This window comes from Schistocerca piceifrons, chromosome 5 (genome assembly GCF_021461385.2).
Source record: "Schistocerca piceifrons isolate TAMUIC-IGC-003096 chromosome 5, iqSchPice1.1, whole genome shotgun sequence".
Lineage (NCBI taxonomy): Eukaryota > Metazoa > Arthropoda > Insecta > Orthoptera > Acrididae > Schistocerca > Schistocerca piceifrons.
The window spans coordinates 458,256,951-458,401,129 of NC_060142.1; the positions used below are offsets into that span (position 1 = coordinate 458,256,951).

At 42.9% G+C, this 144,179-nt stretch overlaps 1 protein-coding gene and 1 non-coding gene across 2 annotated transcripts; one reads left to right on the forward strand and one right to left on the reverse strand.

Moving 5' to 3' along the window:
* The first annotated feature begins 8,857 nt into the window (after positions 1 to 8,857).
* On the forward strand, positions 8,858 to 118,334 carry LOC124799068. Its single transcript, XM_047262607.1, has 4 exons — positions 8,858 to 9,097; positions 107,726 to 107,906; positions 117,941 to 118,075; positions 118,147 to 118,334. The coding sequence occupies exons 1-4, from the start codon at positions 8,858 to 8,860 to the stop codon at positions 118,332 to 118,334; spliced, it is 744 nt and encodes a 247-aa protein (XP_047118563.1).
* Positions 72,030 to 72,104, reverse strand: Trnas-cga. Its single transcript has one exon. It is a non-coding gene; the product is annotated as a tRNA-Ser (tRNA).
* Positions 118,335 to 144,179: the final 25,845 nt, after the last annotated feature.

A 144,179-nucleotide genomic window follows, 5' to 3' on the forward strand; every position in this document is an offset into this window, starting at 1 on the left:
TTTATACTTTTTACATTTAAGTATTTATGAAGTTCTTCTCAGACTTACAGATGACGCACGTATCTTGCGTTGAGTGGGTATTACGAGACACATTTTGGTTATGAAAATGGCATTCATTTGTGTTTGTTCTCAGATTTAGTATGACAAAGCATGCTGTGAACGCTTTGCTCGTCAAATACCACATGGGTCATCGGTACTTCAGCTTTTAAATTGCATCAGTTTGCCAGTATTAATGCCAAATAACTTACAGACTTTAAAGTAGATTTATCTGGTTTTCTTACTGTGCAGTCATAGGATGGCCAATGAAGACAGAAACAGGCTGTGGTAGTTTTAATCATACGCTGTGTTCGTATCTAAAAGAATGGAAGTTTATCAGTCTCTGTCCATCTTGTAGTCAGAAACTCCTATACGAGAAAATTAAAGCAAATAAAATCTCCTGTTTTATTTTTCGATCAACAGTTTTCTGAATGATATGTTGCAGCCCATTATGATTTCGATTATTGTGCCTGTCTATTCAGCGGCGAGTACGACTTACACCAAACGTCCTAATGTATTTGTTGTGTCTGCTCCAGCCTCTGTCTTCCCCTATACTTTTGCCCTCTACAGCTCTCCCTAGCACAATGGAAGTTATTTCCCAATATATCAACGAATTTCCCTTTTTATAGTTAGTGATTTCCATGTATTCGATTCCCCGCCAATTCTGTGGAAAACCTATTCATCAGTGCATTTACTTTCCAGCGACAAATCTCAACCACTTCGATTATCTCCCTTTCCGGTTTTCCCGATGATCATGATTCACGATGCCGAGTCCCAAACGACCGTACTCATAAACGTTTTTCTCGGATTGACGCTTACGTTCCACAAGATTCAGAAACATACCTCTAGTACCATAAGCTGATTTTACACTCATTCATACTCGGAGGAAGATGTCAATCAGTACAGCAAGTAAAAATTCTATCTGAGTCATTCTGCCTTTACATAGTATGAAACTTTTCTGTAGGCAGAAAAGTCGGTAGCGAACAATTTGTTTGCTACGCTGTTAAACCGTATATATACAGTGGTCTCGTTACACTTCACTAGGGCAGACGCAATGTTTCTTCGCTGTACAGTGTTACAACGTAGTGGCTTCTGTAAGATGCCTTTAAAGCCATAATTCATAGTCTTATTGAAATCCTCATTTCAGTAGCAGCTCTTTACTACTTTAGACTTCCCTAGCGTCGATTCTGTACAACCTTCTCAGAGAATGTACTTCGAAATTTTGATACAGATTAAAACTGTCTGCCGGAGCAGAACTTGAAAGGAGAACCTTGCTTTGCACTGGCAATACCCTTATTGAGTTATACAGGTACGACTAACGACCCGCCTTCACAGCTTCGCTTCCGTCAGTAACTCGCTTCTGCTTCCCAGCCAGCATGGAAGAGCGGATATGCAGAATGAAAGATTCCTTCTGAAAGCAACGGCTTTGACTGTGGCTAGGTCACTTATCCGTAATATCCTCTCTCCCAAAAGTGGTTGTCCAGCGAGGTATCTGGGAGAGCTTCTGTCTAGATGGGAAAGTACGAGAAGGGAAGAGGTGCTGCCAAAAGGGAAACTATGAGGATAACTGGATAGCTTATAATGCAAATGCCGTCATGTATAACCTTAAGTATAACATTTCATTGCAACTAGCGTTACCCTCTGGGAGGAATTTTGCATAGTTTGACCGTGTTGACCTAGTGGAGAGACGGTATCGAACTATGATTTCGTACAGATTTCAGTTAGTAGAAAAACTGAAAAACTTTATTTTTGGAAGTTAAGAAATTAATTAAATTCACATAAAACAATGAATAAAAGGTTGCCAGCCTAAATAGGGGTAATAATTGAGAACATTAAGTTCAAGGAATTTTACTATAATTTAACGAAAGGAAACTTTCGTTACTTCTTTCTTTGTAAAGTGCAATGAACACACACAACTACTAGACGAAATGAACGTTAGATAGCAGTAGTTATCATTGGCCTAATTGTCAATCACAGAAAGACAAAGGGCCTATACATCTATTAATAATATTTATCATCTTAGCTATTAACCGATTTAGTACCAAATGTAATCAAAGGCATCACAAGACCAAATTTGAGCATGAACAGAGTCCTGATTTAACTAACACCCACGCATCACAAATGCAATTAAATGACTCTGCACATACGCTTTTTACATTCACTCTACTGTGGAAATGTTTCATATTTCATTAGCAAAATTACTATTTAGCTTAACTTTCTCATGCTAGAAAAGATTAAACTGGGGACCTATAAACAGTCACTTCCTTTATAAGCAAGCTATGCATACATTTCATAAACAATTTGCATCACAGTATTACTGATTTCCAACCCCATTTGAGATTATTTATCTTTCAATGCGTCATAGCAATTTACAGTAACAACATTCTTAATTAATTTCAGAAATCAGTTCAAGGTATAGTTAAGTTTCAAGTTGGTCCAAAATTGTGTGCCTCTTTCATTACTTGTGAAGTAAGTGATTTTAACTAACAGCATTTATGACCTTTAACAGTAAAACTTCGGCACATTCAAAATAGAAGCAATTCAAAGCAAAATAAAGTTTTTTTTTCTTGTTGCAAGTTCCAAATTTTGGCCTCCCTCTTTACCTATGAAATAAGTAATTTAACTAACAACATTCACGTGCTTTAACACTGAAACTTAGGTACACTCAAATACAGACAAGTTAGCAGTTCTTCATAAACGGGATACTCGGTCTTTAGAACGTTTAGGATAGGACCCTGCTTGGTTTCATGAACAGGACAGTTTCGAAGTTCAAACACGAATTTTTATGATTAAAATTATTACTGAAAACCACTCACACACAAGCATACTGGTTCATACTGGTATACATATCTGATTTCCAAAGTTGGTGAAGCAGTGGTGCAATGGTGGTGGCAAGCATGTAGCTGCTATCTGCTCTCACCTGTGGTAGTTTAAAGCTCTATTCAAATCTTCTTGGCTACGTATTAATATTTTGGAGCCATTCCAAAATGCGAGAGCACCATTTTACAGTCAAAACCACATCCGAGGCCATTCCATCATAAATCGGTTCCTGAATGCATCTTTTGGCACCCGCAGTGTTGACTGTACAATGCTGGTCACTGATTGCCTAATGTGCTCTCTCTCTTGCCTCCCAGACTGACCGCCAATTCCACCTTTTTCCTCGCGCCACACCACTTCCGTAGCGGAGGAGTTTCCCTACGTCTTTTAAGTTACATCATTCAATTTCCTTAAGTATGAACCAGGACTCAAATTACAAATTATCTTTTCTAAACAGGCATAATTTACAAAATTTCATTATTTTTTTAAAAACTTTTTAGTTTCTATATTACATATAATAAACATATCAGCTTTCCTTAATCAGTAAACAACAACTACTTCATAATTAAATACACATAATTACATTGTATAAACTACTTACAATCGATATTGGTGTTACAAGCTCAGTGGGCAAGATCACTGCCCACGAGAGACAAACTTCCGAGTCTGTGTTTTGGTCAAGCACACATTTTTAACATGCCAGTAGCAGTAATATAAGTGTGTTATGTCTATTCATTCGAACAAGTCCGCAAGAACAGACACGGTTTTTGATTCATCAGCCATTCTGAATTAAGGCACAAAATAATGAGAGACACTGGCTGGGAGTGGGCATTGATTTAAGTCAGTTGGGGTCTCCAGCTACCTCGACAGATGCTCTGACCACTAAGGTATCTGGACACACTGGTCATTGCAGCTGCACGGACTACCCTATCACGTCTTCCCTCACACTCTACTAATGTACTACCCCTTGTCGATTATCCTCATTACTCTCGACATTTCGTCGATTCTCGCAAGAGTTTAAGCTTGGTGTGCATCTGCACTGAAGAAGTCACTCCGCGAGTAATGAGGATAATGGGCAAGGGTCACTATATTAGTAGTGTGTTGATAAGTTGAGAATTTGGGTCTGACGGGAGACCCTCTGTAATAAAAAAAATAAATTAAAAAAAGAAAACGGAGTGAATGGATCAACGATGAACTTGTGTAACGAACAAAATGAAATTTAAAAAAATGTAGCTCGGTGGTCAGAGCATCTGCCTAGTAAGCAAAAGACCTGGGTTCAAATATCGGTCCAGCACAAATTTTCAACCTTCTCCATTGATTTAAATCAATGCTGTCATGCAGCCAATGTTTGTAATTCCTTTGAGTAGTAGTAGTAGTAGTAGTAGTAGTAGTATTCATCCGTAAATCACTTTTACAAGGATACTGGGCATGGCTGGATTTTACAATTTAAGAACAACAAAAATAACGTAATTCATATACACAGCATTTACATATTTACAGATCAAGTCTGACAAGGATGGAACACGTAGTTGGCTGTGGCCTTATAGTGGGGATCACACTGGCATTTGCCTGAAGCAATTTAGGGAAACCACGGAAAACATATATCAAACAAATGAAGACCAGAACTTGCACCCTCCCGAATACAATTCCAGCCTGCTTGAAACCGTATTATGTCATTCGCTTTATTGCTAGTGTACAAAACTTTTTATAAAGAAATTATTTAATAATATAAAAGGCTAGTGCCGCACTGATCACTCATTTCTCACTCTCAGTCACTGCACAAACTACACATAGTACACGTATATTGTTTCATAAAGTATCAATACACACACTTTCAGGTAATATCACGAGTATATCAAAGATGTCTGGTTTCCATTTTGTGTACTGCAACTTCCGATATTCTAGCCTGAAAAACAGTGCTGACGCCTCTCTGGATTGAAAGATTAACGCCCGAAACGCAACTTTCACCTCGCAGCTCTGCTGAAGGTTCCTGAAATTAAAAAAAAGTGCCAGGATGAAGCCTCGGTGGTACGTCTCAGTAGCTGCAGGATCAGCACAGCAGACTGCTAACCGAAGGGATGTTGTGTTGTTTCCACATCCATATCGTCATTATTTACACGAAAGTCGCTTCAGACACACCGTCGTATCATCTTTCCACTACTGATTTGGCTGCACGGCCAATAAACTGAAATTTATATATAAAAAAAGAAGCCTCTGTAGTCAAGGGCTGCGTCTGCGATGTAAAAAGTTCTGGGTTCGGGTTATAATGGTATTTGGGGTGTATCGCTTCGTTCAGTACAGAGTTTCGTTTCGTTCTGCTATGGTCGTTTCGCGATGCGTTATCGATCAGTGCGTATATGATAATACACAGAGTGATTGACTTCTTTATTTGATTATGAAATAACGCGCCAACATAAAATATTTCAATTCAGCACAAAAATTAGTTAGTTAATATCCCATAGGTTAACCGAGCGACTTTTTAGTGAAATGATGTGGAACGAGTCACTTTACATAATATGTGCAGATCGGCTAAAATGGCTGTATGGCCTCATTGCCCAGGAGACCCCATCATCCGTAGTTTGAGCGCACAGTGTAAGTCTTTCTACTTGACGCCGTTAATGAACACAATACTTTTCAGTCAAATACCTAGGGACTTGGGAAGCTGGACGACAGATACCTATGACAATGTACGAGGGCAGTTCAATAAGTAATGCAACACATTTTTTTCTGAAACAAGGGTTGTTTTATTCAGCATTGAAATACACCAGGTTATTCCCCAATCTTTTAGCTACACAACACTATTTTTCAACGTAATCTCCATTCAATGCTACGGCCTTACGCCACCTTGAAATGAGGGCCTGTATGCCTGCACGGTACCATTCCACTGGTCGATGTCGGAGCCAACGTCGTACTGCATAATAACTTCATCATCCGCGTAGTGTCTCCCACGGATTGCGTCCTTCATTGGGCCAAACATATGGAAATCCGACGGTGCGAGATCGGGGCTGTAGGGTGCATGAGGAAGAACAGTCCACTGAAGTTTTGTGAGCTCCTCTCGGGTGCGAAGACTTGTGTGAGGTCTTGCGTTGTCATGAAGAAGGAGAAGTTCGTTCAGATTTTTGTGCCTACGAACACGCTGAAGTCGTTTCTTCAATTTCTGAAGAGTAGCACAATACACTTCAGAGTTGATCGTTTGATCACGGGGAAGGACATCGAACAGAATAACCCCTTCAGCGTCCCAGAAGACTGTAACCATGACTTTACCGGCTGAGGGTATGGCTTTAAACTTTTTCTTGGTAGGGGAGTGGGTGTGGCGCCACTCCATTGATTGCCGTTTTGTTTCAGGTTCGAAGTGATGAACCCATGTTTCATCGCCTGTAACAATCTTTGACAAGAAATTGTCACCCTCAGCCACATGACGAGCAAGCAATTCCGCACAGATGGTTCTCCTTTGCTCTTTATGGTGTTCGGTTTGATAACGAGGGACCCAGCGGGAACAAACCTTTGAATATCCCAACTGGTGAACAATTGTGACAGCACTACCAACAGAGATGTCAAGTTGAGCACTGAGTTGTTTGATGGTGATCCGTCGATCATCTCGAACGAGTGTGTTCGCACGCTCCGCCATTGCAGGAGTCACAGCTGTGCACGGCCGGCCCGCACGCGGGAGATCAGACAGTCTTGCTTGACCTTGCGGCGATGATGACACACGCTTTGCCCAACGACTCACCGTGCTTTTGTCCACTGCCAGATCACCGTAGACATTCTGCAAGCGCCTATGAATATCTGAGATGCCCTGGTTTTCCGCCAAAAGAAACTCGATCACTGCCCGTTGTTTGCAACGCACATCCGTTACAGACGCCATTTTAACAACTCCATACAGCGCTGCCACCTGTCGGAAGTCAATGAAACTATACGAGACGAAGCGGGAACGTTTGAAAATATTCCACAAGAAATTTCCGGTTTTTTCAACCAAAATTGGCCGAGAAAGAAAATGTGTTGCATTACTTATTGAACTGCCCTCGTACAAACCACTATAATGAGTAAAACACATACGCTGTGGTGACGTATGCCATGGGATAGCATTATGAACATATACTGGTGGCAATAGTAACGTGTCCACAAGTTGTAAAAGGGCAGTGCTCGGAATGTTAGTTGGAGCTAGACACGTGGGACAGTCTGTTTCGGAAACCGTTAGTAAACTCGTTATTCCAAGATCGACGGCGTCTACAGTATGCCGAGAAATCCAAATTCCATGCATTACCTCACACCGCGAACAGCGCAGTGGCCGACGGCGTTTACTTAACGACCGACAGTAGCAGCGTTACAGTTGTCAGCGCTAATAGACAAGCAACACAGCGAGGAAAAACCGTAGAACTCAATTTGGGGCGTACAACGAATATATCCGTTCGGACGGCGTGGCGAAATTTGGCGTTAATGGACTATGGCAGCAGACGACCGACGCGAGTGCCTTTGCTAACAGCACGACATCGCCTGCAGCGCCTCATCTGGGCTCGTGAGCATGCCTGTTGGACCTTAGAAAATCGTGGCCTAGTCAGATGAGTCCCGATTTCCGTTGGTAAGAGACCCCACGAAGCTACAGAGCCATGTTGACACTGTGCAAGCTGGCAGTGCGACTCCACAGTGGTGTAGGAAGTGTTTACATTGAATGTACTGGGTCATCTGGTCCAAACGAAACGATCATTGAATGGTTCAAATGGCTCTGAGCACTATGGGACTCAACATCTGTGGTCATCAGTCCCCTATAACTTAGAACTACTTAAACCTAACTAACCTAAGGACATCACACACATCCATGCCCGAGGCAGGATTCGAACCTGCGACCGTAACAGCCGCCCGGTTCCGGACTGCGCGCCTAGAACCGCTAGACCACCGCGGCCGGCGAAACGATCATTGACTGGAAACTATTTTGTACAGCTACTCGGAGACCATTTGCAGGTATTCACCGAGTTCATGTTCGCAAACAATGACATTGTATCACCAGGCCACAAATGTTGACAATTGGTTTTGAAGAACATACTGGACAATGCGGGCGAATGATTTGGCCACCCAGGTCACCCGACATGAATTTATCTGACATAATCGAGAGGTCAGTTCATGCACGAAATCCTGTACTGTAACACTTTCAGAATTATGAATAGGTTTCGCCAACAGCTTGGCTCAATATTTTTGGAGGGTACTTCGTACGACTTGTTGAGTCTATGCTACGCCGAGTTGTTGGAGCACGGCATGCAAAAGGAAGTCTCACACGATATTAAGAGGTACGTCGTCACTTTTGTCATCTCAGTTATGGAGAACACGCAAATTTCATTCAGTAAGATTTGAATTGTATGCCCATAGAAAATTAATTAATAATAACAAGATTTTAAACATGGCTGAAACAGAAACTGTTGAAATTATTCACGATAAAGGATGACAGCCAAAACAGTTGCAGGATAAAGATTTACTGAAATTCTTCACCAAAGTTTCGGTATATATAAATATACCTTCATCAGAAGTAAAAATCTAAAATTAAGTCATGCAATGGAGATTAATAAAACAATTGTGCCAAAGGCGTCGTCAATAATGAAGACATCTTCCCCATTTGCACACCATGACTATGGGCACAGGGTCAATGCATTGCTGTGCCCATAGTCAAATGGCTCTGAGCACTATGGGACTTAGATGTGCCCATAGTCATGTTGTATAAATGGAGAAGATGTCTTAATTACTGACGACGCCTTTGGCACAATTGTTTTATTAATCTCCATTGCATGATGTAATTTTAGATTTTTTACTTCTGATGAAGGTATATTTACATATACCGAAACCTTGGTCAAGACTTTTAATAAATCTTTATCCTGCAACTGTTTTGGCTGTCATCCTGTATCGTGAATAATTATTAATAGGTGAGAACGACTAGGTCAGAGGGTGCTGGTTGCTACGGTCAAGAGTTCTAAGCTGTCAGCGAGGCTGGCTCCGGCGACTAACTTGTTTGGGCCGCATGCATCCGGCGCCAGGTTCAGCGGCCGGCACACGTGTCCGGCCAGAGCAGAGCGGCAGAGCCGGGCCGGCGCCGCCCACATACGGCACGCCACGCCACGCCACTGCACGGCACACCGGCGCTGCGGCGCTACCGCGGGCAGGTTTCTGGTGCGGACGCCGCTCTCCACCAAGGTCAGGCCGCCTCGCCGCATTCCTCGCCACCGCACGGCGCCGTCCACACGCCTACTCGTCGTGTTCCGTTTGTAATGATCGTTGAGTCGTCGGAGTGTCTCATTTACTGGGACGCGTTCGGCCGAGTTGTCGTTTCCCTTTTGTGCACAATATACCCGAAGGCCTTGCCAGTCATCCGCGAGTTCTACATTTACAGTAGAACCTCGCTGATCCGTCCCGTATGGGGCCGGGAGCATGGTCAGAACACAAAAAAAAGGATTATCAGAGTAACACTTGCTCTGACTCGTGCAATCACAACACACCACAGTAAAGCTTTAATTTTCAACTTGAAATACTGCCTGAAATATTGTTCTATGTTAAAACAGTAACATAAAGACAGGAAACACTGACACACTAAAAAATCTTACACGAAACTCTGATGAACGGTAGTGCCAGCATCGTACGGTGAGTTATTGTTACTATAAGTGCAAATTCAACGACTGTATATACCTTATTACAGAACTGCACTGACACGTAACTGATTTTCACTATTGTTGTTGTCTTCAGTCCAGAGACTGGTTTGATGCAGCTCTCCATGCTACTCTATCCTGTGCAAGCTTCTTCATCTCCAAGTAACTACTGCACCCTACATCCTTCTGAATCTGCTCAGTGTATTCATCTCTTGATCTCCCTCTACGATTTTTACCCTCCACGCTGCCCTCCAATATTAAATTGGTGATCCCTTGATGCCTCGGAATATGCCCTACCAACAGATCCCTTCTTCTCGTCAACTTGTGCCACAAATTTCTCTCCAGTTCTATTCAATACCTCCTCTTTAGTTATGTGATCTACCCATCTAATCTTCAGCATTCTTCTGTAGCACCACATTTCGAAAGCTTCCATTCTGTTCTTGTCCAAACTATTTATCGTCCACGTTTCATTTCCATACATGGCTACACTCCATACAAATACTTTCAGAAACGACTTCCTGACACGTAAATCTATACTCGATGTTAACAAATTTCTCTTCTTCAGAAAAGCTTTCCTTGCGATGCCAGTCTAAATTTTATATCCTCTCTTGACTGTTTGAAACACGAGAAATCACACGGTAAAATTGTTCTCTTCTTCGGCAGGACAAAAAAAGTCTGTAATATTCTTTTGCTCAGAAGACGACAACACCGATACTGCCGCGATGTTCCACCACTTCCTATTCCGCAAAATGGCCATCATAGTAGACATAGAGCTTTGTTCGATGTGACTGGCTGTATCAAATGCATTTTTAGTATCTGTATGTGACACTGTAGCCATAGGTTCCTTGTTTTGGTTGTCGTCATCATACACTCCTGGAAATTGAAATAAGAACACCGTGAATTCATTGTCCCAGGAAGGGGAAGCTTTATTGACACATTCCTGGGGTCAGATACATCACATGATCACACTGACAGAACCACAGGCACATACACACAGGCAACAGAGCATGCACAATGTCGGCACTAGTACAGTGTATATCCACCTTTCGCAGCAATGCAGGCTGCTATTCTCCCATGGAGACGATCGTAGAGATGCTGGATGTAGTCCTGTGGAACGGCTTGCCATGCCATTTCCACCTGGCGCCTCAGTTGAACCAGCGTTCGTGCTGGACGTGCAGACCGCGTGAGACGACGCTTCATCCAGTCCCAAACATGCTCAATGGGGGACAGATCCGGAGATCTTGCTGGCCAGGGTAGTTGACTTACACCTTCTAGAGCACGTTGGGTGGCACGGGATACATGCGGACGTGCATTGTCCTGTTGGAACAGCAAGTTCCCTTGCCGGTCTAGGAATGGTAGAACGATGGGCTCGATGACGGTTTGGATGTACCGTGCACTATTCAGTGTCCCCTCGACGATCACCAGTGGTGTACGGCCAGTGTAGGAGATCGCTCCCCACACCATGATGCCGGGTGTTGGCCCTGTGTGCCTCGGTCGTATGCAGTCTGATTGTGGCGCTCACCTGCACGGCGCAAAACACGCATACGACCATCATTGGCACCAAGGCAGAAGCGACTCTCATCGCTGATGACGACACGTCTCCATTCGTCCCTCCATTCACGCCTGTCGCGACACCACTGGAGGCAGGCTGCACGATGTTGTGGCGTGAGCGGAATACGGCCTAACGGTGTGCGGGACCGTAGCCCAGCTTCATGGAGACGGTTGCGAATGGTCCTCGCCGATACCCCAGGAGCAACAGTGTCCCTAATTTGCTGGGAAGTGGCGGTGCGGTCCCCTACGGCACTGCGTAGGATCCTACGGTCTTGGCGTGCATCCGTGCGTCGCTGCGGTCCGGTCCCAGGTCGACGGGCACGTGCACCTTCCGCCGACCACTGGCGACAACATCGATGTACTGTGGAGACCTCACGCCCCACGTGTTGAGCAATTCGGCGGTACGTCCACCCGGCCTCACGCATGCCCACTATACGACCTCGCTCAAAGTCCGTCAACTGCACATACGGTTCACGTCCACGCTGTCGCGGCATGCTACCAGTGTTAAAGACTGCGATGGAGCTCCGTATGCCACGGCAAACTGGCTGAAACTTACGGCGGCGGTGCACAAATGCTGCGCAGCTAGCGCCATTCGACGGCCAACACCGCGGTTCCTGGTGTGTCCGCTGTGCCGTGCGTGTGATCATTGCTTGTACAGCCCTCTCGCAGTGTCCGGAGCAAGTATGGTGGGTCTGACACACCGGTGTCAATGTGTTCTTTTTTCCATTTCCAGGAGTGTATTTATCCCACTCATCGGTTGTTCGAGCCACACAGAGAGATTTGGTCGTCAGTTAATTCTGCTTCCGTTGTGCAGTCATCATCACTTGTATTGATCCACTCACTTACATCCCTGGCCTCTATGTGCGGTTGTTAAGACAATATCATATGTTTACGTTTAGTTGTTGCTATAATTTAGTTTCACACATTTTAATAAGTAAGAAGACACTCACTAATTTACAGAACGAATGGGTGGAGAATTAGGAACAAGCTACTTCATACTGAAAATTATCACACCTACCTACTGTCAACAGCCTACTAACCGGGATTGGCCGGCTGCTGTGGCCGAGTGTTTCTAGGCGCATCAGTCCGGAACCTCGCTGTTGCTACGTCGCAGGTTCGAATCCTGCCTCGGGCATGGATGTGTTGATGTCCTTAGGTTAGTTAGGTTTAAGTAGTTCTAGGTCTAGAGGACTTAAGTCCCATAGTGCTTAGAGCCATTTTAACCGTTACTGTAGACGATGAGTCATCGACAAGTCCGCAACTGCGGCTCGTTCGCGTAAACAGCTCCGGAAATAGCAGAGCCGGACTAAACCGGGACTCGGACCATCCGAGGTCGGAGTAGCGAGGTTCTACTGCACACCGACGGGAGTGATAACATTTCGGGAATACATTTGTCTAGCTGACGTATGTAAGTGATTAACACTACAAGTCACAGGTCACTGTAAGCGCTAGATTAGCCATTGCAAATCTGAAATGTTGATACGTTACTGACCGGTCTAGTGCTGAATGTTGACTGCGAGAATGCAAAGGTGCATGTAATGTTCGGTCAATACAGGAATGGTTAATGCTGTTTGTGGATGACGTTGGAACTGTTGTCTGATGATGTCCCATTTGTGATCGATTGGAGACAGATCTGGTGATCGAGCAGGCCAAATCATCGTGTCGACATTCTGTAGAGCATGTCGAGTTACAAAAACAGTGTGTGGGGAGCTTAAACCTTCTGAAAAATAGCCCCTGGAATGCTGTTCATCAATGGCAGCACAACAGGTCATATCAACCAGACTAACGCACGAAGTTGCTGTCAGGGTGCGTGGGATAACCACGAGAGTGCTCCTGCTGCTACACAAAATGTTAAAATGTGTGCGAAATCCTATGGGACTTAACTGCTAAGGTCATCAGTCCCTAGGCTTACACACTACTTAACCTAAATTATCCTAAGGACAAACACACACACCCGTGCCCGAGAGAGGACTCGAACCTCCGCCGCAACGAAATCACATTGCAGAGCATTATTGCAAGAGTAGGTCCAGTACGCACAGCACACAGACGGGTTGGTTGCAGGCGCTCAACTACTCTCCGTCTACCTAACACACGGCCATCAATGGCACCGAGGCAGAACCGGCTTTCATCAGAACACACAACACAGCTCCACCTGCCCCATAATGAGTAAGTAGAATGGGGTAAGTAGAATGCACGCTACATGGTGTCCAGATCGAAGCTGTCCTTGAAAAAACCGATTTGTAGCAGTTCGCTGTATCATTGTTGTATCGTTTGGTGCGCAAATTGCTGTTGCAGTACGGTGCGCCAGAGCCATACGCCGAATACGGCAGCCTTTCCTCGCAGTAGCGCCACGTGCCGTCCGGAGCCCGGTATTCTTGCGACCATTCATTCTCGTGACGACACTGCTAGCAATCCTATACAATGGCTACATTCCTGCCAAGTCTTTCTGCACTATCGCAGAAGGAACACCCAGCTTCGCATAGCTCTATTACACTACCCCGCTCAAACTCCCTGAGGTGCTGATAATGGCACCTTTACGCCTAAAAGGTGTTCTTGACTAACACCAGCTCACCATTTCCAGTCTCGAAGGTAACTAACGCTCACGACCATTACAGCGCGTGTTTACAGCAAACCTGATTTGTGCCCTCATACAGCCGGCCGGAGTGGTCGTGCGGTTCTAGGCGCTACAGTCTGGAACCGAGCGACAGCTGCGGTGGCAGGTTCGAATCCTGCCTCGGGCATGGATGTGTGTGATGTCCTTAGGTTAGTTAGGTTTAATTAGTTCTAAGTTCTAGGCGACTGATGACCTCAGAAGTTAAGTCGCATAGTGCTCAGAGCCATTTTTTGTGTCCTCATATTGGCGCTACCAGCGTCACTCTTGTGCAACTGGCGCGAAGTTTGAACACAAATCGTCTTTCAGATGTAGATACACGCCTACCAACTTCTTGGTGTTGCGATTTTTTGCCCGTCATTGTGTGTCTATGTTCTGCACACTACTATCAAGTGCGTGACAGAGGGAAAGTCTCATTCTATCGATTACTAGCGCTTTCTCCCGCTCCATTCACGTAAGGAGCTGGGGAAGATTGATTGCTGCAACGCCTCTGTGCGCATTGTCATTAGCCCAATATTGTCTTCGCCGTCCCTGTGGGACCGATGGATAGAGAGTTGTAAAATATTCCTAGATTCAACAGTTAATGTTGGTCCTAAAATTTTCTAAGTGGGCTTACAAGGGGTATTTTGCGTCTATCTTCAGAAATCTGACAGTTCAATTCTATCTGCATTTTCGTAACATTCTCTCATAGGTCATGCAAATTTGTGAACATCCGTGGTGCCCTTATTTGCATCCGTTCAATATCCTATGTCTTGTACGCTTGAGCGATATTCTAGGATGTTTCACACCAGTGTTTTGTATGAAGTCCCCTTTGCAGACCGATTGTATTTCCCTAGAATTCTACCAATGAACCGCAGTCTGCCACACGTCTTACATAGACCTAAGCTTCTGTCATCGCTCCGCTGCATATCCCGGAAAATTCTTCCATCCAGGTATTCGTATGAACTGATCGATTGTAAATGTAACTCATTGATACTACAGTTAAGGGGTAGTAAGTATTTTAATTTTTTGAAGTGCACAATTTTTATTGCCGAGGATTTAAAGCAAGTTGACAATACAGCAACACTTTGAAATCTTACAAAAATCTGACTGATATTTCTGTAGCTTCTCTCAGACAGTACTTCGTTATGGATAACGACATTGTCCGCGTAAAGCCAAAGTTTATTATTAATTTGCGGGTTATGATGGCTAGAGAGATCTTAATAAATTAAACACCAAACCCCGAACCATTACGCCGTCTCTCCCCTTAAATATTATTTTTCTTATAAAATGAGTTTTGAAAACTGTTAATTATTGTTGCATATTGTCTTTAAAAAACAAATGAAATAATCTCTGTCTATTTTTGGTCGGTTAATCTCAATTATATTGAATTTACAACATTACATATTACAATATACACTGAACGGCCAAAGAAACTGGTACATCTGCCTAACATTTGTAGGGCCCCCGCGAGCATGTAGAAGTGCCGCAATACGACGTGGCATGGACTCGACTAATGTCTCAAGAAGTGCTGTAGGGAACTAACACCATGAATCCTGCAGGGCTGTCCATAAATCCGTAAGAGTACGGGGACGTTTAGATCTCTTCCGAACAGCACGTTGCAAGGCATCCGAGATATGCTCAATAATGTTCACGTCTGTGGAGGGGGGGGGGGGGGTCTCGTGGCCAGCGGCAGTGCTTAAGTTCAGAAGAGCGTTTCTGGAGCCACTCTGTAGCAATTCGAACCTGTGGGGCGTGGCATTGTTCTGGTGGAATTATCCAAGTCCGTCGGAATGAGCAATTGACATGAATGAATGCAGGCAATCAGACAAGATGCTTACGTACCCTGTCACCTATCAGAGTCGTATCTAGAGGTAAGAGAGGTCCCATATCACTCCAACAGCGCACGCCCCACACAATTACAGAGCCTCCACCAGCTTAAACAGTCCCTTGCTTACATGCAGGGTCCATGGATTCATGAGGCGGTCTCCATACCCGTACACGTTCATCCGCTCGACACAAGCTGAAACGAGACTCGTCCGACCAGACATCATGTTTCCAGTCACCAACAGTCCAACGTCGATGTTGACATGCTCATGCGACACGTAAAGCTATGTATAGTGCACAAGGGTACAGAAGTGGGCCTTCGGCTCCGGAAGCCCGTATCTATGATGTTTCGCACCCTGACACTGGTTGATGGCCCAGCATTGAAATCTGCAGCAATTTGCGGAAGCGTTCCACTTCCGTCACGTTGAGCGATTCTCTTCAGTCGTCGTTGGTTTCTTGCTTGTAGATCTTTTTGTGGCCGCAAATTTGATGTTTTACCGGATTCCTGATATTCACAGTACACTCGTGAAATGGTCGTACGGGAAAATACCCACTTCATCACTACCTCGGAGATGTTGTGTCCCATCGCTCGTGCGCCGACAATAACACCACTTCCAGACTCACTTAAATTTTGATAACCTGTGACAGTAGCAGCAGTAACCGATCTAACTGCGCCAGATACTTGTTGTCTTATATAGAAAATGCCGACTGCTGCGCCGTATTCTGCCTCTTCACATATGAATGCATTTGAAATCGCATGGTATACCAGTTTGACGCTTTATTGTACAAGGAAGTTGGTCCAATGCGTAGTTTCGCCTGCGTAGAACTTATTCATCATCTCTGAGTAGTACTGACTGCGGGAGAAATACTTTACTGTTATACTAGTTAATGCTTTCATTGACGTTACGTAGTAGAACTCTTTAAAACTGTTCACAAAAATATTAAAAGTGCCTACAGTACACCACGCCAAGTCTCAAGTTGGGCTTTAAGTCAAAATTCACTAAGAAAATGTTTAGAAACTGTACTGCCCAGCTTATCTGCTGTTCTGAAAATGAAACAATTTAAATTGTTGCAGGTCGTGCGCATTTTGCACGGTTAGTTTAAATTATTATTTGCCGCGTAATGGGGCGGCTGCAGGTCGTTCAGCGATGATGCTCGAACAACTAAAAATACCAAATGCCGAAAACTCTTAATGAATTTGACATGAATGGGTATTAACAGCACTTAAATAATTCCAACCAATACTCTGTAATCATGTATTGAAATATTTAAGAGTTTTAAACATACCTGATTACTCATACAGATGCAGTAAGACCACTAACATCAAAAGTAAATAGAAGACAAAGCAAAATCCGTAAAGGCTTTCTTTTCCTAATCACGATAAATTAACGCGACTTCAGATATTATTACAATGTAATTCTAAGATACATCTTTTTTAACGTATAGTTTTTCTTTGACGCTTACATTAATTACAAGAAATAGTTTTTGATAAATAAAATACAATTATATTTTTAACACACAGTGATTCTTAGGGTTTTGTGAATGTTTATTAAAAAAGGTTTACGTTATTGTTTTTTATTCATCGTTCGTTAAGACATGCTATACCTTGCTTAAATTGAAATCTCCGTCCAGTTCACTTGGTTTTTCAATATCTTTAATTCGATATACTGCACAGTCACGTCGCCCCACAGGTTGGCGTTTGCACCACGATACTGGTCTCATTGTATCACATTACGTGATTACGCCTGAAGCAGTTGTAAGTAGGCTGTTTAGGTTTTTATGTCGGTGACGCTACTTAGCACTCTGTATTAAAATCGCTCACTGCGCTGTGTGCAGTATGTGGCTGGTTGGACTCATTGTTGGATTATTCGGTAGTGTAGTGTTGGGCTGTTGGATGTGAACAGACACTAGTGTTGGGCTGTTGGAGGTGAGCCGCCAGCAGTGCTGGATGTGGAGAGAGAGATGCCAGAGTTTTGAGATGTTAATATGAGCGGACGATCTGGACGTGTGTGCGTCAGAAAAAGGAAATTTGCCAAAATAGATGTCAACAATTTATATGTGTATTATGACTTCTGAACACTATTAAGGTAAATACATTGTTTGCTATCTATCAATTTTTTTCATTTACTAGCTATGCCTATCAGTAGTTAGTGCCTTCAGCAGTTAGCCGGCACGGTAGCTCAGCGTGTTCGGTCAGAGAGCCGGTTGGTCTCTGTAATAAAAAAACTGAGTGGAAGGATCAACCACCGAACTTGAACGGGATGTCTTGCGATGTCCGCAACGACCAAACACAACGATCTATAACGAACAAAATGGCAAAAAAAAGTAGTTGGAATCTTTTATTTAGCTGACAGTATTGGTGCTCGTTGTATTGTAGTAGTTCAAGTACCGAAGATTTCTGTGAAGTAAGTGATTTATGAAGGGTGTAGGTTATTGTTAGTCAGGGCTATTCGTTTGTAGGGATTATTAAAAGTCAGATTGCGTTGCGCTAAAATATTGTGTGTCAGTTTAGAAATGATCATAATAAGTAAAGAGAAAACGGTCTGAGTACGTGCAGTTTTACTCAGCTGTTTCTGTATCAATAATGTAGAAGTTTACCAGCACAGTCTTTCTTTACATTCAAAGGGGAAGTGTCACACTGCTGGGCGATAACTGACTGCTTGGTGGTTTTAGTCAGGGGTATCACTGATGTTCCTTGCATCTCTCCTCGACTGTTCTAACAGCCTTCCCCAGGAAGGGCATGCCACATTCACATGCACTGCGTTTCAAACTCGGCTTTCCGAGACCAAAATCGTCTTCAGTATTACAAAGAAAACCTTTAACCTTTGTTGATGGGGTCGAAGTACATTGAATTCCATTTTTCCGTCGAAGTCTACCCATGATTCCAAAAACCGGGCCAGCATAAAGCAGATAACCAGTTATTTATTGTCTTCCTTCCGTCTGCGCCGATTACTGTCTCGAAAATAATCATGAAATCAGTTACGGCGAGATCTGTATAGTGGAGAAAACACCACGTGTCTGGGACAGGGTAGTTGAGTAATTCTTCTTCTTCTACTTTTACGGTCCAATTGGATCTTGTCGGTGAGTTATATAAACATTTTGTCATTCCTCATCTGCAAATATCCTTTTTTTGCATGTCTTTTTTAGTTTTTGGTTTAAACCTTATTTTCATGATTTATAGTTTCTTTAAATGTCCTTTCTTGTTTTGCAAATGGCCCAAGATTAATTCTAGCTCTTTTATATACTCTCTGATTTTCTTTATCCATCCTACTTGTTGCTTCATGTTCCATAGTTTCTCCATAGCTTTCTTGATTATCTGGTTTCTGGTGTCCTCGTAATGTGACCAAACAAGGGACCCTTTTCTCCCGCATATTGTTTGTAAAGGGCTCCAGTTCACTGCAGACCATTTCATTTGACACTATTAGGGCTCATATGGAGGCATATAGACGGTAGTTATTCTCCCGCTCTATCTGCGAGTGGAACAGGAAAGAGATTGGGTTGATTTGGTGGAAGAGAGCAACAAGCGAGGTTATCGGTCTCATCTGATTAGGGATGGATGGGAAAGTAAGTCGGCCGTGCACTTCCAAAGGATTTGCCTGAAGCAATTTAGAGAAATCACGGAAGACCTAAATCAGGATGGCCGAACGCGGGATTGAACCGTCGTCCTCCCGAATGCGAGACCAGTATGCTAACCACTGCGCCACCTCCCCCGGTCAACAGGAAAGGAAATGACTAGTAGTGGTACAGCGTACCTCTGCCACCCACCGTGAGGTGGCCTGCAGGGTATGTATGTAGATGTGGATGTAGACCAGTTATTTTGCTGCCCAAATAGTACAATATTTTGATGACACCTTTGTAGTTTGGCCCTATGGTGAAGACAACTTGCAAGACTTCTTAAGACATCTGAACTCCCTCCACGATCAAATAAAGTTCACAATGGAAATTGAAAAGGAGGGATGCCTTCCATTCTTGGATGTTTTGGTTCGGCGCAGAGAGGATGGCACTTTGGGACATGAAGTGTATAAGAAGCCGACACACACCGATCTGTATTTACGTGCAAATAGCTGCCACCATCCTGCCCAGACAATGAGTGTTCTCCGAACTTTGACTCACAGAGCGCATATTATTTCTGACGAAAGCAGTCTGCAAGATGAACTTTCCCACTTACAAAGAGTTTTTGAAGACAATGGGTACTCTCCACAACAAATACAGAGGGCACTGAAAATGAAACCGAAAGAGGCCACAAAGAAAGCAGAAGATGATGAAGAAACCTTTAAATCGATGGCCTTCCTGCCATATGTGGGTAGCCTCTCATCAAAAATAGGACGCATTCTCAGCAGACACAAAATAATAGTGATTTTTCGTCCTCCACCTAAGAAAGCTGCACTCGTGGGCTCCGTCAAAGATGATTTGCTGCTCCGAAAATCTGCAGTTTACAAAATTCCATGTGAATGTGGCTTCTCTTACATCGGACAAACAACTCGTACTGTCCAAGAAAGATGTACAGTACACCAGAGGTACACACGACTTTTACAACCTAACAAGTCGGCCGTGGCAGAGCACTGTATTGATAATGGTCACAGTATGTTGTATGACAACGTCGAAATTTTGGCAACTACATCGTCCTTTTGGGACTCGATAGTAAAGGAGGCAATTGAAATTCGCTTGACGACGAACTTAATTAAAAGAGACAGTGGTTTCAATCTTGATAAATCCTGAAATCCGGCACTTGCTGTAATAAACTCGCAAAGACGTCGTCACAGTGCAGTTCACAATGATATATCGATATGCCAACAAAGATCAACTGCGGAGTCATAGATACAAGTCGCGCATTATGCACGTCTTTGCCGCCGACCAACGTCTCTGGCGCATTTGCATCTGTGGCCGCATGCGCAGTCGCGCGGTGCAACACTATAAAGGGACGAAGCAAGCTCTGGAGCGGCAGTCTTGCGGCTCACTCTGAAGATGGCTGAACGTTTTACAGCCCAAATATTAGAAGAAGAAGGAGATTTCTTTCGGCTGCACACCTGAAACTTAATGGAACATTGAGAGTAATATTCGTGTCTTTCTTGTGGCCAGGACGTGTTTATTGAGTGTAGACATTGCGGAACAATTAAAAATCTGTGTAAAGTTTGTCAGTGCTTAAATAATATATTGCAAATATAGTAGGTTATAGTCTTTATTGCTTTTTTTAATTTTTTTTACACCGCTTAAGGGTAGTTGACCAAACCACTCCTCAACATTCAATTTCTATATATAAAAATATGGCAGTAGTTGTTGCAGTTATTATGTCCATGCATTGCACTCTGCATGGATAGCAGTATTGCTTTTGAAATATTTTAGCATTTTGCTGATCACGTAGCTGTAGCCGCAAGACAAGTTGTCTGTTGCGTATAGGAGGATTGCAGAACAGTTGTCAGGAAACATATTTAAACTCGCAGTCAGATACTTAAAAATTGATTTGTTTATGACTTGTAGGAAGAGTAATTTAGTTCTGTTTTTATTTGTTTTCAATCAGAATGTTATTATTGTCGGAGATGGAACGTCACACATTTCAGTACGTCTTTTAAAACAATTAAGAATCCGTTTCAACATGATGCATTGTCTTCGCTCTCCCTCCCCCCTCTCCCCACCCCGTGAAACAGTGCTTGTTAAGATGAAATATTACAGCTGACGAAAGTTCGTTTTATGAACCGCCAATAACATTTCATCGATTAAAATGACAGCATCCCTTACTTGTTTTAGACTTGGATATATCGTTGCAATACTTTACAAGAGCAATTTAGATGTGGGAAATAATTAGTTTAAGGATGCATTGTGCCTTACACCATACAACATAAAATAATGAGACTGTTTATGCTGCCATCTTGGGCGTTGGCAAACAACAGGAACGTAAAACAACAGTTGATTTTATTTCATATTTGAAAGTTTGACACAATAGTAGGACAAGTGAAAGTCATCTTTGGCAGCTACGTATTTCCATTTTGTTTACTGTATCGCATTAGCGACCAATGTTCTTTAGGTGTATGGAGAGTATGTTTCATACTCGTTCTCACATACCACAGTGAATGCTGTACAGGGTGATTCCGTGATGCTGTTACGAACTTTCATGGATGATGGAGAAGGGTAAATGTATCAGTTTGAGGTAAGGATCCTTGGTTCACAGACGACTGAGGAGGAAGTCATAGAAAAAAAATCGCTCAAAATACCTCTGACAGTGGAACACATGCACTGGAACCTTCGTTGCTCAGATTATATGGTAGTTAATCTCGACGAGGACTTATATGTAGAGGTTAGTGATCCAGTACAGATGGCGTACTGATAACAGGAGTCCTAGTGTACAATGTCTGTACTGTAACAGACTGCAATCTGTGTTTACAACTTGAGGTACTAACATCGAGCAGCCCTAGCCAAATGGAGTTTCACCCATTGACGGAACTTATAGACATTATTTTCGTATATGAGTAAGCGAATGAAAGCTCGCGCGGTTAGCCGTGCGCTCTAACACATGGCTTTCCGAAATGGGAAGGAGCGCTTGGTCCCCAGCACGAATCCGTCCGGTGGACTTGGGTCGAGGTCCGGTGAGCCTGCCAGTCTGTGGATGATTTTTAGGCGGTTTTCCATCTGCCTCGGCGAGTGCAGGCTGGTTCCCTTTATTCCGCCTCACCTACACTATGTCGGCGATTGCTGCGCAAATAAGTTCTCCACGTATGCGTACACCGCCATTACCTTACCATGCAAACACAGGGGTTACACTCGTCTGGTGTGAGACGTTCCCTCGAGGGGTCCACCAGGGGCCGATCCGCACAATAACCCTGAACGAGTGGTTCGGTGTGGGGCTGCGCAGGGGTGAAGTGGACTGGGGTAGTCGTCGTGGCGTTGTGGACCACTGCGGCTGCGGCGTGGACGGAGCCTCTTGGTCGTTTCTAGGCCCCCGGTTAACATACAATACAATACAATACAAGCAAATGAAAGCAACATGGAAACTCAAAAGATGCAGTGCTTGCTCGACTGGATGAGGTACCTGCAGTCAGCATTCGATCAGTTGCAAGTGGCATGAATGTTTCGCAGAGTATTGTTTGGGGAAATGCAGCTGCACCTCTACCATCCACAGAAAGTGCGTGCTTTGACTCTTGCTGACTTTGAATCTCGTGCTCCCGTTCGGCCAAAGGTTCATGCAGCTCCTTATAGTCGATCCTCACTTTCCTGTGTTTCACCAGAGACGGAATGCTAAATAGGTGGGCAAGCATAATCAAAGAATACGTAGTAGGTTCATTTCTTCTTCCTCCCCGCTTAAAGGCACCAGTGTAAACAGCGTCTATCACAACCATATTACCCAGGTTACTGAAAGGTATCTCACTTGTTATTCGTCAACGGATGTGGTTCCAGTATGAGGGGGCCTCACCCCACTTTGAACTGATGGTTCGTAAACACCTGGCTCAGACATCCCCTGAAAATTGAATACATAGAGGAGGTCCTCTTTCATGGCCGGCATGTTCGCCTGATCTGACCGCACTTGAATTCTCCTTGTGGGATCACGTGAAAAGCATTGTGTATGAGAAGCCTTTCGAGGCTGAAGAGGATCTCCCGGAAAGAATTTTCGTTGGCGTCCTCAGAGCGTGTTGGGAATGGGGGGGGGGGGGGGGCTGCCCCACTGGAATCTGGGGTACAGAGTTCTTATTCACTACAAAAACAGAAATCTCATACACTTGTACAAGTCATTTCCTGTGATATCGCAAAACCCCTCACTTAATCAATTTGTAGCATTGCGTGGCTGATCACAGTGAGGTAATACTATGGCAGTTACCACTTCCTCTTTAGAAAGTCCAAAACATGCCACTCTGTTATGGAGCGTCGGCTTCATTCTTTTTTCACGTCGTTCTGCCTTCCATAAAAGTGAGCTCGCTGTTGTACGGCGCATCAAACGATGGCTGAAAAAAGCAGTTCTAGTGCGCCATACCCATTTCCTTAATTGACTTCTTCGAAGTATTTTTGTCAAGTTAGCTACGAAGCCTTTTCCCAATTATCGTGGAATCAAATACCCGTCTCAATCCTCTTAACGTTAGCGATAATAGCTAAAACGCTGCGCTTGCTGGAGTATTTTAGGATTCACAAGAAGGCAACATGCGGTACCGTATGCACTCCCTTATGCCTTAAAGACTGATTTCAAAGCAGCTTAGTTGTTTTCGTGACGAGCTCGTTCTCATTGTGTTGAAGGGTCCTTTAGGTGATGCCTTTTCATAGTGCTGGAAAGAACTGTGACCTGCGTGAGGAAGCTTCATCTCATCTGTACTTTGCAAATCAACTGACGGTGTGTGGTGGAGGGTGGACCTACTTCTGGTCCCACTAACTGATCCCTCCTCCCCTGTTCATTTCACGAATGGCGCGAGGAGAAATGATTGTCGGTAAGCCTCTGTTTAGCTCTAATTCCTCGATTTTTCTCGTTCTGATCATTTCGCGACAGGTAAATTGGGGAGAGTTGTATATTATACGACTTTTTCTGGAACGTACTCTTTCAGAAATTAAATAAACCTTTCCATGATGCGCGGAACCTCTAGTAGCCTCTGCCACTAGAGTTTGTTGAGCATCTCCGTAACGATCTCGTGGCGACTAACGATCCTGTATCGAAACGCTACACTCTTTGTTGGTTCTTCTCTACCTCTTTTGTTACTTCAACCTCATAAGGGTTTATTCTGTTTATTTAATAACACTAGAGCACTTCTTCCAAGATCAAATACTCATTCGGAATGAGCCAAAGACAGTGGACTTCAGTAGACTAAAGCCGGGAACAACAATCACTCATATTTTTTCAGTGTGAATGTTATTTGTCTTCAAAGAGGATAGTCGCTAATGTTGCATTTCGTGTAGTTACGTATCACATTTGCTCCTTTGTAGATATTTCTTCCTTCATCAGCTCTTGTTAAGAAAACATTAATTATATTATTACTTCGAAGTGTAATTTCTAAGCTTTCATTTGATATGAAAGAAACTACATATTTTTTGAATGTGAACAGATGTTTTTCTTGTAGGCTATGATTATAGTGTATACGCAATTTTAAAATTTGTATACTGCATTTTCGCTTTCGAGGGAGATGTTTACGAACTTCCAGCATGCTTGATTAATTGCGGGTCAGAAAGTTCTGTTAATCATTACAACGGAAAACCAGCCAAAGTTGCAAATTTCACTAATTTATATTTACTTTCAGAGTTATCTGTACACGTTGTAACTGTTGTTTTGCGCTTAATATATTTTTGACATGGTTCTTGTATTTTCATATGTACAAATTTGACTGTCTGAATGATTTGTCAATAGGTCCCTTCCCGAAATTAGTCATCAAGGAAATTTAAATTAAGTGAAATTTGCAACTATGGCAGCCTTTCCATTGTACTGACTGCTATTTTTGTTTAAAACCAACAGTTTTCTCATTTCAGACATTTCAGCTTCAGACCTTTCACATTAGGTATTAATTTAACGTTAGTGGTGTATCAATAAATATATCTTCTCAAATATTGTCTGTCATGATTAGGGTTCGGAAGGTGGGGCCCTTAGTTTCAACGCTGCGTGAGACTAAGGCGGAAGTTGATTTTCGCTTATGATTTTCGACTAGGTTGTTTACGGACTAGGGCCCTTTAAACCCAAATGCAGACATCTACCCTTCCTTCGTCATCCCCGAAAGTCTGCGACCTCATGGAATCGCCCTGTCTAACACATTGCCATTCGCGATTCCAGGTGCATCAGCAATTTTCCAATGATTTCTGAAGCAGCTGGTTAAAAAGATTCCGATTAGAGTGTAGCTGTGTTGGGAAAGAACCAGAGCTCCAATCCCTACTAAAGAGACTGCTTACACCACGCTTGTCCGCCATATTCTGAAGTATTACTGTGCGGTGTGGGATCCGCATCAGGTAGGACTGACGGATGACATCGAAAAAGTACAATGAAAGACCGCTCGGTTTGTATTGTCGCAAAATAGGGAATATAGTGCCACAGACAAGACACATGAACTGGAGTGGCAATTATTAAAACAAAGGCGTTTTTCGGTGCGACGGGATCTCCTCATGAAACTTCAATCACCAGTTTTCTCCTCCAATTGCGATAACATTCCGTTGACACCCACCTACATAGGGAGAAATGATCATCACGATAAAATAAGAGAAGTCAAGGCTAACACAGAAAAATTTAAGTGTTCGTTTTCCCCGAGTGCCGTTCGAGAATGGAACGGTAGAGAGACATCTTGAAGGTGGCTCACTGAACCCTCTGCCATCACTCTATTGTCAATAGCAGAGTAATCACGTGGATGTAGATGTAGAGTAATCTATTTGAGCAATGAGGGCAAGATCTTGCAAACTTATGTCTTCTGTCGAAACAGTACAACAGAGTGGACTAAAGTGCAGTCTACAAAAGTATAAATTCCTTCTAGAGGAGTTGGAGTACTTAAGCCAATATTCAGCTTAAAGAACAGCAAGCAACTGAGCAACATCAGAAAGCTAGAGAAAAAATTAAAGTGCCTTCAACTTACCATGCCAAATTCATGTCAAATGTCGCCCAGATCGCCAGAACACTTAATAATTTACGTTGGAAAGGTGAAAAGTGTGAACGGTCATACCAGAGTAAGGAGGCTTTTCAAATGATTAAAGCAGTAACTAAAGGCAACCCCTTGTGTGGCGACGACCCATCAAAAAGTCTTTCCCTAACCTTTAAGGCCTATCTGCATGAACTCAGGGCCTTCCTTCTTCACAAAAGCTCTGAGGAATATAAATAACCCATTGCTTACTTGTATGAAATGCTAACTTCATCACAAAAATGTATTTTTAAATCGAAAAAGAAGCCCTTCGTATCATATGTGGCAATTAGAAACTCCATTCATTTCTTTACGTAGAGAATTTCACCTCATTATCATCCATAAACCATAGATTTCCTTGTTCAGACCTAAGAGCCGACATACTGAAAAAATGGCCCAACGTCTCCAATGCTGGGCCGTCTTCCTAATTAATTATACACTCCTGGAAATGGAAAAAAGAACACATTGACACCGGTGTGTCAGACCCACCATACTTGCTCCGGACACTGCGAGAGGGTTGTACAAGCAATGATCACACGCACGGCACAGCGGACACACCAGGAACCGCGGTGTTGGCCGTCGAATGGCGCTAGTTGCGCAGCATTTGTGCATCGCCGCCGTCAATGTCAGCCAGTTTGCCGTGGCATACGGAGCTCCATCGCAGTCTTTAACACTGGTAGCATGCCGCGACAGCGTGGACGTGAACCGTATGTGCAGTTGACGGACTTTGAGCGAGGGCGTATAGTGGGCATGCGGGAGGGCGGGTAGACGTACCGCCGAATTGCTCAACACGTGGGGCGTGAGGTTGTAAGTAGGCTGTTTATGTTTTCTCTATGTAAGTAGGCTGTTTATGTTTTCTTATTGGCAACGTTACGTAGCGCTCAATATGAAAATCACTGGCTGTGCTGTGTGCAGTCTGTGGCTGCTTTGCATTGTTGTAATACTCGCCATTGTAGTGTTGGGCAGCGGCAGCTGGATGTGAACAGCGCGTAGCGTTGCGCAGTTGGAGGTGAGCCGCCAGCAGTGGTGGATGTGGGGAGAGAGATGGCGGAGTTTTGTAATTTTTCATGAACTGATATATTTATATATGATGATATCAAGGTAAATACATTGTTTGTTCTCTATTAATATCTTTCATTTGCTAACTATCCCTATCAGTAGTTAGTGCCTTCCATAGTTTGAATCTTTTATTTAGCTGGCAGCAGTGGCGCTCGCTGTATTGCAGTAGCTTGAGCAGCGAAGATTTTTGTGAGGTAAGTGATTTGTGAAAGGTATAGTTTAATGTTAGTCAGGGCCATTCTTTTGTAGGAAATTTTGAAAGTCAGATTGCGTTGCGCTAACAAAATATTGTGTGTCAGGTTAAGCACAGTCGTGTAGAATTGTTGAAAGGGGACGTTTCAAGGTCTCCACAGTACATCGATGTTGTCGCCAGTGGTCGGCGGAAGGTGCAAGTGCCCGTCGACCTGGGACCGGACCGCAGCGACGCACGGATGCACGCCAAGACCGTAGGATCCTACGCAGTGCCGTAGGGGACCGCACCGCCACTTCCCAGCAAATTAGGGACACTGTTGCTCCTGGGGTATCGGCGAGGACCATTCGCAACCGTCTCCATGAAGCTGGGCTACGGTCCCGCGCACCGTTAGGCCGTCTTCCGCTCACGCCCCAACATCGTGCAGCCCGCCTCCAGTGGTGTCGCGACAGGCGTGAATGGAGGGACGAATGGAAACGTGTCGTCTTCAGCGATGAGAGTCGCTTCTGCCTTGGTGCCAATGATGGTCGTATGCGTGTTTGGCGCCGTGCAGGTGAGCGCCACAATCAGGACTGCATACGACCGAGGCACACAGGGCCAACACACGGCATCATGGTGTGGGGAGCGATCTCCTACACTGGCCGTACACCACTGGTGATCGTCGAGGGGACACTGAATAGTGCACGGTACATCCAAACCGTCATCGAACCCATCGTTCTACCATTCCTAGACCGGCTAGGGAACTTGCTGTTCCAACAGGACAATGCACGTCCGCATGTATCCCGTGCCACCCAACGTGCTCTAGAAGTTGTAAGTCAACTACCCTGGCCAGCAAGATCTCCGGATCTGTCCCCCATTGAGCATGTTTGGGACTGGATGAAGCGTCGTCTCACGCGGTCTGCACGTCCAGCACGAACGCTGGTCCAACTGAGGCGCCAGGTGGAAATGGCATGGCAAGCCGTTCCACAGGACTACATCCAGCATCTCTACGATCGTCTCCATGGGAGAATAGCAGCCTGCATTGCTGCGAAAGGTGGATATACACTGTACTAGTGCCGACATTGTGCATGCTCTGTTGCCTGTGTCTATGTGCCTGTGGTTCTGTCAGTGTGATCATGTGATGTGTCTGACCCCAGGAATGTGTCAATAAAGTTTCCCCTTCCTGGGACAATGAATTCACGGTGTTCTTATTTCAATTTCCAGGAGTGTACTTGTACAGCTCATTACTGGCTGACAGCACAACATGCTCATGTCTGTCCAGACAACTTATGAGGCCAGAACCCATATTTGACGGGCAGGAAACACTGTACTCCCAAATCTATGATGCACTACAAAACCACAGACAAGACTTTCCCCTCACAGGAGCTGTAATTGCAAAGGACACAGTTGAAGGCACTCTTGTAAAGGGAATTATGAGAAATATTCGTCAAGTTTGGCTAGAATCCCTCGCAGCTCATTCCTTTCCAGAACCCTTCCCATACTTTGTTCTAAATAATACAATCCACATGGTGCAGGGGGCACTGATGCTGACAGCAGATAATGACAATTGTCAGGTCTACGTGTCATACGCCCACGCTGATTACTGAGGGACAACATATATAAAGCCAGGTGCCACACTTACTGGACAGTATTCATGCAGGCTATAGAGAGGACAGAGCGTGAACCTAGTCGGCAATCCCCCAAGTTTTATTTAAATGTCGGATACTACAGCAAAGGGAATAACAAGTGCCTTACATATAGTATTTGTTGTGTTGTCTGAAGAGCCAACACCGTGTTACTACAGGAGGCCGAAATGCACGCGTTCCAGCTCACGCAGGCTGGCGTGAGGAGGGAAGAACTATACTGACGAGAGGTCTGGAACATGACAAGGAATTAGAATTCAGAAAGCGGACATATTTAGTTTGATACTTAACTTTAATCCGTTAATGATGAACGTCGCTCTTGACGGTACATGATTCACAATATTATCAGTTCAGAATAGTAACTGAATATGGCGCCTTGCTTGGTCGCAGCAAATGACGTAGCTGAAGGCTATGCTAAACTGTCATCTTGGCAAATGAGAGCGTATGTAGACTGTGAACCATCGCTAGTCGGCTGTACAACTGGGGCGAGTGCTAGGGAGTCTCTCTAGACCTGCCGTGTGGCGGTCCTCGGTCTGCAATCACTGATAGTGGCGACACGCGGGTCCGACGTATACCAACGGACCGCGGCCGATTTAAAGGCTACCACCTAGCAAATGTGGTGTCTGGCGGTGACACCACAGTATTCGCCATTGTAGGGGTCCCAGAAACTATCGTTTCGCACAATGGTCCTCTATTCTCATCTAGAATGCGTTATGTTTTCTGCTCTTGGCATGGCATCATGTACCGTTATGTTTTCTGCTCTTGGCATGGCATCATGTACCTGACAACAGCGTCGTTCCACTCGTTTTCTAATGGTGAAGCCGAGCAGTTCGGCCACCTCTTTAAGGAGCAGAAGCGGAAAATGATGTCAGAAACACCTCATCCATTTTCTGGACTCCTACAGAACCACCCCAACTCACGTACATGTTCCAGCAGAACTACTGAACACTCATCGACTTTGAAAGCTCTGTTGCCGGCCAGGGTGGTCGAGCGGTTCTAGGCGCTACAGTCTGGAACCGCGTGACCGCTACGGTCGCAGTTTCGAATCCTGCCTCGGGAATGGATGTGTGTGATGTCCTTATGTTAGTTAGGTTTAAGTAGTTCTAAGTTCTAGGGGACTGATGACCTCAGATGTTAAGTCCCATAGTGCTCAGAGCCATTTGAACCATTTTGAAAGCTCTGTTATCCACTGCAGAACACTCCAAGGATAGCGCAGTCATCGCCCCTGATACTCTCTGAGCCCAGAAGTATGGGTTTGCATATTTAGATGAGTTCCAAGATGGCTACCAGGCGTCATCAAAGCCGCTCAGGGAAAACAGTTGTTCTAAAACAGATGTTCACTGTGGAAGCCAATAACGCCATGCTGGGAAGGCATACCCAATGACCCATACCCAATGACCACTGCCCTCAGAGGCAGCTCAATATAACTTCGGACGTCAGACTGAAAGAGGCCAAGAAACACAGGTCCAGCCACAATTAAGTAGGTTGCCTATTTTGTGGGACCCCTTCCTACTCCAACATTTATGGCTCCCAGCAGGGAGCCTGAGACTAGAACAGTTCCAGCAGGTTTCAGAAACATGATGATATCCCCACCACAAGTAAAGGATATAGTGCATCCATGGGCAACATGTACAACCAAACCTCTCTGGCCTGCCAACCTACACATCTCACCTACCGGTTCAGGTATCCCGCTACCGTCTGGGGCACTCTCGACCCTACAGGCCACTTGAAGAGTTCTCAGATAGTAAAGTCCATAATCTCAGATATTCGCTGCCAAAGACTTCACCTGCCGCCGATACGAGACGCTCACAAGCTTTGACAAGAGCCTGGCCTCAGACGTCATGCAGGAAATAAAATCGGCTGCCTCGCCAGCATGAACTCATTTCGTATCATGCCGTACTCTAGTATTCTGCATCGCTGACCCTGCACTTACGTGAACCGGCTAATTACTGGAAGTCACTTGAACAGCTCTTTGGATTGTGAATACACAGATGCTGATGGGCTTGAATGACCGCGGTTTACTCCTCTTCTCTTGCTGTGCGTCTATGGCCTTGTGACCGTCTGGCGCGATCTGGTTTTGCGAAATGGTTGAAGAGTTTTTAATGCGATATTACAGTGCCTGTGACGTGGAGCCCGATGCAATGTTCCTTCGAACAAACATGGCAGACACTGCAGCGACTGCGGCCGTTATGGAATATATGAAATGTATTCGAAGTTGCGAATACGAACAAACATGAGCTGCATAAAGCAATGGCCCGGATTTCCCGCTTTACGCCTTAACCACTTTCACTATCTGTGCTCGACTCATGGCCAGACGTCACCTTCCATATGTCGTCAATCATGCGTCACATCCTATACTAGTACACACATTACATAATTCATGCCTGCATGCTCGAACAAACATTGCATCATCCTCCGATACCAGACAGCAACTTCCGATTAAAGTGTCCTCCCCTGTATAGGAATTACATTATGTTGTGTCATAGCAACGACGACATGGGGCGTTGGACCAATGCTTGAATACTGCTCGTCAGCCGGGATCCACACGAGATAGAACACAAATGGGAAATAGAACAGAGCCAAAGAAGAACCGTGCGTTTCGTTAGAGTTTCATTTAGTAAGCACGAAAGCGACACGACGTTGCTCTTCCAACCCCAGCGGCAGGCGGTCCAAGAGAGGCGTCCTGCATCACGTCATAATTTAATGTTACAGTTACGACAGAGTATGTTCGTGGAGGAGTCAACCAACATACTGCGTTTTCCTGCGTCTATCACGCCATGAAGATAAAATTAGAGAGATTCGAGTCCACACGCAGGCTTACCAGCAATAGTGCTTCCCGTCAACCATTCGCGACTGAAGAAGAAAAGGAAGGATTAGGGACTGATACACGAAGAGCCATTTGCCACACACCATAAGGTGGCTTGCAGAATATGGATGTAGATAAAAACTGTGTACCCATCCTTACTGTCCTAAACAGGGTGTTTGCTGCACTGTGACAGGTGTAACATACTGCGACCAAGTCTGTGGTGGTAGGTAAGCTGTCTTAAACGATGACTGAGTGTGCCCCAGGAGCCAGTCTGAAGGAGGACTCGACTAGATTGCAAATGAGGGCAAGCACCCGCTTGCCGCAGGGAAGCTGCAATGCTTTACCAAGACGTTGTGTCCAGAAAGGTTTTAATGATGAGTCGAAAGCTATATTTGCGCATGCTCGCCCACGCGGCTGACGGGGAAGCGTCTCATTAAGCAGAGCGCCTTTGGTCACGCACTTGCCGCTTGTCGGCCGCTTCTGAGAGGTCTGCTGGCCGGCTGGCAGCGTGAGCGCCGCCGCTCCCACCGCTCGGCTCTGTGGCCAGACCGCGGCTGCTTCTCGGAAAGCAGTGCAGGCAGGCGGCGCCTGAATAGAGATTCGCAGAGGCGCAGATTTCCCTGAACGGCTGGATAACTATGACCGAAGTGGAGTGAATGCACAGAGAGAGAGAGAGTGGCAGGAAGCACTTTTCTCGAAAAGCGACGCTGTGTTTTGTGTACACACACATTTCATGTGTGTCTGTTAAATGCCGCTCGTTCCTCTGCGCTCACTAGGAAAGAAAAGCTGACTACATGAACGGATGTAACGCATTCACATAATTGATTCACTTGATGGTCAATAAATCTAAGACCTCCAATGTCGGTGCTTATTTACGTTCGACCAGCTGTGGGAATCTAAAACTAGCGAGCATGGAGGACGTGGACAGTGGGCTGCAGGTGGTTTTCACTGGGTGGGAAAGTGAGTGGGCTGGGGACCGAGGCGCATTTGAGATAAACATTGTGTCCGGATGACGCAGAGCTTAGTGCAACTGACCAGTAAGGAGGAGATGCTGGTTTCGAGCTCCATTTGCGTGGGAGCTGTTGCCGTTTCATTGTTTGGAGTGTTGTTGTTCTTGTTGTTGTCTTCAGTCCTGAGACTGGTTTGATGCAGCTCTCCATGCTACTCTATCCTGTGCAAGCTCCTTCATCTCCCAGTACCTACTGCAACCTACATCCTTCTGTATCTGTTTAGTGTATTCATCTCTTGATCTCTCTCTACGATTTTTACTCTCCACGCTGCCCTCCAATACTAAATTGATGATCCCTTGATGCCTCATAATATGTCCTACCAACCGATCCCTTCTTCTAGTCAAGTTGTGCCACAAACCTCTCTTCTCCCCAATCCTATTCAATACCTCCTCATCAGTTATATGATCTACCCACCTAATCTTCAGCATTATTCTGTAGCACCACATTTCGAAAGCTTATATTCTCTTCCTGTCCAAACTAGTTATCGTCCATGTTTCACTTCCATACGTGGCTACACTCCATACAAATACTTTCAGAAACGACTTCCTGACACTTACGTCTATACTCGATGTTAACAAATTTCTCTTCTTCAGAAATGCTTTCCTTGCCATTGCCAGTCTACATTTTATATCCTCTCTACTTCGACCATCATCAATTATTTTGCTCCCCAAATAGCAAAACTTCTTTACTACTTTAGGTGTCTCACTTCCTAGTCTAATTCCCTCAGCATCACCCGACTTAATTCGACTACATTCCTTTATCCTCGTTTTGCTTTTGTTGATGTTCATCTTATATCCTCCTTTCACGACACTATCCATTCCGTTCAACTGTTCTTCTAAGTCCTTTGGGGTACCTGCCTTATTATGAAGCGTATTGCAATGTCGTGACTTTGTTGTACAATGTAAGTCAGAGGAGAAAGGCGGCCGGGCACAGATTTTAAATAGTTCCCTCTGATTTCGCACAAACACACAATGTAGCCAATTTCGTTAGATCCTTCCATTTCCTTTCCTCTCTCTCTCCCCGACCCACCAGTTTACATAAACTGGATTGTAACTAATACTCACTCTTTCGTAGCATTTATCCATTGTGCGGTGCCCACCGTTTCCATGCTGCAAACTTAGTTTTTTATTAATTTTGAGCCCCGATACTGGTGCTGTCGTCACAGTCGTCAGTTGCCGTAAAGGTGCATTTGCACCTACTCAACTTTCTGTGCAGAGTAGGTGCATGCGGCCGTTGCGTCAAGAGGTATGGGGAACATGCCAACGGTACGAACTGTTGCATGCCTTTGATTTGTGCGCAAGGGCCGCCAGATTCAGGCGCCGTCTCGCCATCGCGGTAGAGGACACACGTACAACAGTCTCGTGCCTGTGTACGGTTGCGTTTAGTGCTGTCTTACAGTAGGTCTCATTGTTCAAAGATTTGGTTTTTCGCACAAATTCATATTTTCCTGTGCGTTAACACTATAGGCGAGTGTCTAACGAGAAACACGTGTAATTTCCAGAGCATAATCATGTATTTCCTTGTTTGTTGATTAATTTTGCGAATTACAAATAAGTACAATCTGGAAGCAACAAAAGCAAACATGAACAGAATAAAAATATTCCGTTCATACTTCCGACGAATACTTATTGAAGAACAGGAATTGTTATGGGAGTCTGGAAGTGCAGAAATCCATCCGGTTCCTTTATGAGCCGCTCTCATTCAAAATTAGTTTGCATCGACGGGAGAAAATGAAGGAACACTCAAATCGTGCTTTTAATTCACTCGGCCCGACACATAGTTTTAATCTACTAGGAAGTTTCATATCAGCACACAGTCCGCTGCAGAGTGAAAATTATCGGATAATCTGCCTTCAGCAGTGCTACAGTGTGGACACGTGACCGTGTTTCACAGAGAGGCTGGGCTAGCGGATGTTCGTGCTTACCACAGGTGTAAGTGTGTGCCATAGTCCCTAGTGATACATCATGACGTACATCATAAATCGGCTTTGCGATTCACTTTTTGCTCGATTTCACCCCCCCCCCCCCCCCCCCAAGCGCTCTTCATCGAACGATTCTTGCTTGACGAAATGAAGATAACGCCGACCGAGGTCATAGGGATCCTTCTTTCCATGAGCAGTAGTACCGTCTGTATGAAAATGGATGACAGCGCGGCATGTGAGTAAATTACTACGTCCTGTTATGGCAAAGTGGGACTCTTCACCGTTGATCGTACTGGTCTTGGTGTCAGAACGAGCAGAGTTTTCGAACTACCGTTTCAGCTCTCTGCGGGCGTTGTGATCGAGGCTCTCCAATCTTATCGTACGGCTGTCAAACACGTTGCCGAAAAGTGGGCACAGTTCATGACATATCCTCCACTGAACGCTGTTCGGCAAGTTCGCATCAAACTTAGGAGAGCGTTGTATCTTTCTACCTCCGGATCAAAGGTTGCAGTGCCACAAAAATTGTGCGATAGTTTTTAACGCACATGCTCTTCTTGCTAGAAAGAGGGTCATCTGCGGTCAGAATGTGTTCGACAAAGTGCTCTGCAACTTGCTCTTACGGATGTGCTACCCCCACCAGCATGACTGTCCTGTCGGCACTCACACAACTTCCAGTCCATTGCTTGGCCGCTTCAACTAACACCACGAGTCTCCCCACCATCACTTGCACATCACTAACAATGAGGAGGCCGCCTTACAGACATTCCCCCCCTAGCCCTCAACAGAAGGAATGCCTCCACAGCACGGCTGCTCGGTGTAGTTGTCGCGCCTGCGGCGGCCTTCAACCCAGGACATGACACCTCGTTGCCATCATCTGATACGAAAGAACACATTCATAAACAATCACCAAGCCAGTCCAAAAGTCGTTGTCGGTCACTTACGGGGCCTAATGAACTTCCCCCCACCCTCCCCCACCACCAAGAGGACCTGGAACCTGCCAACTAGAAGATGTCACTCACATCACACTGTCAGACGATGGCGACAGCAATGAACAGCTTTGCTCAACTGTTGCCTGGATTCTGCACTACTATGGATGTTTCGCCGTCGGTAAACCACAGTCCCCTTCGTCATCACACAGCCCACCCCACCCCCCGCCAATTAATAAATGGTGATATGGGTACAGTACATTCCCCATCCCCACTTGTTGGCAAGGGGCGGCGACGTTCAGGACAAGCCAGCACCCAGACTTTCCGCCGCGGTTCCACACCGATATCCAATAAAGCTCCCAGCTGCGCTTTCGAATACGTGTTGGTCACCTCTGTTGACACGAACTTCCACCACTTTTGACGATAATAAATCCGTTCCCAACGTCACCATGCCACACATACAAATTCGTAACGCTGAATACCAATTTGATCAACAGCACGGCAACATGCTCAGGGTGTCAAAAGTTGGCATCGCCTGCCTACAGGAAGTGTGTCTCGCAAGTATTCATACCGTTGACAGATTCGAGTTGTTTTCCTGAGTCGGCAGCCACGCTAGGTGTTTTGTAACGCTCTACAGCCGGGAAGGCATCCCAGTCAAAGATGTGGTGGCCCTCCCACCTGGACAGGGCTCTTTCCTTATTTGAAACTGGATCATCAATTCACATGCTCCATCAGGCTGGACACGCGCTAACGTCAATGAACTGTGGTTCTGCGCAAAAGAATTTTTTTTTCTTTAGTCATCATTCTTCTAACTGGTTTTATGTGATCCGCGACGAATTTCTCCTGTTCCAACCTATTCATCTCAGAGTACCATTCGCAACCTATGTCCTCAATTATTTGTTCGTTGTATTCCAGTTCCTTTCTTGTTTTGCCAGTCTTATCGTCTACAGCTCCCTCTAGTACCGTGGTATTTATTCCCTGAAGTCTTGACATACGTTCTATCATACTGTCCCTTCTTGTCAACGGTTTTCCTATATTCCTTTCCCCGCCGTTTTTGTGGAGGACCTTCTCATTCCTAACCTTATAAATCCACTTAATTTTCAACATTGCACCGTAGCACCATCAAATGCTTCTCTTCTGGTTTTCCCTCGTCCATGTTGCACTACCATACAATCATGTTCTCCAAACGCTCATTCTTAGAAATTTATTCCTTAGATTCAGGCCCATGTTTGATACTAGTAGACTTGTCTTAGCCAGGAATGCCGTTTTTCCAAGTGCTAATTTTTTATGTCCTCTTTACTGCTTCCATCATGGGTTTTTTGCTGCTTAGGTAGCAGAATCCCTTAACTTCATCTACTTCCAGATGACCTGTGTTGATGTTATGTTTGTCGCTGTCCTCATTTCTGCTACTTCTCATTACTTTCGGCTTTCTTCAGTTTATTCCCAATCCGTATTCTACACTCATTAGACTGATTATTCCACTCAACAGATACTGCAGTTCTTCTTCACTTTCTCTCAGGACACGAATGTCATAAGCGAATCTTATCACTGATATCTTTTCAGGGTGTTATATTTATTTCTTGGTCTTTCACTATTATTGGTATCCCTTAGCTCTTGTAAATATTGTAGATTACCCATCTTTCCCTGTAGCTTACTCCTACTTTTTTCAGAATTTCGAATATCTTGCACTATTTGACATTGTCGAGCACTTGTTCCAGGTCGACAAATCTTATCATAGTCATATAACCTCTGACATTTTATACATATAGTATGACCAACAGAAATGTGTGCAGTAAAATGAATCCCTACTATTTGCTTAACTTGAAGAACTGGTGTCCATAGAATTTACAATTTTACCTTATAAGAACACAATTACAAAGTTACAGAAAACATCTTTTCTTTTTTTTTTTTTTTTTTTTTTTTTTTTTTTTTTTTTTTTTTTTTTTTTTGCTCTAATAACCATTTAGGAGGAAAGCAATAAGAAAATTGATGAAGCCAAATCTGTGGTTATATATCAATACTAGAATTCCTGAATGTTCTGAATTTACGCATTGTGATGAAGATCTTACAGTCAAAGTCATCACGACGCCAAGTCGCAAATCTGTCATTCTTACGTAGTGTTGGCACTCACATCTCAAAGTTCAGTGCACCCTGCCGACTCCTTTAAAAATCTCCAAAACTCCCTGTGTTAATACTTTGTCATTTTTTCTTATTTCTAAATCCCTCTTCCCATGTCGTAGCGCTAGTATCCTCTGAAATATGTAACTCTTGTATTAAATGAACAAACTGACCTTCTACTTCCCACATTTCTCTTTTGTATTGTGTATTAATTTTATTCTGGTTTTGTTTAAATTTCCTAATTACTCATACTCTCCTGCATCAGTAAAGGCTACCGGTCCTGTGTCATTCAGATCATCATCTATCTTCACAGATAAATTTGTTAGCTGATCCGAAAACATGACTGCAAAATACTTGGTGCAAATCCATATGCATGCCACAACTGCTTTGATCATTACAATACTGAACAACAATGAGAAACTACAGCTACAAAGGAAATTCTCTATGCAATTACGTGCTAGCAATAACAATAACTAATTTCTAATCAAGTACTAATTATTAAAACTACAAAAAATCCTAAGATTCCAGTGAGGTATCCTGGCAGGGTCGACAGGTGAAACTCCATAAAATGATTTTACTTACTTAGATTGAAATAACTGAGAAGAGGAAATTTCTACATCATTTGATTGTGAAACAGCTTAGTGAAATTGAATGCAAGTAAACCTGCTTAAACTGCTGAGTGAAATTGACTATACTGTCTCTTTGCTATTCTTTATCATCTCAACACCGACCCACAATATCCTAGCACAACGCAATCTGACAGCTCAAAAATGATAACCTGACTTCAAATAATTAATATAAAATACTGACCCTGAATTAGTAGAAATCCTAACAATAACTCATACATTTCATAACTCACTTACCTCACAAAAATCTTCATTATCCACACTACAGCAATGCTGCAAGCACCAATACTGCCAGCTAAATAAAAGATTCTAACTACTGAAGACTCTGCCTACTAATAGGCATGTGGTTAGCAAAGGAAAGATTTTGTTACAGAGCAAACAATGTATTTACCTTAAAAATGTGACCATCAGTTCAAAAATTATATAATCATTAGTAATAAATCTCCATGTCACATACACATTGAGACTGTCCACACGTGCTAATACTGCAAACCTCCAACGCCGCTAATTATTAACCTCTAACCTCCATCACTGCTGACTACTCACTCCTACCTTCCACCATGCTGGCCATACACCTCCAACTGCCATCACCGCTGACTGTTAACGTCCAGCTGCCAGTCCAACCAGCCACAGAGTCTTTTATATATTTCACACAGAGCTGTCAGAGTTATTAATGCAGAGCGCTATATAGCACTGCCAACATACGACACATAAACAGCCTACTTATAACTTCTGTGCGGCACCTGTTTGTGGACTATGTACCTTTATCTGTGTGTTATTGTATTTTAGCTCTTTGTACACCACATTTTCTGATGCATCAGTTGAGGACCAGCCCAACATACAGAGCGTGGGAGTTGGCCTAAATACGATACTCAAGTTGGTCGTTATTCCACACCAACGGTCATTAATCCTGTAAGTGGATTCGATTTGAGAATTACCCATCTCTCTTTTTCGTAAGTTAGCATTCTACCCTTAAGCTTAGGTGCGCATTTTTTTAATCACTTTATTTATTTCCAGTTTTTTTCTACATTCATAGGGCCTGTTTCTACCCCTTCCACTCGCCATGAATTCGCCTTCTTCGGTGCGAGCATGAAGGCTACAGTTAATTTTCCTTCACGGAAAATGTCCGGCGCCCTACCTAAGATACATATTCTGAAAACATGCCTCTTGTTGCGAAAAAAGCGTAATAACAATATGATGAAGAACTAATTAAAGAAACAAAACAGTCCTCTTTGGAAAATGTAAAACTATCTTTGAGAAACAATTAAACTGTTTTTGGAAAAACATGGAAGATCTCCTGGTTGTCAGGCCATATAGCGGGCGACAGTCACGTTGGTATCCCACCACCGTCCAGGGCGTCTCCAGAGACGTCTTCGGCCCGTAATCTCATTAAATAGAGTAGAATTGTCTTCAGTCATGAGCCTCGCTTCGAAATGAGTCCCGATGTCTGGAGACGCCCCAAACAGTGGTGAACCAATTGTTCAATTTATGAATCTCTTTCTCTTGAATATGTCATCAAGTTTTTATTAAATTGTAATCATTTGTTTTCTGTGTGTCTGCATCACATATACCGATTCCCATCCCATTCGGATAATTCCTTTGCAGTGTGTTACAGTGTACTTCCTTAGCTTTTATCTTAGAAGACAAGGAAATTCCTCTTACACAACAACAAAACATATTAGTGGGACATTCGTGTGACAGGGACCCAGTATTGAACTACATGGCAACATAGGGCAGGTATGGTCTTCGTCAAGGTTCCAGTTGACCACGTCTGACCCACACAAAGAAGGATCGCCATACTGTGGACCAGGCACATTGCAACTCCTTCAAAAGTGCACCTTCCTTCTGAGAACAAGTAGTGGACTCCCAAAACATTTTGTATCCTCCTGCACCATTGACTGGAGACAAGCAGCAGCTGTCTTATGATTTTACCATGGCACATGTAGGCTACTGTTAACACTGCAGCAAGAAAAGCTGCATTTGGAGTGATGTCGCAACTAGGAAGCATGGATTTCTGATGAATGGAGTCACATTGTGTTCAGTAATGTCTCACAGTTCTGCACAGTAGTGGGGCTGTGTGTACGTCAGTTCAGCCTGCATTGTTGCCATAACTCTTCTAAGGTCAAGGTCGATCTCATCACCCTCCCCTTACACTCTCCCCCACCTCCTGAACTTACCTACAGCACTGCCAGATTTGCCCCTTCCCCTCCCTCCTCCTCTTACCCTCTGCCCTCCCCTTTATCCTGCATCTCCCTAAAGCCTCGTCAGATTTCCCTCTCTCCTCCACACCTTCACCTGTACATAAAATTGCCAGATTTCGCCTTTCTCTCCCCCTCCATCCATTCCTCCATGTTGTGAGTGTTAGATGTGTTGTGAGATGGCTGTGTGTAAGATTTTGGGAAATTCTGCAAGTCTGCTAGGTTATGGGACAGTGGCATACGTTCCACTACAGTTAGACTCTGAAATTTTTTCAGAAATCATCGAACTTAAAGATATTTAAGATCTACATCTACAGCTACATTAACAATCCACAAGCCACCTGATGGTGCGTTGCAGAGATACTTCTGGCACCAATGTCTGATTCACCCTTCCTTGTACCATCAATGAATGATGTGTAGGAAGAATGATTGTCACTAAACCTCTCTATCAGTTCTGCTTTCTCACTATCATCATTTTGCGAGACATATATGGAAGCAGGTAATACATTGCCCACCTCTTGCCAGAATGTACTCTCTTGGAATTTCACTACTAAATCACACTATGACACACAACACCTCTCTTTTAGAATCTGCCACTGGAGCTTGTTGAACATCTCTGTGAGGCCCTCATGCCATCTAAATCACCTTGTGACGAAATTCGTTGCTCTTTGTTGAATCTTCTCTATCTCTCCTATTAGTTTTATCTGGGAAGAATCTGAGAGTCGTCAGCAATACTCAAGAATCGATGGAATGAATGTTATGTAAGCCACTACTTTTGTGGATGAGTTACATTTAACTAAAATTCTTCCTATGAATACCTGTCTAGCATCTGATCTTCCTACTATGTATTTTGTGTGGTCATTATTTCTAATTGTTTTACGGTGTGTACTGTTCCCAGAAATTTGTCAGCAGTGGTGAGTTGCGTAGTAGTAGATTTATTCTCCTATGCGTGTAAATTATATTACATTTATTTACATTCAGTGTAACCTGCCTGTTCCTACACCAATCATCAATCCTCTGCAGGTCGTATTGCAAATCACTACAATCTTCTGGTGTTGTTATCTTGTTGTAGGTAACTGCGTGATGTACCAATATCCTTATGGAGCTTTTGACATTTTCTAATAAGTTATTCGCATACATTGTAAACGGTAACAGTCCTATCATGCTTCCTTGGGGTACTCCGGAATCTGCCTTTACATCAGTCGATTTTGTTTCGTCACGACTGATGTGTTCAGATCATTCTGCTAAAAGTCTAGAACCAGTCATAAGTCTGGTCCAATACTTGGTAAGTAAATCCAAATATCACCTCAGATGCCTAGGAACATGGCTTCATTCTGAGCTCTGATGTCTGCAGTATTGTGCATCTCAGGGAGGGACAGAGCAAGCTGAATTTTATATTAACATTGGACAATTTGTAGCAATTTTTATAACATGCGGCAACGTGTTTTCATTTTTACTATAACATAGAGCTTTCTGTTACAGTTTTACTGTAATATGGGTCAGTTTTGGGAAGCCTGATTGTATGAAGGCTACTCAGAAGTATCTAAGATTAAGTTCAGACATTTAATATTTTTTACTAAGTGGGAATATAATGTGAAATTGAACAATTCGTTTGTTTTTTAGTGGAGACTATTGATTACTTTGCTGTACATGTTACAGTGGAACAAGATGGTCTATATAAGAATAAAATGGTGACAAAATGTCCCATTTTACAGGAAAAACTGTAACGAACTGCACCCTATTACAGAGAAACTGTAACAAAATATTCCACGTTACAATAAAATTGTAACAAATTGCCCCATGATACAGTGAAATTGTAGTAAATTAGCTAATAGACCTGCACGCTGTAGGGTTCCATGAGAGCTTTAGGGCAGAACCAATGCAGTAGGTTGATACAAGTTCAACATTACCCACATACTAATCATGATCAATGGATCTACCAAAGGTGCAATGTCATAGCTTTCACAAGTTTTCAGTGCCATTACCAGAGACCATTCACCTCCAACACAGTTGGCACACAGAAAGTGTGGTGTCACCGCCAGACACCACACGTGCTAGGTGGTAGTTTAAATCGGCCGCGGTCCATGTAGTACATGTCGGACCCGCGTGTCGCCACTGTGATCGCAGACCTAGCGCCACCACCAAGGCAGGTCTCGTGATACGAGAGTGGACTCGACCCCAGTTGTACGAGAACCAAGCTACCGCCCAGTTGTACGCGAACCTAGCTATCGCCCAGTTGTACGAAGCCTTTCTCTCTCATTAGCCGAGAGACAGAATAGCCATCAGAAGTTAATGGCTACGAACTAACAAGGAGCCATTTGTATCAGTGCCTATAGCTTACGAGTATTCAAGAGAGATGTATTCCAAGGAATAAATAAAAGTTAAGTAAAAAGCATCTACATACTTTTCTTCTTATTCATTCATAAGTTCTCATGTTCCAGACTTCACGCCCGTCTGCGTTATGCCGAGCGTGCACTATCGGCCACAGCGTTAGTCTATAGCTTTCTTTTTCAGCATTCCACATCACGGTGTCGGTCCAGCTACCGACACTACAATTATTGGCGACGAGGGAAAAGGACCTTTTCTGATTGCTTACATTTCTTTCTGATTGCTTACATTTATTTGTGTCATGGCTTCGCCACATTCTCCAGATGTACTGTCCGAATTTTATCGCTTGCAGAATCAGCAGACGCAGGCGTTACTGGATGCCCTTGGACAGCTCGTCCAGGGTCAACGTGCGCTGCACACCGATGCGGCCGCAGCCGCTTCACCGCTACCGCAGCCACAACCTGCCGTTGCACCGCCTTTTAGGCACTACGACCCGAACCACGAGACCTGGCAAGAGTGGTCTCGTCAGTTCGCCTTCCACCTTGCTGCCTACAGAATTCAAGGTAATGAGCGGCAGCCGTTTTTGCTTTCTTGTGTCGGTGTGTCCACATACCGTGTGATAGTGAAATTGTTTCCCCGACGCGACGTAGCAACTTTGTCATACGAGGAAATTTTGTCTGCCTTAGATGCCTATTTCAAAGAAACAGTTAATGTGGTTGCAAAACGGTATACGTTTTTTCGTACAAAACGTACGGCCGGTCAAACTAATAGGGAGTGGGTAGCAACATTGCAAGGACTTACTAGGGACTGTGCCTTTGAATGTGACTGTGGTCTTTCTTATTCAGATACAATGGTGCGTGATGCAATTGCACAGAACGTTTCTGATGTTCGCATACGGGAGCAAATTTTGAAACTAGTTAATCCCTCCCTTCAACAAGTGATAGACATATTGGATAGACAGGACACACTTGACTGTGCTCAGGAATCTTTTGAAACTTCGCCAGCTGTGTGTAACATTAACCGGCCCGCCGGGCGCGCTCGCGCCACGCGGCCCGGTCAACTGCCCTCGCGGCCGTCCGCACAGCTGCCGCCGCGTGCTAAGCCAGGTGTGCCGCGCCAGCACACACATGTAGTGAAATCATGCCCGCGGTGTGCTACTAGACATTCGCGTGAACATTGCCCGTCACGCCAAGCTATTTGCTTTTTCTGCAATAAGAAAGGACATGTTCAAAGTGTTTGCCAGAAAAAGCTCAGATCAGCCAATCACAATCATTCCAGGCCCTTTGCTTCGCGCCGGAATCGAACCAAGGACACTCAGGCTCGTGGACCTTCGCCTATGGACATTCATGTCGTTAATTCCACTTCGTCCAGTGACACTTTCTCTAACAGTGACTGTGATCGTCCCACAAAAACTGTGCGTCGACGTCGCCGGAAATCACGTCAATTAGCAAGTGTTTCTGTACCAGTGTCTGTTCCAATTGCACAAAACAGTCGCTCTTGTCGTCAGCAGGACAATAAACTTTTTGTGGACTTAGACTTTGAAGGCCAAGTGATACCATTCCAGCTCGATACCGGAGCTGCAGTTTCATTGCTCAATCACGACACATACAAACAACTGGGCGCACCTCCGTTGCGTGCCGCAAATGTTAAGCTAACTACATATTCCGGACAGAAAATTCCTGTGTTAGGACAGTGCAGCCTTCTTGCAACATTCAAGGGACAAACAAAACTTGTGTCATTTTCCGTTCTTCGTTCTTCTTCTGCAGTGAACTTGTTTGGTCTAGATTTATTTAAGTTGTTTAACATGTCTATTGTAAATCAGGTCCTATCAGTGAATCAGACTGTGCCTACAGACAGTGTTTCTCGGCTGTGTGACGAATTTGCAGACATTTTTGCACCGGGCTTAGGTTGCGCTAAAAACTATGAAGCACATTTAGAACTGAAGGTAAACGCGCAACCGAAATTTTTCAGGGCGCGCAATGTTCCCCACGCATTGCGTGATGAGGTCGCAAGAACGTTACACGATCTCGAATCACAGGGTGTAATTGAACGTGTGCAAGCTTCTCGCTGGGCCTCACCCTTAGTCATTTTGCCAAAACCTTCCGGAAAATTGAGACTTTGCGTGGACTTCAAGGCCACAGTGAATCCACAGCTAGTGACTGCTACTTTTCCTTTGCCCCGCCCGGAAGATCTTTTTGCTAAACTGTGCCCGGGAAAATATTTTTCAAAGTTGGACCTAGCCGATGCGTACTTGCAAATACCGGTGGACGACGAATCCCAGCGCGTATTGGTGGTTAACACGCATCTTGGATTGTACCGCTTCAAAAGACTGCCATTCGGGTGTGCATCCGCCCCTGCCTTGTTTCAGCAATATTTACAAACTATTTGTGCGTCGGTCCCTACTGCAGCAAACTATCTGGACGATATAGTGATCTCCGGACAGACAGAAGAAGATCATCTTGCGAATTTACGAACATTATTTCAGGTCTTGCGGCAAAATGGTCTTCGCTTGAGGAAGGACAAATGTGTGTTTTTTGCTCGTGACTTACCATACCTGGGACATGTCATTAATGCCCAAGGCATACATCCAAGTCCAGCGCACCTCCGTGCCATACACGACTTGCCGTCCCCTCAAAATCTGAAACAGCTACAGAGTGTGTTGGGTAAAATTAATTATTACCATCAATATGTGCGCAATGCCTCTTCCATTTCAGCTCCGCTTCATCGCTTACGCCGTAAAGGTGTTCCGTTCGTCTGGACGACGGAATGTGAACGCGCCTTTCGCCAGTTGAAATCGGCGTTGCTTTCTAATACTTGCCTTACGCCATTCGATCCCCAGAAACCCCTTTTGTTGATGGTAGATGCATCGGATTTCGGGATCGGTGCTGTGCTTGCGCACAAAGTTGGCTCACATGATCGCCCTATTGCCTTTGCGTCCAAATTGCTCTCGTCTGCGCAAAGAAATTATTCACAGATCGAGAAAGAAGCTTTGGCTCTCGTGTTTGGTGTTACTAAGTTCCATGATTTCTTGTATGGTCGTCACTTTACCATCATCACAGACCACAAACCTTTGACATCGCTTTTTCATCCGTCCAAGCCTGTACCTCCACGTACAGCGCAGAAATTCATTCGCTGGTCTATTTTCCTCTCGCAGTACCGCTACGATATCTTGTATCGGTCCACTGCTAAGCACGGAAACGCCGATGCGTTGTCCCGTTTGCCTGTTGCTGAGGATAAAGCATTCGATTCTTCCGAACTTGCTTGCATGTTCATTGATTCGGAAACCGATGAAGTGGTCGAATCGTTTCCGATTGATTTTCGTCGTGTCGCTACAGCCACAGCTGCTGACCCTGTCCTTGCTACTGTTTTACGTTTTGTTGCTACGCAATGGCCTTTGTCAAAGTCTCGGATCGAGGATCCGTTGGTTCGCCGATTTTTTGCTCACAAGGAGAGACTTTTTGTTCGACGTGGTGTTTTGTTGTTGCGTTCTGATAATGATCAGTCCAGAGTCGTGGTCCCACGTTCGTTACAGTCCTCTGTTTTACGGCTTCTTCACCAAGGACATTGGGGTATAGTGCGAACGAAACAACTTGCTCGTCAGCACTGTACTTGGTTCGGAATCGATGCTGCGATTACGAATATGTGTTCTTCGTGCCCGGCGTGTGCCGAACAACAGTCCGCACCGCCGCGGAAAGTCTTTGCGTGGCCAAAAGCCACTTCCCCTTGGCAACGCTTGCACATTGATTTTGCTGGTCCATTCTGGAATGCTCGATGGTTGGTTCTGGTCGACGCCTTCAGTAATTTTCCTTTTGTTGTCCGGATGTCTTCCACGACGTCCTCCGCCACCATCCAAGCGTTGTCTGCTATCTTTTGCATTGAAGGTCTTCCGCAGACTATTGTTTCCGACAATGGCCCACAATTCATGTCCGCAGAATTCCAGTCTTTCTGCCAGGCCAATGGTATTCAACATCTGACATCCGCGCCGTTTTCGCCTCAGTCCAACGGTGCCGCTGAACGATTGGTCCGGACTTTCAAGTCACAGATGTTGAAATTGAAAGAGTCGCATTCTCGGGAGGACGCATTGTTGCTCTTTTTGTCTTCGTATCGCTCTCAGCCCCGCGATGGTCGCTCGCCGGCTGAGTTGCTCCACGGTCGTCCTCATCGCACCTTGATGTCTTTGCTGCATCCGCCGCATCAGGTTCCTGCGCAGCGGCAGACTCCTGCTTTTGCTCCAGGCGACGTTGTATTTTATCGCAACTATCGAGGTTCACGGCGTTGGCTCGCAGGGCGCATTCTTCGCTGCCTCGGCCGCGCGATGTATTTGGTTTTGGGGGCCTCTGGTGAGGTGCGTCGGCATCTCAATCAGCTGCGCCTCTGTCGTCGCTCGGGTTCTGCCGCTCCCCGTCTGCTTTCAGCGACGGTGCCGTCCGGTCAGCGCCCTGGGGACCCATCTACTGGCTCGCCTCATCCCCAGGTGTTACCGACGATGCCTTCCATTTTGCCCCATGGCGACGCGCCGCCGCCGCCGCAGCAGCAGCAGCAGCAGCAGCCGCCGCCGCCGCCGGCGCCCGCATTCGACGCTTCGTTGCAGCCGCCAAGCGCCTCCCAGGGTCACGCGCCGCCGATCGCTTCCCGTGACCAGCTGTCCTCCGCCATGGAACTCCCGACCGCTCCGGACCACATGCCGTCATCGCGCGTCGGCTACCCCGACGCAATGGAGGTCGACACTTTGGCCCCTCCTGTTTCTTTACGGGCGCATACACCGCATGTTGACGTGCACCCTGGACTAGTTTTGCAGGCGTTTCCTAGCTCCCCTCGGACCGGATGGCCGGGTGCGGGTGGCACAGCCTCGCCTGTTGTTAGGCTCCCCACCTCATCGCATACGTCAACATGTGGTCCTCCCCACGGCGGGCGGAAGCCTTATTACACGACCGTTCGCCGATTTGCGGGGGAGGAATGTGGTGTCACCGCCAGACACCACACGTGCTAGGTGGTAGTTTAAATCGGCCGCGGTCCATGTAGTACATGTCGGACCCGCGTGTCGCCACTGTGATCGCAGACCTAGCGCCACCACCAAGGCAGGTCTCGTGATACGAGAGTGGACTCGACCCCAGTTGTACGAGAACCAAGCTACCGCCCAGTTGTACGCGAACCTAGCTATCGCCCAGTTGTACGAAGCCTTTCTCTCTCATTAGCCGAGAGACAGAATAGCCATCAGAAGTTAATGGCTACGAACTAACAAGGAGCCATTTGTATCAGTGCCTATAGCTTACGAGTATTCAAGAGAGATGTATTCCAAGGAATAAATAAAAGTTAAGTAAAAAGCATCTACATACTTTTCTTCTTATTCATTCATAAGTTCTCATGTTCCAGACTTCACGCCCGTCTGCGTTATGCCGAGCGTGCACTATCGGCCACAGCGTTAGTCTATAGCTTTCTTTTTCAGCATTCCACATCACGGTGTCGGTCCAGCTACCGACACTACAGAAAGTGTGTCACTTGTGCCAAGTGGGCAAACCAAATGGGCATACCTATAATATCACAATACAAGATTACTGTCCAAGACATCATCAATGACATCAGAAGCCAAGCTGGTCTTCAAAGATCGCTGACCTGGAAATACCAGCACAGTCCAAAATAGTTTTTCCAGTGCCAGTCATCCTCAACATCCAGACCTACAAGCCATCAAGTGAATTCGTCACCTGTGTTATGTGCACCTAATGAAATGTTAATCATCATCATCATGAAGTGTCATCAGAAATCTAGCATCCCCAAACAGAAAAAAGCGACCCACACAGCCGAATGTAGGTATTGATTCATTTCTCTTTCTCAGTGTTTATCATTATTATTAATTATGTGTGTTTGTGTGTTTTCATTTGTGTGTTCTTTTATCCCTCAGTGCAACATCTCCCTGATTTAGACAGTGCAGTGCCTGGCACATCTGTGCAGCAACAGAACCCAAGTAAGAACAGACATCCTCTATAATGCAATTCCCAAAATATTGGAGTCAGAAGGCATAACTATTTCCAAACTGCGGGTTTCCACTGTATCCATCACCTGCGCCAACCTTTGAGCCTCAGCTAAATCGTTTCAGAAAGCAACTATTCAACTCAATTTAACAGTTGACTACCAGTGGAGCAAAGCATGTTAATGTTGGTTTAGCACCTTATGTAGACTCTGAGGTTGTAGCTGAAACAGAGAATGTCCAGTGTGGCACAGATATACAGTTTAGTGACGTGGAGTGGGATCACTTGGGCGCCAGTCTGAAATACAGTGAGGATTCCATGACACTCAACTAAAATCCATTCCCTTGTGACATCAGTATCTCCAGCACAAAAACTGCAACCATTATCCATGTATTAGGAAGTGGTGTGATGAAGTTAACATCTCAGGACCCAACACAGTGCATATATTTCAAGCGCCAAAGTGCTGTGAACCAGTGCAGCTCATATTCTGCAATATGGATCACCGTGGACAGACTCGGCCTATGATGAATTAATTTTATTCTCTTTGATAGTGTTGACAAGTATGTGTCAACCACAAAGTTCATGATGAGGAGGACCTGTCAGACACGTTTATAAGTGAATGTTCATGCGCTAGCGTACGTCTGCTAGTATTAATCCTATAAATGGAAGTTCTGAACAATTTAAGTTTACATATGTTTTCACCTAAGTAAATTTGTACATCAGCTGATGTGTGGGCAACACAAACTGAAGCTGTAGAATATAAATAACAGTTATTTGAAAAATATTCCAAAGTGATGAATAAGATTAACGTAGAAAAAACAGAATGACCATGTTTTAACAATAGTGATTCATTTTTTCACAGTCAACAAATAAATAAACTGTATATTTACAATTGAAATTTGTTTCATGCCATCGAGACGTAACAGTTCGGCTGCTGGGGACAGAGACACTTAGTGTCTACACATTTACAATGTGAGACAGATAGGTTTCAAGCGTAAAGTAACTAGACTAGGGTACGTTGTTTACGTCATTAGCTTATACAGCCGGATCATAATCAGTTGCAGTTTTAAAAGCCATTAATACACTGCCGGCTGTGAGACGGGCTAAGCAGCTGTAGCGTATTCTTAGTGTTTCTTCTTTTCTGTCAATAGAAGGCATGACAGGTTATATACCATTCGAAAGCTGAGACATCGATCTGTTTAGTGGTGTACAACACATTGAATTTCTTTCAAGATTTTGCGAATTACAAGCAATCGTTTTCAGTGTTTATCACCAGCTGTGGAGTAGCAAGCAATACTGTACCATAAAAGGTTTCTCTCGTATGAGGAAATCGAAAGTCTATTGAATAAAACTGACAGTGATATTTCTGAAAGTGATGTATCTTAAAATAATACTTCTGATAGTCCTGATAATTAAGATAGTTAGGTAAATGACACTAGTGATGACGATGAGGCAAATTAAACAGATAGGACAGTGATGTTGCAGCAACAGATGCGAGTGCTGCTAAAAACAGAAGGTACAAGAATGAAAATGGGGAATAAATCAGGATAAACCGTCCCAAATTTCAATTTCTGGGTCTAGTAGCATTAGTCATATAGTCCAAAGACAACTCCCTTAACAACTAAACCACTTAGATACTTACAGGTAAGGGATCATGTGTCTATCTAGAAGGACGTATCAGTGGAAACAAATAGATATGTAATAGCTTGGTATAAAAAAGTCCTACTTAGAAATCAAAAAGAGCTTGGTTTCCTGATCAGATTCAAGAATATTTGCTTTATGTATTCTTATGGTACAGATGAAGAAGCCAGCACTTTAGTCATACTGGTCCATAAAAATACCAATTCATAGTCTTTTCTTGTCTGATGTTATGCTGTATGGAAGAGCTCTTACGTATTTGTAGGTTCCTTCACTTTGTAAATAATGAAAATGATGACCCTGCAACCTGTCTGAGCAAGTTTCAAACTTTTATTGACCATCTGAAACAAAATTTCCAAAGTGTTTATTATCCTGAAGAGGATATTGGAATTGACGGAAGTCTCAATCAAACTCGTAAGTAGACTCTGCTACATCCCATTTAATCCCCAAAAAAAGCACTTTTCGGAATAAAGTTCTTCAGAATTTGAGTCAAATCGTGACTGCTGTTCAGTATTTGATATTTACACAGGAAAAACCCCTGAGCCAAGTAATAAAGAGATCCCTATTAGATGAAGAGAAAAGTGTTTGGACAATGGTCATACAGTATATATTTACAATTAACAGACTTCCCTGTCATTGTTTTAATGCTCACGGAAAGAGACACAAATGCCATAGGGACAGTTAGATCTACAAGATGAAATATGCCAGAGCAGTTCCAAAAATCTAAAGTAAATAAAGGAGACACCATTATTTTACTTTCACACAAGCTCATGGCCCTAAAGTGGATGTATAAAAAAGAAGTAAATATTCTGTCCACTATCCATACAGATGTCAATATGACAGCAACAGGAAAATTGAAATAAAAACCAAAAATCCAGTCCAGAAGCCCCAAGCAATTATATAATACAACAATTCAATGAATGCAGTTGACAGACTGGACCAGCCGTTATCATCTCTCCCTCTCATGTGAATACGTGCCGAGGGAAGTAAGAAAAGTGAGAGAAAAAAATTTCGTTTCAATCACTTTAGAAATCAGCAGGCTGAAGCTGTAATAGAGCAGACTACTCTAGATGTGGACAGCACCAATCTGGAACTTCCCCTGTTAGACTGCAAGCGGAAAATTGGGCACATTTTGTTAGGTTTACCTACCAATAACATCAAGAAAACGACCCCCAGAACTTGTGTAGATTATAAAGCAAGGAAGAAGAAAAGTGATCCACAGTAGGGGGTATGTGACATATCGAGCGGCGTAGCACAAGCATGAATGTTTTTGGGTACATCACACCAACAGAAACTTCTAGAACAGAATTATCTACACTACTCTTCATTTCAGTGAATAGCAATATTTATAAAGAATTCCTTCCAAAACAGATGTATGATTTAGAGGAAAGTATGTAAGACAAAGCACGTTGATTTTCGTAAATCTGAATGATACAGATAGGGTCGACTATGGGGAAAACATTAGTAATTCAGTGGATTAAATTTGATGTAAGATGGGTGGGAGGCGTTGTTTCAACATAGAGGCTGCACTGTATATAAACGTAAGGCAAGCAAACTGTGATGATAGAGGAAAAACAACTATTTTTGAATATTTGGTCGTTTTCAACTTTAGTACAAGTGATGACGGAACCATATGGGCTGCACTCATATTCCCAGATCTACACTGCTGGCCACCGTAAATGCAACACCAAGGAAGACAAGAGGTAGCACAACAAAATTTATTTTGTAGATAACATGTTGACCAAGTATCAAATGATTACGTTTACAGACGTCTGTGACATGTGGTTCCTGCCAGAATCAGTAGCCAGAGTAGCCGCCATTGTTGGAGATCACCGCTGCCACACGTCTCGGCATTGAGTCAAAGAGACGTTGGATGTGTTCCTGGGGTACAGCAGTCCAAGCAGCTTCCACACGTTGCCAAAGATTATCTGTTGTGCCAGCTGGGGATGTAATCTGGGTCACTCGTTGAGCAACCATGGACCACATGTTTTCTATCGGCGAAAGATCCAGAGAACGAGCCGGCCAGGGAAGCACTTCAATCTGGTTATTGACGAAGAACCTTTGGACAATGCGTGCCACGTGTGGTCGCGCATTATGCTGTTGAAATATGGCTGTGGCCGAGCCCTGAAGGTAAGGAAGGACAACTGGCTCCAGCACCTCGGATATGTAGCGCCGGCTATTTAAAGTACCGGCAATGCGTACTAGAGGCGTGCGAGAGTAATATCCAATACCGCCCCATACCATAATACCCGGTGCAAGACCAGTGTGGCGGTGCATAATGCAGCTGTCCAGCATCCTCTCTCCACGGTGTCTCCACACTCGAATCCGACCATCGTGGTGCTGCAGACAGAAGCGTGCCTCGTCAGTAAAGACAACGTCATTCCATTCTGCCGTCCACATCCGTCTGTCATCACACCATTGGCGACGGAGACGTCTGTGCTTCTGCGTCAATGGTAGACGAAGCAATGGACGTCTTGCGGACAGACCACTCTGCTGTAAACGGCGTCGAATGGTACGCGCAGACACTGGATGATGCGTTACAGACGCAATGTGCTGTGCTATGGTTCGGGATGTCACTGAGCGATCCGTCACTGCCATGCGCACAATTTGCCTATCAGCACGTGCAGTGGTGCACCGAGGTGAATGCGATCGACCACGTCGGTCCGTCGTACCCTCCTGCATCCAACGGTCACATATCCGCAATACAGTTGTTTGGTTTCGTCCAACACGACTAGTGATTTCTCTGTATGATAATCCACAATCTCGGTAAGCCACTATCCTTCCTCTGTCGAACTCGGATATTTGATCAAACGATGTTCGCTGTTGTCTACGAGGCGTAACTGATCGTCTAGTGAAACAACCACAGGGTAAACACACGTGCCGAAAGTACACTCGTGATGTGCGTCTGCGCTGAAATTCTAATCAGTTGCATATCTCATCGCTGCAAACCCATGGTGTAAATTTCACTTGATTCGGATGCTTCCTTCAGGGTGTTGCATTTACAGTGGCCAGCAGTGTATCATATTGAATTCTGATGTCATAGTGCTGGTGACATCTGACAACCAAGCAAGGTGCTTCTATATCATCAAGTCCACCGTCTTGAATTCGATACTTCGCACAAGTGATCTACTTCTGCTATTTTGGATTTTCAACGAATTGGATTTTTTGAATTTCCCACTAGTTTTCACAAGGCTATAAGATGTGACATCGTAAGGAGAAGTGAACTATTTCTAATTTCTCACCATTTTTTAAGAATTTCTCACCATTTTATATATAGGACAACTGGACTACATGTGAGCGGGAGACAGCTGGGAGAATTTGACAGTGGTGTGGTGGAGGTGTGAGAGGCGAGAGGAGAAAGGGGGGACCTTCGCCTTAAGAGAGATTGGCAACAAAGTAGACTGCACCCTAGTGCCCACAAACCCACAACTCTGTATTACTCAGGATGACCACTGTTGACAGCTATTGCAGTGACCTGGAGAGAGGACCCATTTTTTCAATGTTTTGTAGAGGCACAGCAATGTTACTCCTGGCATAATCGTGTGGGGATCCAGCAGGTATGGCTTCAGGTCATGGTTGGTAGTGACTGAGGGAGCTCTGGCACAAGGGTGTATCATGGACATCCTGCGTCCTCGTGTGTTACCTCTCATGCAACAGTATCGTGGTGTCATTTTCCAACAGGACAATGCTTCTCCACACGTGAGACGTGTCTTTATGAACTGTCTGCATGATGTTGGGGTATTCCTTTGGTCTGCAAGACCGCAGATCTGTCCCCAACAGAATGAGTGTGCGTTCAGTTTGAATGTCAACTCTGTCTCAGGCCCACAATCCAGGATATGAAGGACCAGTTACAAAAGATGTGGGCCAACTTACCTGAGGAGAGGATACAACGGGTTTATGACACTCTTCCAAACTAAATCAGTGCACGAGTCCACCTTAGGGCAGTTTCAACGCCATACTGATAAGTGGGCTCTCACTGTGATGTTCTCTGCAAATTTGATTTGATATTGTAACATCAGATACCTTCTCAAACGGCGAAGTTACTTTTCGTTTCCTGCACCCCTTCTGCGTGATTCACGTTCTTTTGTGAGGCAGTGTGTATACTGAAGTCCACCGTGCACGAAGTGACGAGCATTTAGTTCTTTATTGAGCCAGTTCCCCCATTTTATGGTCTCAAACCCTTCCATGGACCTGCGTGGTAGGTGCCTCCCACTTAATAAAACAATTAAGATTTCCAGTAGACACTGCGCCGTAGCCAGTAATTTATTAACTCGCCAACGTTACATGTGGACGTACCTTTTTTTCTTTCTTTTTTTTCATTATTGTTCTCACTCAATTGATGTGGTTCAAAATGAATTTCTCTCCTGTGCTAACCCCTTCGTCTCAGAAGAGCACTTACCGTTGTAAATTTTTGTTCGGTAGGTTCCAGTCTCTGTCTTCCCCCACAGTGCATACCCTCTACTGTACCTTCAAGTATTATGGAAGTTTTTTTTTTTTACAAATTAACGTATGTCCTGTCACAATGCCCATTCTTTTTGTAAATGTTTCTCACATGTCCTCTTCTTGGTGGTTTTGCGGAGAGCCTCCTCTATCAAATTGGCTCTGAGCACTATGGTACTTAACTTCTTAGGTCATCAGTCCCCTAGAACTTAGAACTATTTAAACCTAACTAACCTAAGGACATCACACATACCCATGCCCGAGGCAGGATTCGAACCTGCGACCGTAGCGGTCGCGTGGTTCCAGACTGTAGCGCCCAGAACCGCTCCGCCACCCCGGCCGGCGAACCTCCTCTATCCCTGTCTTCTCAGTTCACGTAATGATCAACATCCTTCTATAGCACCACATCTCAAATGTTTCGATTGTCTTTTTTTTTATATTTCTCCACAGATTGTAATTCACTTCCTCATAAAATTGTGCGCCAACAATTTTTTACTCAAACTAAGGCCGATGTGATATGATTATCCCTCATTGGCCCAAAATGCACACTTTCTGTATCATAGTCTTTCTTTAATGTCTTTTCTTCGTACGTCATGGAATATTTTGTTTCCAAGGTAGCAGGATGCCTCACTTTGCCTACTTCGTGGTCACTAGTTTGATGCTGACGTTTATTGATAATCTCATTTCCACTCCTCCTCATTGTTTGTATCCTCCTTCATTTTCCATTCAGTACATAGGGCTTGCTCATTACACTGTTTCATTCAGTACCTCCTGCAATACTTCCTGTCTTTCACTGATGATAATAATTTCTTCAGCGACTCTTATGATTGATATCCTTTCACTCAGACTTTTAATATCACGTCCAAGCTTCTCTTTTATTTCTGTCACTGCTAGACTGAACAGCAGAGACGAAAGAATACATCCCCGTTGAACACCCTTTCTAACCCGCGCACATCATTCTTGGTCTTCCACTCTTAATTTTCGTCTTGGTTCCTGTACATTTTGTATATTACTGGACCTGTCGCTCTATTTTGAACCTACTTTCCGTCGCATTTTTGAACACCTTACATCATTTTACATTGTCGAACGCTCCTTCTATTCCTGTGAATGTGACTTGATTTTTCTTAAGTCTTGCTTTCCTTATTCAGTAAACGTTAGCATTGCTTCTCTGGTTCCTTCATTTTTCCTAAAGCCAAAGTGATCGTCGTCTTACGGATCCTCCACTTCCCTTCCAATTCTTATGTACATTACTCTTGTCAGTGACTCCGATACAAAAGACGTTAACCTGATAGTAATATTGAAGCAACTCAGAGTCTTGCACCTAGATTTGACACCGGCAAGTATCACGGAATTTATTTATGAACTTCAATTATAGTCCCTGAAGAAAGGAAAAGGTTCTTTTCGTGAAACACTAATGAGAAATATTTTCATGTTTTCGCACCGCAATATGTGATCCACTAAATTGGAGCCGCATAAACTGTGGTTTTTGTTCATCTAATATTTCGGTCATACACCTTTCGGCTATTTCAGAGTGAGTCGACAGACTACAGTGATCGTTCCGCCGTTTTAAAACACAGATGTACTTCTCTGGCATTTGTGTATCTGTGGTTTGAAACGATGAATCGAGTACTTTAGCCTTAGTCTGTCGGCTCCCTATAAAGACTGCAGGAAGACATACGGCCTAAATATTAGGAGAAGAAATAGTTAGTGGAACAACTGTTGAGACAGTTTGACGACGTATCTTATTACCAACAACATACTTTCTGCTCAAGGAAAGCGAAGACAAGAGAAATCGGTGCCGTTGTGTAAGCGTAGTCGTCTTTATTTGCGATTGGGATGGGAAACTAATGGTACGAGTTATTCTCCGCCATTCACCACAAGGTGGTTTGCGGAGTGTCTGTGTACAATTAGATTCGGATTGTGCGATAGTTCTCGTTATTACCTGTCACGCTATCTTCCGCATTGTGTGTACGATATTTTTCCAAAAGCCTGTTGGTATGTCTTCGGACTCAAAAATGCTACAATCTAACTTGAGTAGTCGATTTGTTGCTACTTTCGTTAATGAGTTTTCAAGTTACGAAGAATATTCTCTAGGCCTTTCGCCTTATTTGAACTCAACGCTTCCAGAGGTCGGTGAAACTCTGTGTCTAATACTGGGTCCCTTATTTTTTTCTGTATCGACTCTCATTCCATTTGTTACGTCATCAGGGAGTTTCTTCTCTTCGTAGAAGCCTCCTGTGTACCCTTCCACCTATTCAATTTCTCATCTGAGTTTAACAGTTGGATTTCTCTTGCACTCTTAACAGTTATGCCTTTGCTTTAAGTTTACTCAAAGTTGTATCTACTTATCGGTATGCTGAGTAAATCCTTCGGGCGACCAGTTGTTTTACCAATTCTTCACTTTCTTGGTCACTGTCCGCTCCAAAAAATTTTTTATATGTTCGAATACTGCTATACTTGGAGCAGTAACCTCCTAACTTTTGCTCTCAGTTAAAGACTCTATATGGTGTGAGATCAACTCAGAGTTTATGAAAATTCTCGAGGGCGTAAATTGTACGTAGGACGAATGTCACCTAACATCAACTTGCTGAGAAGTATAAGGAAAACATTATTTTCCCCTAGATGTTGAAACTACAGTGCCCAAAACGTAACACTGTGTTGGACTGCGTCCAAGTACATGATTACTAAACAAAGCACAATGATCACTAATAAGCGTATCTGTAATTTTAAGCAAACTTTAACACGATGGTTTCAAAATAGAACTTCTGTATGCTCTACAAGTCCTTACGCACTGGCATGTCGCAATTCTGCTTTTATACAGTTCTGATAAATAGTATCACAAGTTTATAGTAGTGTAAATTCGTGATTTTGTTTCCTTTACGGTATACGCTCCTCACTGCTAGATTGTGTTTGACATTACAATACTGTGAAAATTTCAGCTCTTCTTTTTGAATATACAGACATGTTTCACTTACTGTTTCCAAACTGCTCCATACCAGTTGGCACTCGGTATCCATATAGCCCAACCATTCAAGAATTGGTCAGCTGATGAGGTTTTTCTGGCATTGTAAGATTGTGCAGTTGCAAGTGCTTTATCTTATGTAGGTTCATTTATTGTTTGATTTAATATTAGTTTAATTAAAACGCTGTATTATACTGTCTTTTTTTTAAACAGTGAATCTGAAGATTATGTTATTGAAAAGGATCAGGTTTAAACCATGAAAAAAAGAAAGTTGTGCAAGATTGTACCTGAGTGTACACTCACTTGTCTTGTTTTGTCCGAAGAAGTGGGATATGTTTATGTAATAACTTATTACGTCAATGACCGCACTACTAATCAACAAACTACTGTTTTCAAGAGTTTATTACACTTCTTCAGGTGTGATAGTTGATCCGCAAACAGATTCGTCGTGATATGTAAGTCGAGGTATTTCGTTAACTATCATAAAATAGAGTGTGGTGACAAGTGTCATTGTACAGAGATGTGTACGTATGCAGATCGCGGTAGTATCTCACACACAATGTATGAAAGGGCAGTGTATTAGCGGAGCTCTCAGTTGTACTCAGGTGACCCCTGTCAAAAGGTTCCCGAATGGTTATGGCCGCACGACGGTATTTCACAGACTTTGATGGCAGAATAGTGTTGGAGCTAGAGGCATGGGACATTCAGTTTCGGAAAGCGATACGAAATTCAGATCTATAGTGTCAATAGTGTGCCGATAATATCAAATTTCAGACATTACCTTCCACCACAGGCAACTCAGTGGTCGACGACCAAGAGCAGCGGCGTTTGCCTAGAGTTGCAAGAGCTTATAGACAAGCAAAACTGCTTGAAATAACCGGAGAAATCAATGTGGGACGTACGACGAACGTATCCCTCAGGACAGTGTGGCAAAATTTGGTGTTAATGGGCTGTGGCAGCGGACGACCGAGGCGATTGCCTTCGCTAACAGCACTACGTGGTCTGGGCTCGTGACCACATCGATTTGAACCCAGACGACTGGAAAACCGTGACCTGGTCAGGTGAGTCCTGATTTCAGTTGGTAAGAGCTGGTGATAGGGTTCGAGTGCGTCGCAGATCCCACGAAGCCCTCAACCCAAGTTGTCAACACGTCACTGTGCAAGGCGGTGGTGACTCCATAATGGTGTGTGTTGTTCAGTTGGAATGGACGGCGGTCCAACAGAACCGATCATTGAGTTGAAGTGGCTATGTTAGACTTCCTGGATACCATTTTCAGCCATTCACTGACTTCAAGTTCCGAAACAATGGTGAAATTTTTATGGATGGCAATGCGCCTGTCACCGGGCACAGTTGTTCTCACTTGGTCTGACGAACATTCTGGGCAACTGGAGCTAATTATTTGGCTACCCAGATCCCCCGACATGAACCTCACAGAACTTTTATGATCGAGAGGTCAGTTCGTGCACGTAATCTTGCACCGGCAACACTTTCGCATTGATGGACGACAGAAAAGGCAGCATGACTCAATATTTTTTGCAGGGGACTCGTAACGACTTGTTGACTCCATGCCCAGTCGAGTTGCTGCAGCACGCCGACCAAAGGAGGTCTGACACGATACTGGGGACTATCACATGACTTATGTCACCTCAGTGTGTCTAAGTGAACAATGCGTCATGTCATAATATGGTAAAAGAAACAGTTCCACAATGTTCAGAATGAGTATAACTTGAGTTTATATAACACGACGAATCTGTTGCTAGAGTAATTATCACACCTGACCGAGGAATAAATTTCCGAAACTAGTAATGCGACTATTTGTAGTAATTAGGTGACCTTGACTTAATAACTTATTGTATAAATATTGAAACTTCCTGGCAGATTTAAACTGTGTGCCGGACCGAGACTCGAACTCGGACCGTTGCCTTTCGCGGGCAAGTGCTCTACCAACTGAGCTACCCAAGCACGACCGACGCCCCGTCCTCACAGCTGTAATTCCATCAGTTCCTCGTCTCCTACCTTCCGAACTTCACACAAGCTCTCCTGCGAACCTTGCAGAACTAGCACTCATGGAAGTCCTGGAGTGCTAGTTCTGCAAGGTTCGCAGGAGAGCTTGTGTGAAGTTTGGAAGGTAGGAGACGAGGAACTAATGGAATTACAGCTGTGAGGACGGGACGTGAGTCGTACTTGGGTAGCTCAGTTGGTAGAGCACTTGCCCGCGAAAGGCAAAGGTCCCGAGTTCGAGTCTCGGTCCGGCACACAGTTTTAATCTGCCAGGAAGTTTCATATCAGCGCACACTCCGCTGCAGAGTGAAAATTTCATTTCATTATAAATATTGATGAGGTCGCATGTTGCCATTCCACTTATGCCAGTTCTTGAAATGTTTGGAGATGCTCTGCACAGATATAAATACAGAAAAAGCTGCCTATTACGCAACGAAAAAGGGACAGAACTGCCATCGTAACGGCTTGTAAAAACCAGGAAGAGCACGCAGCGGCGACTGGTGGCGTTGCAATGCGTAGGTGCAGCGGCAGTTAGTGCTACGTAATAGAATGCGTCTTCGCCCACTTGCCAGTCTCGTGCGTGAAACTGCCTTAATGGCGAGCGCCACTAACTCATACGTAGCGGCTAAAGGCTCTCACTAAATCCTGCGGCCTGATTTGTGGCTGCAGCTAATGAGCACGTTTAGGCTGCTGGCTACCCGGCAGTGCGGAGCGGAGCGGCGCCCATAGGCGCTGGCGCTGGCGGTGGCTGACCCGGATATGTGGAGCGCCGGGCGGCGCCGCTCCACGGCAGCACCCGCGGCGGTCCGGAGGCGCCACACAGACAGCGGGCACCTGCTGTGGAGCGAGCGGGTGGGCGGGGGTGGGGGCACAACAACGTCTGTCACGTCACGACTATTGCAATGTGTAACAAACCGAGTACTTACCACGTCTCTGCCAGAAACGTGATAAATTCTAGCCGTCAGGGGGCGCGCCATCACAGCTAGCGTAGTGTGACTAACTCTTCCGTATTTCTCGGGATCTCCCATATTACAGCGACTTTTTTTTTAATCTTCCCAGCTCCGTTAGTGACCGCCTGTTTCTCCCGTATATTTCGTCAGTGATGGCTGTTCTGAGAATGAGGGCTATTCAGAAAGTAGGGAACGTTTCCGTCTGACGCCGCTAGGCTCTCTTCGTTCGTGTATACACTACTGGCCATTAAAATTGCTACATCACGAAGATGACGTGCTACAGACGTGAAATATAACCGACAGGAAGAAGATACTATGATACGCAAATGATTAGCTTTTCAGAGCCTTCACACAAGGTTGACGCCGGCGGCGACACCTACAACGTGCTGACATGAGGAAAGTTTACAACCGATTTGTCATACACAAACAGCAGTTGACCGGCGTTGCCTGGAGAAATGTTGTTGTGATGCCTCGTGTAAGGAGGAGAAATGCGTGCCATCACGTTTCCGACTTTGATAAAGGTCGGATTGTAGCCTATCGCGATTGCGGTTTATCATGTCGCGACATTGCTGCTCGCGTTGGTCGAGATCCACTGACTGTTAGTAGAATATGGAATCGGTGGGTTCAGGAGGGTATTATGGAACGCCGTGCTGGATCGCAACGGCCTCGTATCACTAGCAGTCGAGATGACAGGCATCGTATCCGCGTGGCTGTAACGAATCGTGCAGCCACGTCTCGATTCCTGAGTCAACAGATGGGGATGTTTGCAAGAAAACAACCATCTGCACGAACAGTTCCACGACGTTTGCAGCAGCATGGACTATCAGCTCGGAGACCATAGCTGCGGTTACCCTTCACGCTACATCACAGACAGGAGCGCCTGCGATGGTGTACTCAACGACGAACCCGGGTGCACGAATGGCAAAACCTCATTTTTTCGGGTGAATACAGGTTCTGTTTAGAGCATCATGGTGGTCGCATCCGTGTTTGGCGACATCGCGGTGGACGCACATTGGAAGTATGTATTCGTCATCGCCATACTGGCGTATCACCCGGCGTGATGGTATGGACTGCCATTGGTTACACGTCTCGGTCACCTCTTGTTCGCACTGACGGCACTTTGAACAGTGGATGTTACATTTCAGATGTGTTACGACCCGTAGCTCTACCCTTCATTCGATCCCTGCGAAACCCTACATTTCAGCAGGATAATGCACGACCGCATGTTGCAGGTCCTGTACGGGCCATTCTGGATACAGAAAATGTTCGACTGTTGCCCTGGCCAGCACATTCTCCAGATCTCTCACCAATTGAAAACGTCTAGGTAATGATGGCAGAGCAACTATCTCGTCACAATACGCCACTCACTACTCTTGATGAACTGTGGTATCGTGTTGAAGCTGCATGGGCAGCTGTACCTGTACACGCCATCCAATCTCTGTTTGATTCAATGCCCAAGCGTATCAAGGCCGTTATTACGGCCAGAGGTGGTTGTTCTGGGTACTGATTCCTCACGATCTATGAACCCAAATTGCGTGAAAATGTAATCACATGTCAGTTCTAGTATAATATATTTGTTGAATGAATACCCGTTTATCATCTGCATTTCTTCTTGGTGTAGCAGTTTTAATGGCCAGTAGTGTAATTTGGTATGTGGTTGGTCGGCAGCTCAGACGGCATCCATCCGTGACAGTGGGAACGTCTCTCCGCATCTATTTTTTTCGATATTCCAATTTGAAATGTGCGCTGCAATCGAAAACTCTGCCAGTTGTGAGGTGCGGTCTGTGATAAAACATTTAGAAATTTATCGTGAAGTTGAAATGGTTCAAATGGCTCTGAGCACTATGCGAGTTAACTGCTGAGGTCATCAGTCGCCTAGATCTTAGAACTAATTAAACCGAACTAACCTAAGGACGGCACACACACCCATGCCCGAGGCAGGATTCGAACCTGCGACCGTAGCGGTCGCTCGGTTCCAGACTGCAGCGCCTAGAACCGCACGGCCACTCCGGCCGGCCTATCGTGAAGTGTGCGAAGTGTACGGAAACAACGTAATGAGAGAATGTTCCGTCCGTAAATGCTGCATTCGGTTTAAAAATGGACGAATCAACGTTCATGATGAAGAGAAGAGTGGACGCCCGAGCATTGTGACTGACGATCTTGTCACTGAAGTTGATGAAACGATTCGTGAAAACCATCGCTTCACAATAACGGAGCTTTCTTTTCCACAAGTTTCATGGACTTTGTTGTTTGAAACTGTCACTCAAAAGCTAGGCTACCACAAATTTTGTGCACGATGGGTGCCCAAAATACTTACAGAGCACCATAAAGAACAGCGAATGTTGGCAACGTTGACATTTCTGGAGGCCTTCAACAAACATGGTGATTCCTTACTGGATCGAAACGTAACCGTTGACAAGATTTGGGTGAAACACGTCAGTTGCGAGACAAAATTGCAGTCCATGGACAGGGGGCACACAAGGTCCCCCCAAAAGAAAATGTTTACAAACCTTTTCAGCAAGGAATTTGAGGGTGACAGTGTTTTGGGATAGGCAAGGTGTGATTCCTACTGATTTTCTCGAACGTGGACCAACCATAAATTCTGCCCGGTATTGTCAAATTTTGCACAGCCTTAGAAGAGCAGTTCAAAAGAAAGGCCGAGAAAAGCTGACGTCCAAAATTTTGTTTTTTGATGACAATGACCGACCTCACACGGCAAACCGCACTAAAGGACTCCTTAATTCATTCACATAGGAAATTTTCCCTCGTCCGCCCTACAGCCCCGATCTTGCACCAAGCGACTTCCACTTGTTTCCCAAGATGGAGAACCGGCTTGCAACGCAGCGCTTTGATGACGGCGCGGAACTCCAGGCGGGCGTGACTCACTGGCCAAAGTCTCCGGCGGCAGAATTTTGCGACAAAGGTCTTTCAGAACTTGTCCACGGCTATGATAAGTGCCTCAATGTGTTTGGTGACTATGTGGAAAAGTGGTATGTCAGTCGCTCTTTCAGGTACATATATTAAAATGTATTTTGTGTAAATAGTCTTTTTTTAATGCCAAAAAGTTCCCTACTTTCTGGATAGCCTTCGTATTAATCCTGCGAAGCACTGTCGATAGTTCATATTCCTTGACCTATACATCTCGAAAATGGTTCATATAATAATTGGTATTATTGTCGACATAGTCTTCCTTCTAGTCGAGGTTCTTCGGAAAGACGATGACCTGGCTCAAGGAAATTCGAGTAGCGGCGAGAAACAACATAAGCTACGAGTCTAGTGGAGTCGTGAGAGGAGGGAATGTTTACTGTAGCTGTGCAGCTCAAATTCATTGTGACTAAATCTCCGTTACATAACCTTAAAATCATAGGTCAGATTTTGGTCATCTCCCTTAAAACCATGATCGCCTGTTAGTCGCTCTAGTTAGAGAAAACTGTTAAAATAAATTGGTGACACTTTTAGCGAGTTTCTCTGAGCTCTAGCCCGCCGTAGTTAAACAGAAACACCAAATCAACACTGTATCTATTCGCACAAGCAGTGTACGAAATCGGCCTGCACTTGAATCTGTTTCAAATTTTCTATTACGAGGGTGCTGTGTGATCGTATTGAATTTGCAACCCAATTGAGGTGCATCAGGGAGACGTCACGTTTCCTGGGACTGTTCTCGAATCATACATACTATGAATCATCAGACTCAAATTGCCATGGTACGCAAGTTGTTTCAAAGTTCCCAGACACAATAGGTATAAAATTTCAAATAATTTGATACATTAGTAGCCCTATGTCTTATACCAAAAACGAAGATATATCATTACCTGATAGCAAATATAGCTTTTCAAAACTTTTTAAAACTTTTCACGAGTCAGTAAACAGAATAAACCAAGGATACAAGTTTCACATATTACTAAATTTTACGTGTTATCCTCCTATTCGCTTACCACTTTTTCAGTCTTTATTTCGCTATGTACACTTCAAAAAGTCCAATGCTGTTCAGCTACAAAATAATATATCTGTTGTAAAAATTTCTTGAGCCTTTTTTGTTCTGCGTACAATCAAAAAATCTGTTTCCTAGATTTGTTCCTTCTATTTCCGCTGGTGCTCTCTGCTGGCAGTTACTATTAACTTCCGCCTTTGTTGTTTCGTATTGTTCATAAAGCGTAACTCTGTTTTTGAAAGCAGCGTCTTACCTCAACAAAAAGAATTCGAATCCTGTTACGGTACAAAATACACTAGAGGAAAGAAAAAATAGTGAAAGAAAAAGTAATGGGTCCGGTATTTCCTGACAGTTTAGTGTCATAGGAAACAGGAAGGCACACGAGAGACAGTTCTGGCTTTATTCTTGATCAGTAAGCTGTCTCAGACATTTCGCAGATGATGGGGCTATCTGAAATGAACTACTGTCTGAATAGTAATCGGATACACCAAAGATTTGTAAGTGGTGCAAAGATGGCCTACTTCCTTTAAATGTTTTTTATGTCCCAGTTACACAATAAACAACTCTCAACTGGATTCAATCAACCGTTACATGTACCCGGTGCATCAGTTTATTGGGATATGAAACGGAATGATTACGTAGGCACAGTCGGAAGTAAAGAAGGTGGCACGTTTCGTTTCGTTGGTAGAATAAAATTTAATCAGCCTACAAAGGAGACTGTTTACAAAACACTCATGAATTTCATCCTAGAATACCACACAGATCTGTGGGATCTGTGTCAAATGGGAATAACGGGGAATACTGAACGTAAACAGAGCGGGGCAGCACGAGTGGTCACAGTGTTGTTGGCCAGTGAGAGAGTGTCAGTGAGGTGCTCAAGAAACTGAACTGCCAAACGCTTGAAGGTAGACGCAAACTATCCTGAGAAAGTCTACTGATAAAATTCCAGGAACCGGATTTAAGTGATGAATCTAGGAATATTGTATAACGACGAAAGTATCGCTTTCATGCGGATTTAGAGAACAAGATTAGACAAATTACAGAGTATACAAATGCATTTAAAGAACCATTGTCCCCAAAATCCATTCATAAATGGAACGGCAAGCAGGCCTAATAAGTTTTACAAATCTAAGTACAAGCAGCCACTTTCACTTTCACAGTGGATCTCATTGTATGAGAGGCCTTCAATAAAGAATGCAACACATTTCTTTTTCTGAAAGCAGGCTGGTTTTATACAGTATTCCAACACACATTGTTATTCCCCATTCTTTTGGTTACAAAATCCTACTTTTCAACAAAATCTCCGTTCAGTGCGACGGCCTTACGCCACCTTACTTACAAGGCTTGCCTGCCTTAATGGTACCAATTTACTGGTCGACATAAGAGCCAACGTCTTGCTGCATCCATAATCTTCCCATCACCCAAGAACTGCTTAACGCGGAGTGCATCCTGCATTGGGCCAAACAGATGGAAGGCGAAAGGTGTGAAATCCAGTGCATGAGAAAGAGCAGTCCAAAGAAGTTCTGTGTGCTCTTCTCGAGTGCGCAGACTTGTGTGAGACTGGCGTCGTTGAGTAGGAGAAGTCCGTTGATTGCGATAAGTCGATCACCTCGAATGGGAGTGTCGGCACGTTTCAACACTGCAGGAGTCACAACTGCGTGCGGGAGGCCGACTCTCAGGTGATCGGACAGTTCTGCGATGATAACGGACGCCTCTCCCAATGACTCAACGTGCTTCTGTTGGCTGCCAGATCTCCGTAAACATTCTGCAAGCGCCTATGAATATCTGCGATGCTCTGTGTTTTCGCGAAAAGAAACTAAGTGTCATCTTCTGCTTGTAACGCATCTCCGTTGCAGACGCCACTTTGAAAGTTACGTATAGCACCGCCACCTATCGGAACTTCATGAAACTATAGGGACTGAAGCAGGAATATTGTACAATGTAGAACAACAAACTCCACATTTTTTCAACCGAAATTGACCGAGAAAAAGGAAAGTGTCGCATTACTTATTGAACGCCCCTCGTATGTCAATGTACATTGTTTGCAGAGTGTGGATTTAGGTGCAGACGCAAGAAAAGAACTATAAAAACTGTTCAACAATGTAAAGCGGTGTAATATATCTGCAACAGTCAGAAACAGACGAATAGGAAAGCGCAAGACAGGTACTAAGCTCGCATAACAAAATATTTGTCATCCCTTTAAAAGAGAACTCTGGTCGCTTTGGAGCGCTCCACCTGGTGTATAACTGGTACCAATCATACAAAGTGAACCACGACAAATGGTAAATTTTCATTTTACTAGCGTAAATTTACATCCATATAACATGTCATTACTGAAAAGTGAAAGACAAGTTTATTTCTTAAAAGTACTTCACGCCAATACCTTTTACCATTGACGATGCGTTGCAGAAAACGTTCGCGTAAGCCCCCCAGAATGTTCTCAATCATTTCTTGAGAAACAGCATCTGTCTGTTCCGGGATTGTGGCTGTCATCACATCAGAATTATGGAATCGCCATTAAAAATCATTTGTTCTTGAGATGATCTCACAGAAAAAAAATCACCATCCATAAAGGACCTTTCAGGCTGGCAGTCTGCAAAGAAAAGGGCAGCAAAAGGAAGACTTGTGAACGAAAATCGAATGTAGATGTGTTTAGTTTCACAGATATAAATTCTGCTAAACTCAAAATGATCCGATCGCTGACGTTACGGACTCAGTGATTCGCTATAATTCCCCGTTGAATGGCGATGTCAATGTCTACAGTATTTTGTTTTCTCATTCAGCTCTAACGCATATGGGGGTTGTGCGTTTGCGTGAATTCTAGAACCAAACATACAAAGCACTGACATGGCATTTAGTACAAAATGCAATAGGAACACAGTGTCATGTAGTTAAGGTTTCTGAAAAACTAGTTTCTTTACAGATTGTACGTTTAACAAAAGTTCTACTTTTCTTTATAATGGCATTTTACTGAAGTCACGCATAGGTCACTTAACACATTGATAAAGAAAATATTAAATTCACGACTTAATGTTAATACCTGCAATTTTAATTGAGCTCAGGACTATTTAGGCAAATATATGCGCTCCATCTGGGCGTAGTCGACAGGAAACACGAGAAAATTGTGCGGGCCCTGTAGACATTAACACTTTGCAGATGGATTATATTATTAACTGAAAAACGAAAAGCATGGTATACTTTACAGATTTTAAAAGTGTTGATCACAGTTTTCTTTTTAAAGGCAATTTGTCTTAATGCGTTATTTAGTAATACTGACATAATTTTTGACAGTTTATGTTCTGGCTGTTGAAATTCATCCTTTATGACAAATTTTTCAGGGTCAGTTTTTTTAAGTACTGTTGTGTAGAGTCTTCATGGTATGACACACAAAGAGGTGGTACTAGAAGGATGATTATAGTTATATTCTTTTTTACAACAATAAGCGTTGAAAATCATGAGGTGCTACACTGAATGAATGGTTCGATGCTTCTATAGTCGATAACCAGGTGTGATGGACCCAGTAGTAAAGTACAGGCGACGTTGTCGGCTGTAATGGTACACGTTTTAGTGACCAGGCTCCTGACAGAAAGGCGTCGGCCGGATCGATAGGCAAGAAGTCTTAACTTGGTTCTCGTTGCATACCCGGGTTGACTCAGAGGGTTCTGTGTTACAAGGTTAGATGAAACAATTATACTCTGGAATTATTACTGCATATTGTACGGTCTACATACGTTCTATTGAAAGGAATTTTTCGTTAGGCTACTAGTAAACTCTTTACTTGTATAGACATAACCAAAAATTAATTTATCGAGTGAGGCGACGCAGTGGTTAGCACACTGGACTCGCATTCAGGACGGCGGCTCAGTCCCGCGTACGGCCATCCCGAGTTTGGTTTTCTGTGATTTCCTTAAATCGCTTTAGGCATATGCCCGAATGGTTCCTTTGAAAGGGCACAGCCTACTTCCTTCCCCATCCTTCCCTAATCCGATGAGACCGATGAACTCGCTGTCTGGTCACCTCCCTCAAATCAACTCAATCCAAAATTAATTTAATATATCAGGTGGATCCGTGTTTAGCATGGGGTGATCCCTTCATCTTTCACCTGCAACACATCCTTCATTGTTCAATGACGATGTTTAAACTACTTAAGTTTATGGAAAAAAAGTTCATAGAGTCGAAATAACTCTTGTAATTAGTGTCACTACGTGCATGAGGTGAGTGGCTCTGCTCGTGAATTTGATATTGACATTGACGGCGCGCCCAGTAGTTGCTACGACAATCGGATCCGGGACCCAAGCCGCAGGATAGTTAGCTTCTCCACTGCGTCGTTGTGATTCTAACGCGTTGAACCTCTTGAGTTCTTAATGTGGGCGTAAGTGTGTGACAAGTAGTTCCATCTCACGCGAGGATAATTTCACTCTCTTGTTGCCCGGTACCAGAAATGAATAGCAGATTCCTGAATTCATCCAAGGTGAGTGCAAATTTTTATCGTAGAGCTACCGTTGGCGTTTACGTTTTTATTGCCCATGCTAGCTTACATGACTAATGTTAATAATTACATGGTTCTGAATGGTACGTTATAGTAACATGATATGTTAGTTATTTGCACCAAAAAAATAAAAAAGATAACTTAAGCTAAACTTTTCTGTATTGTCCTCCGAAAACTGGAAAACACAAAGATATAATTCTTACACATAAACAGACTCTTCTCATAGAAGAGTCAACTGATGCAGATACATTAATGTCTTTCTTTTCTTCACCAAAGGTGCTAATCTTTCAAACAGAGCCATTTCATCTCTGTCACATGACCAAAAGAAAAATTTCTCGTTCAGTTCATGAGTTATCGTATCTACCTCATTTATCACCACAACACGTAGATTCTGTTCATGCTGAGTTCACACTAACACTCGAGTGCCTTTTGCCATACGTTCTTAATGACTACTATTTACATTTATATGTCGGTAAGTGTCAGTACAATGCCTCGCAAACAATTCAGTCGATAAATAACTAGTAAGTGTGTAACCTCCCCACAGTAAAATTATATGAATAATATTCACATTTAGTGTAACCTCTCAACAGTTAAAGTTCCGAAACCTCCCAACAGTAAAAAATATAACCATAACATTGACATTTAGCGTAACCTAACAACAGATAAATTCTGTAGCCTACCAATAATACAATGTGATTAACCTCTCAATAAAATTGTCGCTCACTTATAACCTTTCAATAATGACTGTGAATTTAAACTGGTAAATTTAGAACGTCAGCAGTGCTGCGTCATGGCCCTGAAAATTCGTTCTGAATAAATTGAAAAATCTTGCCTCAATTAGGTCGCCGGATAACGCGTATATATTTGCTCCTATAAGAAATTTTTCTGGCGCAGCTCTGTGCAATGCTGCCCAATAGATTTGTCATGTATAAAAAAAAAACAACTGATTTTTCCTTTCAATAATCGGGATGACCAAGGATTGGAGAAATTTAAATTGAAATGAATGATTGCCAAAAGTTAGTTTTTATGAGAAAGATTATTATTAAGAGATTTTTTTAAACATTTACATGGGACTTGATATAACAATACTACATATGCGCGAGGCTGCATTTACCTTATACTACAACGCTCAGGCTCCACCATCGCTCCACCACGACTGGCCCAGCCAACACGATACACCAGACTGCTAGCTACTACTTACTCCTACTGCTACACAGTTCCTGCTGCAGTCAACACTGCTCTTTGGTCTCAGATTCTCTTATAGCTTACATATCGCAGGCAGCGCGTGAGCAATCCATCGAAATTACATCTGCTCGAGCGCGCTAGCAACAAATTCCTTAATCATGGACCTCTTACATAATCCTCCACTGGGGGGGGGGGGGGGGGGGGGGCAAAAATTTGGCAGTGAGTCAATTGGACTTGCCATGAGCAACAAATTTTTCTATAATCTATTTAATTAAGTAAGTCTACAGTCACAGAGTATATACATTATTGATAAGTGCAGAACATATTAAGAAATGAAATAGAGTGCACACGCACTGAGTTCAGAACATATTAAGAAATGACACAATGTATACGCAATGAATACAAAATATATTAACAAATAACATAAAGTGCACACGCACTGTATAAGTCTTTAGCATTTTTACAAGAACTGAAAACATAAACAAATGAAATAAAGTGCACACGCACTGTAAAAGTCTTTAGCATTTTACAAGAACTGGATACATTAAGAAAAGAAATAAAGTGCACACGTACTGTAAAAGTCTTTAACATATTTAGGACAACTGATCATATTAACAAATGAAATGAAGTGCACACGCATTGTAAAAGTCTTTAGCACTTTTTTTACAAGAGCTGAATACATTAACAATTGAAAAAGTGCACATGCACTGTAAAAGCCTTTAGCAATTTACAAGAATTTAAACATATTGCGAAATGAAATAAAGTGCAAATGCACTGCATAAGTCTTTACCATTTCACAAGAGCTAGGAAAGGTATGGGAAGGATAGCACAGTGGGTTGCACGTAGCTGTGCTGAAAGTCCATATCTTTCTACAGAGGCACAACACCAAATGAGACAGTCTGAAGTTCTCTTCCTAAAGTATTTATCAGTGTGGCCAAGACACTAAAATGTTACATTAATATTGTATGTTATCATTTTGGTAATACATTAGGTACACCAAATAGTAGGAGCATAATAACATCTCCATCGTTCAAGGTGGTGGACAGTTTGATTTGTCGACACCACATTCTTGTAGAATCTGTACTCTTGCATCAACGTTGAATTAGTGCAAAAACCAAATATAGTGCTCCATGATCATGATGATGGACAGGACATACGGATATTGCAGTAACTGCTGGTAATTAGGTCAGAAGGTGAAGGACATTATGTCTTATGCTAGTCATCATTGAGAATTACATTAGTGTATCAACCGATTTGAATAATTATTGGCACTCATTGGTTAGTTACTAAACATTTCTGTACTATGTATGGAGTATTACAGAACATAACTCATAATTCATCTCATCACAGTAATTATTACAGAACATTATTCATAAGTCATCTAATTACAGTAATTAGTGGCATCATCAGTCTTCTCATTACAGTAATCATTGGTATAACATTTATAGAGTACAACAAAATATTATTTACAGAAATTATTGGCATAGCATTTATGCATAAGTCATCATATTACAGTAATCAGTGGCATTCATTGGCCAGTTACTAAACATGTAGCAAGTATTGGGTATTACAAAACACTATTCATAACTCAGAATTAGATTTTCACTCTGCAGCGGAGTGTGCGCTGATATGAAACTTCCTGGCAGATTAAAACTGTGTGCCCGACCGAGATTCGAACTCGGGACCTTTGCCTTTCGCGGGCAAGTGCTCTACCAACTGAGCTACCGAAGCACGACTCACGCCCGGTACTATTCATAACTCATCTCATTGCAGTAATTATTGGCATTCATTTATACAGTATAACAAAATATTATTAAGAACTCATATCATTGAAGTAATTATTGGCATTCATTTATACAGTATAACAAAAATATTATTAAGAACTCATGTCATTGCAGTAATTATTGGCAGTCATTGGCCAGTTACAAAGTATTCATATAGTTTTACAAAACATTATTCAGTATTATTCACAAGTCATCATTCAAAACAAGAGTTAATTAATGGCATAGCATTTATGCATAAGTCATCATATTACAGTAATCATTGGCATTCATTGGGCAGTTACTAAACATGTAGCAAGTATTGAGTATTACAAAAGACTATTCATAACTCGTCTGATTGCAGTAATTATTGGCACTCATTGGCCAGTTACAAAGGATTCATATAGTTTTACAAAACATTATTCAGTATTATTCACAAGTCATCATTCAAAACAAGAGTTATTGGGTGTAGCAACAAGCTGCTAGTGGCTATATATGATATCATGTAAGTGAAATGAGACATACTTAAAATGTAAGACAGTTTAACTATTAGTCAAGGTCTGTAGTTCACTAATACATAGACATAATGGAATCAATACATCAGAAAAATTTGCATTATATTTAGGACTAGAAATATATCTTAAACTGGTAGCATTATGTAGTTGTATACTGGTAATGACTGTGACTAGTAATAATTTCTTTTTTTGTGATAGCAATGCATTGCTGGGGCATGAAAATATTTACTTTTAACTTATTGTTGGAAATAAGGATTAATAACGTCATTCATCATGAGTCAGCTGCAGCAAGGTTATGAAACAAGTAGAGTATATGTGATCACATTCATAAATGATAGACACAACTAGGTAAAAAAATGCAAGTACTAGGACAGATTTCATAAGTAAGTGTTTATAGCATATTAATATCATGAAAAGCTTCTCCTGGAAAAAACACAAAATAGATTATTGACTTGAAAGAAAACATGTATATTATGCTGAAAAGTAGTAAACTTCGAATTAAAGGGTAATGAAACGTGTACTTAATATGTGTGTACTCTAGCTGTCTTTCCCAAAACATTCAGTCATTATACAACGCGACATAAGACAACCGGCAAAAGGAACTGCAACAAATACTTAAATAACTACATAGCATGTCTTAACTAACAGTGAATATATAAGCATCATCATTATCATCACCTGCAAAGAAAAACTTCATTATTCATATTACCATATTCTTCATATAACTATTCATCACATTTATTTTCATCTGCAAAAAATAGACACTTCATTATTCATATTCATATTACCATTTACTTCATACAACTATTCATAGTATAGAGTTTCTTACTTCTAGCATATTTCATCACTAAAATTAACATGTGTAGTTCTGTCTGACAGCTTGCATCAATCGCCTCGTATTCTGAAAGAAAAATAATTAGTTAAGACTGTTATTATACAGTGTGTATAGTTTATTCTTGTTAATGTTTGTTAATTCTGATCCATTTACTCTTCATGATACAGTACTGCATTTTCTTTCGTTCATTCCGATAGTGAAATTCCCATTTCATAGCAAACCACTGTGGTTTGTTTAATTTATTTCTTTTATACGTCATTCCTTTCTGAAAATGATGAATATGGATTAATATCTTGCATTTAAATCATATACTCATTAAATAAAAACTTGTTTATAGTGATATACCTAGGCGTACAGCATAGCATGACAGAAAACATATTAGGTCAAAAACATAGACAGTTTTCAACTGCAAAAATGTAACACTGTATCATAATGTAGTAGCAAAAAATGTAGAATAGTCAAGATATTTAGATATCATAAAGCAAAAATGTTGAAGTCAACTGGTGTTTGTTACATCTTAAATATTTTATAGTGCATACAAAGAAAATTTCTACTTTCTATAGGAAAACAATCACACATACACCAAAAAAATGGAAAATGTGCACGGTCTGATGTCTAACGACAAGAAAAGCGACCTGCTAACCTTACCTTGCCGGGCACTTGCCAAGAAAAAATACGCTCATTATCAGTACGTAGTCACATAAATATAATTGCATCAGTAGTCATATAAATATCAGGAAATGGCATTACAGTGTGACAAATCGTAAAGTATGCTCATTCAATAAAAGGTTTAATATTGGAGACATGGTGATTGCCTTTGCTTTTTCTGGTTTTCAAAGGTTCGACATGTACTACATTAGGGTGAGGAATGCTGCGAATTCTATATGGACCTGTGTATAGAAGCTCAAATTTACTGCATCTACTTTTTCCTCTGTTGGATAAATAGTGCGTGCGTACTAATATCTTCTGTCCTATGTGAAAGTCACGGCGTGTATAAACCTGTTTTTGCTGTCTTCTCCGGCGCTCTGCGGCACGCTTGATGTTGTTGAGTGCAATGTCAATTATTTCATGGTGGCGTAGTCGATGAGATGTAGGAAAAGATGCTAATTCTTTAATTTTGTTAGGTGGTTCAACTTTTTTAATATAACAGTCGGAGATAGCATAGTAGATTCATTTGGTATGGAGTTAATTACATCCTGGAATGAGAGTATGTGTGCGTCTCAATCAATATGTTTTTATGGCAGTATATTCTACATAGTTAACCAATTTCTTTCATCAGACGTTCACAAGGGTTCGAAGATGCGTGATACTTGGATATATAGATCGGAGAAATGTTTCTAGCTCGTAACATACGGGTCCATATCGCAGATCGAAATTGCGGTCGATTGTCGGAAATTACTTTCAATACATGCCCAACATGAAATAGAAAATGTTTTACAAATGCATTCGAAACAGATGTAGCAGTAGCTTTGCGTAACGAAGTAAGGGTAACAAATTTCGGAGTGAGTTCAACGGCGACAAACTCTATTAGTTCTGGGAATTAGACCAAAAATGCCTACAGCGGTCATGTGTCTCAATTTAATGGGTACAATCGGATGTAACGGAGTAATATGTGAAGTCGTGTCTGATTTAGCTTTCTGGCAGATTTTACATGACACTAAAACTCGTCGAATTCGTTTCTCCATGTTCGCAAAATAACAGTTCTGTATCAGTATAAGAAAACATTTTCTGGCTCCGTAATGTGCGTAACTTAAATGAGTATACCAAATTAATTTGTTAACAACCTCGTCAGGGATACATAATAACCAGTTGTTGCTGTCAGGGTGAGAGCGGCGAAACAGAATGTTCTTGCGTACAGTATAACGGTTTCTAATGGTAACGTTATTCCTATCTTGCCAAAGGTGTTTAATTTCTTTCCATATGTTGTCTTTGCTCTGCTCTTGAGCTACGTCTCGTAATGATGCCGAAATAAAATTTTCGAGTGCAACTTGTTGAATATACATGACGCTAGAATTTGCTTGGCAGAAGTTGGTTGCGATGTCTTGCTGATTGTTGCTGAGAGAACGGGATAGTGCGTCTGCTACAATATTTTGTGTACCGGGAATGTGAACAATTGCAAAATTAAATTCCTGTAAATAAAGTTTCCATCTGCTTAACCTGACGTGTGTAAATTTTGCGGAAAATAAAAACTGTATAGCTCTATGATCTGTGTAAACGGTCGTATGTCTTCCATAAGGACATGCCTAAATCTCGTAAATGCCCATACAACACATAATGTTTCAAGTTCTGTAACAGAATAATTGCGTTCCGCAGGTGACAGAATGCGACTTGCAAAGGAGATGTTTTTTGTGGTGTCACCGCCAGACACCCCACTTGCAAGGTGGTAGCCTTTTAAATCGGCCGCGGTCCATTAGTATACGTCGGCCCCGCGTGTCGCCACTATCAGTGATAGCAGACCGAGCGCCGCCACACGGCAGGTCTAGAGAGACTGACTAGCACTCGCCCCAGTTGTACAGCCGACGTTGCTAGGAAAGGTTCACTGAGAATTACGCTCTCAATTGCCGAGACGATAGTTAGCATAGCCTTCAGCTAAGTCAATTGCTACGACCTAGCAAGGCGCCATTTATCATTTGCTATGTATCTAATGAAGCATGTACAGTAACAAAACCAATGTTCACCAATTGTGGATTAAAGTTAAGTATTCCAGCAGCTACGTACTTTTCTTTATAGTATTCATTACGTATCCTGTTTCAGACTTCACGCCAGCCTGCGTGAGTTTAAGCGCGTGCCTTTCGGTTACCCGTCACTGTAGACTGGCTGTCTTGTCAGTCCACAACATTTTTAATTACTGTATTACCGTCTTCTTCAATTTCCTGAAAAATGTGTACGCCTAAAACTGTGTTAGAGCTGTCGATGGCAATGGAAAAATTTCTGGTAGGATCAGGGTGTGATAAAAGTGGTGTGTTCAACAAAGCTTGTTTTAGATTGACAAATTCAGACTATGCTTGGCTATCCCAGGACCAAATAGTGTTTTTACCCGTCAATTGACATAATCTAGGAGTGTCTAAAGCAGAGTAATGAATAAATTTTCGGAAAAGTTAAATAAACCGAGAAAGCTGCGTAGTTGTTTCTTCGTCGTTGGAACATTAATGTCACGTATAGCTTGAAGTTTTTCTGGGTCAGGTGCAATGCCTTCTGCTAAAATCACATGTCCAAGAAATTTTATAGAAGTTTTGCCAAAGTGCGATTTGCTAAGATTAACTGTGAGTCCTTGAGCACGAAAAGTTTGTAACAGTCGTTCAAGAATCAAAATGTGTTCAGACCAATTAGCTTCTGCAATAAGGATGTCGTCTACATATGTTGTGATTCTGTCTTTAAGTTCTGTCGGATGTATACTATTCAAACCGCGAATAAATGCTGCTGAAGAAATTGTTAAACCGAACGGTAATTTGCAAAATTGATAACAGTCACCAAAACAGAGAAATGCTGTGTACTTTCTTCAGTTCGGATGGAGCTGAATTTGCCAAAATCCCGATTTCAAATCTTATGTGGAATAAATAGCAGTATCATGAAATTTCTGTAAAAGTTCTTCTAGTGTCTGTGGGCGATCTGTTTCATTAATAATAATGTCGTTGACATGACGCGAATCAAGTACGAGGCGAAGTGATCCATCCTTTTTCTTAACAATATGGAGCGGGTTTATGTACGGTCTAACTGACGGTTCAATAATACCTTGGTCAAGCATAGCTTGCAATTCTTTCTTCACCTGTTCTCTGTGAATATACGGAATGGGATAATGTTTGGCTTTAAATGTGTCGTGCTGTTTAACTTGAAATTCATACATAAAACCGGACATAGTATCAGGGATGTTGTCAAAAACTGGAGCTTGCTGTAAAAGAATATTGCGTAGCTCTGTACGTTCGTCGTTTGTATTTGCGCTGCTTTGTTTCACTTTATCAGAAATCATTTGCATAACGTCATAGTCAGCATCGTCTGGTGTATTATAGTTGTGTATGTACGACGCGATGTAGAAATGACCTCTGTTCGATTAATTGTCTGTTCATCTGCAGATAGAGCGTGCTGAAATTCTAATGCCAGTTGTACATTTTCATCCTTTAACATTAAATAGGAATTTTGAAAGTCAATAACTGCGTCGTGTGCCGGCCAGAATGGCCGAGCGGTTCTAGGCGCTTCAGTCTGGAACTGCGCGACCGCTGCGGTCGCAGGTTCGAATCCTGCCTCGGGCATGGATGTGTGTGATGTCCTTAGGTTAGTTAGGTTTAAGTAGTTCTAAGTTCTAGGGGACTGATGACTTCAGAAGTTAAGTCCCATAATGCTCAAAACCATTTGAACCATTTGAACCAACTGCGTCGTGTTGTGCCAAAAAACTCGTACCTAAAATAACGTCTGTTGTCAATAAGGGAACAATCCAAAAATTTGAGTGGAAGGTATGACCTGCAATACAAAATTATAAGTGTGTCTGTAATTTTACATCTACTCCTTTACCAGATACTGCTCCTTTTACTTTAGTTTTGCCTAATGGTAACGTAGGATAGGTATTCTCTTTGTTACATTCGCTGAAAGTTTCTTCATTTATAACTGACATAGGTGATCCAGAATCGATTACTGCTGAAAATGTGGATGATCCGATCTTTACTTCAATGACAGGGTGGGAAATGGTTTTTTGAATAACTGGTTTTTCATACAAAAGAGTGTCTCGGATGTCGTCAAAAGCAATAACATTCTCGTGAATAACATTCTGCGTGTCAAAAGTAGTGCTTACGTTGTTGGAAGATGCAACCTGTACTGTATCTAGTCAAATTATTTCTGACGTGCTGTTGTTTGCGGGAGGATGCTGTGGCATCTCGACTGTTTGTACTGTTCTGTTATTTCTTCCTGACGTATTAGGTTCGGGATGATACCGACTGTCTGGTTCATTCATGATAATCTGTTGTTGTGGTTGATTATGGTTCAGATGGCTCTGAGCACTATGGGACTTAACATCTGTGGTCATCAGTCCCCTAGAACTTAGAACTACTTAAACCTAACTAACCTAATGACATCATACACATCCATGCCCGAGGCAGGATTCGAACCTGCGACCGTAGCGGTCACGCGGTTCCAGACTGAAGCGCCTAGAACCGCACGGCCACACCGGCCGGCTGGTTGATTATGCTGCTGGTAAGATCTACTGTTATTAAACGTACACTGAAAACTGTGCTCTTTACTTTTACGTCTGTCATAATAATCGTTGCTATACGGCGCATTGCGATATGAGTTGAAATGGTGCGTTTTCTGTACGTAGTGGTTTCCTCGTTGCTGTGCGTTACTATTTGGAGGAGCCGACGCTATACGTGTAGGCGGCGAAACATTAAAGCTTGGCTGACCTTGCAGACTATATTGTTGGTTAGCTATGCTAACCGACTGGTTTTGTTGATGTTGTGGGGAAAAGCCTCTATTGTTGTCAGACTGTCTTTGCTGTTGCTGATAACTATGAGGATACTGATAATTAAAATTTTGTGTGTTATTAAAGTTCTGGTGGTTGTCATTCCTGGACCGTCTGTCACCTTTGCTATTAAAATACCGTGGCTGATCGTAATTGTCGTATGCTTGTCGGCCTTGGTTATGATGTGAAAAATTTTTGTTTATGAAAGAATAGTCTGATTGCTTAACTTCCAAAAGCTGTAACAGATCTCTAAATGCCGAAATATTTTCTTTCTGCTGTCCTGTTAAAAGAGATACTCTTAATGATCGTGGTAATTTTGAAATACACAATTGGATAAGTGCTGATTCACTGTATGGCTCACTTAAGTATTGGTTTTGTTGGACCATGTGTTCAAAAAATTGCGTGACAGTGGGAAAATTTGAGTTCTCATAATTCGGTAAGCTAATTAATTGATCCTTGATTCCGCGTTGTGTCGTCTTCGACCAATACGCTGACAGAAAAGCATTCTGAAATTCTTCAACCGAGTACCATTGTGTCGCGATCGGTCTCATACGAGTTGCCAGTTCGCCTTCCAAAAAACTGCAAATAAATTCAAGTTTGTGTGTTACGGGCCAAGTTGGTGGAAAAGCAAAGCTAAATTGTGTCCAATCCAAGGGGTGAATCTGTGTTCTGTCATTCTTAAATACCTTAAATTTTCTCACGGATGGAAAGTGCTTGTAATCAAAATTATCGTCTCTGAATGTCTGAACAGGTTCAGGATTGTATGAGAATCTATTTGTCTGTGTCTGTTCAGATTCTAAGTCACGTACTCTCTGTAAATTACCTAAATTATACTGGCTGTGTGAGTGTGAGAAATGTTCGGAAAGTGGCGTATGCTGTGACGTGTTAAATGCTGTAACATTTTTCATTTCAGTCATTTCTTGCTGTAAAGATGACAATTTTCTACGTAATATGTTATTGGACGAACCTATCTCACTGATTGTTTGCTGTATGTTTTGGAATTCAGGTCTGATTAAACGAAACTGGTAGCGTATCGTCTGATTTGGTGTCATTGTTATTTTCGATAACAATACAACTGACCAATTCATCAAATTTTTCAGTCAGTGCTTTTACCAGATCGCCGTTTTTAGTGTCATAAGCATTAATTTGTTTCTGCATTTTACGTGTGGTTTTGTTTAATTTCTTAACGTCTGCTTTAATGGCATCGGGATCCTGTATTAATTCTAACTGTTCAAGTCTGTTGGTCATTGTCTGAAAGTCTACTGTATATTTATTTTCCAAAGTCTGAATATTAGCATCTGTTTTTGTTTTTAGATCGGATATTTCACCATGCAATTCAGTGTTCAACTGTTTGATAGTATTGATTTCGTCTGATACTGTAGAAATGTTGTTGTCTACATATGTTTTTGCTTTCGTAAATAACTTACGCTTATCTTCCTGTCTCTGAACAGTAATTGTTTCCATGACTTGTTTCTTTATTTTATTCTGTTCCTGTATAAATTTACGGTAACGCGTTTCACTGTTCTGTAGTTGGTGATTAAAACGTTCGTCAATTTGGTTGTTCTGCTGGTCAAATTTCGTGTCTACTTTGCATCCAGTGTGCGTAAAAGTTCTGATGATATTAATTCAAACTCGTCGCGTAACTGTGTTGCGGTTTTCAGAACATTGTTAAGCGACTGCACTAATTTCATCTCTAAGTAATTTAGTTGTGGCAGCATGTGTATTACGTATCTCTTCACTATTATTCCTGGCGCATGCCTTAATTTCCTCACATAATAGTTTTTTAGTTTCATTACATTGCTCCACAACGGCTGTAATCTGTTCAGTAAGCTGTTCAATAGAGGTGTCAAGTTTTTCATTAATTTTTATGAACGACCTGTCATGGTTTTCATTCGACTGTTTGAAACTTTCATCAAGTTGTTGTTTGAGGTTTTCATTATTTTCATTAATTTGTTGTTTGAGATTTTCATTAAGTTGTTTGTTTGATTCATGAAGTTGTAGCAATAATGCCATAACTTGATCCATGCCAATATTACCTACTCTATTGTCTGTGCTGTTTGATGATGTATCTCCAATTGTCACGTTTTGTGTAACCATTTGGTCATTCTTGAAAAGGTTTGCCAATTGGATGTGCACTGTTGGTCACTACACCAGACTCAAATAAATCTGACATATTTTGAGTACATTGTTCATTTTCGTTAGAAACATTTCTCTGTTCACCGTGTAAATTTTGCCAGTCATGTGTGTCAAACTGGACAGCGTCCATTGTAACGGATCGTGCCGCGTCATCAGTTGCCGTTAAATTAAGTGTGGACATAACTGAATGTGTTTGTTCATCATCTGGAATAAAATCATTACTAGTGATCGGCACGCACTGATTATCTGTAATTAGAGGATTATCACTATTACACTGACTGTCGTTAGTATTATCGGTCAAATTATTCGAGTCAGCTTTTTCACTCATTGTACATCGCGATGTACTGTTAGCAGTTTTTCGCGGCATTTTCACAAATCAAAGTTAAGCACAAAATGAAACAAAGACAAAGCAAAAATGGAACAAATACAATTACAACAATGAGCAATAAACTGCCGATGATCTGCGAAAGAAAGAGTGACAAATTAGTAAATGCGTTGCGCCAGATGCAAACTACATTTAATATTAAGTAAATAAGAGCAGATATATAACTGACTACCTCTCAGAAATTCACAAAAATACGATCCTGGTCGGTTGTCGACAAGTGTAACCTCCCCACAGTAAAATTATATGAATAATATTCACATTTAGTGTAACCTCTCAACAGTAAAAGTTCCGAAACCTCCCAACAGTAAAAAATATAACCATAACATTGACATTTAGCGTAACCTACCAACAGATAAATTCCGTAACCTACCAATAATCCAATGTGATTAACCTCTCAATAAAATTGTCGCTCACTTATAACCTTTCAATAATGACTGTGAATTTAAACTGGTAAATTTAGAACGTCAGCAGTGCTGCGTCATGGCCCTGAAAATTCATTCTGAATAAATTGAAAAATCTTACCTCAATTAGGTCGCCGGATAACGCGTATATATCTGCTCCTATAAGAAATTTTTCTGGCGCAGCTCTGTGCAATGCTGCCCGATAGATTTGTCATGTATAAAAAGAAACAACTGATTTTTCCTTTCAATAAACGGGATGACCAAGGATTGGAGAAATAAGTAAATTCTTTAAATTGAAATGAATGATTGTCAAAAGTTACTTTTTATGAGAAATATTGTTATTAAGAGATTTTTTTAACATTTACATGGGACTTGATATAACAATACTACATATGCGCGAGGCTGCATTTACCTTATACTATAACGCTCAGGCTCCGCCATCGTTCCACCACGACCGGCCCAGCCAACATGATACACCAGACTGCTAACAATTACTTACTCCCATGCTACACAGTTCCTACTGCAGTCAACATTGATCTTTGGTCTCAGATTCTCTTATAGCTTATATATCGCAGGCAGCATGTGAGCAATCCATCGAAGTTACATCTGCTCGAGTGCGCTAGCAACAAATTCCTTAATCATGGACCTCTTACAAGTGAGAGTTAACTTCACCTATATATTATACTTCAGTTAAAATTTCTGGTGACTCACAGAATATAGTGTGGGAGGCAGTGTCACTGGTATGCAGCTAGCCACACTACACAAGGCGCTGCATTACTTACAAAATAAGCAATACAGAGATCTCGTGACACTCGAGAGAGAATTAGGTTTACGTTCCGGCCAGCTCCTACCACTCGACTCGCTGAAACTTTAATCACAAAGTAATTTTGATCTGAGTATACTAGCATAAATCTTCTCCTTGTAACGAATACCCAAATTCCAGTAATACTGATCTCGTAGTATTCGTTCAGTCTAGACACAGCGTGTTTAGAAATTCACGTTACAAACTTCTAGGACCTGTAGAGGGAACTGAGTGCAGAATGAATGGAAATGCTTTGTCCGGAAACGTACCGTTTCCGTGCTACAGCCGTTTGAAAATATGCTTGTTGTATTGGTATACAAGTGAGTAATCATGGTAAGGTTTCTTACTTCGGATCGGCTGATGTCATTTGTCGTCTGACTTACCTGTCTGGCCTCGTGCGAACCTCCTTCATGTGTCTATGAGCTTTACAGCAACATTGCTGGCTACACGTTCACAGAATACATCGGCATGATGCTTCTGAATGCCGAAGCTCACGGTAATGAAAGAGCTGCTCGTCGCTTTTATCAAGATCGTTCTCCACAGCGTCCGATTCCATCGCGCACCCTTTTAGACACAATTATGCAACGGCTTCGAGAAAATATACCTTCACCATCAGCAGCCGAGACTGTGGTGCTCCAAGGAGATTCCACGCACCCGAGTTGGAAGAGGCTGTACTGCATGACATTGAAGACAACCCGTCAACAAGTACACAAGCGATTTCTTTGGCTCTTAATGAGCGGAACTGAAAAGTAAATGACATACTGTATCACGCCTCATCAGTTATTTGTAAAAGGGATCGCGTTACCAATACGTTTTCAAATAGTTGTAGCATAGAGATGGTACTTTCTGGACATGGGTTCTAATTCAGAATATTATCTACTCACTCTCCTCTACAAGTAATAGGAGCTTGTAACGGGAATTTCTGAACACCGAGTAGATACTTTGCTGTCATGTGGCTCTATTAGTTTCCTTCTTCAGACTCAGTAATTACTTTCAAACACCTCACATAACATAAATGAGACTACTATTCTTTTCGGGTGCGCAGACACATCATAACGTCATCTTGACACAATATTTCAGCGGTCCACCTAGCCGCCATCTTCAGGTGAGACCGCTGGAACATTGTGATGACGTTATGATCCGGCTGCATACCCGAGAAAAATATCAATTATTACGCCGTGAAAGCCTTCGTAGTCACATAAATGAGACTAATCATTCATATAAATATGTTTTAGGATCCTGGTCAGCAAGCAATGCCTTAATTTTTTGTTTGTTTTGTTTTATTTTAGGACAGGCGAAGAGATAGATTCCTTCATGTAGAGTCCTGACTACTTTATAAGGACCCATGTATAAAAGTGGCCATTTAATATTCTTTTATGGAGAAGCGTACATTTCCGGGCAGTTTTCAACAAAATACTTTCTCCTATCCCATGTCTTCGCATTTGCTGCAGTCTTTTGCCATAGTAGATTTTTCTCAAGTCTGCTTGCTCAGTGAGTATGACTAAGGCTTGGCTTACGCTTTCTTCCCAGGAACATTCATCTCCTTAAAGATGTGAGAACGGACCTATCCATTCATTCTTCTCCTCTGTCCTGTAAATTAGTTTAGCTGTAAGGAACTGTGCGCTGTGCAATGGCAAACTGTTTACGGCCTGTTCACATTACTCTAAATATTCAATCCATTTTGTCTGATGATTTTGTGCATATGTTCATACGAACCAGTTTTGTTCATGAAAAAATAAATTTCTGGAATTACTTGTTGAATGAAATCGTGATATTAGTGTAGGCTTAATTTCATATTCATGTAGAAATGTTTTCCATGCATCGTCTGACAGCAATCCTGATACATTGGGTACACCTGTACCACCTCGTACAACAGCGACAGTTAGCCACCCATTACCATGCGAAAATGTATCATTCAGATCAATACTGAAGTTCAGTCTACATCCACAAAAGACAAAAAAATACTTTTTGAATAAAATCGTGATATTAGTGTAGGCTTAATTTCATATTCATGTTGAAATGTTTTCCATGCATCGTCTGACAGCAATCCTGATACATTGGGTACACCTGCACCACCTCGTACAACAGCGACAGTTAGCCACCCATTACCATGCGAAAATGTATCATTCAGATCAATACTGAAGTTCAGTCTACATCCACAAAAGACAGCGGGTCCATCTAGTAGTGAATTTGCAGCGACAGATTTTATAGTATTCTTCTTCTTGTCAGCAGCAGATGTTGTCATTTCGACGTCTTCAATTGTTTTGCAGATTGTCTGTCTTGCACGACGACGATATCTGTTGTTTTATATCTGTTTACTGTTGTTTTAATGATTCGACCAACTGCAGTAGACTTAGTTTAAGTATACTTTCTGAAGGTGTCATACAGAGTTGCTACATTCTTAATTCTATCTATAGATGAGGGCAAAGATCTTTGAGTATCAGTATCAGTTGACACGATTTGTTGTGGACTGGTTTGTAAAATAGGGTGTAATTCTGTGGACAGAATTTGCTTATGTTTTTTGTGACGTATAAGACATTTTTAAGGAGTTGCTGTGTTCATCTTCTCATGTTAGGATAATATCAATACAGGCTGACCTTTCTTATGCACACGCATGATATGTGTACCAAATTAAAGTATCCTCTAGTGCACAATGCACAGCAGGGTGATCACGGTCCACCAGACTTTAATAAAAAGACAAGGAATGATAACTGGTAACATCAGCGTTACTATGGTAATGCTGATAGGCATTGGCAGAACTATAACAACTACCTAATTCCCAAATGGGAAACTGTACCCAGCCAGCGATATACAGCAATAATAATATGCAAGAAGCTCTAGAACCAAACTGAACTTCTGAACATGATTAGTAGACACTTAATCCAGTCGTAAATATCCTAGTGGTGGCGGAAGAACCCTGCTACATAACCCGGAATATGACAAACTAAGTTCGCCGGTATTATGCCTTAAAATTTTGGCTGTGGGGTTGTCATGAGGCAAAATAATCTTGTTAATTTATTATGTTACAACACTGACGTGGACAATACGAAAGAATTAACTGATGACCATTTAAAATGAAATGATCGTAAGTGATAGTTTTCCAAGTCACTGCATATGCTATTCTAGGGATGATACCAACTACAATTGTTATAGATAAAAGGGCAATAATATTTATGAGATCACAAAGGTACCCACATTTCCTGTATAAAATTGTAAGATCATGGGAGCTATTGGTGTTAAATCGTGGAAATGTTTAATGGTGTTACAAAATGTCAGTTCGTAATAGTAAGTTAGTTAGTTGTAGAATGAGTTTTTGACATTGATTTTCTAAGAGAGAAGGAAGCAGTAATCGACTTCTCTTCAGGCAATTGCTTTCTAAACATCAATTGTCAAAAGACTGCAACTGACTTAGAGGAAACGAAGACAGAGCATGGTAATTAATGCCGAGGCTAAAGGTAAAGTTTCTTAAGACATAGACAACATACATCAGTAGTACACCTTCACAAAGTACTCAGGTTCCGAATATTAAAGATCAAGTAAAAGATAAGACCGCTGACTCCACTACAACTGCCTCCTCGCAAGAAGCAGTATTCATTGTATTACTGGAAACAAACCAGGTGTAACTAACACATACCAATATCAAATGAAAATTAACACCCTTGCGTTCACTGTTAGTATACATACTCCATCCCATGGACCAAGAGAGCAGTAATTAACACCCTTGCGTTCACTGTTAGTATACATACTCACCAACATGGACCAAGAGAGCAGCGGTCACTCAAAAATAAGGAAAATGCTTAAGTGGAGAATAACACTGCCCTCAATGTCACGACATTGCAGCCCTCTGCTAACTGTGGGAAAGGTCAGTGGAAACGTTTGCCTCGTTTTAGATACTAGACACTCAACAAAAACATTATTCCTGTGAGAACAATATCTGGGAACTTATATGAACAGTTGCAGAAGTTTCATGAAGTTAAATACCTTAAAAGGAGTAATTTGAGATATAAGCCTACCGGAGGAATCGAGAAAAATACTTCTTTCAATTTTGCAAGAAGGAGGTATCAATTATGCTTATTGCCATTCGGGTTAAACACGAATTAAGATGCATTCAGTTCTGCCTTGAATACTATCTTAGGGCCTGAAGTACTAGATGAAGTCACTTTATACGTTTATAGAGTCGCAAGTAGTTGTGAGGAACACGTATATTTGTTGGAATAAACGTTAAACAAATTTTCAGACGTAGGCGTTACAGCAAACCTACGGAAGTCAATATTTATAAAGGACAAAAATAAACTTCTAGGCCTCATAATTTCTTCCACAGTTAAAACACCATTTTTGCACAAAATAAGTGCTGTAGAGAATTTCCGTTATCCAAGCACTAAAATGTAGCTAAACGCATCTTTGGTTATGTTCATTTTTAAGACGATTTATGCCAAACTATCATTTCAATAGAGCAGCTTTGTTAACTTTATTAACGACGAATGCTCCGTGGCTGCGGACAAATGATTGAAAATAGGACTTTGATACAATAAAATATGCTTTAATTACTTCCAAAATTTACCTCATCCAGATATGACCGAAGATGTTTGTGTCATAACTGATGCTTCATTATTTGGTTTTGGGGCGTGTTTATTTTAAGCAAACGAAAATGATAGCAAGCAAGCTACTCATGTTATAAGTTTTGCTAGTTACACCTAATGTGAATGTATTCTGGGTCCTTAAAAAGTACAGTTTCTGTATTTACGGAAATAACATTAAGGTCTCCTGTGATCACCTTGCATTAGGCTTTCTTATGTCATGCAAACTGTTCCATGAATGCTTAGCACATTGATCACTATTTTTACAGAAGTTCATTTTCGAGGTCATACACATCGCAGGAACAATAATATAGTGGCAGACACTCTGTCACGCCTATCATAAGGTTTACCAGAGTACACAGAATTTATAGAACAATCCACTGACTACTGTATACTACTAAGGAAAGACAGTAATTGCCGCCAATATTATTTCGACGTGTGCAAAAACATCGGTGATTTGCAAAATTGCTGTAATGTTGAAATACTACTTTCATAGAATCGTACAGAAAATTAAAACAACGTTACAGAATATATAATAAGGATCTGATTTTCAGGTGTGATGCTGGAGATCACACGGTGTGTCTGCATTCCAGCTACAGCATGTAGCCATATTTACAAGTTAATTTGTAATGCGAGTGTAAAATGGCTAGTGCCAAATTGATGATTTATCGTGCATGTAATCCCTGTAACATGAAACTAACTGACAAGCCTGTATCATATTTAGACGTAGTTACACTATTCTTTTAATAAAATTCGTAAGTATTATTTTTTTACTCATGTGTTAACATTATAACTAACGTATTCAGGTTCTATACTTATTGTATGAATTGCTGTTAATTACTCGTGTACGTTGGTCTCTTTCACTGTTACTCCAAAATAATTTGAGGGATTTTATATTTTGTTTCGATCTACCATAGGAATCTCCCAGTCATGTAAGGATTGGCCTAGAATGACACGTAGAATTTTGGAACACTTTTGACATTTCTGGAGAGTATAAATCTACTCTGTAGGAATCAGCATGGGTTTCGAAAAAGACGATATTGTGTAACCCAGCTCGCGCTGTTTGTCGACGAGACTCAGAGGGCCATAGACACGGGTCCCCAGGTAGATGCCGTGTTTCTTGACTTCCGCAAGGCGTTTGATACAGTTCCCCACAGTCATTTAATGAACAAAGTAAGAGCATATGGACTATCAGACCAATTGTGTGATTGGATTGAAGAGTTCCTAGATAACAGAACGGAGCATGTCATTCTTAATGGAAAGAACTCTTCCGAAGTGAGAGTGATTTCAGGTATGCCGCAGGGGAGTGTCGTAGGACCGTTGCTATTGACAATATATATAAATGACCCTGTGGATAACATCGGAAGTTCGCTGAGGCTTTTTGCGGATGATGCTGTAGTATACCGAGAGGTTGTAACAATAGAAAATTGTACTGAAATGCAGGAGGATCTGCAACAAATTGACGTATGTTGCAGGGAATGGCAACTTAATCTCAATGTAGACAAGTGTAATGTGCTGCGAATACATAAAGAGAAAGATAATTTACCGTTTAGCTACAACATAGCAGGTCAGCAACTGGAAGCAGTTAATTTCATAAATTATCTGGGAGTAGGCATTTGGAGTGATTTAAAATGGAATGACCATACAAAATTAAACGTCGGTAAAGCAGATGCCAGAGTGAGATTCATTGGAAGAATCCTAAGGAAATGCAATCCGAAAACAAAGGAAGTAGGTTACAGTACGCTTGTTCGCCCACTGCTTGAATACTGCTCAGCAGTGTGGGATCCGTACCAGATAGGGTTGATAGAAGAGACAGAGAAGATCCAACGGAGAGCAGCGCGCTTCGTTACAGGATCATTTAGTAATCGCGAAAGCGTTAGGAGATGATAGATGAACTCTAGTGGAAGACTCTGCAAGAGAGACGCTCAGTAGCTCGGTACACGCTTCTGTTGAAGTTTCGAGAACATACATTCTCCGAGGAGTCAAGTAGTATATTGCTCCCTCCTACGTCTATCTCGCGAAGAGACCATGAGGATAAAATCAGAGAGATTAGAGCCCAAAAAGAGGCATACCGACAATCTTTCGTCCGCAGCTCGTGGTCGTGCGGTAGCGTTCTTGCTTCCCGCGCCCCGGTTCCCGGGTTCGATTCCCGGCGGGGTCAGGGACTTTCTCTGCCTCGTGATGACTGGGTGTTGTGTGCTGTCCTTAGGTTAGTTAGGTTTAAGTAGTTCTAAGTTCTAGGGGACTGATGACCATAGATGTTAAGTCCCATAGTTCTCAGAGCCATTTGAACCTTTTTTTGACAATCTTTCTTTCCACGAACAATACGAGACTGGAACAGAAAGGAGAACCGATAGAGGTACTCAAGGTACCGTCCGCCACACACCGTCAGGTGGCTTGCGGAGTATGGATGTAGATGTAGATGAACTGCAACGCCTGTTTCACCAAAAAGACTTTCTCAGGGACAAGCAAGTCGCTGAAGTGACGTTCAATCGATAGACTTCATTAACCCTTTAACCACAAAGGGTTATTAGTATTCAAGCAAATACCCTTAACGGCTTAACACGTCGAAACTAGTTATGGAGAGAAAGTGGAGTCTTAATAAATGAGGCTCAAATGGAAAAATGGCGATTTCATTTTTTATACAGGATGCTGGGTACTGTTGTTCGAGATGAAAAGACTAGAACAAGACAGAGAAAAATGGTAGGTACAATGAAACCCCTAACCGGACTGAGGACTTTAAAAAAAGAAAAAAAAGTCAAACAAGCTAGTTTCGTACCTATCTGTCGGTGAGGAATTTACATATGGACGAATGTTGAGATCGAAATCATTTGTTTCTATTTACTTATTTAGCCTGATGAAATTACTACGACTCAGATGAGAGGCTAGCGACACGTAGACCCTCCAGACCGCCTCCTGCTGCTAGAGTTCCAGGAGCAGGCCGCCGGCCGTGCAGACACACAGTGGTACAGTGTAGCGCCGGAGGCACGCTCGCCGTGGGGGCGGGTGTGGCGCGCACGGGCGTCTGACCTACGAGACAGCAGAGCAGGGCAGAGCGGAACGCAGCTAGCTAGCCTGCGGGTCGCTGCCCGCCTCGTGCGTGCCTGCTGCGTGCGGCCGCGTGACTCGGCACGCCACCAGGTGCCGGCGTCCGCAACCTGCAGTCACTATCTGCTTACCTGATCACTTCTCAGTATCTCCTTTCTTCACCGAGTGACCGCAAATTTTTATGCCGTGTCGTTGTCCTCAATTACACTGAGGTGACAAAAGTCATGGGATGCTTCCAAATATCGTGGCGGACCTCTTTGTGCCCGGAGTATTGCTGCAGCTCGACGTGGTATAGACTCAACAAGTCTTGGATTCCCCTGCAGAAATAGTGAGCCAAGCTACGTGTATAGCAGAGCATAATTGCTATAATATTGCAGCTACAGGATTTTGTGCACGAACTGATCTCTCCATTATGTCCTATAAATGCTCGATGGGATTCTTGTCGGGCGATCGAGGGGGCCAGGTCATTCGCTCGAATTGTCCAGAATACGTAAACGGCTGTGGCCAGGTGACATGGCGCATTGTCATCCAAAATAATTTCGTCTTCTTTTCGGAACATGAAGTCTATGAATGGCTGCATATGGTTTCCAAGTAGCCGAACATAACCATTTGTAGTCAGTTTTCAGTTCAGTGGGACCAGAGGACCCAGTACACACCATTATGGAGCCAACACCAGCTTGCACAATGCGTTGTTGACGAGTTAGGTCAATGACTTTATGGGGTCTACGCCAATCTGCAACCCTACCATCAGCTCTTACCAACTGAAATCGGGACTCATCTGACAAGACCATGGTTTTTTGGTTGCCTATGGTCCAACCGAAATGTTCACGAGCCCAGGAGAGGCGTTGCAGGTGATCTCGTGCTGTTAGCAAAGGCACTCGCGTCGGTCGTCTGCTGCCACAGCCCATTAACGCCAAAGTTCGCCGAACTGTCCTAACAGATACGGTCTTACATTCATTTATACGGCCACTTCACGCAGTGTTGCTTATCTGTTAGCACTGACTGCTTGCAACTTAACTCGGGCTTGTACACAACCTTTTATCATGACTCTGTAAAAGAGGTTCAAGTGTGCACAGTTGGATTCGCGCCCTATATTGAGTAAATAGCCAGCCTAAGTACTGCAGTGAATGAATTCAAGTATTTGTCTAAATTACGATCGTTCACAAATGATTTACACTGACAACAGTTTAGAATGAAAACATTTTATTTTACTAAATCACATCCACATAACAAACTGATGGCCACGAGATACTATGTCGGCGGCTCTTAACCGCACCGACCTTACCGCACCGACGGACCACGATCAGAAGACCCCGAACTTTGTCACCTATCCTCTGTCCTGTTTCCGGACACGTGACACTACATTACTCAAATATATTATTTCTAAACATCGCTATCATGCATTTACAATATTACAACATTGAAAAACGTAAAACTAAATACCTTATAATATTTTGTAGACAATCATCAGATTATTTACATATTTAAGGGCACTCCACTTTTTGGCAATTTCACCCCTCTTCTTTTGTTTAATCACGTCTTTGCCTAAAAGGTGTGGCATACTAAATACTCATTTTGCTCTACATAGATCGAAAACTGAACAGTACCTTCACAATAAAAGACAATAACTTATTAAGCAGAGGTTCTCAAACATCCTTACAACTTAGTTTTTATAAAAAACATGTTCTTTAATGTCCAAAATATTATCCCTGCTACTATGCTTTAAATTTGAGTTTTGAACTATTTTGAAGAGCTCTTATGTTTATGGAGTACTTCTATTTCAGTGATCAGATACCCAGCAAATCCGATGATTAGCAAGACAAGCACACATTATATTATTAACATATGTACTAAGTTATGCACTGAGACATAGGCAATTATGTAACTAAGTAATTCAATGTGAAACTGTTATGTGCCGCCTCCTCTCTTTATCAAGAAGGTGACTCCATAAATATATTGACTTGTGCTTGCTACACCCGAACTGTTCTTCCGCAGTAAACATTACCACATCCAGCAAATTAGTTATACTATTACAGTATCCCTTGTAACCTCACATGCTCTACGCAAACGCCGCAGCTCTCGGTCGTTAAGTGAAGGCCGTCGACCACTCCGTTGTCAGTGGTGAGAGATAATACCTGAAATTTGGTATTTTCCGCATCTCGGAATATTGACTTCCATAACGAATTCCGAAATGGAATCTGTCATGCGTCTAGCTCCAACTATCATTTCGCTTGCAAAGTTTGTTAATTCTCGTCGTGCGGCCACAATCACGTCGGGAATCTTTTCACATGAATCACGCGAGTACAGATGACACTTCTGCCAACACACTGCCCTTTCATACCTTGTGTAAACGATGCTACCACCATCTCTACCTGCGTATATCGCTTACCCACGGATTTGTAGCCCTACAATACGTTTCTCTTAGTTGCTGTCGAAATGCTTCTTTTGAAAAATTCAACTTTTGATAGATAATCGCATTCTCTGCAGCCTTCCGTCATCACAAAATGTAAAATGAAAACTGTTGGAACACAAAGCATCTTCCAATCGTCATCACAAAATGTAAAATGAAAACTGTTGGAACTCAAAGCATCTTCCAATCGTCTCTAACTGGAAATGCGTGGAAAATAGTGACAGGTTCAGATAAAGATGATGGGTGTGGGAAGCGATCACATCCTCTTCTCTGCAAGTAGACTTAAATAACATTGATGTTTTGTGACGTGGTGTGCAAGGGAGATGCGATAATTCACCATCGTGCCCACAGTAGGTGTTCTGGACAAGTGGCCTTTATGAACAGGGGCCCTCTCTTTTTGGAAAACAGCATCACCGATGGGAGAAAAACATTGTACCATGGACTGACCTTTTCAGCCAAATTGGCACATGATCCTTGGCAGTAATGCGATTTTGCAAAGTAACTGTGGGGCCCATGACATACCACGATATGGCTGCCGAAATCATCACCGAACCCCAGCCATGGTTCACTCTTGGGATGTAAATTTGAGCAGACGTTGGAAACAGTGGGAAACAAGAATCATTCGACCTACTGACACTTTCGCTGCCCCATAGTACAGGTTTTATGGCTTCGGCACCACGTTTTTATGTTACAGACATTGGCATTACTAATGAGTGGCTTCAGAATTCTAATTGACCTTCAATTCCCTACTTATGAAGCTACCTTCGTCTTGTTTTGGTGCTGAATGGGTTCGCGACTGCGATGTTCAGTTCTGCAGTGACTTTTACAGCTTTTTATTCTTCGTCGCAATCCTCTTCAAAGACTGTTCTTCCGTCCGCGTTACGACTTAGCGGTTGATGTTTTCCAGCTTTCCCTGTAGCTGACGTAAATCTTCGATACTGTGCCTACTGAAATACCAAACACCGAATACGAACAGTCTGCCCACACTACAATTCACTTAGTTCAGACATAATGCACTCAAAACTACAAACACTGCTATGTCCACGCCTGAGACTTACAATGCATTGAGGATATTGCACAGCCGGCCGCTGTGGCCGAGTGGTTCTAGGCGATTCAGTCAGGAACTGCACTGCTACTGCGGTCGCAGGTTCGAATCCTGTCTCGGGCATGGATGTGTGTGATGTCCTTAGGTTAGTTAGGTTTAGGTAGTTCTAAGTCTAGGGGACTGATCTCAGATGTTAAGTCTCATAGTGCTCAGAGCCATTTGAACCATTTTTGAAATCGCACAGGTGCCGTTCGTGATCAAATACAACAGCGCAGCCTGCAGGCTTGGCTGGCACCTACGTTTGTGCTTAAGCATGCATTTATCGCTGTGTTTGCATTTCTTTGTACAACCCCTGTAGTTTCATGTATTACACCGAATTCGTAATCGATGACCTCCCCAGTTTGGTCCCTGAGGAATTCACCCACATTTTTCTGAATCATCAATAACATAGTCTCCTTAACTATTTACAACCGCCAAAGCAGGGGCAACTTTCCGATTCCGCGGCTGTAGAAATTACGTGCGTTTGATGCGAAAAACTCGTCGAGTGCATTCCTTGAAGGCTGTTCGATAGAGAGTGGAGAAGCTGAAAATCATGTCAGCAGTGGTGGTTAGAATTCGGGGAAGCAATTCGTAGTACACCACACCGTCGCTGTTCCACCAGATGCGTAACATTATCTTTTGTGGATACGCGCAGGTCTCTGTATGTGAAGTTACTGATGTGTTTGGTCTCACTCATTTATCGTCACCATCAATGATAGAGGATAGCAATGGTTGGTGTTGTCCACGAGCAAGCTCCCCGCAGATTTTCGTAATATTGGCTTTGAACACCTCGTCGCAGTTTTTTGGTCTATATAAAAAAACCAGTCCGCATCAATTATTATGCAGGGCAAATGGCATACCAAACGAATACAGTGATTATAAAAAGCTATAACTATTTAAAGAAAAGCGTTGTATCTATAGGACTTTGTCAAAGGAAGTACAAAATGTCGATTGTTGCGCAAGCGCTTGAATTAGAAACGCGGTGAAGCATAAGAGTGAACTTCGGCATCTTAAATGTAACTGTCGAATCCAGTAGAGAAGGCATTCTCATCGTGAGAGTCTAAAACATGTCGTTACCTCATCACAGTGCAGAGAAGCGAAACAATCAAACTCTTCCACAATATTCGTAGACGACAACGGCAGTTACGGGTAAGTGTATAATCGTGCAAAGGAAAAACTACAGGGCGACCAAGTGCTTCAGCTCCAAACGTTGAAAGAAATCCCTTTCGTTTGAACGTAGTCCACAGGAATCGACGTTAGTAACCTGTAGGGAGCCACAAATAACCATAAACAACGGTTTGGCGTGTTATAGAAACGAATCTGAAATGAAACCCAGGGTAATTCATTATTTACAGGAATTTAAACAGGAAAACTGCCCACAGCAATGCTTAAAATCATAGGGGAAGACACATTTGCTGCACATCTCATTTTTAGCGACAAGGTCTTCCACATAAATCCCATGGTTAACCTGCTCAACATTTGAACGTATAGAAATTACTTCGTTTATAACTGAATATCTGCGTGACTCTAAAGAAGTTGATGTGTTCCGTACAATGTACAGCCGACACTTCAGTTAGCTAAGTGCTACGATCAACATTTACCATGGCAGGTTTGACCGACAGCTGATACGATCGCCTTGTACAGATTCCACGAATTACATCTTTAAACAAGATTCTGCAACCCCACATTGTGATATGGAGGTCTCAATTTTTAAAACATCTTCCAACCCGTCATATTGGACATTGCTACGTTGTGTTTCGCTTGACACCAACGGATTTCTTTTTGTGGGATTATGTGAAAGACCAAATGCATGTGCCTCCTTTGCCGAAAACAGTTTCATAACTCCAAATGTGTGTTTTTAATGTGCTTGCGTCGATGGTTCAGAATTCCTGCCGTGAAATGGAATACCGCTTCGTCGTTGTCTCTGCGTGCTAGGGAAGTAACTTACATAGAATACTTGTAAAACGTGTAAAAAAATTTTCGAATACGATTTTACATTTTCTGTAATTCGTATCGATGTATCGCTATTTATTAAAGCATCATACCCTTTTCAGTCGCTATATTCATTTTGAATTACCTCATGACATCCAAATACCAGTCACAGATCAAGACTGGATGGTCATGACAGATTTCTTATTTTAATTGAAGCAGCTAAATGAAAACAGTTGGTTTTGAGGTACCATTTTACATGGTTAAGTGGCATGCAACACATGCACTGGGAAATTTTTGTGGTGCTGTTGACAAGGGAAGTGAGAGAGAAGCATGGCACTAAGCTTTCATATGGAGACTCCTGCCAGGAGACACCGCACTTATCCAGGTACTGGCTTCTTGATTTGTTACGTCTTCACAGTTTCTCCAGCCTTATCACACATTTCATAACTCATAATTTATGGTCGGAGTCCACACCCACACCTGAAAATGTTCTATAGTTTAAAATTTGGTTTATATCACTGTCTCATCATTATTTAAATTATCCGAAACTTTGAAGTGTCTCCAGAGTCCTTCCACGTGCACAACGCATTTCTCTGATTCTTAAACCAAGTGTTCACGATGAAGCAAAATTGTACCAGGTACCTTCTTTTTTCATTTTTCATTTCTTTCCTCCAGTCCACATTCTCCCAGTAATTTTTCCTCTCTTCCTTTTCCTACTATCACGTCCAGCATCGTAATCATATTTTCGTCTCAGTTAATGTACTGAATTCTATATATTTTTTCTCATCGTACGTTTTTCAGTCAGTTCATCATCTCCATAGTTAGTATATATATATATATATATATATATATATATATATATATATATATATATATTACTAGAGTGCTGGGTCATGGCTTTGTGTCATCTTGGTCATGGTATTCAAACTAAATAATGCCAATTCGTACATTATTGGGACTAGATGTGCATTGTCAGTATTGGATTCCGTGATGATGACGTTGCACTGGTCAAACTAAAATACTATTCTTCCTGCCACCGTATTTCCCTAACTACCATTGTACCTAACTTCAGCACGTCAACTTTGTTTTCCAAGTTCTTTAAACGTGCTGACAAGATTAACAGATCTAACATTCAATGCTTCGATCCGTAAAACGCAAGATTTTTTTTAATGACGACATTCCTCTGTTCGTCCCAGATCCGAATGATAGACTATTTCACCATTGAACTATTTTAATCCATACAGAAGGACTATATATCCGGTTAGTCCAAAAGAATGGCTTAAAAATTGAGAAATATTAAGACGGTGGTTCTAATGCTTCTAAATATTCTCTTCCAACTTGAGTACAACGCTGAGAGCTTTCATATAAACAAGTGAAACTGTGTTGTTCAACTCGTCCATCACACTTGAATGTCGGTTGTGTCGTCAAAGCATTGCCTGTCAATGTGAATTTCTGCACTTCGTCGTCTTGTGGATGGACGGTATTTTTTTCCACAAATTTTTTCCACAGAAGAATTGTCCGCATTTTGCATTCAATAAAGTCGCTGCAGATTTCCGCGCTTCGTTGCTTTTGTTCCAGAGGCAAGGTGTACGGGGCAAACTTTGCACACGCTTTTCTCATCATCAAAAAGCTCTGTAAAATGTCTTGAACATTTGATTTAGAGATGTTGCTCCAACACGGTTTGTGACACAAGAACGTGGGCACAAAACGCCGCACAACCACTTGTAACATCTTCATTCCTAATCGGCCTACTGGACTGCGATATAACTGACCGTGATTGCATATACCTAATGAATGTTACAGTTAGTACCGCCGGTTAGTTGAAGGAAGGTGCACAGCAGACTCTTCTGAAGGAAGAATCTGTTCTAAGCTTATGCTAAATACGTTGATGATTTTGAAATGGGTGGAATATAGTCCAATCGCTACGAACCGCGCAGAGTTGGAAAAGGGTACTACGTAATATTTACTACAAAAATCACTGATAACACAAAGAAAACACTGATTAGCTAAAAGAGGGATAATTAAACGGTCGCCAGCCTGCTAGGGCAATTAATCTCCAGAATCTTGAGGAAGGTAATGGCAAAGAATTGTAAGCAAATAATCACTGGCGTGGCAACAGAAGGTTGTCACACTTTTCCACAGCACAACAGTTCACGAGAAAAAAAAGACTCAGAAAGCATTGAGTTTGCAGTTACTCATTCTGAAATATTAAATTTTGAAAGTAACGTTAAATGAAATTACTGGTTAAATAAATGACTGACTTAACTTGAACTTTGTTAAGTAAAAAATATCTTTCAGCAACCTCGGTGTAACGTAATGCAAAATTTAGGAAAAGGCAAGCAATATACTTTTGCTTAGTGGAAGAGTGAACTGAATTTACTTTACGCAAGTGAACAATTGAATTCACTTTTGAATAACAACAATAAAATACGTAGATTGGAACTTAAATAGTGGCTACACTGCTGTGGTGAAACTATGCAATGGAATCTGCTATTGTCGCTGATAGCACACGTTGTTGGCATAACTGCCTTACCTCCGAGCAAAAGGACTCGCCCGTCCCACGTCATCGGCGTGCGCACAATCGAAGGAAACAAGTCACCTGTGAGCGAGCGGTCTAACGTAACGGTGTCATTACGCTTTCGAAACAGGAACAACGGAGTTGGACTCCCCGGACTTACGTTCTTGTGACCTTGATTTGATTCCGAAGATGAAGGAACCACTGAAGGAACCACTTCGTGGCATTCGCTTCAAAACTATTCCAGAGATTCGACAGGCAGTAGTACGCTCCATTCGCACAATCAACAAAACAGGCTCTGGTAACGGTGTACTACGCCTTCCACATCGCTGGCAACGGATTCTACACAACGCTGGTGACTACTTTGAAGGGCAGTAACAGGTGCAAACATGTAACTCCTTTGTATCGGTTGTGAATAAATAGTTGCCACTATTTAAGTGCCAACTGTCGTACATACGAAATCACCAGAAGCCACTCGCTAAGCTAAATACAGAATACATTAATTTGCGCACACTTAATTTGTGTTTTACCTTTAGTTTTTAGTTTGGCAATGAAAGTTTACTTTAAGTATCCTACAAGTATCGTAGAAGACAAGAATGAACATTTACTAAAACAGAAAATTTGGACTAAAACTGGTCCGTACCAAACACACAAAACTGGCAATAAATATTTAATCAATTTTCATATTCTTACGACTCTCGGTGATTGCATGGAAAGGAAAGGGACACTGCTTGGTAATAATGTCTGAGGACAATGACAACGCAGGTGCTCTACAAGTTTTAACTATTGCATTTTATTATTCAAGTTATTCATACTATGTGCTGCTGGCGAAGTCTCTACATTACTATGTTGGTCAGTTAACAATCTTACGATGTTTTAGCTGTGGGGACGACGAAGAACGTAGCCGACGACAATGCTGAGCTGCCGTTGCTCCTGCTGCTGCTGCTGTTCGATAAGAAGAGCCCCGAGTCGCCTCCAGAGCCACGGATAATTATGGCACAGGCAATAAATAGTTGGAATTGCAGCTTCCTCCGCCTGTCCACACCTACCGTGCTTCAACACTCGCGGGTTAACAAATCTGGCGTGTCTACAGCGGCGCGAGCATAGCTGCACGCCGCGGCGGCGAGAGCGCCCAAGAATAGGGTGACCATATTTTCTTCGGACAAAAGTGGGACTTTCATACATTTTCTTGGTCAAAAAGTGGGCCAATTTTTATTTCTCGTTAAATATCACTTTTAATGCCAACATTTCTTCTTCCTCTGCAAATATAGCCTTCACTGATATTTGTGTGTGTGTGTGTGTGTGTGTGTGTGTGTGTGTGTGTGTGTGTGTACAAAATCAAACAAAGAATGGAAATACTGGAAAGAAGCACATTTCAAGTTTTCAGAAATTTACTTATTAAAAAATGTAACATTTATAACACAGGATGTAGAAAGACATACACTAACAATCACTACAAAAAAAGTTCTTAGTGAACACAAGGAATTTATGGTTTTGTGGATTCCACACTGCAATCACATTTCTTCGAAGATGAAATTTCATTCAGCAACTCAGGTTTGCCTAATTGGTATGAAAAGAAGTCAGTGCAACAGTATTTACTAAAGTTTAAACAGATCAGTAAAATACACTTAACGCTCCTCACCGTAAATCTATTTCTCTCATCTGTCTACTGTGACAATAGTAAGCTGAAAACTCTTTCAACATTTGCAGTGTGGGCAGGGAGTGAAAAGAAGTACTGCGCTATATTAAGCGATTCTCTGAACTGTTCATTACACTGGCAAGATCTGAAAAACCTACACCATTTTTCATGTGCCATTAACTGATTCCATTGTTCACTGCCTGTTTCCACTTGTTGTTTTGCAAATGACTGTATATGAACTATTTCATCAAATAAGAGGCTGTCATTTACTAGAATGCCCTTTTCATTTAGCCACATTAAAGTATTTTCAACTACTGACCATTCTGGTGGTTCTGTGAGCATCATCCATGAGAATACAGAAAACTCAGCTATTCCCTGTAACCATGAGGATAGATAATCTACCGAAGCATCATAAAACGTTGATACTGCTATGTCAAATTTCTTAACAGACTGGTCATCACAATCATTCAGAAGTTTTTTTTTACACTTAGTGGTACAAAATGTTCATGTTTCCTTGAATTTAGACTTGTCAAAGCTTTATTTAAGACTGCTAATCCTTCACATATGGAATTATTCTGTTTCTCAATGCTCAGAATGGATTGTTGGACAACACTCATTTGTGAATGTACAAAAAGTAAATAACATTCATTTATAGGATCACTGAAAAAACTCTTTAAAATTGCAGGGAACTTTGAGTTTGACTCTGACAAAATGTAAGATTTCAAAGGTTCATACATTTTCAAGATCCTTTCTATGGCTAGCAACAATGAAAGCCACCTTGTTTTGTAAAAGGAAAGTAAATTTTTGTAAGTGTCACCAACAAATTCAGAGTTCAGTGAGTTCTACAACACGAATAGAAAAAATATGAAAAAGGTTGTACGACTTCATGACAATGCAGTCAATGTCAACAGGTAAAACATCACAAGCACTTTGAAGTGTGTTATGAACAACATGTGCTGGACAACCTATGCCAACAATGTTACAGTTTTTTAATTTTTCTTTCAGATGTGTGAAAACATTATTACCCTCTTTCTTCATTAACCCCCCCAAAATTACAGTTAGTATTGTCTGCACCAAATGCAACACACTTTGAGATGATACTGAATGACTGTATAACATGAGACAGATAATTGGAAATTGTTTTGGACTTTTCGTTCAGCAATTCATCGAGATCAAGCAATTTCGTCTGCAGTCCACCCTCACTTACAGAAAAATACTGAACTATCACAGGAAAAATTTTCTGATGCCCATGGTTGCTAACATCAATAGATATTGAAAAGTATTTTGTACTGTTTGCAGCAGCTATTATCTGTTTCTGAGAATGCGGAGCTATAACATTGTTGATAATTGCTTCACACTTTGTTCTTCCACACGAAACATTTTCTGCAATCTTAGAATCAGGAAATTTTTTTGTTTAGCTGAACACTGCAGTCATTAGAACGATAGCTTTGGTGGTGTTTAACAACACGGAATGACACGGTTCCTTCTGCTGCAGCTACGTTTTTATGTTCCTGTGTATTTGAAGTTACAAAATATGTCGTCATATCTCTGATTCCATATGATGCTTGAGATCTGCACCACCACCACGAGACACGGATACAGCACAGTTACATACGTTACATTTTGCTGAACAGTCATTGTCTGTAGCAGTGAAGCAAGGAAATTTCCTCTGAAACTCTTTCGAAAACTTTGATTTTCGTTTCGGCATCGCCACGACGCGCTAGCACTTCAAGAAACTGATATTGAGTGCTGACAACAATGACAAGCAAAAGCAAAGAAAATAATAGTACGCAACAATTATAGTACTTAAGCCGTACATTATCAGGGGATACCGACATACGGAATGTCAGTTTCAATTGATAGTTTGTAAAATCGACACTCAGAAAATATTTTTACCACTTCGTAAATGTCTGAAAATAATTCTTGAAAATCGGGACAAATTGCTTGTTTTTAAAAAAGAGTCGGGACAAATTTTTGAGCCTCAAAAAACGGGACAATCCCGATTAATCGGGACGTATGGTCACCCTACTCAAAAAATACTTCCGCACTCTTACGTAATTCAGGCTGCTCTGCTTCCTCCCTGCTCGCAACGCGACGGAGACTCTCCACGCCCAAAGATAAACAACGGCACAACTGCTACCATTCCGCCTTTGCGATCAATACATTTCAGTGATTTACCCAGCAGTTTACAATATTTTCATTATAATTACAATCAATTATATACAGTCAAAATAAATACACTAGTACTTTGATGACGTAGTAAACATACTTTCTGTAATAGATCTTACAGCTTCAGAATCAAAAATGCAGTGCAAGTTATCAACGGATGTAAAACAGAGAAAATTTTGGATGGTGCAGAAGGTATTATATCTCCATTTTCGGTTTTACACACTGCTTAACGCTGCCTACTCACAACGCATTGGTCGAATACATAACTGTTGTCTATAGTTGTTGTCTCAAACTGCCACCACAGTTAATGAGCTGAAGTCACTTATATGCCAAGAGTAAAATCAGCGTCCGATCGTTTTGGACGGATGGTGTGTCCTCGAGCAACATAATGGTTCTAGTTTCCCTTCGATAACAGTTGTGCACAGTACCCACATAAGAAGAGCCGTGTTGGCTAATATGTAAAACCAGAGAAGTCACACTTTTGCCTCTGCAACTATTGAAAGGATGAAACCCTTCTCAGAAACCATACGTTAATCTACATGAAATGTATTCCTATTTGCGAATGTGGACATCAGCCGTATAATGGAATCACGACAGTGGAAATTTGTGCCGGACCGGGACTCGAACCTGGATTTCCCGCTTATAGCAAGCGGTCGCCTTACTGGGCTGCTTCTGTGTTGGCAGCACTGTGTAGCGCTTGCATTGGATCTCACTGCGCTTTCTTTGTAAGACCCTCTGCGGCTGGTTGGACTCGTTGTTGGAAGTTAATCGCCAGTAGTGTTGGGCAGTTGGAAGTTAGTCGCTAGCAGTGATGGAAGTAGTGTTGGGCAAGTGGAGGTGAACGGCCAGCAGTGATGAATGTTAAATGTGAGAAGTTTGCATTGATGGAGGGAAGAGGTCTGAAGTGTTAGCTTAGGCTAACGATCTGTACGTGTTCGACTTGGAGATTGTATATTATTCGTGATTATATACCTTCGTACTAGATGTCAATGACGATTTAGACTCGTGTCTGAACTGGATGTCACATTATTAAGGTAAAAATACATTATTTGGTTTGCAACAAAATCTTTCCTTTGCCAACCATTAGTAGTTAGTGGCCTTAGTTGATAGAATCTTTTATTTAGCTGGCAGTATTGACGCTCGCTGCATTGCAGTAGTTCGCGCAATGAAGGTTTTTGTGAGGTAAGTGCTTAATGAAATGTATAGGTTATTGTTACGATTTCTTTTTAGTCAGGTTCATTCTTTTGACTTAATCAGGTTGTAATTTTTTTTGAGCAGTCAGATTGCGTTGCGCTAGAATATTGTGGGTCAGTGTTGATAAGAGAAAGTAGGCTCAGTGCGTTCCGGTTTGCCCAGCTGTTTCAGAATAAAATAACGTAGAAGTGTCATCTTCTCAGTCATTCTGCAATTTATGTTCAGACACACTCACTTAAATGAAGAAGTTTCAGCCTTATCATTAGAATATCCAGGCACGACTCATGGTGAGACCCAAAACTCCATTTGTCGTCAACCACGTGTCTGCAACCTACACTTCTGCATTCATTATGTATATTCCCGTACAGGGGAGACATTTTAATTGAAAGTCGCTTGGCCGGTGTCTGCGTATAAGTACAATATTGCAGTGCCTTTGCTGTTTCAGAAGCAACACACGCACTGCAATATCATATACGTCAGTCTGGCATCTCCAAAGATACCGTTTGGCTCTGTGTCGTTGAGCCACACGTTTGCTCTCTCAACGCAAAATGATGCTTGGCTCGTGGGAAGACTGTTCATACCGAATTGCTTCTCCCATGCCTACACATCTCCATTCTTAAGTAAACAATTCGTGTCAGTATTTTGCAACTATGACTTACTTAGGTGATGCTTCCGTAATAAATTGTCGGAAAAAATAATACACCAGAAAAGACGACGTCAATTTTGATACGATGACGGAATATTCCAACTGGGAGATAATAGATGTACTGATAATGGTTTCAGCTTCGTCTGCCGACAAATGGCGTAGTGGCATAGCTACCATGGCGCCATCTGTGTCTACCATGTAACAGGGAACGCTCGACGTCAGAAGGCTTAGTGTGGTGCAAAAATTTGAAACAAGCACGCAGCTAAGCTACGAAGACGCACCCGTGCTTCTTACAGCCAACTGAGAAAGTTTTAAAGGGATCAAATTATGGGCGGGACGGTCCTTTCACATAATTGCCTCACAAGTTGGACGTGCTACGTCAGTTGTGCAACGATGCAGGTATCAGTAGTCACGTGAACATTCTCACACCCGCAGAGGAGGTTCTGCAGGTCTACGCAGCACAGACACCTGCCAGGATCGTCGTATTGTAAGGGAAGCTTTGACAGATCGTACAGCTACAACAGCACAGATACAAGGTCTTGTGAGCCCAGACGTGCCAACAAGAACCCTTGCGAATTAGCAGTGGGAAATGGGTAGGCATTTCTCAAGCCCGTCTTCCACTCACGCCACAACATCGACGTGCACAACTTAACTGATGCTGTCAGAGAAGCACTTGAAAGACGCAATGGCGGGCCATCGTATTCAGCGATGAGAGTAGATTCTGTCTGCACGAAAATGATGGTCGTCTGAGCGTACGGCGTAGACGTAGTGAGCGCTGCCTCGCTGGGTGCTTTCGTCCGGGACACATTAGCCGCATCCCAGGCCTTAAGGACTGGGATGCAAAAGTCACAACCTTTGTTCACCTCTGTTTTTCTTGGAAGGGGGATGGGGACTCTAATCAGCACTCGATACATACAGAACGTTGTTAGATCCGTTCTTTCCGCGTTCTTGCAACAGGAAGGTAATGTGTTGTTCCAACAGGATAATTGTCGACCACACACTGTCCGTGAAACTCGCTGTGCTCTGCAAGACGTGTAGTAACATCCCTGGCCAGCACGATTCCCAGACTTTTCTTCAGTTTATCACGTGTGGAGTATGACGGGACGAAAAGTTACTCGTGCGACTCGTCAGCCAACAACCCTTACGAACTACATGAACAGCTCGAGCAGGCGTGGCGCAGCGTATCCCAGAACAGCATTCGCCATATGTGCGGTCGACTGGATGCCAGAATCAGCGCCTGCATTGCCGCCTGTGGATGCTACACCATGTACGAATGCGGGGGTACCACAGAACCGCTTGTGCTATTGATCTTTAAATGTAATCATTTGATGTACTCCATATGCACTGTTGCAACAATAAATCTTCAGTGAATTGGACACCTCTAATAGGTTGTACCAATTTCTTTTTCCGACACCGTATTTTGACACATTTATTATGGTTAATAGCCTCCCTCAGATACTGGATTGTAAGGTGTTCCCAGGAGCAGATATAGACTCAGATCACAATATAGTAGTGATGAAGAGTAGGCTGAAGTGCAAGACATTAGCCAGGAAGAATCAGTACGCAAAGAAGTGGGATACGGAAGTACTAAGGAATGACGAGATACGTTTGAAGTTCTCTAACGCTATAGATACAGCAATAAGGAATAGCGCAGTAGGCAGTACAGTTGAAGAGGAATGGACATCTCTAAAAAGGGCCATCACAGAAGTTGGGAAGGAAAACATAGGTACAAAGAAGATAGCTACGAAGAAACCATGGGAAACAGAAGAAATACTTCAGTTGATTGATGAAAGGAGGAAGTACAAACGTGTTCAGAAATACAAGTCGCTGAGGAATGAAATAAATAGGAAGTGCAGGGAAGCTAAGACGAAATGGCTACAGGAAAAATGTGAAGACATCGGAAAAGATATGATTGTCGGAAGGACAGACTCAGCATACAGGAAAATCAAAACAATCTTTGGTGACATTAAAAGCAACGGTGGTAACATTAAGAGTGCAACGGAAATTCCACTGTTAAATGCAGAGGAGAGAGCAGATAGGTGGAAAGAATAATTTGAAAGCCTCTATGAGGGTGAAGATTTGTCTGATGTGATAGAAGAAGAAACAGGAGTCGATTTAGAAGAGATAGGGGATCCAGTATTAGAATCGGGATTTAAAAGAGCTTTGGAGGACTTACGCTCAAATAAGGCAGAGGGGATAGATAACATTCCATCAGCATTTCTAAAATCATGGGGGAAGTGGCAACAAAACGACTATTCACGTTGGTGTGTAGAATATATGAGTCTGGCGATATACCATCTGACTTTCGGAAAAGCATCATGCACACAATTCCGAAGACGGCAAGAGCTGACAAGTGCGAGAATTATCGCACAATCAGCTTAACAGCTCAGGCATCGAAGCTGCTTACAAGAATAATATACAGAAGAATGGAAAAGAAAATTGAGAATGCGCCAGGTGACGATCAGTTTGGCTTTAGGAAAAGTAAAGGGACGAGAGAGGCAATTCTGACGTTACGGCTAATAATGGAAGCAAGGCTAAAGGAAAATCAAGACACTTTCATAGGATTTGTCGACCTGGAAAAAGCATTCGACAATATAAAATGGTGCAAGCTGTTCGAAATTCTGAAAAAAGTAAGGGTAAGCTATAGGGAGAGACGGGTCATAAACAATATGTACAACAACCAAGAGGGAATAATAAGAATGGACGATCAAGAACGAAGTGCTCGTATTAAGAAGGGTGTAAGACAAGGCTGTAGCCTTTCGCCCCTACTCTTCAATCTGTACATCGAGGAAGCAATGATGGAAATAAAAGAAAGGTTCAGGAGTGGAATTAAAATACAAGGCGAAAGGATATCAATGATACGATTCGCTGATGACATTACTACCCTGAGTGAAAGTGAAGAAGAATTAAATGATCTGCTGAACGGAATGAACAGTCTAATGAGTACACAGTATGGTTTGAGAGTAAATCGGAGAAAGACGAAGGTAATGAGAAGTAGTAGAAATGAGAACAGCGAGAAACTTAACATCAGCATTGATGGTCACGAAGTCAACGAAGTTAAGGAATTCTGCTACCTAGGCAGTAAAATAACCAGTGACGGACGGAGCAAGGAGGACATCAAAAGCAGACTAGCTATGGCAAAAAAGGCATTTCTGGCCAAGAGAAGTCTACTAATATCAAATACCGGCCTTAATTTGAGGAAGAAATTTCTGAGGATGTACGCCTGGAGTACAGCGTTGTATGGTTGTAAAACATGGACTGTGGGAAAACCGGAACAGATGAGAATCGAAGCATTTGAGATGTGGTGCTATAGACGAATGTTGAAAATTAGGTGGACTGATAAGGTAAGGAATGAGGAGGTTCTACGCAGAATCGGAGAGGAAAGGAATATGTGGAAAACACTGATAAGGAGAAGGGACAGGATGATAGGACATCTGCTAAGACACGAGGGAATGACTTCCATGGTACTACAGGGAGCTGTAGAGGGCGAAAACTGTAGAGGAAGACAGAGATTGGAATACGTCAAGCAAATAACTGAAGTTAGCACAGGAAAGGAATTCGTGGTGGGCCGCATCAAACCAGTCAGTAGACTGATGACCAAAAAAAAAAAAAAAAAAGTCTCCCTCAGTCATTCAGTGGAGGATCTCGTAGCCCAAATTGCTCCCAATGAAATATCAGTTTGGTTGGCAACAGAAGCTGCGCGGCTGCAGACACCGAGGCGCGGTTCGACGGTGGCGCCATCGGGCGGTAGGCGGCTTCGGGCGCAGCAAGCAATTACAGCGTCGCGGTGTGGCATTTTACCGGCCGGCGGGGCGGACGACTCGTTAAGACGGCAGCACTGCCGCCGCTGCGACTACAGCTACAGCTGCAGGTACAGGTACAGGTAGTGGCGCCCGGTCACGACTCGCGTCCCCTCGCCTCGTGCCAACAGCAGCCGCCGGACCCGGCTGCGGAATGCGGGAAGCTCGGCAGCGCTGTTACACCTCAAGAAGTGCGACAGGTGGCCAGTGATGAATCACAGCTGGAAATCCAGGTGATCGGTAAATAATCACATAAAACGTAACATTAAATACATTCAAAGTAATCTGTTATACATTTGTATCAGAAATCCAATACCAATAGCTACGGACCAGAAAATTCCGCGGAAATAATAGGGCGAAAAATAACGCGAAACTACCGATTTTTTGTGAAATCGGAGAGTTACGAGAAATTGCGAAATTCGAAATTTTGCCATACAAACATGTCATAAATCTGAGGACGGCAGCTAACTAATACTCATATCTGAAAGTCACTGAATGTTTAAACTGCATTTTGACTTCTAATCTCCGCAAGACTGAGGCCCATGTGTAATCTTAAAAATGATAGGTCATTTCCCGTGTAACGGACTTCGATGTGACGACGAAAAAACACCGAATTTGACAAAAAAGACCGAATTTTCCAAAAACGACATCGAATATAGCAAAAACAACACTGAATTAGGTAAAAATGACACCGAAGTTGAGAAAAGGCATAATTTGGCAAAAAATCATCGGTAGTCACAAAAAATAAAAAAGTAACAAAAACTTTAGCAAAAAAGACAGCAAAATCGACAGCAAGTTTCGCAAGAAACTGTACTGAACACGGTCAAAACAATACCAACTTTGGCGAAGAACAGACACTTAAAGTGGCAAAAAATAAGATCGAATATGGCCAAAAAAAGACATAATTTGACAAAAATTCGAATTTCGCCAAAAAGTATCGACATCGTCGAAAATACATCGACTTTCTTAAAAAAGCACAAGATTGCCAAAAAAATTCAATTTGGAGAAATCGCCAATGAATCTGCCAAAAGATTTAAGCTGAAGTCGGAAGAAACAGCACTGACTTTGGATACATCCTGACTTTTAGACACATAGAACGATGTAAAAGTAAATAACAGAACAACGATAAAATTAAAGCATATACAGAACATTAGGTGGCGATAGAAAATCTATAAGAATTATAACTATAAATGAATAACACGTAAGTAATTGCTATGTTTAATTTCATAGTAGGTTACATTACAGAAGAACACTGACCTACAGCTTGCTGGGAAGGCAGGAAAAGCCTTGTCATTACCAGTAATTGTTAAAAACGTCATACTACTGTCGAATGCCATCCAAGCTGTAAATTTCTCGTAATAGATCATTTTGCATAAAGCATTACTAGAAACTGGACTACAACAGTAAAATTAAAAAAAAAAGATGGGCAATCGTAATTGTAAATTCCGCACTATTTTCGAAGTGATAGAAATATGTAGATCGGTATAGGACTCTGTCTCGTATACTTTGGTATATGTTCGAGAATTCACAATGAATGGACATACTGCACAGTCATCTATCTACATACTTAGTCTAGTATACGGTACTCGCAAATTAGTGGGGAGGTGGTTTAGCGATGATACACAAAATGGGAAGCACTCTCATATGTCACTGGTCGACGCTAAAATTACGGAAAAAAGCTGGTAAAACTGCTAAAATTGATCGCACTGTCAACTGTGATACTTATTACAGTACATAAAAGACCTCTTTTTCCATCACATCTGTCCACAGGTACACTGTTGATTACCACATGATAACTGACTGACATCACTTGTTTGAGATGGAGAGAGAGTCTTGGTGGAGAGGCAGTACCTTCCAGGGATGACCAGCACCGAAACAGTGATCGCGTGGTCCTCCTACAGTACAGTCAGTGAAACTTTACACTGGTTTCTGCAGGTGACTTCGATCATTGGCCACCTGCTTTCTGTATATTTAATGGGATCGCCATATATGCTCGATGCCAGCATACAAAAAATGGTTCTAAGCACTATGGGACTAAACATCTGAGGTCATCAGTCCCCTAGACTTAAAACCTAACTAACCTAATAACAACACCCACATCCATGCCCGAGACAGGATTCGAACCTGCGACCGTAGCAGCATCGCGGTTCCGGACTGAAGCGCCTAGAGCCACTCGGCCACAGCGGCCGGCCAGCATACAGACGGTATTTGTTTTCGATATATGTGTTACAGGAAAGAGAGGTGCAGTAAAAACCTTATCGGGTTCTCTACCAGGTGACGTTAGAACAGTTTTTATAGTTCGTAGATGTTTTTCTCTGTTAGTTGGTATAAGATAACGATGATAGTGGAGACGCAGGGCACTGCAATAGGGAACTCATCATCCTTCTTCCATTTCCCGTAACAGCTTGTACTGTCTTTTTCTGTTACCTCGTGTTGCAATAGAAAGCTTCGTTTGGCGCTGGCCTGGCCTGGTAGAGCTACGACAAAATGTTCTAACTTCCTCCGAGTGGTCAAAAACGACGCCACTGTCGCATTAATCAGCTCACGCTGTTTCTCCACGGGTTGCAGAAGGTCTTAGATATAGCGCTCTCCGCCTCCTGTTCAGTTCGGACTTAAATTGCGACGAAACCATGGACAAAGCTGCAGGGAAGGCGGGGCAGAGACAGAGGGCTGTCTAAAACCACGATGAAGTTTTATTGTAGCAGATAGGTTCAAAAAAGGTGACTCATTTCGAGATATGAGAGTACCACGAATATGACTCACTGGTGGCTGCAATCATTAGAAGATATCTCTGTAGGATCCAAAATAGGTATGTGGTCAAATGGAAAGACTTGATTCCAAATCGCAGACAGTTAAGCGTAACACTGTCGATCTGAAACGCCTGTGTATTGGTCTTAGGATTTTGTACATTTCTTGCGACCTCAATCTAGCGTTGCATTTTTGTGTTTCGTTGCATAGCACACCATGCTGTATGTGATCATTCTCAATCAAGCATCATCCACCCTCGCCTATAATCCAGTGGATATATCGAAGAACCTGGGGACAGAATGCGTTACAAATACTGTTTGTTAGTATTAGAAATATCTAGCGGCGGCATGAGGGAGTTGCAAATACCGTCTTAATACCACGTTCCTTAGCCGAATCACTTTCTAAATTCAGTGATATTATTACGAGCTTACACCACTGGCGACGTGCACCAGTTTCGGTATGTTAATACACGCACCGTTTACAAAACACACACCGTTGGTAAGGTATTGGATTGGTAAGCAGGGTACATGGGCTGCTGACCCGATTTGAGGATACAAAAACTTATTTACACCACGTTAATTGAAGCAGAGCACTGGTAACAACACAACGATTAATTAGCAACTGCAAATCGTGGTGACCTACACCAATTATTCAATTATATAAAAGCAATGAGAATAATTGAAAAAAATTTAGATAAAAACAGCCTTATGACTCCAACTTTAATAAAAAAATTACTTTACACAAATTTAACTTTAACATAACTGCAGATCTGAGATAACTAGTTGTAAAATTAAGTGAATTATCAGTCCATGTCAATTTGAAAAACAACCATTTCTAAAAGCTATTAGGTTTCAAAAATACTCAGATAGCAAGATCTCATAAATACGTGAATTAACTATTATGGAAAACATTCGGCACTACAGTGCTATGATGGTGTGAAAAATCTACACAGCAGTCAGCGCCTTCTCGACGTTTGGCGTTCACATCGGCCGCGCGTCTGAATTCCGTGCTCTTGAGCTCAAGTGGCAACAACAGGCAGCAGGGCCTGCGCACACCAATAACGTCTTCTAGAACACACAAACTCACTATTATTACAAAGTTCACTAAAATACTAAAACCAATAGCCAAGCACTGAGTAGCGCCAAATGCAAGAAGAGATGTTAAACCTTATAGTGTGACAACCGCATTTACTATTAAAGCAATGTTTCATTAAACAATCTCCAATGATGTAAAATTTCACTTGATAAATTTATAAAGCACAACAAGCTCAGTCCGCAGCTCATGGTCTTGCGGCAGCGTTCTCGCTTCCTGCGCAATAGGTCCCGAGTTCGATTCCCGGTGGGGTTAGGGCTTTTCCCTGCCTCGAGATGAGTGGATGTTGTTTTGTTGTCTTCATCATCAACATTCATCCCCATTACGGTCGGAGGAAGGCAATGGCAAACCACCTCCGCTACAACTAGTCGGCGGTGCGGGTCTCCCGTATTGTTCCCTACGCTCCTCCGAGTATGGGACCTTATCTACAAGCTCAAGGTGGTAATGACCAGACAAGCCGCACAAAACCTTAAATACCAAAGCACCGTTTGACGTTGCAAAATTGTTACTATTATAGTTGCCAAAATGGTAGAAGTTTGCAGTTACAGTTTAAATTAGCAGCTGAAGTTTTATACAGAGAATAAAATTGACCACTTAACATATTAACAATAATAATTAAAAAAGTAATCGCCGAATATCAGCCACACTTGTAATTACAGATAAATGCAACCGAACCAGGGCATAGCGCAGTTACATGGACTTGCAATACCAAGTACCTCGGATCCACGTCCAAGTGTTTAAGGAATAACTGGCGAAAATCAAAGTTGCTACACGGAGCAGTCAGATCCAAATGTTCCACCTCAAAATGGCTCACCAGGAGCTCGCTGTTAACATGCACACCAGGGTAAACTCCCCGCTCTCCTCAGGAATCGAGATGGATACGACTCATAAACAGAGACTTCGTTGACCGGTGACTGCTTCCGCACTCCAGTTCCGCTTGGCGTCAGACTCGGTCGCCGGAATGTCAACACCGGGCGTCCTCGCAGCACACCACGCGCCGGCAGACTACTCGAGATGTTCCGTGCGCTGTCTTCTCTCTGTCTCTGCCGCCGACCGATTCTCCATCAGTGGCCCCGACCGAGTCCCTCCTCGCGAGCCGCGGCCGTCATCTTAGAGGGCGCTAACCAACCAGGACGCCGCAAAGCGCGTAACTTCGACAGAGAAACTATCGTGCCAAGAGCATCGCAGGAAGTCACGGCTCAACCGTTTATATTCAATGTCGCGGTATTTGTATGGAAAACCACTTCATTCGGAGGAAGTAGCATATCTCGATTTATAAAGCTTGTACAGTTTCTAACATGGATATAGTTAGCGATACTTGTGTGCGTCGGTCGAACCAAGACTACTTTTGATGCAGGGCGACACCTAACACAGTCGTTGCGATCGTGTTTTTTTTTTTTTTAATAGCTGGTGCTTATAAGACTTTTATGTCCCTCTCCCTAAGATACACTGGTACCACTCGCAAGAAAAACAAATGAGGCATACCCATCCATCTCGGATTATCGCTCAATATTTTTTGTGTCACCAATATTCAGTTATTGGCAAAGTGTTATGCGTGGTAGGGGATGTGTGATAGATTTTCTGTGATCAGCGGGCCTATAAAGCATGTGTACTGTTTTCAGTACCGCTCGGTTAGAGGTGCCATATCACTGATTGCGTGGCCCCTCCTGTCGGAGATTCGGAGTCCTCCCTCGGGTATGAGTGTGTGTTGTTCTTAGCATAAGTTCGTGTAAGTTAGTTTAAGTAGTGTGTTAGTCTAGAGACCGATGACCTCAGCAGTTTGGTCCCTTAGGCATTCACACACACAAACTGTTTTCAGTGGTCCGACATGTGCAAAGAAAATGACAATGTCCTGTCGTAAGGAAGGTATGGTTTTAAAGTAGAAAAACGCAATAGCCGTAAAAGATTTTTTTTACGTGGATAATTATGTCCAGTCATAATAATGCTACAGATTTTGATATTTCCAGAGCCACAGTCGTCAGGAGAGGGCATTTCCGACACATCGCTCATTGTCGAATGTCATCAGATTAAGGCTACAATCGTAACGTTCAGTTGTAAGAGTAGTGATAAATATGTGGATGGTTTCCTAGTACGATTCTGCCTGACGGGCGGGCTGCGTATGGCAGAGGTAGCATGTGGCGGGAACGGTTGACATTTGCGGCAGGGGCCACCCAAACTGGAGAGGCTGGTGTACGAGAATGCAGCTACCAAACTGTGTCGCCCTCTAGGCGGGTGAATAGCGGACTAATACTCAATATGTGTTGATCACGCTTCGTGACAGCGTTTTTTACGAGTATCTGGGGAAATTTTAGAAGATTCAATATGGGCCTGTGTTTGTGCTGCACAACTATTCCCTCCCATGAAAACTGACAGGGTGACTGATTCTACTCATTTCCCGTCTTTAATTTTTTGAGAGAACATCGGTTGTGATATTTACACTCCTGGAAATTGAAATAAGAACACCGTGAATTCATTGTCCCAGGAAGGGGAAACTTTATTGACACATTCCTGGGGTCAGATACATCACATGATCACACTGACAGAACCACAGGCACATAGACACAGGCAACAGAGCATGCACAATGTCGGCACTAGTACAGTGTATATCCACCTTTTGCAGCAATGCAGGCCGCTATTCTCCCATGGAGACGATCGTAGAGATTCTGGAAGTAGTCCTGTGGAACGGCTTGCCATGCCATTTCCACCTGGCGCCTCAGTTGGACCAGCGTTCGTGCTGGACGTGCAGACCGCGTGAGACGACGCTTCATCCAGTCCCAAACATGCTCAATGGGGGACAGATCCGGAGATCTTGCTGGCCAGGGTAGTTGACTTACACCTTCTAGAGCACGTTGGGTGGCACGGGATACATGCGGACGTGCATTGTCCTGTTGGAACAGCAAGTTCCCTTGCCGGTCTAGGAATGGTAGAACGATGGGTTCGATGACGGTTTGGATGTACCGTGCACTATTCAGTGTCCCCTCGACGATCACCAGTGGTGTACGGCCAGTGTAGGAGATCGCTCCCCACACCATGATGCCGGGTGTTGGCCCTGTGTGCCTCGGTCGTATGCAGTCCTGATTGTGGCGCTCACCTGCACGGCGCCAAACACGCATACGACCATCATTGGCACCAAGGCAGAAGCGACTCTCATCGCTGAAGACGACACGTCTCCATTCATCCCTCCATTCACGCCTGTCGCGACACCACTGGAGGCGGGCTGCACGATGTTGGGGCGTGAGCGGAAGACAGCCTAACGGTGTGCGGGACCGTAGCCCAGCTTCATGGAGACGGTTGCGAATGGTCCTCGCCGATACCCCAGGAGCAACAGTGTCCCTAATTTGCTGGGAAGTGGCGGTGCGGTCCCCTACGGCACTGCGTAGGATCCTACGGTCTTGGCGTGCATCCGTGCGTCGCTGCGGTCCGGTCCCAGGTCGACGGGCACGTGCACCTTCCGCCGACCACTGGCGACAACATCGATGTACTGTGGAGACCTCACGCCCCACGTGTTGAGCAATTCGGCGGTACGTCCACCCGGCCTCCCGCATGCCCACTATACGCCCTCGCTCAAAGTCCGTCAACTGCACATACGGTTCACGTCCACGCTGTCGCGGCATGCTACCAGTGTTAAAGACTGCGATGGAGCTCCGTATGCCACGGCAAACTGGCTGACACTGACGGCGGCGGTGCACAAATGCTGCGCAGCTAGCGCCATTCGACGGCCAACACCGCGGTTCCTGGTGTGTCCGCTGTGCCGTGCGTGTGATCATTGCTTGTACAGCCCTCTCGCAGTGTCCGGAGCAAGTATGGTGGGTCTGACACACCGGTGTCAATGTGTTCTTTTTTCCATTTCCAGGAGTGTATTATGTGCATCTGGATGGTGAAAAACAGGTGAGACTTTTCCAGTTCTACAGATATAAGGAACGCCATAGTTGACTTTATAAAGTACAAGGATAATTTGGACGGTTATCTCATTGACATCAGTAGTCACTAAAAATACGAGTGTAGCTACCAGTTCCCTCCACTTTTCCGAGTTTTCACGTAAAGACATAAGCAAATGAGGTAAGTTTCTAGTTACTCAGTGGTTTGCAGCATGTACCACCTCATTAAAGTTTCGGGTTTCTAGAGATATAATCTCCACTCTGTCATTGGAGTGATGTGTGTAAGCGATCGGAACCATACTGCTACGTGCTTGATATCGGCAACTATCGCATAAACTGTGCGGCAAACCACGTGAAAATACATATGTTCTAGTCTGGAGATGGGTGTAGAAAGCATGGCAGCAAACTACCAAGCAGGTCGGGGCCAGAAACAGTAACACCTTTGTGCTGGGAGAACCAGCCCAGCCCTTGTACACCAGTTTGGAGAGTTACGGCTGACCGTGGAGGGCGCTCTGATGGCGCACGGGCAAGTGTGTGCAGTGGTAGTTGACTTTTGACCGGTGGCTGCAGTGGATGACCGACCGACCTCGTCGGAAATATCTAATGCTGCGACTGTATACAGTGAATGTACTTACGTTTTTTGGGGGGAGAGGGGAGCAGGGTAGTGGAGTGGAGAGGAAGGGGTGGGATTAGGTTCGTGGAGGTAGCTCAAACGGCCTGTTTTCCCGCCAAAATTTGAGCTTCCCGCCATGAAGCCACTGCAACGTTGCCACAGCTACAGCTGTCATCTTGGATCCGCGGTCTTAAGTAAATCTGACAACAGTGTAGAGCGGGGTGATGCTGTCTTTTCTCCCACTACCTTTTTGGCCCAGTTGGGCAGAAATTTTCACTGTCGTCGTTCCGTTATACACCTGACGGTTCGGCAGAAATTTTCATTGTCGTCATTCCATCATACAGCTGACGGTTGTCCAGATTTGAAACTCCAAATACATTTCATGTAAACCATCGTTAACATGTGACACTGGTCGTCTTGTGTTGTGGTGCTAGTTGTGTACGGTGAGTGGGTGCGTATTACGGCTCTTGGTTGGAGTAGCCTCGCCTTGCCTTGGAAAACGTTCTCTCGCTGCATTTGTGCTTTGAAAGTAACGGGGTGTCACCTGTGGCAATATCGGCTGTTGTTGAAGATGTCACGTAGCTGGATTCCCGTATATTCTTTTAACAGATGCTGAGTTCATTCCTTCAGTTGACAGACCATTTTCAGATTCAGATTGGTATCAACTAACGAAGACCTAGCAAACATAATTCCATTATCACCTGCATTCGTAATGTATGTATTGTATTGTATGTTAACCGGGGACGTAGAAACGACGGAGAGGCTCCGTCCCCGCCGCAGCCGCAGTGGTCCACAACTCCACGACGACTACCGCAGTCCACTTCAACCCTCCGCCGCCCCACACCGAACCCAGGGTTATTGTGCGGTTCCGCCCCCGGTGACCCCCTCAGCGAACGTCTCACACCCCTATGTTTGCGTGGTAGGTGATGATGATGTCGTGTGACGAGGCCCTCCCGTCGGGTAGACCGCTAGCCTGGTGCAAGTCTTTCGATCTGACGCCACTTCGGCGCCTTGCGCGTCGATGGGGATGAAATGATAATGAGTAGGACAACACAACACCCAGTCCCTGGGCGGAGAAAATCTCTGACCCTTAGGATTGACATTCTGTCGCGCTGACCACTCAGCTACCGGGGGCGGACTGCGTGGTAGAGTAATGGTGATGTACGAGTACGTGGAGAACTTGTTTGCGCAGCAATCGCCGACACAGTGCAACTGAGGTGGAATAGGGGAACCAGCCCGCATAAGCCGAGGCAGATGGAAAACCGCCTAAAAACCATCCACAGACTGGCCGGGTCACCGGACCTCGACACAAATCCGCCGGGCGGATTCGTGCCGGGGACCAGGCGCTCCTTCCCGCCCGGAAAGCCGTGCGTTAGACCGTACGGCCAACCGGGCGGCTGCATTCGGAATGTAAGTGAAGTAACTCCGCGATCAGGACTACTCGTAGCCAAGAAGCCGCCATGTTGCGTCATTTATATGCGGTGTAAAGGCGCATGGGGTCTGCACGCTGTTCCCCTGGGCACTGTAAGTATGGAACTGCAATATCTCTTTCGAGGGAGGGTGAGTGAGTGAGTGAGTGAGAGAGAGACAGAGAGAGAGGGAGAGAGAGAGAGAGAGAAGGAAGAAGGTGAGAGGTTGGGCGAGTGAGAGAAGGAACTAATTATCACATGTCAGCAGGAGCATTTGTCCACACATTTCGTTCACGTGCAACGCCGCTCGTATTACGCCACCTTACTGTTTTCGCTCGCAACCTGCTCGCCAGAGCCGGTGCACACGCGGATCCTATAAATAGAGCGGACGCCGGTTTTAGGAGTCAACGCCCACGGTTGACGGCAAGCCGTGCATCCCTTCGATCGCGATAACAGCCGTGGTGAATCTGGACGCCGCGGATAGGGTATCGGCCGGAGCGCAGCAAGTGATTTAAGCGCGCCTCGTGGCCGCAGGTAGCGGCTGCGACAGGCACGACTGCGCCGCCCGCCCGCTACAAATGGATCGCAGCGGCGGCGGCGGCGGCGGCGGCGGCGGCGGCGATAGCCATCGCGACCGGATCGGATGCCGCGGTTGGGCCGCCACCGCGGGTACAGCCTGCCGGCCGTCCCAAATCCCGGCGAGGCGCGGCAGGTTCTCTAGACTCTTGAGTCCAGACTAGAGTGGAGTGCCGCCGCCGCCGCCGCCGCCGCCGCCGCCGCCGCCGACATCTGCCCCAGCACGCCGGAGGCGCTGACGCGGCTGATTTTACGGCCTCGTCGGTTCTCACAACTCGTTCCACAGGAAAAGCAACAGCGCCAGCACTACCGTTGCAGCCTACTTTCGTCGGTATCGATGCAGCGCGTTTAGCTGCTGACGTATGTAATATCTAACAACTAGTGGTGGAGAGGACGTCACCTAGGGTACGGGAACAAAAGACAGGGCTAGCCAGCATTTCGCCGAATATCGACTCGTTCCAAGAGCTCCTCCATTTGCGCTATTCGTTGCAGTCATACATTTTCATCTATAAAAGTCGAGTCACTGAAGAATGCACCCCTGAAAAGACGAGGATGAGGAAGGAGTTCAGGATCACAACAACGTTCAGCGGTGAATGCACCGTGTTCATAGATCCGGATGTTAGCGTGACAATACAACATAGAGCTTCTCCACGCTTTAACAAAAAAAAAAAAAAAAAAAAGGTTCAAATGGCTCTGAGCACTACGGGACTTAACTTCTGTGGTCATCAGTCACCTAGAACTTAGAACTACTTAAACTTAACTAACCTAAGGACATCACACACATCCACGCCCGAGGCAGCATTCGAACCTGCGACCGTAGCGGTCGCGCTGTTCCAGACTGTAGCCCCCAGAACCGCTCGGCCACCGCGGCCGGCCACGCTTTAACACCCGGACCACCAAAACGATCATGTTCGACGTTGTTCCTGGCTATATTATGCGTCCTCACTTCTCGCCATATGAGTGTATGTCAGCAAGAACACCTCACCAACTTTGCAGAGCATGGAATGTAGCGAGTGGTGTTCGTGCACCCTATTATGAACATCGTCCCGCCTTTAGTAATGTCGAGGCGACCATCATGAATTGCGGTGATTTCAGTGTAATTATTATATTTGAATTACAGTGTCCTTTCTGTTCGTCTAACTTCTTATTTTCTGCCACTATCTTCGGTACTGGACTGTAGCAATGCTTTCTATGGATGATCCCAGTTTCTAAGAGCCATGTTATTTGGCAGCGAAACAGTGTGTGAAAGTTTCATACGTCCTTAATTTTTGTGTAGACGTGAAGCGTCTCTTGAATGTGAGTTAGTGTTGAAGCAAACAGACAAACAGTGGTTTTATTTTCGTGAAACTCTTCAAAACGTAGGTTGTCAATAGACTGTAAACATGTCATATGACAGTCATATGTGAGTTTGTTCAAGGCTTTCGAAAATAAATCCTGTGCTTTGAAGAAATACGTTATTTAACAACTTTTACAATACATATAGCGATAAAAGCTGACTGCTGCAGTCATCAAAATCATTAGATTTCAGTGATGAAATCCACTGTTTGTATTAGTGTAGTGCTAGGGGTGCACTGAGTGGGACATCAGACTTACTAATGGACCCACGCCAGAGATTACGCCACATGCTGGACTGAGAGGATGACTGGTAAACGGCAAGAGGGGAGCAGCCAGCTCTAGGGATACTGGTCCAACAGTCACAATTAGCGTTCGAACCTGTAACCAATCCGCAGTTCCGTTCTTGCCGTTGTTGTCGTTGTTGTCTTCAGTTCAGAGACTGGTTCGATGCAGCTCTCTATGCTACTCTATCCTGTGCAAGCTTCTTCATCTCCCAGAAAGTACTGCAGCCTACAACCTTCTGAATATGTTTAGTGTATACGTGCCTCCCTCTACGATTTTTACCCTCTGCGCTTCCCTCCAATACTAAACTGATGATTCCCTGATGCCTCAGAAGATGTCCTAATAATAGATCCCTTCTTCTAGTCAAGTTGTGCCACAAACTCCTCTTCTCCCCAATTCTATTCAATACCTCCTCATTAGTTATGTGTGTACCCATCTAATCTTCAGCATTCGTCTGTAGCACGCATTTCAAAAGCTTCTGTTCCCTTCTTGTCTATATTTATCGTCCAGATTCCACTTCCATACAAATACTTTCAGAAACGACTTCCTGACACTTAAATCTATACTTGATGTTAACAAATTTCTCTTCTTCAGAAACGCTTTCCTACCATTGCCAATCTACATTTTATATCTTCTCTACTCCGACCATCGTCAGTTTTTTTCTCCCCAAATAGCAAATCTCATCTACTATTTTAAGTGTCTCATTTCCTAGTCTAATTCCGTCAGAATCACCTGATTTAATTTGTCTGCATACCATTATCCTCGTTTTGCTTTTGTTGAGGTTCATCTTATATCCTCCTTTCAAGACACTGTCAATTCCCTTCGACTGCTCTTTCAGCTCCTTTGTTGTCTCTGCCAGAACTTCTCCATGGATTTTAATTCCTACGCGAAATTTTTCTGTCACATTACTACTTGTTCATAGTAAAGACTTGAGTAACGTTGTGCATATGCTACAACTCTGTCTCACTCTCTTTTCAACCACTTTTCCTTTTCATCTCCCTCAACTTACAACTGCCAACCGGTTTCTGTACGAACTGTAAATAGCCTTTCGTTCCTTGTGTTTGACCCCTGCCACCTTCAGAATTTGAAAGAGAGTATTCCAGTCAATATTGCCAAAAGCTTTCTCTAAGTCTACAAATGCTAGAAACGTAGGTTTGCCTTTCTTTAATATGACTTCTAAGATAAGTCGTGGGGTTAGTATTGCCTCACATTTCTATGGAATCCAAACTCATCTTCCCCGAGGTCGGCTTTTACCATTTTTTCCAATCGTTTGTAAAGAATTCGTGTTAGTATTTTGCGTGACTTATTAAACTGATAGTTCAGTAATTTTCACACCCATCAACACTTGCTTTCCATGGGACTGGAATTAAAATATTCTTGAAGTCTGAGGGTAGTTCGAATGTCTCATACATCTTGCTCACCAGATGGTAGAATTCTGTCAGGGCTGGGTCTTCCAAGGTTATCAGTAACTCTAAAGAAATGTTGCCTACTCCCGGGGCCTTGTTTCGACTTAGGTCTTTCAGTGCTCTGTCAAATTCTTCACGTAGTATCGTATCTCCCATCTCATCTTCATGTACGTCCTCTTCCATTTCAATAATATTGCCCTCAAGTACATCGCCTTCGTATAGACCCTGTATATACTCCTTCACCTTTCTGCTTTCCCTTCTTTGCTTATAACTGGTTTTACAAATGAGCTCTTGATATTCATACTGGTGGTTCTCTTTTCTCCAAAGGTCTCTTTAATTTTACTGGTGGCAATATCTAGCCTACCCCTAGTGATATATGCTAATCATCCTGACATTTGTCATCTAGCCATACCTGCTTAGCTACTTTGCACTCCCTGTTGATCTCATTTTTGAAACGTTTGTATTCGTTTTTGTCTGCTTCATTTACTACATTTTTATATTTTCTCCTTTCATCAATTAAATTCAGTATCTCTTCTGTTAACCAGTGATTTCTACTAGCCCTCGTCTTTTTATCTATTTGATCCACTGCTGCCTTCACTATTTCATCCCTCAAAGCTACCCACTCTTCTTCTACTGTATTTCTTTCCTCCATTCCTGTAAATCGTTCCCTAATGCTCTCCCTGAAACTCTCTACAACCTCTGGTTCTGTCAGTTTGTCCAGATCCCATCTCCCTATACTCCCACCTTTCTGCAGTTTCTCCTGTTTTAATTTACAGTTCATAACCAATAGATTGTTATCAGAGGCCACATCTGCCCCTCGGAATGTCTTACAATTTAAAAATTGGTTCCTAAATCTCTGTCTTACCATTATATAATCTATCTGAAATCGTCCAGTATCTCCAGGCCTCTTCCATGTATACAACCTTCTTTGATGACTCTTGAACTAAGTGTTAACTATGATTAAGTTATGCTCTGTACAAAATTCTACCAGGCGCCTTTCTCTTTCATTCCTTACCACAATTCGATATTTACCTACTACGTTTCCTACTCTTCCTTTTCCTGCTATCGAATTCCAGTCACCCATGACTCCCTAAACTATCTGAATAATTTCTTTTATCTCATCATACATTTCATCAATCTCTTCGTCATCTGCGGACCTAGATGGCATATAAACTTGTACTGCTGTGATAGGCATGGGCTTTGCGTCTATCTTGACTACAATAATGCGTTCACTATGCTGTTCATAGTAGCTTACCCGCGTTCCTATCTTTTTATTCATTACTAAACCTACTCCAGTATTACCCCTATTTGATTTTGTATTTATAACCCTGTATTCACCTGACCACAAGTCTTGTTCCTCTTGCCACGGAACTTCACTAATTCCTACTATATTAGCTTTAATCTATCCATTTCCCTTTTTAAATTTTCTAACCTAACTGCCCGATTAATGATCTGACATTGCACGCTACGATCCGTAGAACGCTAGTTTTCTTTCTCCTGATAACACGTCTTCTTGAGTAGTCGCTGGCCGGAGATCCGAACGGGTTACTATTTTAGCTCCGGAATATTTTACCCAAGACGACGACCATACAATAAAGCTGCATTGCCCTCGGGAAAAATTATGGCTGTAGTTTCCCCTTGCTTTCAGTCGGTTGCAGTACCAGCACAGCAAGGCCGTTTTGGTTAGTGTTACAAGGCCAGATCAGTCAATCATCCAGACTGTTGTCCTTGCAATTACTGCAAAGGCTGCTGCTCCTCTTCTGGAACCACAAGTTTGTCGTCTCAACTCTCAACAGATACCCCTCCGCTGTGGTTGCACCTACGGTACGACTATCTGTATCGATTAGGTGTGCAAGCCTCCCTACCAACGGCTAGGTTTGTAAAAAGCGTTTGCTTGTTAAGTCACTTTTTCCATACTGAAGGTAAGAGATAACGTATGGGCGGAAGTACAGCTGTGAAGCTGTGAGGACGTGTCGAGAATCGTGCTTGGATGGCTCGAAATTAATGTCCACGATCGAGGCCGGTTACGGCACACGGTTTTAATCTGCCAGGAAGTTTCAAGTCAGTTTATAATTACAGTGAGGTAACAGAATATTCAGTGTGGTAGCGAGCTGTTTTATGAAGTTATCATTTATTTCAACACTGTGACTAAACTTTTCGTTTTTGTTTATGGGTTCCATAACACAGCAAATTATTCCGAGTATTTACACCTTACAGTGAAGTACTCGATCTCACGGTGTTTCTCCATGTAGCCGGAGAGAGGGAGAGAGAGCCGTTTTCTTCCTCACATTAGCACAGCTGTGGCACAGCTGTAGCTGGCGCTGAGGCAGCGTGAGCTGGCTACCAAGCGTAGCATTTCGATTTTTATCATACGCCTCATAAAGACAGCTACACTGATAAACCAAAACATTATGACAGTTGCCCACCGTCTGGTGGCGACGCGGACACGTGGCACAATAATAAATATCCAGGCGGAGCAGACATGGACGGTGGATCACCCTAGCGAAGATATGGGCTGCAGATGGGGAAATCCATTGAGACAAGCACATCTCAAAGCTTTCAGATGTGTGTGAAATCTTATGGGACTTAACTGCTAAGGTCATCAGTCCCTAAGCTTACACACTACTTAACCTAAATTATCCTAAAGACAAACACACACACCTATGCCCGAGGGAGGACTCGAACTTCCGCCGCGACAAGCACATCTAACAAAGGACAGATTAATGGAGAAATCCACTGTGATAAGCGACGTGAAAAAAGGTCACATTATCATTACTCAGAACCTGTAAACGAGTATCTCGAAAACGGCGAAGACGGTCTAATGTTCCCGTGCTACTATCGTGAGCAACTGCACAAAGAGCTAGAAGGACAATGATACTACCGATAGGCGCTAAAGGTTTGGACGTCCATGACTCTTCACAGACAGTGAGGCTCGGAGTCTGTCTGCTCTGTAAAGTAGGATAGATGTTGTCCTGTGCCATCTCTGCCGAAAGAGCGCAGTGCTGGTGCACGTATAAGTGTTTTGGAGCACACCGTTCAACGTACATTGTTCAACATGGAACTCCGCAACAGAGCACCCTTACATCTTCACATGTTGACCCAATTACATCGTCAACTACGATTTCAGTGGGCACGGGACCACCGCGATTCGACCGTCTATAAATGGAAAGGCATCGGCTCTTCGAGCGAATCACATTTTGGCTACTCTAGATCGATTGTCAACGAGAAACGGCGGTTCGAAACATGTAGCGCGTCACGGGTGCAGTGTGATGGGAGCAGTTTTATGCTATGGGACACGTTCCCCTGAGCCTGCATGCGACCTATGGTACGTAGTAATTGAGGACACACTGACAGCTGCGAACCAGCTGTATCCCTTCATGCTTGGTGTCTTCCCCGACTGTAAGGTCATCTTCCAGCAGTATAACTGTACGTGTCTCGGAGCTATAACCGTGATACAGTGGTTTGTGGAGCGTTGTAGTGAACGCACATTGATGTCTCGGAGACATCCGATGGAATCCATGTAGGTCGCTATGGGGCGCCATCGCCACGTGCGCATATCAGGGGTCCATCATTTACGCGAATTACGTGACCTGTGGGTAGATATCTAATTCCACATCCATTCACAAACCTACCAACAAACTGTCGGATCCCTGATGCTCCGAATCAGTGATTTATTTCGTTTGAAAGGCGGACAAACAAGTTACTAAGCCGGCCAGAGTGGCCGAGTGGTTCTAGGCGCTACAGTCTGGAACCGTGCGACCGCTACGGTCGCAGGTTCGAATCCTGCCTCGGGCACGGATGTGTGTGATTTCCTTAGGTTAGGTTTAAGTAGTTCTAAGTTCTAGGGGGCTGATGACCTCAGAAGTTAAATCCCATAGTACTCAGAGCCATTTGAACCAAGTTACTAATCAGGTGGCTATGATGTTTTGGCTCATCGGTGTATAGTGGAAAAAACTCAATACAGTAGCTTCAGCACTTTTCGAGATATAAAATTTTACCTAAAATTCATAACAACGTTTTTGATAGTACAAAGCAGAGCGAAAGCTTATGAAGAATTCACTTATAATCTCATATGGAGGTATAACTAAAAAGATTCTGTTCATACAAATTGTTTTTCCAGAATTTTCTTTTCTTTCGTTGCGGTAACTTCAGACGTAAGAGTAACAACTTTAAAATTCTGATTTTATTATGTTTTATTGATTTAGTGGTGTAAAGAGAGTGAGAGAGTATAGGTAGAATAGACGCAAAATACGATGTTTTCTTCTATTAAAGACTGTAAAATGTATGTGTGGTAAAATTAATGTATGAGCAGTCGTATAAAGACAGCCAGACGAGAAGTTAGGTGTTAAACGACTCTGTATATTTCTGAGGATAATTCGAATTTCGTATTATTCAAAACAAATTTGTTTTCACAATTTTAGATTATCTTTTATACATTGGGTGAGCTGGGGATTGCCGCGAATGTTAGAGTGCTGGAACTGTTCGGATTGGCTGTCTAAATTGTTAGCCAATAAGAATTAAGCAATTCCTGCGCTTTGTGTAGTGCGTTATGCTTCACTTCTGTGTTCCTAGATGTCTTGCTATGCAGGTGGATGCAGAACCTCGCTCAAATTTTTGTTACGACGAAGAACATCATGTATTCGGTTCTTCTATCGTATTTATGAAGCGACTGCAGCTTTGAACACTCTGGTGAAAGTCTGGAAATTTTAAACGATTTAGTATGGAAGTTGTTGGTGAATGAACTTTCTTGTCGTACTTAAATGACCGCTTGGCAAGTTCCGTGTAAATTTAGAGACTTTATGGCGAGCACTTCTCTCTAAGCAGATCACTGAACGACTTGATATAGTGACACGTGAATAGCTGTGGGTCAGTAAGTGAACAGCACGTGAAATTTATTCCGGTCGGACTGGTGAACTATTTTTGTGTGAAACTTTGTAATTAAAACAGTAAACCAAATTCCGCCAATAATAGCTTAAAAGTAGTTCACAGTCGTCTAAATGTTTTGGAGGCAACAAAGCCTAATTAGTTGCACTTTAAAACATTTTCAAACACGCTGTTTATTATTCCGAACGCCCGAAATCTTTGCAGATTCTGTTTACAAACTTCAGCTCTGCGACCTGTTCTTGGTAGGTATGTAGTCGAATTTTCTTCAACGCTGTTTTTATAGTCTGAACCAGTACCAACCAAGGCAGAGAGAAGGGAACTGTCCACAAGAAACTTACTGAGGTAGATCGACTGCAATATCATGTAGGGATGAGAAGATATGACCCCCAGCCGCAGTTCTTTATTGGAGTGAGCCTAACAGGGTTGACGACATTACCATTTCTATGCATTTCCGATAGAATAAAGGCAGCAAAATTCAATTATTTTTGAAATTACTATGTGTTGCATACCATACGTTTTGCGTTCTAGAATAAAAGAAGCTGAAATAGTGAAAAAATGTGCGAAAGATAATAGTAGATGAGTTTGAAATTGTCTTCACAAGTACTAGATGAGAGGTAAAACCAGTTTATATAAAGGAACAAGGAAACGACTCATGGAGGTGAACGTAAGCATCATTCAATTCCTGAAAAAAAAAAAAACTGCTTCGCTATGGCACGACCGGTAGACCTAGACTACTGGATTCTGGAAGCCGTCGCGTTTCGCTAAAGAAACGCGATCGCCTTTTATGGAAGTACGATCGGAATACATATATTAAATGTATCCGGCATCGAACACCTGCCTCGGAAAGAGCGTGAAAAACCTTATTAAGTGCCATAATGCCCAATATTTTTCACGAGCGGTTATCGCAGCCATTTATGGTCGGCTCAGGCCCGTCGAAAGAACGATCTGCCGCCGGCGTAACTCCAGAATTTATTGTCTCCGAGCAGCACAGCGGGCAAAATAACAGCCCCGGGTAGGGACGCTGTCCCGCACGCATATTTCATAGGGTTAAAATGGAGTCAGATGCTTCGTTTTCCGTGATTTTTAACTGCACGGTGTAGGCACTCAGCCGCAAGGGAAGGCGAGTTTTGGCAGCTGAAGCTACCGTTCCGTAAAAATTACAAACAGTGAGCGCGTTGCCGGCGGGATCAAGCACATTAGTGAAGACAGCCTCCTAGCTTGTAGTACCGCCAATTTGCTGCATCGATAGGTCAGTTAAAGAAGTCAGTTCGACGGCGGGAAAATCGTAAAGATTACAGTTTAAAATGGAAGAAGGCTTTTATTACACCAGATTCAGCAGCATTCGTGTTTTCGATACAACGCGGTATATTTGCAATTCTATGTCACAGAAACATGCACCTAAACTGAACTTAGTGACAGAAGATCATTGGATCAGACATCTTCGAGAGCTGTGATGCAAACAGAGCGACTTTGAAGGGTAAATGTGTCGTAATTAGAAAAAAATTGCGATTTCTGACATTATAATACCAAATACAGAAAAACCGCTTAAAATGCCATCTGCTAGAATACACGGAATAAGAGGAGTGATGACCAAGTACGCAAACAATACTTACGCAGATTTCTACGTCTTACAAATGTATGCAGACAAAGATGTGAAATCCCAGACTCATGAAAGGCGTCCGAAGTTATCAGTTTCTTCATAAAGGGCAAATGTGGAATACAGACGTATTATCATGTTGAATGCTGCATACAAGACCTATTCAAAAATTTCGAACACAAGGATATTAATTCGGGCTGAGGTAGACTGGGTTTTGTGACATTCTTTCGATACTTTTGTAATATTTTTACAATGTTTTTACAATAAATTGTCTCACCGAAAAACGTGGAGAATTTAATATTTAAACCCATATTTAGTTTACAGATTTTGGTAAAGATTTCCAGAGAAAAACCAGTTAAAATACGGGGAATAATGAGTAACAGTGGCTACTCACTAACCTCATAAGTGTAAATAAAACTGTATCGAGAAAGAAAAATAATAATAAATACGTAGTGGGAAGGGAAAGATGATATGCAAAGCAGTTATGATGTGAGGCAAGTGTTGTAGAATATTTTCCAACAACTGAATTAGACAAATATATCAATGTAAGTGCTCTACTGTTAGCTGATACCATAGTAATCACACAAGAAAATGAAGATTAACATGCACATAATGTAATCTTAGAACTTTGTGACTCACGACGGAAGTTATTTCAACGGGAGCATCCAGTACGGGTATCTACGATTATGGGTAATGGGATGTAAGGCGAAAGGTTAGGGCCCTTGTACCATCATGTGTCATTTCCTGTTACTACCTTACTGACATAAATACCTCTCAAACAGATACGCCTTTGTCAATCTCAATTTAATTACAACACAAATTGAGTAATATATCAGATCTCAATAATAGGGGAATAAGAAATAACGCCTTGGTTAAAAATAGTTGCGGGGATTCATAGGACCAATCCTAAGGAAACGTAATTCACCCACGAAGAAGGTAGCTTAACAAAGATCTCACACTGGCGATTCCATAGTACTGCACTTCATTGTAAATCCCTTATCCAGGAAAAAGGGAAATTCAAAAACGTTCTGTGTACTTAGCCACGGGTTCATTTAGCCAGCGCAGAATCATCACAAAGATGGTTATCCAAATTTAGTGACAGATATCTCAAGAGAGGGGTTGTGCAGCAAGGTCAGGATTTGTCTAACTTAAGTTGACAGATGATGCTCAAGTAAAATTCCTTGCACTTGCTGAACCAGAATGTACGAGGGTCGTTCCGAAAGTAATGTCTTCTATTTTTACTCATGGAAACCACAGGAGACACATAAATCACAACATCACAGCTAAATAGAGCAATATTTCAGCAACAGATTCTCATTTCTCCACATTGTCACTACCATTCGTTATGTATTTTGCCAACGATGAACTAGAGTCTGCATGCCGCGCTTGTAAAAATCGGAATCAGATGAGGCTAACCACTTTCTTGTAGGTTTGACAATATAATTCGAATCTTGAAAATGATCGCCACGTAGTCCATCTTCCAAAGTCCAAAGAGATGGGAGTTTGAAGGCCCCAAATCGGAACTGTACTCATACAGTGGATGTGGTAAAACTGTCCAAGCCGATATTTGCAATGAGTTGCGTGGTCGCAAACCTAGTGTGGAGCCTGGCGTTATCATGTTGCAAGTGAAAGTTAGTCTCCTCCTCTGGCTTTACCCTATAAATTTGGGCTTTCGGCTTATTCAGTGTCGTAGTGTGTTGAATTGACAGTTTCTCCAGGCTCCAGGACCACACACTGGCTATCCCAGAGACTGTGCACATCAAAGCAGACGTCTGTGTCTTGAATTTCTTCTTCGACGGTGAATTCACTGTTTTTTGATTCCGGCTCGTCGTGGTGACACACCATGTCACCTCCGGTGACAATGCTATTCAGAAAATTGTCACCTTCAGCTTCATTTTGGTCCAGCAGGTCCTGTAAGCATCCGCGGGACTCTTCTCGCACAGACTTCGCGATAACGAAGATGTTCCAACATTGTTTCCAAGGCATTACAGCCGACATTCGTCTTTGCACACAATTCTCTGATCGTTATCCGCCGATCAGCACGGATGAGTTGATCAAGACGCTCTTCATTGCGAGGCATGACAGCTGTGCAGAGTTGACCGTGCTGTGTCTTGTCATGCACACCCTTTTCACCACCTTGATAATTCCGTACCCATCGCCTTACACTGCTCACGACTGTTGCATCGTCTGCATGCACCTTTAGCAAGCGTCAATGGATTTCAATCGGTGCAATTTCTTCAGCAATGAAAGAAATGAGGAAATCAGTCACACATCGCTGTTTCATACGCGCGTCCATGTCAGACTCCACTTTGGAATACTCCTGCGCTGGCGCCAGCTATCTCAGAACAACGGAACCACCTGCAAATGGAAGAGGAAGGTAAGCATTAGCACTGCACCAGTGACATTTGGCAAGGATATCCGAAGTAAACACAAAAAACAGAAGGCATTACTTTCGGAACGACCCTCATAAAAGGGTATTTTGTGTCGTCAGAAGACATGTTTCCGAGCTTAACATTGATTTATCGATTTGAATTGTACTTAAGCTCCGTGACTGTGCATTGCTTTGCTTAAATAAATACAGCAACCAACCACTTTCCATACTGCTTTGTTTATGCCAAGACGCGTTTCGGGCTTTAAGCCACCATTAATTGATATAATACGTTAACAACTTTTGAAATCAGGTGTGTCTGAAGACCTATTCTGCTGACCTTATAACTTGACAGATTTCTCTGTATATCTAAAATTTGATTAAAATGCAATGTCCATGATATAATGAGTCTCCCTATGCTATTTCACAGGTAGTCTTACATTAATGATATAAAACTACATAAAGTAACATGAACAGTTATCTTCCTAATGCAGTAGTGGCAGATTAGCATTAACAAAATGGTAGTTCAGTTACATTGAATATAACAAACCTTAACCGCATGTTAGGTATATAATTACTAACGTCACGTACTTTTACAAATAATTAATACGTTGATACATTGGACTCACATTTTACACTGAATAAAGCAAGAAGTATATCACATTATACACAGATCCAACACTGTTGCGTTAGGAACGTGAAGATAAAACTATAGTCTTTTATTTAGTTTACTATTCTGTTTTTACCTAGGTTGTATTTGATTTGTAGGTCGTATAAGTGGTTTATGGAAATTCCTTAGAAACATATCGTTGGGTCGTTGGGTAACTCTCTCTGTTAATTTGGTATGCATTTGGAGATGCGTACATGTCGGGATAAATTTCTATTTACCCGAATAGGTTCACTCTCTTGCCTCCGTTGGCCAGTTGCAGTATTTGGAGGTTTGTTAGCTTGTTTATCACTTGATATACGTCTTCAGAAAAAGCAAAAAGGAATTTGTTAGGTTTTTTTAAACGTGTTCGCAGAAGCGTCTGTTGGAATTACTTCTATCTGGCCTACATATATCTTCGCACATGAATTGCAGTTAGTTCGTATTTCTCTGATATATGGTATGCTGGTGTTTTCAATACTGTGGGCGTACATTGTCCTCTATTGTATTATTTGTTTTTAAGCTGGTTCTGAAGTATGTTCCTTGAAAAAGATTTGACGCTTTATATGAAATCTTTCCTAAATATGGCATTTTTACATATTTTTCTGTTGGTTATTATGTGGTGTTGTTTGCTGTTGATTTATCTTTGTTGTTAGTTATGCAGTAATTTATTTGAATATTCAACTCATCTACTACCTTTCGATTGTAACCGTTAGAGCCAGATGATCGAATGAAAGAACTAAACACTGTTACATATTAACACAAAGGAGCGAAGTCGATTACTTCAGTGTTCCTACCGCTAACTGGACCAGACAGTCGTTGAGATTGTCTAGTGGAAGAATTACAACAATAGCCTGTGAGAAATTTAAGGAGAGCATGAATCCCTCCAGCTTTGAAGTGCTTACTGTGCTACTTTGTAAGTATACGTGCGCACAAGTTATGATGGAATTGACTGTGGTAGTATTATGTGTTATGTGAAAAAAGTAAACAAAACAAGGAACATAAAAACTTTTAACTTAGAAAAACTCCCGCAATTACACACATCAACAAAACTTTTGCTTCACCCCGGTATACTGTGCAGGTGTGTTGCTCTTTATCCCATCCTGGAAGGTCATCCTCTGACATTGTTTGCAAACATACTGTTACCATGAGCGCTACGTACGGGTAGAAAGCCACAGTCGAATGGTTTGCAACATTTTAATTGCAAGTAAACCGGGCGTAGGGCCGTGCCAGAGACATCTATGGAACAGTAGAGTGTACATCCTTCATGCCACGAAGGACAGTTGCGACCAGCGATCGGGTCTGCATCATGACGTTACCCAGAGAAGGCTTGTCGACCACGAAAGTTGCCAGACGTATGCACCGAAGTCAGTGTGATGTGGAGAGGACATGGAATCGATTCCAGGTGATAGGTAGTATTGAGGACTTTCACCACACAGGCTGTTCACGTTCGATAGGGGTGCAGGATGATCCATATCTACGGCTTTTGAGTCAAAGGAACCACAGACTGAGAGCTCCGAAATTGATTTCGCCGTTGTAAGAGGCTACAGAACGTCATGTATCGCATCAAACTTTTAGGAGACGATTGAATGACGCGAATCTCCATTCACGACGGCCAGGGCGAGCACCATGTCGTTCATCACGGCACCATGGATAGGTGGAAAGAAATCGTGCATAATAGACGCCCCAGGATTGGAGACAGGTGTTCTTCACGGACGAGACTCGAATCATCATGTATCCTGGTAGAAACAGACAACAGTTTTGCAGACAATTCAGTAATATTGAACGCTGCCGACACTGTGTTCCGCTTGTGCAACAGGATAGTGCTGGAGTGAACCTTCATGTTGGCATTACATGGGATCACCGTACACCTGTTGGGGCGGTTAAGGGCAACCTCACTGCTCTACCCTATAGGGACGAGATTTTGCAACTGACAATTCCATCTTGGTGCGTTATAACTCGTGTGCTCGTCGTGCTATTCTAGTGAACACGTTCTTTTAACGTGCTAGGTTCGTCACACTGAAGTGGCCTACGTAAGAACGAAGTCGAACATTTGTTGGACCTATTGAAACAACCTGTTCTTGGACCTACGACAACGACCAAGTACTCTGCGCGGCTTATGAATATTCGAAATTTAAGAGTGGTACAGACTGAACCAGGGCTGGCTGGGTTGATGATTTAATCGGTTGTATGCCCGATGGGCGGCTGGTCCCGGCGGAAGTTCGAGTCCTCCCTCGGGCATGGGTGTATGTGTTTGTCCTTAGGATAATTTAGGTTAAGTAGTGTGTAAGCTTAGGGACTGATGACCTTAGCAGTTAAATCCCATAAGATTACACACACATTTGAACATTTTTGTATGCCCGACGGATTCAGGCCTGCATCCGAAAAAGGGGACGTTCCAACACTTAGTGACGTTATTCAGAAGTGCTGTGAACCCCCCGCCTCCACACCACACACACACACACACACTCACACACACACACACACACACACACACACATGGAAAACAGGCAATTTTGTCCGTAATTTTTTTATCTGGACACAGTGCAAATGAATACATGTATGCCTTATAGCTAAATTTTGTCTTCTGTGCCATGGATTTAGAAATAAAGTGGTGATTTTGTTGCTGTGTGTATAATAAAATATCCTCATCCACATTCAAAGATTGTTCAGATAGCAACTGTTAGGGGTGAAACTTGTGATGAAACAACAAGTTATTTATCAGCTGCATTGTACCGCGGATGAACAAAATTATCGTGAACTTCGTGAATATACGTCACACAGCTTCCATGCAATTAGACCGAGGGGGAAAAAATCGCAACACCAAGGAGAGATGCAACAGAAACTAAAGCTGGTAGGCATGTTTCTACGTCTGAAAGATGGTGACTATTCAGATTTCGTGCCAGTCGCACAAGAGTGGCACTAGTAGCGCCACTATGATGATTCTGATCAGGTTTGCTTTAAACAGTCATTGTAGCAGTCATGAGACTTAGTTATCTTTGATATTTGGCATAGTGATCTGATGTTAGTTAAGAATGTGTTTAAGGTGACAAAGACGCTGTTATCAACACCTCACTGAATTTTAACGAGTTCGTTATAACAGGAATTCGAAAAGCTGAATGTTCGTTCTGCGATATTACGAAAAGAATTGGCGGAAATTGAGCCACTGTACATGACTGTTGGCATTAGTGGACACGAGAATGTATGGTAGCAACATGGCCGGACTTCGAAAGGCCATGTGGCACTACAGCGAGGGAAGACCATCGTGTTCAGCCTACGGCTCTGGCACATCATACTGCTTCTGCAGCAGCAATTTGAGCAGCAGTTGACTCCACAGTGACACAAAGAGCTGTTGTTATTCGGTTACTTCGAGGACAGCTCCGAGCCAGAGGCCCTGTAGCGTGCATTCCACTAGCCCTAAACAATCGCCATTTGCGACTTCAGTGGTGTCAAGCGAGAACTCGCAGGAAGGTAGGGTGGAGGACTGTTTTCTGGTGCAAGCTGTTTCTGCCTCGGTGCCAGCTTAGAAGCAGAACAGTAGACGGCTTGCGACAAACGTATTTACGTGCAAGACACACTGAACCTATACCTATACCTATGACCTGAAGTGCGATATCGTATGACAGCAAGCGCACTCTCGTGGTTATGCCACGCAACCTAACTGCGAATTTGTATGTCAGTCTGGTGATTCGACCCGTGCTACCATTCATGAACAGCATTTTAGAGGATGTTTTCCAACAGGATAACGCACACCTACATACCGCTGTTGTAACCCAGCTTGCTGTACAGAGTGTCGATGTGTTGCCTTGTCCTGCTCAATCTCTTAATCTGTCCCTAATCGAGCACATATGGGACATGAGTGGACGACACCTCCAGTGTCATTCACAGACAATATTAACCATCCCTGTACTGACCGACCAAATGCAACTGGCATGGAACTCTATCCCACAAGTCCACATCCGTCACCTGTACGACACAATGCACGCACGTTTCATGTTACAGTCAACATTCCGGCGGTTACAAAGGTTGTTAATGTACCAGAATTTCACATCTGCAATGACTTATCTCTCACTTACATTGACCTGCGATCTTGCACCGTTAATCGGTTAAATATGTTACCTAGACAGAGGTATTCCGTAGATTTAATTACTGTACATTAATTATTTTTCATGTTACGAGTTTTCCCGTCAGTGCATTTGTCACACTGTAACCAGCATGCGTCATTTTAATAGGACTTATTCACAGGCTTCACATCTCATCTCAGTTTTGAGATAAACGTTGCTCCGTTATCTGTTCTAGTATAATAACAACTGTTGCCAAATGTGATCCTCTCTGCGCAGTTTTTTTTTTTTTTTCACGGACTTACCAACGTTGAGGCCTGTGAATTTCAATTTACAGGAAGAAATACTGGAGAGAACTATAATCGTAACCAAGTCAGATATAGACGTAAGGCGGACTACACCAACTACCGAGGTATTAGTCTGCTGAATCTATGTATATATCATGAACAACACATCTGAATTCATCCTGTCGTAGATCCAAAATGGATTTCGTCTGGTAAGGTCACGCGTGAATTGTGTAATTTACAGTGAACGAGAACACTGAGAAGAAAGAATTCTGTTTCCCTCTGTATACGCCCTTTCGACTAAGTCGGAGCTTTCAATCTAGCCGACAAAGAATTTCTATGCAATATATTAGTGAGAAGAGGAATCACAGATTAAATAATTTGAGCTATTCTAAGTTTAGACACAACTATCAAGGTTAAGGATAGATAATAATGTTCAAAAAGTCGAAATTAAATTAATGAAGAGTCGAAAAAGATGGCCACTGTCATGAAACCGATGTTATTTATACACCGAACAACGCCATAATGGACTGGTAAGCAGCTTAAATAGAGTAGAAGGCAGAAACACTTTTACTTATGAACGACCAGCCAATCCTGAGCTTTTCTGTAGATAGTGTTCAGCTAGAAACCTCTAACTCAGCACAACGACAGCGAAATACAATTTTGAAATTGATTATGGCTAATCAAGTGAAAGCATTTGTACGAGCTCAAATTGTATCTTGAAGTCATACAATCGAATATGTGAAAGGTTATAACTGATTGGGAATCAACACGGCTAGTATCAGAGTTAAGGATTTCAACAATTAGCTATACCCATTACAATAATTTTAGTACAGTTAAGTGGGGTCGTTTCTGAAATTGACAGGAAGTGTCAATTTGTAATGTAATATTTTCGTAATGCCGGGCCACAGTCATACTATATTCCTTTAGAGTCAATACCGCCATTAGACTGTTGTTTATTTTCAGTGTTACATTTACACTTACACAATCATGATTTCGGCTTCAAAGTGCCATTCTCAAGTGTTTTAAATGTTATAAATTGCCTGGGATGGCAATGGCACTTTGAAGCCGAAATCACGATTGTGCAAGTGTAAATGTAATACTGGAAATAAACAACAGTCTAATGGCGGTACTGTCTTTAAAGAAATTTGTAATGTATTTTTTATTTATCAATAGAATTCATGGACAATAAGTACCCAAAGTTTAAATGATGAAATCACATCCGAAGTGCCTGAAGTAAATTAAATGTATGACGCGACGTTCCTGCCACGCGCACTTTTTGAAGCACCATCTGAATATCTACAGGCTCAGAAGGATAACAACCACTACATTCACAAGGTGAGGCTTCGAAACTGTATCCTGGATGTTGTCAAGCCCTCTTACAGGTTTATAGCCGATATTGAACTTAAAAAAATGGGTTCATAGCAAAATGCAGAATCCGAATGAAACTACAAATTCACTCATATGGAAACTATGTCTTAAACCACATTTTCGTCTGTTAGAATTGTCAGAACTGCAGCTTATGATGCAGTTCTTGTATTTAGTGAAGTAATCGTAGGAAGGGTGAAGGTATTAGAGAGAATAAGCTGTAAGACAGGAAATTTCATTCCATACATCCTGAGAAAAATAGATTTACAGTGCCTCTCTGCAGCTGAAAGTCAGGTGAAGACGTGGTAAAGTAAAGAAGGCAGAAAACAAGGAACCAGAAGAGAAGCCTTGAAAGCAAAGAGTACAAAACTGGAGCCTTCTGAGGAGATGATAAAAAAACGTTAGGATGAGCCTCAAATTTCATTTACTGAAAATTATCTTTTTAAAAGTTTATGTACCTTTCTCTCAGAATGTATGAAGGCTACAATTATGAAATTTTGTACACTTGTTTCTATGAACCCAATAAATGTTGTCTCAAGAGCAAATTTCAAAATCCTGAGTGCAAGCTGAGATATGGGACAAAGTGCTTGGAATTTTGCATGAATTTTATATTATACTTACAGAATTACAAATAAAAAGTTTTTACCGTTATCCTCTCCAGTACATACAAAAAACATTATGAGGGAAACTAACTACATGGAAAGAGATTAAATAGAAAAAAAACAGGCATCTATTCAATAGTTTCTGAGAAAAAGGTATACACATCAATTTTTGAAAAAAATATTTTTAAATTCCATAAAAAAGATTAAATATATATAACCTAAAGAACTTAAAAGCAAATTTGCTAATTTCATATAAAGCGTGGTATAGAATTTCAATGACGTATCTTCAAAATTATGGATTTGGTGCATCTTTTAAATAGTGTGCGTTTTTTTATGAACATCCCCCTGAAAAAGAAAAGACCGTTAACCTGGAAAGCGATAAAAGAGGCATATATCGTCCATCTCCAGAATCGATGTGTTAGACAGCACAGAGTGGAAAAAGACCAGAGGAGTTGCATTATCTTATCTGTCATGATAAAACGTGATCTATTATTATTTCTAAAGGAAATAAAAATAAGTGTAGAACACATGTCTATTATTTATCACCATAGACAGCCTGTTATTTCAAAGAATTAAGGGTGTTTCTTATTATATTTGGTTCTCTTTCCGTTTAAATATGGCACTTCGCCTTTACATATGTGAAGTTGTTCTGCGCTTCCTCGTAACTACAGAATTTGTCATTAGGAATTCACCGTGTGAAGGCAGTTGGCTTTCGCGTGAAATGTTGCAGTGTCTGTTTTCCTTACGAGATGGTCATTGTCCCCGGCACTCGGGACAGTTTTTCCTTCTCTTGCGAAATTGCTAGGAGATAATGTTACGATACGTGCCCCGTAGGTCACGCTACAGAAATCGTAAAGCCGACCGGCCGGCACGTAAAAGGTCACTTGCACCTCTTCTGCACACCGGCGGGAGAATTACGTATTAGACATGCAGATTTAGATGTAGATCGGCGGCGAGTATCGCATGCACGAGCAGGCATGTCTGGCCGCCACGGAGCAGCACTTCCTGCCGGCCGCCAGACGCCGGGAGACGGAGCAGCGGCGGCACTTGCCCGCTGGCTGCCGCGTCACGTGCGCGAGGCCGGCGCCGCAGCGCGCGAGTCCGACTGCGCCCAGGCGCTGTCGTGTTGCTCCTGCCCGTGGCCGGTCGGCCAGCCAGTGATTTCGACGGCTCGCCCGGTTATTAATAACCGGCAATAAAAACAATGGCACTCGGCCCGAGCTCGCGGGGCGGGTCTCGGTGCGCCCGCTGCGATCCAGCTTCCTGCTATCTGTCTGCGGTCTGGTAGCTCTCACCCACACACCTGTGTTCGCTCCACCTACCTGCTAGTCAGAGAGTCTCGGCATTAACCTTCGTCTATCTTTTCGAGTCCGCTCATCAGTTTTTGCAGCTGCATTAATAGCTGTACTGTAGTGAGGTTTTGGGACTTTGACAGGCCCACTAAGGGAAGGCAGTTTTTGTGGTATTACAAATATTATACGTCTCCATCTACTACATACTCCGCAAGTCATCGTACGGTGCGTGACAGAGGGGACACTTAACTACTACTAGTCGATTACTTTCCTGTTGCCAGCAGCTATTGCCGAGCAGTTCTAGGCGCTTCAGTCTGGAACCGCGAGACCGCTACGGTCGCAGGTTCGAATCCTGCCTCGGGCATGGATGCGTGTGATGTCCTTAGGTTTAAGTAGTACTAAGTTCTAGGGGACTGATGACCTCAGATGTTAAGTCCCATAGTGCTCAGAGCCATTTGAACCATTTGAACCTTGAAACTTCCTGGCAGATTAAAACTGTATGCCGGACAGAGACCCGAACACCGGACCTTTCCCTTTCGCGGGCAAGTGCTCTACCAACTGAGCTACCCAAGCACGACTCACGCCCCGTCCTCACAGTTTGGAAGGTAGGAGACGAGGTACTGGCAGAAGTAAGGCTATTAGGACGGGGCGTGAGTCGTGCTTGCGTAGCTCAGTTGGTGGAGCACTTGCCCGCGAAAGGCAAAGGTCCCGAGTTCCAGTCTCATACAGTTTTAATCTGCCAGGAAGTTTCATATCAGCGCACACTCCGCTGCAGAGTGAAAATCTCATTCTGGAAACATCCCCTAGGCTGTGGCTAAGCCATGTCTCCGCAAATTCCTTTCTTTCAGGAGTGCTAGTTCTGCAAGGTTCGCAGGAGAGCTTCTGTAAAGTTTGGAAGGTAGGAGACGAGGTACTGCCAGAAGTAAAGCTGTGAGGACGGGGCGTGAGTCGTACTTGGGTAGCTCTGTTGGTAGAGCACTTGCCCGCGAAAGGCAAAGGTCCCGAGTTCGAGTCTCACACAGTTTTAATCTGCTAGGAAGTTTCATATCAGCGCACACTCCGCTGCAGAGTGAAAGTCTCATTCCATTTGAACCTTTCCTGTTCCACGAGCAGATACAGCAAGAGGAAAAAGACTATCTATATTCTTCTCATATCTCATCTTCGTGATCCTTGCGCGAAATGTATGTTGGCGGCAGTAGCATCGTTCTGCATTCAGCTTCATTTGCCAGTTCTCTAAATTTTCTCAGTAGTGTCCCTCTGAAAACAACGTCCCCTTCCCTCCAAGGATTCCCGTTTGAATTCCCAAGCTTCTCCGCAACACTTATGTGTTGTTCGAACCTACCGGTAACGAATGTAGCAGCCCGCCTCTGAACTGCTTCGTTGTCTTCCTTTAACCCGACCTCATACACCAAACACTGGAACAGTACTCAAGAACAGGTCGCCCTAGCGTCCTGCATGTGGTCTCCTTTACAGACGAATCACAGTTTCCTAAAATTATGCCAATAAACCGAAATCGACCACTCGCCATCCCTACTAAATCCTGACATCTCGTTCCATTTCATTTCACTTTGCAGCGTTACACATACATATTTAGAAGAAATGACTGTGTCAAGCAGGACACTACTAATGTTTTATCCAAACATTACTGCTTTGATTTTCCTACTTATGTGCATTAACTCACATTTTTATACATTTAGAGCCAGTTTCATTCATCACACCTGAGCCGTGCTGCGGCTCGCGTTCGTGCTGTTTGTAGGTTTCCGCCCTCTGTTGCAGACTAGACGCCATCGTTTAGTTGACATGGTTGCGGTTGTTTGTCTTCTTCTCGTGTTGACTGGCGCCACTCGGTTTCGCAAGCGTTGCCTGTACGCTAGTGGAATAGCGGTGGTTATCGATATGTAGTAATTGTTGCCCTATCTTTGGGGCGATATCGTTGTTTTTCCAGGTCGTGTGAGTGTGGCAGTTCGGTTGGGGACTCAGGAGCAGCCAGGTCCGCGCACTGCCAGACCACGCCGGGACCGCTGGCGGCACGCATGGACTGCTGGATGGAAGGGCTGTGGTCACGAGGGTGCACGACCTCGTCGTAAACCAGATCCAGCAAGCTTTAAAATGAGTGAATTTCAATCCAGGTAGAGAAACCTCCCCCATTGTGATATCTCGCGATTCTCTTGTGACTTGGGTTCGTGATTCTTCTACTCTGGTGGTAGTGGTTCCTTTCTTGTTCCAGGCGCTCAAAACACATTCTTGGGACGTAGTGCAGACCGCCGGTTCCGGCTTTGGCATACTGTTGCATCATTGCATTTGGTTTATCGGACGTCAGGTAGCTTCAGCAAGATTATCATTAGTCATTAGTTAGACTGCCACTAGTCTGAGTTACCATCATGTGAAGTGAATGCAACTCTTGGCTGCCTATCTTATCGCTCGCGAAAGTGTTTGTTGCCGGACCTTCTCCGAGGTCGATACCTGGAGCACCGTTTGAATCAGTTGCTTGTTTTTTTAATTAACTTTTGCTATTGTATTTGCTGTTTTACAGCAGGGTTCAAAATTTTTTTATATTATTGACGTTCCTGGCTTGTAAGGCCTTTTTGCCGTGATTGTGGTCGCTTGCCTTAAAATTCTAATTTGGTCTTTGTATTTACGCAGTAATTCTTTAAAACCTTATTTACTGCCATTTCTGACGCTTGATGCCGTCTGCTGTGTTTGTGGCGACTTGCCTTTAATATTTCTATACCTGTAATTTGTAAGTTGCAGCGAGTTTGAAACAATTCTTAATTTATTGCCATTCCGTGCGTGTAAGGCCTTCTACCCAGATCACTGTGGTGATTTGCTAAATTGTAACTCACTTAAAACACTATTATTTACGCTGTTATTTATTCCTTCATTAATAACGTGTGGTATTTTGTATTTATTGTTGAGTCTAGAATTACTAGTTTGAAATAAATTGTATGTAATTGTAAAAGGCAACCTATAGTAACTGATTACGGCCCCGTCAACAATCGTAACCGGATCCTGCCTTCCCTTGACTACCACCAGGTTTCAACACCAAATATAAATTTTGTTTAAGTAATCTTCTATCATCTTCAACACTGTCCCATACATCACAGCATCATCAGCAAACACCCGCAGACTACTGCTTACACCGTTCGCCAAATCATCAATTAAGAATATATATAATAGCATCGGTCTTATCACGCTTCCCTGGGGCACTTCTGACGATATCTTGTCTCTGATAAAAGCTCATCCTGTGAACACGGTACTGGATTCTATTAGTTTAGCAGTCATCGTGCCACTCACGTATCTGGGAACCTATTCCGTATGCTCGTGGTTTGTTAACAATCTGCAGTGGAGTATTGTGTCAATTGCTTTGCGGAAATCTAGGAATATGCCCTCTGCCTGTTGCCGTTCATCCATAGGTCGCAGTATATCATGCAAGAAAAGGGCGAGCTGGTTTTCACACGAGTGGTGTTTTCTAAAACCATGCTGATTCCTGGGCGTGAAATTTTCGGTCTCTAGGAAATTTATTCTCTTCCAGTCTGGCTTGAGATGGTATTTATTTTGTTTACATTTATTGCCCATAAGAACTGCACCCAAGTGTGACAATTTAAATCAGTATCAAGTAACAGGATTAGCTGTGCCAGATGCAAGAGCATAAAACATTCTTTTCTTTCTCTTTAAACCGTCAGTCATCTGACTGGTTCGATGTGGCTCGCCACGAATGCCTCTCTTGTGCCAAATTTCAGTCTTTTCACCACGCACTAGCGCTTGCCACCTACGTCCTCAGTTATTTGGTGCATGTACTCCAATCTATTTCAAAAATTGTTCAACTGGCTCTGAGCACTATGAGACTTAACTTCTGAGGTCATCAGTCCCCTAGAACTTAGAACTACTTAAGCCTAACTAACCTAAGGACATCACACACATCCAAGCCCGAGGCAGGATTCGAAACTGTGACCGTAGCGGTCGCGCGCTTTCAGACTGTAGGGCCTAGAACCGCTCGGCCACTCCGGCCGGCTCTCTGTCTTCCTCTACAATTTTTACTCTCTACATCTCGCTCTAGTACTATGGGAGTTATTCCTTCATCTGGTAATACATATTCTATCATCGTCTTACACTGTTTTCCAATGTTTCTTTCTTCGACGACTCTGCTGAGAACCTCCTCATCAATCCACCTCTTTTTCAAGATCATTCCGTAGCAGCGCATCCTAAGCGCCTCGATTCTCTTGACTTCTGGTTGTCCCGCGGTTCATGATTCACTATCATACACTGCTGTGCTCCAAACGTGTATTCTCAGAAATTTCTTCCTCGGTCTAAGGCCGATGACTTCTCTTGGCAAGGAATACCCTCTTTGCCTGTGCAAGTCTACTGTTTTGTCCTCTTTGCACATGATAGTGACAACAACGAGTAACGGGGTTGCACCTCTGGCTGTCTCTTTTTGCATCACTTCCCTAGGAGCTAGTTATTACTTCGAGAAAACAGACATGCAGACTCCTACGTGGATTCATTAGTGCAATAATTCACCAGGAAGTGCATAGATAACATACTAACGTCAGGTAACTTGTGAGATGGTATTTTTCGGGCGATAAATTGTGAGACGACTGAGACCAGGTTGGACAGGCGGCTGTCTGCGTGCGAAGCCCGAGTGATGGGCACTGTCTACACCCAGAACCATAATTTTGAGAAAGACCTCAGGCGCAACATCGAAACACCACACAATAACAGTCTCGTTCTGTCTTCTCTTTCCCCATGTATTTTGCAAAATTCCTCTCTCACGTTTCCTAACGTTTGATAGGTCAGCTCTGATTAATTGCTTTGTAAAATTAATTATCCTTTAAAAACTGCTAAAAGCATGCTATTCTTGAGTAAGGCTCTGTTTAGTAGTAAGCTCTCCCATTCTTTAAATACCATGACCTGTTGAGTCGTAAGTATTCTAGTTCTCAGATTCACCCAGTATGCATTATCGCTGATTCTGCAGGCAAAACAAGCATGAGGCCTCCTCTACTTGACACATACCGATTTGGAGAAACTTGTTAGGGGAGACTATCATCAGAAATGCCTTTCTTATGCCAATAGGCAGTTCGATCCCATTGCTTAAACACAACATAATGCAGTCAAGTATGTTATAGAGAGTACTTTTAATTGCCCTATATCTCAACGTTGTAAGTGGGTGGGATGTCAACTTAGGCAATAAAAATTTTGGATTTTGGTTTTTAGCTCTTACAACACATAGTTTAAACCGTGGACTAGTGCAAGGGTGGTTTGATAAGCTTGGTAAAACAGCAAGAAAAATGTTTCGTAACCAACTGATTTTACTTCTCGCCACAGTCTCCTTTGAGGGATATACAGTTGTGCAGCGACCCTCCAGTTTTTTCATCCCTGTCGGAAAATTAGGTTCTGTCAAACCTTGCAAATTACTCGTTGATTGCATCTGTCACTTCCTCATTTGATGAAAATTTCTTCCCAGCAACCCAGTGTTTCAGGTTATGAAATAGGAAGAAGTCACTTGGGGCTAAGTCTGGTGAATATGGTGGAGAGGAACCAATTCAAAGCCCAGTTCAAGCATTTTCCAACACTGTTATCGCTCATGTGTAGGATGGTGTATTACGCTGGTGAAACGGTACGTTTTTTCATGCCAACTTTCGTTTTTTTTTTTTTTTTCAGGCAATGCTAGTTTCAAACGATCCAGCAATGAAACATAATAGAGTCCGTTTAAGGTCACGTCTTTTTCTAAGTATTCTATGAGGATTAATACTTGGGAATCCAGAAACCAGTGACCATCACCGAACCAGCTGATAAAATGATTTTCGCCCCATTCGATGCACTTTCGCTACCCTTTATCCATTGTTTTGACTGCCGTTTTGACGCTCGTGTGTAATGATGCATCCTGGTTTCATCAAGTCACAAATCGGCGCAAAAAATATTGCGAATTGCGCGAGTTAAAATATTGTGCTAGATACGCTATTGGTCGACTCTGAGCAGCGGCATCCACTTCGCACACACTTTCTTCATAGCCAATTCTCTGTGCAGGATATTATGCAGTAGCTCAATCGAGATGTTTACTGTTTCAGTACTCTC

Coding starts and splice junctions, on each gene's coding strand:
- LOC124799068 (XM_047262607.1), top strand. CDS start 8,858: ATGCATCCGGCGCCAGGTTCAGCGGCCGGCACACGTGTCCGGCCAGAG. Junction 9,098..107,725: donor ACGCCTACTCGTCGTGTTCC/GTTTGTAATGAT, acceptor CTGCGACTACAG/CTACAGCTGCAGGTACAGGT. Junction 118,076..118,146: donor CGGTTGGGCCGCCACCGCGG/GTACAGCCTGCC, acceptor AGTCCAGACTAG/AGTGGAGTGCCGCCGCCGCC.